At 42.2% G+C, this 144,179-nt stretch overlaps 1 long non-coding RNA gene across 2 annotated transcripts; it reads left to right on the top strand.

Annotated features, from left to right (window-relative positions):
• The first annotated feature begins 39,187 nt into the window (after positions 1 to 39,187).
• Positions 39,188 to 95,120, top strand: LOC140598249 (uncharacterized). Of its 2 annotated transcripts, XR_012000483.1 has the most exons (7): positions 39,188 to 39,252; positions 39,655 to 39,813; positions 45,232 to 45,312; positions 47,866 to 47,970; positions 50,593 to 50,725; positions 50,835 to 51,014; positions 89,965 to 95,120. It is a non-coding gene; the product is annotated as an uncharacterized lncRNA (long non-coding RNA). The 2 variants fall into 2 exon arrangements; XR_012000482.1 differs by lacking the exon at positions 89,965 to 95,120 and having other exon boundaries at positions 50,835 to 54,062.
• Positions 95,121 to 144,179: the final 49,059 nt, after the last annotated feature.

The following is a 144,179-nucleotide window of genomic DNA, read 5'->3' as shown; positions in this document are numbered from 1 at the left end:
CCTCCAATAGGATCAGGAGGCTGGAACGTGGAGATCAAGGGGTCAGCGTGGCTGGTTCTTCTGAGGCTGTGGAGGAGACTCTGCCCCACCTCTCCATGTTTTTTATGGTCTGCTCAGCTTGTGGAAGCATCACTACTCTGACTTAATTTTTTTCCAGTTTTATCGAAATAAAATTAACACATAAAATTGTAAGATTTTTAGTGTTCAATGCAATGACTTGCTACAATATACATAGAATTCCCCTCATTGATTTAACACATAACATCCATCACCTCCTGTATTTTTTGTGTATGAGAGAACACTCAAGTTCTCTTATAGCAAATTTCACTTGTACAGTACAGTGTTGACAACTGTAGTCACCATGTGACACATGAGATCCTCAGACCTCTTTCCTAGAGCTGAGAGTTTGTACCCTTGACCAACCTCTCTCTCTGTCCCCAGCCTCCCAACCTCTGCCAATCCCTTTTGTACTCTGTTTCTATGAGTTTGACATTTTTTAAAGATTCCACATATAAGTGATTCCATGTAGTATCTGTCTTTCTGTCTCTTTGTCTTCACATGGGATTGTCCTTGTACATCCAAATTTCCTTTTATAAGGACACTAGTCATTTTGGATTAGAGCCAATGCCTTCATCTTAACTATTTACCGGAATGGCTTCATCTTAACTATTCATATCAGTAATGACCCTCTTTCCAAATAAGGTCACATTCAGAGGCACTGGGGGTTGAATCTCAACATAGGAAATTTTGAGGAACCCCTAACAGTGACCCTGAGCTAGTTACTGCTCAAACTATCTGCAGGAGGCCTGGCACCATGAGAAGCCCTGGCCACCATGAGAAGCCCTGCAGCAAGCTCTGCTCCCCCGCCCCCCCCCCCCCGCCCCCTGCAATTGGCTCTGGTGATTGGTCAAAGATGCCACACAACGTGTCTGGGAACATGTTCATGAACAGAAAATATCCTACTATGTGGAAAACCTACTTCCCCTCATGTTCTCACTTTGTATTTGAATCATTGAATTTTGAGATGATGCCTAGAAGATCTGTTACTAAGCTTGAAGAAGGCACTGCTTTTAAAAACTAGGACCTTATAATAACTGATCCTGCAGTTAAGGGATCCTATTAACCCTCGACTCCAAGACAAAGGCTTGACTCTTCTGAGATGAGATATCTGCCAGCCGTCTGCCAAGGACAGTGCCAGCAGTAAATATGTCAGTGTCTTTGCAGCGTCTGACATGCAGTTCTGGTGCACAGCGGGCCTGCCAAGGCCGGTTCCACGGCTTGTATTTTGATCTGAGGAGCTCTTGCTTAGCTTGATGTGGGGAACATTTCTCTCTATCTGTCAGGAGTATTACCTTGTTCATTAATGTGTCACTAAAATTTAAAATGCCACCTTTCTGCCTCTCAGGTAATTCTTACAGACAGGTTTGAGGCATATTGTGAAAAGCATGTTTCTCAGCAGGACTAGACTCACAGAAGAACACTGATGGGAAGTGTGCTTGGGTTTTAACTACCTGTGATCCTTGGATAACTAATTTACGTGCAGTGGGCTTGCTTCTTTGCAGTTTCCCCTTTGTGAAGCGTTTTGCTGAATTTCTGAGTCTGGATTTCTACATACTTGTTCCTCCCATGAGTGATGATTACTGGGAGGAAAATCATGTTGCTTTTGTTATTTTAGCATCTTTTCTCTGTTGCCATGTTCCTTTGCTCTTCTCCCATTCCTGGAGTGCTGTCACTTCTGGGGGCACTAAGAGACATGGCTTGAGGTTCAGTGAGAAGTAGGGAGTTGCTGACATCTGGCTCTGGTCTTTCTTTCTCCCTCTTTCATTGGAATATTAGTTTCATATTTCTTAATAGGCTCTTTAAAAGAAATTCGGAAAATAGAATAAGGATATCTTTCGCAGTCTTTCTAATTTTTGTGATGACTTGGGGGGGTTCTAGGTTGGCCCAACATTCTTTTATAAATCTTCTTATCGTATCATTTGGAAGCACGTTGGAAGGTTTGACGTGGAGATTATACACTGTGGAAACAGTGTTTTACAGAAATGACTCCTAAACATATGTGCACTTGGGATAGATTTGGACTCAAGTCATTCTTTCAGATGAGATGGCACAGATTATGGCACTCAAGGTTGTCATGTCCCGGTGCACTAGCGACAGTCACCTCGCCTTTACCTTCTTTGCTTTACTGTTTAGCTTGTTTTTATAAGAATTCTTTTTAGAAGTGTTTGTAAAAGTGTAATATATAAGATCTATTTTGCTGGTTTTTATAAGAATTCTTTTTAGAAGTGTCCGTAGAAGTGTGTAAATGAGAACAAAAACAAGCTATCTATTCCTGATTTGCTGCAGCCAGAGAGTGAGACGCTATCACTTGTGTTTGGCAGAGACTCGAAGGCAATGTATTGAGGAGTGGGAAAGGTTTACAGGGAAAACAGGGACAGCTCAGGTGCACCCTGACTGGAGGCTGTTGGCCTGGGGAAGATGGAAGTGAGCCAGTGGGAAGCAGGGCATTCTATGTTAATGGGTAGGGATGTGTATTTGGCTGTTTTGGTTAGTCCTAAATTGAAAGTGAGGAAAAAATTAGGGAAGCTGCCAATTATTAATCAAGTCCTGGCCATTTTGGATTAATTGTTACCGAAGTCAGTGTCTGGCTTCCTGGGTTGTTATTAGAGACAGTGGTTGACTCTCTGCAAGTCTGACTTACAAAGAGCAGGCTGGCTTCCTGGGCTGGTTACACAGGTAACGGGTTAGTGTCTTGGGCTGGTTGCTGCAGATTAGGAGTGAATAGATTTATTTATATATATATGATCTGGTCATTGTCTGCTTTCAAAAGCAATCATCACGAGCAATCAACACTAGTTGTGTGTCAATTACCTTTATTAAAATACAGCTGGGCCCTATTATCCCTCCTTTTTTCACCAGACCATTTTAGATATATCTGGAGTGAAATACAATCCACAGAAATTCATATACATTCCATAAGCTGGTTACACCTTAACAGTGAGATTAGTTTTGTGCCTAGAATTTCATTATGTTAAAGAAATACATATCAATATATAGAAAGTAAAAATATTCTTAGGAATGGAATTTTTAAAGGTAAAGTAGTTTAAGTTACTAATAGACAAATAATTGTATAATGATAATTCAGTTGTAAATTAATTTTGACACTCCTTTTACTCTTTACTATGAATTTAAATACCATTTAAGTAATGTCCTCCTCAGGCACTTTGGTTTTAAGCAAAGTGTCTTACTCATGTGGCTTTAAGTATTTAGGGTTTTCCTGTAGGATACACATACACAGGATCTTGGGCAAGACCACCCCTCTCCCTGACAGTAGGTGTGCCAGTCCTCCCCTTTTTCTTCCACTCATTGGGCCATTCTCACTCTGTTTTTTGGGGGGTTATTCAATATTCAATCTTTGTAATTTCACATCACTAGCTCCTGTGCTTCCCTCAGGACCCGAAGTCCTGGCAAATATTACACTCTATGGTGTGTGTTGTGAAAAAGCAGGTGTTACTTCTTCCAGCCATCCAGTTCCATCTCTAGATTGTACCCTACTGTCTTTTTTGAACTGTACACCCTCCTCAAGCGCCCTTCTGTGAGGGTTTTGTCTCAGGCCGCTGGTCAGCCTGCCGATTGGCTGTCCTTGGGCCAGGCGTTCACTGGCTTGATTGAGTTCCGCCCAGTGGAGGAGTGTGGGAAGGTACTTTCAAGGTAATTTCTTCCCTAACTCCCTTGTCCAAAGGGAATATAGATCCAGAGACTTCTGCTAGAATCTGTAATTCAGAAGGAAGGGAGGCTCCGTCATCCTGAGGAATGCGGAAGAACAGAAGAACAGAGAGAAGGATGCATTTCAGGTATGGAAAATAAGCAGTAAAGATGCGGGCCTTGACGAGAGCTGGAATCTGGCAAAGGAAGTGATGTCTTGCACCCCCATTCCTGTCCTCTTTAAGATAATCAAAGAAGTGACTCTGGATGCTTGCAAACGGGGTGGAGGAATTCTGAAGAGTCTTAGGAGGGCACATGGGCATGTGCGTGAAATAGTAAAGAACTTTAAGATTTTATTTATTTATTCATGAGATACACACACAGAGAGAGAGAGAGAGAGAGAGAGAGCGAGAGCGAGAGAGACAGATAGAGACACAGGCAGAGAGAGAAGCAGGCTCCATGCAGGAAGCCCAACATGGGACTCGAGGCCAGGTCTCCAGGAGGCGCCCTGGGCTGAAGGCAGGTGCTAAACGACTGAGCCACCCAGGGATCCCCTGAAATAGTGAAGAACTTTAAAAGGGAAATTGCCAGCTCTTGGCCTTTACATGACGGGGCACTTGGAGCTGTAAGTGGTGGAAATTAGAATTGATGGACATTTCTCTATTTCGATAAGTGATTCCATAATCACTTAGATTTGTGTTTGCTGGGTAATCTATAGAGAGTCCTCACTTATGGACGATGACTCCTACGTTCATACTGGGCTTCCGCTTTCAACCATTCCTTCAGGGCAGAGCTTGTCTGGGTTTTAAGAGATCTGATACCCCAGCTTCAGTTCATTTGTGTGACACCTGGTCATAGATGAGATACGCAACAGAACAGTGACCCCTCTATTTTCCTGACAACCCATTCATGTTTAAGTCACTTCCTAAGATTTCCCTTGGCATCAGCCTCATTCGGTCATTGCAACACACAATTCAAATTTAAATCCAAACGGTCTTAGCTGATCATCCTCCTAAGACGCATGAGGGATAATTAGTTGCGGGATATCTTCCCATTACTTTTAGTAAATTAGGAAAATACCTTAGAACCAGCCATAGGTAAGCACAGAAATTCCCAGACAGAGTTAATACTCTATTCTCGTCGTTGTGTTCCCTCCCTGTATTTGAATTGTGCTGCTGGTGGCGCCGGCGTTGGCAGCAGAAAGAAATATGATGTTCAGCTAATGGCTTGAGAAGGGGAGGGAAGGACTCGGGGTCACCTGTGGCATATCCTATTTTGAGCCGAGCCAAAGGAGATTAATACTGTCACTTGCTTGATTAGCATTGCCACTTGCCGGGCTCTCGACTTCGAAACGTATTAATTCTGAGAGAGCAGCCGGAATCGGAGTTGTCTTGTCCACGTTTGCAGCTCACCTTGTAGGATCCCACGGCAGTGGGCTGACTGGAGGCGGAGGCTGAGCCCCGGCAAAGCCCTGCTTGTTTTTTGTTTGCTTTTATGACAAGGGCTTTCAAAATAATGCTAAATTGCTTAAGCTTGAGCCTGCAAAGTAATTGGTGTTTTGTTATCTCCAGTTAAAGCCCTTTTTAGCAAAGAGTTCTAGAGCAAGCATCCTCAAATCTATTCAGATGTGTACATGCATTTATTCATGTGAGTATCAGGAAATTTCTTGTTAAGATAACCTTCCTAAGTACATCATTGTGATGTGAATTGGTAATGTGTTCCTATAGTTGGAAGTCGTCTGTGCTTGGGTTTTAAATTCTCAACACACTGTCTCACTTGACTGGGAATTATCTGGGGTCAGGTGTTCTGCAGGTCAAAGATGGATTTCACCACTTACAGTGAAAGCATTTTTGCACCCCATCTGCTGATAGATGGAAAGCTCTGCGTGTCAAGTCTCTGTATCTCTAGTTCTGCAGATCCACTTCCCTGATTGTGGCAGGTGGAGAACCTGGCAGGTCCCTGAGCTTGGGAGCTGACAGTCCTGAGTTCCAATCCCAGCTCAGGCACTTCCCGGGAGCAATGATCTTTTATGTACAAAAAGTCTTCGGGGAGAATTGGAGTGAAGTATAAACATTGTCATTGAATAATAGAATATGAATTTTAAAGACCTTTTGATATATAACACCAAATTTTCCTTTGAAAGCTTATGCGAATTTTACACTCCCACTATGCTTGTTCTGAAATTCATCGGATATTATCAGTTAAATAATCTTATCCAGTGTATAGGAAAATTGTTTTGTTATTGTTCTAATGTGTGTTTCTTTGATGACTCCTGAGGTGAGACACATTTTTTTTCATATGTTTATTACTTTTTGCTGTTTCTTTTTTAAATTGCCTGTGAATGTGCTACCAGGTCCTCTTGTGTGTACTCTCCCCTCAATCCAATGAAATAATAATATGAATGATGAACACACCCTACTTCTTTCAGAAGTTATAACAATATTGCCGTAGTTCTTTTTTTTTTTTTTTTTTTTTTAAAGTGCTGGTTCCAAAATCTGTTCTCTGGACCTGGTGTCACACTGGTGCCACACTGTGCAAATGTTTCCTTTTGCACACTGGTGTTCTTCTCAGATGCGATTATTATCTATCTGTGTTAATTTCACAGATGATTCCTTTCTCTTCTTTTTTCTTATTTGGTCAACTTATCAAATTCTTCACTGCTTCCCATTAAAACCACCCTTTCTTGGCCTTTAACAGATTAGGGAGGTCAAGGCAATAGTTCTCTTCCCCAGACAAGATCTGGGCACTCCACATTCTCAGCCGCCACTCACTAGGGTCAGACTCAGCGTTGGTGTCACAGGGTGGATGGAGAATGGTTTCATTGGTCTGACAGGAGGTCCTGGGGGCTGGGAAACATTTATTCTTTCGACCATTCAGTTGAAGGAATAAATGTTCCTTCTTTTATTGGAATGGAATATAGTTGAAGGATTGCCATGTCCCAAACCCTGTTCTAAACGCTGTGGGTACAGCAGTGAATGGAACAGATAAAATCCTCCATCTCCACACAACTGCCACCATCTGGTGAGCCACCACTGCCAGGGTGGGGAGGAGAGTCACGACTCTGTGTGAGGTGGTCAAGGAAAGCCTGCAGGAGAAGATGAGACCACAGAGAGATGAAGGAGGCAGCCATGTAGGTAAAGGGGGAAGAATGTTCCAGATAGAGGGAGCAACAGGTGCCAAACTCTGAATGGAGATGGGGGACAGCCGAAGAAGAGTAGGGGGTGAGCAATGAGAGTGGAAGGCTGTGACATCAGAGCGGTACCAGGAAACCTGACCATGGGGAGGCCTTGTTGGCCTTTGGGTGGCCTCTGGCCTTTGTGTGGGATAAGACACCAATGGAGGGTGAGCAAAAGAGTGATGTGATTGCACTTGATTTTTAAAGAGAAGCCTTGGGTTACTGTGCTGGGAATAGATTGTTGTTGGGGAAAAGGGGTCTAGGGTGGAAGCAGGAAGACCAGGTAGGGGTTTACTACACTAATCCAGGCAAAGGATGATGGAGGCTGGGAGCAGGGTGTAACAGTGCATGTTGGGGGAATGTGGTCAGACTGCCTGGTGGTGCTCAGAGGATTTGCTGCTGGGTTGAATGAGGTGTGTAGATTAGTTTCATAGGGCTACTGTCACAAAGGACCACAAACTGAATTTATTAAACGATAAATTTATTGTCTCACAATTCCAGAGGCTAGAAGTCCAAGATCAAAGTGTCAGCAGGGTTGGTTCCTTCTGAGGGCTGTGAAGGAGGATCTGTTACCTGCTTGTTCCTAGCTCCTTGTGGTTTGTTGTCAGTGTTTGGTGTTCCTTGGCCAAAGCATCACCCCGATCTATGCCTTCATCTTTACATGGCCTTCTGTCTGTGTCCAAATTTCCCCCATTAACAAGGACAGCAACCATAAAGGATCAGGAGCCTACCCTACACCAGTACTAGCTCATCAAACTTAACTTATCACATCTATAAAGATCCAGATTCTAAGTAAGATCACATTCTGAAGGGCTGGGGGTTAGGGGTTGGGCATATCTCTTTTTGGTGGGGATACAAGTCAACCTATAACAGGGTATGAGGAAATGAGATGAGTCAAGTTTTGATCCAAGGCTTCCAGTTTGATCAGTGGGAAGAATGGAGTTGCACTCTGAGATGGAAGACCTGTGAGAGAAGCAGATCTTGGGAGGAGGATGAGGTACTGGGCCTTGGATGTTGAGTTGGAGGTGCTCATGAAATAGCTGTTCATGTGGAGCCCTCAGGTTGAGCTACTCAGTGCCTGGCCTCCCTATGGGTCTACTCAGGTCTGTAGAGTGTGCAGGTAGGGCCTGGGCTGGAGGCAGGTGCAGGCTGGTCCAGGTGGACAGCTGCTCTCCCAGTGCACCAGAAAAGCACAGCCATCGTCATGTACCACTATGTGGAACAGGTTGGAAGACACTGCCCTAAGCTAGCACTGCAACTGCCCTCACCCATGAGCTAAGCACTCAGAGAAGACCAGGAACAGATTTCTCAGAGTCTTAATTATCCAGCAATGGGCCACATGTACACAGCTATATCTGAAATCACTTTGGAGTTCGCCATCCACTTCCATTCCTTTTCTATAATCCTGTCGGGGGGCACCCGGGTGGCTCAGTCGGTTAGGCACCTGCCTTAGGCTTCGGTCATGATCCTGGGATCCTGGAATTGAGTCCCGCATCTGGCTCCCTGCTCAGCGTAGAGCCTGCTTCTCCCTCTCCCTCTGCCCTGCTGTTTCCCCTGCTTGTGCTCTCTCTGTCACATAAATCAATAGAGATATTTACAAATATATATATAATCCTGTCACCATGTCTTTGGTGTGAATCTTCCCTTTTTGCAATATTTTACCATAAAGTCATTTAACAATTGTCTGGAATTCTGACTTGTGTTTTCACTGGCAGACGAAACGAGGTAGACGAGATCTCTGAGTTTACAGTTTCTCCCGTAGTGTGTTACAAATCACTAAAAACAGACCTAAAACCCTGATTGTGTCTAGAATGATGACTCCTGGTTCCAGTTACAGCCTGAAGGGTCTGCTGACCAGAGGGTTCCCAGGAGCACTTTTGCTTTCAGTGGCATTTTGGGATTTTCCCATCAATGTTCATTAAATCCACATTCATGTTTTTTATACTCAGGAATATCTTCCAAATAAAAGCAGAATGAACTACATATCACATCAAACATAAAATTACCACCCAGCAGCTCTGTACTCTTTATCAGTAGTTTGACTGTAGTTTCGCTTACAGATTCTATTTAGCATGGATTATGTGCTACCTGACAAGCTATGTCCATGAACCTAAGTTGTTTTCTGGTGCAATACTTAGAGCTCAATCTTGAGTATATAAAATATAAAAGAAGACCTAAATTTAGTGATTTTTCTCTGCTTATTCTAACAAAGACCCAACTCACAAGGGTGTTTTTAAAATCCAGCTGTCCTGAGTACTTTATCTTGCCGGACCGTGGGAAGAACATTTTGGCTGGGAAAAGCACAAGGGCTGAATCAGAAAACACTGTAAATTGCTTAGGAACAAATGATTTCCCACATTCCAAAGAAGAAAAGATCACACTAAGTCCAAATTAACCCCTTATGCACAGATTCAAATATTAATTTTGTCCTTGGACAGTTAATTGGTGGTCATTCACTCATGCTCGTCTGTTAGAGTCCTAAAGGGGATTCTATAGGGCCAGCTCATCTTGCCAGGCATGTTATGTTGCTATAACCAATTTATTGTAGTCAGAACTTGATGGTTGCACAAAATATATTTTTCTGATCTTTGTTATTGATTTCTAACAATTGCACAGTAGTCTCTATAAGCCAACTCCTTTAAGATGTGTTCAGCTTACACAAGCTTTACAGCTCCATATATTGTTGATTTTTGTAAATCTTTCATATATGCTTGAGAATTTGTATTTCCTATTTTCTGGGTGCAATATTCTTTATAGGTAGCTTCAATGAATCTTATTAAGTATAGTTTTCAAATCTTTTGTAGTTTAATTATATGTTAGCCTTCATTAGGCTATTTCATATATATATGTTCATTATGTATATATAATGGACATACACATATGCTCATTTGACTTAATTGCTAAAAGGAGTATGTGAAAATTTCCCATATTATTGTTGATTTGAATTTTTCTCTCATAGTTCTGTCATCTTGGCTTTGTTGGTTTTTTCAGTTGTGTACAAATTTCAAATTACTGTATCTTCCTGGTGAATTAAAATGTTATTTTAACTCCACATTTAGAAGTGATTTTTACCTTGAGGTTTAAGTATCTAATAATATAAATTCACGTTTGTGTGTGTGTGTGTATCTGTATCTATGTATCTACCTATGGATCGTTTTATCTAATTTATAAAATACTTAACAAAGTGATACCAGCTTTCTTTTGTTACTATTTTCCTAGCCTATCTTCTTCCATCCTTTTTCTTTGAACCTTTCTGTATTCTTTCATTATGTACGTGACTTTTGTAAACTATATGCAGTTTGGATATTTTAATGCAATTTCACCATCTTTGCCTTTAAATTGGAACATTTAGTCCATTTACATTAATGTCGTAATATGTGCCTGGGCTCATATCTACCATATGCTTTTGCTCATATTATTTGTTTCTGCTTGTTTCTGGCTTTTCCCCTCATTCCTTTTTCCTTACCACTAGTTCAGAAGACCTATACCCTTCCAATTCTTTTAGCAGTGAACTTTGACATTTTAATTTGGCTTCTCTGGCTCCCTCTTGTCCTCCCCCCCCCCCCCCCCCGCCTTTAGAGAAGTTTAACTTTTTTCCTATTTCAGAGTACATTTAAAAGATGTTTTTGTGTTTATTCAGCAGTTTTAATTGTGTTGATGGGAGTTGGCCAGAGTCTTTTATACTGACTGAAATGCAAATCCTAAATGGATTCTGTTATTTAAAACACAATTTTTATTATTGCAAATGTGGTAAATGAACATTCTAGGAAGTTAGGAAATGCAGAAAAATAGGAAGATAAAACACTTCATTTCTATCATTCACAGATGAGCACTTTTATTTTTTATTTTTTATTTTTTTAATTTTTATTTATTTATGATAGTCACAGAGAGAGAGAGAGAGAGACAGAGGCAGAGACACAGGCAGAGGGAGAAGCAGGCTCCATGCACCGGGAGCCTGACGTGGGATTCGATCCCGGGTCTCCAGGATCGCGCCCTGGGCCAAAGGCAGGCGCCAAACCGCTGCGCCACCCAGGGATCCCATGAGCACTTTTAATACCGTGGGGTATCTTGTTTAACACGTGTGTGTTTGGCTGTATGTGCTCACGTGTGGTATCTGTGTGTGCTCTTTCATACTAAAGGAAGGTCATAGGTCAGACTGCCTGTGCTAAAGAAGATGGTTGTTTGCAATTGGTAATTGCCACCTTTCCATGTTTGTCCATTTTATTTTATCCACAGCCTCTACTCAGGTTTCTCTGATTGTCTTTAAATGTCCATTTCAGCTGGTTTGTTCAAACCCAGGACCACTCACCAAGATCCCTGTGTCTCCTTCACTCATGGATAGCTTCCTCTTTGTTTTTCATAGCTGTGATTTGTGGAGATGGCTGGCCAGCTTTCCTACAAGATGCTGGGTTTGTTGAATTTGTCTCTCATGGTGCCCTGAAAGTCAATCCTCTCTACCCTCTGTATTTTACAAAGCAGAAGCTAGTTCTCTAGAATTACTGGATCCAAGTGACACATTTTTTTTTATTAGAAAGCATGGTAGGTGATATTATGCACCTCATATTGTACTGGAGCGCTGTATCTTATACACCATTAGTGAGTTTGGCCACTAGGTTATGATGATTACAGCTTGATTCCCCTAATCAAATAATTGATTTTTCTCCTTGAAGTTCACAAATAATCTGCGCACTGCTATCTTGGCATGATAGAAATATCCAGTTTACACCAATCATACACCCAATAGTTTTTTTTTTAATATTTTATTTGTTTATTTATGAGAGACAGAGAGAGGCAGAGACACAGGCAGAGGGAGAAGAAGGCTCTTCTCAGGGAGCCCAATGGGGGACTCAATCCCAGGACCCTGGGATCACATCCTGAGCTGAAGGCAGACACTCAACCACTGAGCCACCCATGTGTCCCGCACTCAATAGTTTTAACATCTTTTGAACAGCCTTGCCTGGGCCAGTGGCTTCATAAAAGTTTTGCAGAATGCTGATTTCACAATTCCATTATTCCCTCTCACTGTTATCCAGCATTCTTCTGTAAAGCAGAGCTTCCCTCCGTCAACCAGATAATCGATTTCTTTAAAACACCCTTTTTTACTGGAAAGGCTGAATGAAGGCTTAATTCTTCCATTTTAATTACGATTTTTTTTTTTTTACGAATTTTCAAAGTAAGTCACAGCAGATCATGACATAAGAAATTTTTCTTGATCTCTCTTTTAGTATTCTTATGGACTTACTGTTTTCACTGATTCATTGTGTTTCAATCCACCATAATCAATATTTTTTGTTGTTGCTGCTCAAATTGTCATCACTTTGTATAGTGGAGGCTTCTAGGCCATGCCGGTGCTCAAAACTAGAAAGTATATTTTACAATTTCATCAAATTTGAAGGCGTCATTCTGTTTCACTCTTGTAAGGACACGTGATTGTATTTAGGGCCCACCTTGATGATCCAGGCTAATCTTCCCAACTCAAGATCCTTAACTTGATTCACCTCTGCAAAGTAAATTTTTTTTCCATTTAAGTTAACATACACAGACAGGTTCTGGGGATTATGTTGTTGATTTTGGAGGGCAGCCTTCAACCTCAAATAATCATTAACCTAGTTTCTTATTACTTAATCATACAATACAAAGTGAACAGCTTTAGGATAATTGAACCTATATGTTTACAAGTATAAAAATACTAAGTGAAGCTTACCTTTAATATGTCATGTTTTTTGTCCTTAAAATCATACCTTTAAGGATGTGGCTTCAAAGTGCTGTGTTGCAAATTCACTTGAGATCAATCCTTTCTCTGTGTTTAGGTTTGTCTCTCTAGAATGCTTAGTCATCTCAAAATTAGGTAATAAATTTCATAATTCAGGATGTCCTTCACCGAGTCACTAACTGGGGGGCAAAGTCATGTGTAAGGCACCTGGGCCTGTAACAGGAGACAGGATCTCTCTCTCCCTCTGTGGACGCAAAGGGTGCTGCACCTCTGTGCAGCTGTGGGGCTTCTTTCCTTGTTCCCCTGTAGTATGTCCACCTTCTTTATGCTGAGCACCATCTGTTTTCTTCTCTTTTCTTCCTTTCCAGTACTTTCTATTTCCTTACTTCCTTCTAAACCTTTCTGTCCATCCTCTGGCATGTATTTTCTCCCAGTCTTTTTCCAGCTCCTACTATATACCTAATTCGTATGATTTTTGCCAAAGTGCTGGGAGTGAGGTTTGATGGGGGTGAGAGATCACGTGGAACTGGGGTCTTTTACTAGGGTGCATGTGGTTTGTTCACATTCCAAGTCATCGAGCACTGAAGACTAGAAGGAATGAGACCTGTATTGTATCAGTAGCCTAAGAAAAAAACACCTTTGCTCTGTAAACATATCTCTGTCTGTGCTTTTGTATTTTCTACTGCTTTGTTTGTCCTTGTTCTATTGAATATCCATTGGAGAAATATCAAACTTGAGTTGGCTGAATCAAGGAGAAAAGAGTGAAATCATTTGATAGCTGCTTTTCTTTGATTGCCTTATTTTGCTTAGCATTATATCCTCTAGTTCCATCCATGTCATTGTAAATGGTAGGATTTCTTTATTTATTTTTTTTTAATTTGATGTCTGAGCAATACTCAAATGTGGAATTTAGGAAACAAGACAGACGATCACAGAGGAAGGGAGGGAAAAATAAAATAAGATGGAATTAGAGAGGGAGACAAACCATGTCTATAGGAAACAAACTGAGGGTTGCTTGAGGGGAGGTTGGTGGGAAAAAAGGGGTCACTGGGTGATGGGCATTAAGGAAAGCATGTGATGGGATGAGCACTGGGTGTTATATGCAACTGATGAATCACTGACCTCTACCTCTGAAACTGATTTTTAAAAAGAGGTAAAAAGACATCCTTTATTCTAGAGAGAGGTCAGGATATCCCTACAGACCATGCATGGTCCCTGACTGACCATCTTCTAGGGGCAAAACTCAGATAGTTTGTGCAGCTGGGACAAAGGAAGTAAGCAGAAATTTTGAGACTGAGTTTGGACAGGAGTAAGAATCTTTAATTTTGGTCTTTGTAACCCGGGGTGTTTCTTTGCACTGCTATTTTGCACACGTGGTACTAAATCTGTTTTCTTAAAAGCACAGGCAACTGAAGGCAACCTAGAAATGTCTGTGCATCTGAATTTGTTGACTTTGCATCTTGGTTCAACAAACCTAAGTCTTCCTGGGGGATGGAATATAATTCAAACCCTTTTTTTCTCCAGCTTGTCTTGATTGTATGACTTGGTAAAGGAAATAAGACTACTACAAGGATAGGATAAGTTATGTTATGGGAACTCTGGTTATTACAGAGACATTCTTGAAATTACACTGTTGCTGCTTTTAAATATTAATTCCGTTTCCTGAAAGAATGAGCTAAAGAATTCAAGCAATTCTAAAGCACATGGAGGGGAAACTAAGTTCCCAAGAAAAGAAATTGCTACAAGGTGAAATAAGCAATTTGACAGCATGCATACATTACATTGTTATAAATGCTTCAGACTGTTTAGCATCAAACTGTAGGATGTGTTTTGACAGAGCATAGTAGTTTTGAAGATGTGACAAGTGATTAATGTAGTACTTAGCTGGATAGTTTCTAAGACATGAATTAGATTTCTTTGATGAGGAAGTGGTGGAAGGTGTATATTAACTATTTCAGTTCATCGTGGCGCCATTTATCACATTGGAACAATGATGGAATAAGATTCATATTAATGAGGTTAGGGAGTTAAAATTCCAAGATAAGTTTATTTGATTAGAATGGTTTCAAGGAATCACCAAATTATTAGGAATGTATGGTCAAAACAGACTGGGACATCTGCCTGTGTGGCAGTAATCTTTTAGAGTCATTTCTAAGCTACTCTTTTTAAAAGTTTTTATTAAATTTCAGTTAGTTAACATATAGTGTAATATTAGTTTCAGGTGTACAATATTCAACACTTTCATACATCACTTGGCGCTCATTATGACAAGTGCCAGCCTTCATCACCATCACCTATTTCCCCCAACCCAAACCCCTCCACTCTGGTAACCATCAGTTTGTTCTCTGTAGTTAAGAATCTGTTTCTTGGTTTGTCTATCTCTCCCTTTCCCCCTTTGCTAGTTCGTTTTGTTTCTCAAAGTCCACATATGAGTGAAATTATATGTTATTTATCTTTCTCTGACTTATTTTGCTTAGCATAATATACTCTAGCTCCATCCATCTTGTTGCAAATAGCAGGGTTTCATTCTTTTTGATGGCTGAGTAATATTCCATTATATATGTATATGTACATACATATATATATACATACACACATATATAAATACAAGGAAATGGTAATATATACATATATCACCTCTTCTTTATCATTCAACAGTTGATGGACACTTGGGCTCTTTCCATAATGTGGCTATTGTAGATAATGCTGCTATAAATATCAGGGTGTATGTATCCCTTTGAATTAGTGTTCTTGTATTCTTTGGTTAAATACCTACTAGTGTAATTGCTGGATCATAAGGTAGCTTTATTTTTAACTTTTTGAGGAACCTCCATACCATTTTCCACATGGCTGCACCAGTTTGCATTCCTACCAATAGCGCAAGAAGATTCTCCTTCCTTCACGTCCTCGCCACACTTGTTGTTTTTTGTGCTGTTGATTTTAGCCATTTTGACAGTCATGAGGTGATATTTCACAGTAGTTTTGATTTGCATTCTCGTAATGATGAGTGATGATGAGCATCTTTTTTATGTGTCTGTTGGCAATCTGTATGTCTTCTTTGGAAATATGTCTATTCATGTCTTCTACCTGGTTTTTAATCAGATTATTCATTTTTGGGGTGTTGAGTTCTTTATATATTTTGGATACTAACCCTTTATTGGATATGTCATATGCAAATATCTTCTCTCATTCTCTATGTTGCCTTTTAGTTTTGTTGATTGTTCTCTTTGCTGTACAGAAGCTTTTCATTTTGATGTGGTCCCAATAGTTTATTTTTGCTTTTGTTTCTCTTGCCTCAGGAGACCTATCTAGGAAGAAGTTGCTATGGCTAATGTCAGAGAAATTACTACTTGTGCTTTCCTTTAAAGGACTTTATGGTTTTGGGTCTCACATTAAGCTCTTTAATCCATTTTAAGTTTATTTTTGTGTATGGTGTAAGAAAGTGGTCCAGTTTCATTCTTTTATCATATTGCTGTCCAGTTTTCTCAACACTACCTGTTGAAGACTGTCTTTCTCATTGCATATTCTTTCCTCCTTTGCAAAGATTGACTATAGAGGTGTGATCTATTTCTGGGTTTTATATTCTGTTCTGTTGATCTATGTGCCAGGACCATACTGTTTTGATTACTACAGTTTTGTAATATAACTTGAAGTCTAGACTTATGATGCCTTCAGCTTTGCTTTTCTTTTTCAAGGTTGCTTTGGCTATTTGGGGTCTTTCATGGTTCCACAAAATTTTAGGATTATTTTTTCTAGTTCAGTGAAAAGTGTTGTTGCTGTTTTGATGGGGATTGTATTAAATGTGTAGTGCTTTGGGTATTACAGACATTTTAACAATATTTGTTGTTCCACTCCATGAGGATGGAATGTCTTTCCATTTCTTTGTGTCATTTTCAATCTTTTCATCAGTGTTTTATAGTTTTCAGAGTACAGGTCTTTCCCTTCTTTGGTTAGGTTTATTCCTAGGTGTCTTACTACTTTTGATGCAATTGTAAATTGCATTGTTCCTTAATTTCTTTTTTTGCTGCTTCATTATTGGTGTACAGAAATGCAACAGGTTTCTGTTAATTGATTTTGTATCCTGCAACTTTACTGAGTTTGTTTCTCAGTTCTAGCAGTTTTTTTGGTGGAGTCTTTGGATTTTTTTATATAGAGTATCATGTCGTCTCCAAATAGTGGAAGTTTTACTTCTTCCTTACCAATTTGGATGTCTTTTATTTCTTTTTGTTGTCTCATTACTGTGGCTAGGACTTCTAGTACTATGTTGAATGAAAGTGGTGAGAGTGGACATCCCTGCCTTATTCCTGACCATAGAGGAAAAGCTCTGTTTTTCCTGACTTAGAATGATAATTAGCTGTGGGTTTTTCATATATGGTCTTTATTATGTTGAGGTATATTCCCTCTAAGCCTACTTTATTGAGGTTTTTTTTTTTCAGGAATGATGTCATACTTTGTCAAATGCTTTTTCTACATCTATTGAAATGATCATATGATTCCTATTCTCTTAGAAATGTGACATATCATGCTGATTGATTTGTGAATATTGAACCAATCTTGAAATGCGGGAATAAATATCACTTCATTGGGGTGAGTGATTTTTTTAATGTGTTGTTAGATTTGATTTGCTAGTATTTTGTTGAGCATTTTTCCATCTATGTTCATGAGAGATATTGGTCTATAGTTCTCTCTCTCTCTGTGGTACTTTTCTCTGGTTTTAGAATCAGGGTAATGCTGGCCTTATAGAATGAATTTGGAAGTTTTCCTTCCTTTTCCATGTTTTTGGAATAGTTTGAGAAGAATAGGTACTCTTTAAATGTTTGGTGGAGTTTGCCTGTGAAGCCATCTGGTCCTGGGCTTTTGTTTGTTGGAGGTTTTTTGATTACTGATTCCATTTCTTTGCTGGTTATTGGTCTGTTCAAATTTTCTACTTCTTCATTTCTCAATTTTAGTAATTTATGTATTTATAGGAATTTACCCATTTCTTCTAGGTTGTCCAATTTGTTGCAGAATAATTTTTCATAATATTCTCTTATAATTGTTTGTATTTGTGTGGTGTTGGCTAGTTGGTTGTTATTTTTCCTTCCATTTATGATTTTACTTATTTGAGTCCATTCTCTTTTCTTTTTGAAAAGTCTGGCTAGAGATTTATCAATTTTATTAATTTTTTTCAAAGAGCCAGCTCCTGGTTTCGTTGATCTGTTCTGTTGCTTTTTAGTTTCTGTATTATTTATTTCTGCTTTAATGTTTTTATTTCCTTCCTTCTGCTGGCTTTAGGGTCATTTTTGTTCTTTTTCTAGCTCCTTTTGGTGTAAGATTAGGTTGTTCTTGCTTCTTGAGGTAGGTCTGTATTGTTATATTCCCTCTTAGCACCACTTATACAGCATCCCAAAAGTTTTGGACTGTTGTGTTTTTATTTCAGATATTTCCATGTATTTAAAAAATTTCTTCTTTTATTTCCTGGTTGACCCACTCATCATTTAGTAGCATGTTATTTAACCTTCATGTATTTGCGGTCTTTGCAAATTTTTTTCTTATGGTTGACTTCTAGTTTCATAGCATTGTGGTCAGAAAGTGAGCCATCCATCATTCTTCTTCTTCTTCTTCTTCTTCTTCTTCTTCTTCTTCTTCTTCAAGGTTTTTTTTTTATTTATTTGGGGGAGAGAGAGAGAGAGTGTGGGGCGAGCATGAGCAGGGGGCATGCAGAGGGAGAAGGAGAAGCAGACTCCCCACTGAGCAAGGAGCTTGATGTGGGGCTCCATCCCAGGATCCTGGAATCATGATCTGAGCTGAAGTCAGCCGCTTAACTGACTGAGCCACCCAGGCGCTCCAAGCCACCCCTTCCTGCATTCCCCTCATCCCAACCTGAGGTGTGTATGGGTGCCAATTCCAACAGTGATTGATTAAAGGGTAGGCACTTGACTTGAATTAAAATGTTTGTAATTTACCTTCCTAGCTACAATAATTGGTCTGGGGGTAGCATTTAACTAGGGTTACACTTATTCTGGTTTGCTTGGATTTCTCCCATTTCAAAATTGGAAGTCCTATATATCCCGGGAACCTCCTCAGTCTCAGGAAAACTGAACAGTTGTTCATCCAACATTTAATTAAGCTGGCATAGTTTAACTAAGAGTTATTTCCTAGGGGATTTGGACTGGAAATGGAGTCTTTCTCTTTCTGGCCACAAAACTGTGAAGATGTAAGTCCAGAGTAGCTGGTAGCTCTGTTTCCAACCTTGGGACTAAGCTCATCTGTGAGAGTAAAGCCCACTTGCAGAGAGAGACAGAGTCTCAAAACCATTTGAGTTCCTGGTTCCATCTACCCACCCTTGGCAAGGAAAATGTGCCTAATAAGAGCCAATGGACCTCGCCCTTTGCTCAAACTTTTCTAATTGGGCTTCTGTTAATTGTAGCCAAAGAATCGAAATGCAATATACTTGCCCAGACAAGCTCAGGAGTTTCTAACTTTTAATACATTTTTGTTATAATTTTTCCCAGTTTTATAAAACTTAACACAAAAAGGTAGAAACATTTTATTTATTTATTTATTTATTTATTTATTTATTCATTCATTCATTTATTTATTTATTTTTAAAGATTGTATTTATTTATTCATGAGAGATACAGAGAGAGGCAGAGACACAGGCAGAGGGAGAAGCGGGCTCCACACAGGGAGCCCGATGATGGACTCGATCCCTGGACCCTGGATCACGCCCTGAGCCGAAGGGAGACACTGAACTGCTGAGCCACCTAGGTGTCCCAAGGTAGAAACATTTTAAATGATAATTAGAATTTAGGTTGGAAAGGATCTTAGAGGCTTCAAAGGCTGATCTTGCAGATAGCAGAATTCCTTTCTGTAAAATGCCTGGAACAGTTTGGTATATATCACTTTTCTTCTCCTGTTATCAAGCCCGGTTTCATCATAGCTTATAAGGCATCTCACATCCGATCCATGAATCCAGTGCCTGGTACGGGGCTTGGTACATAGAGGCATGCTACCCCTGTTAACTGACTTAGTGTTGAATGAATGCATGTTTAATTGAACTTCACTCAATTATAGTGATCCCTTAATTTTAATTTTATATTTGGAGTTTGGAAAAGACTATTAGAGAATTATAGAATCAGATTATTAAGGATAAGGGAGAAATCTTATAAACATAGTTTATCATGCATACTGTTTTATACAGATCAAATAAATTTTGGCCATTTATGTTTCACAGTTCGTCTTTTAAACGTTTGAGAATGTGGCTTTATTTTGACGTATGATCATGTAGAATGTATAATAGTGATGTCCAAAATTTCTCTTTGGAAAAGTAACTTGTGTTTTATGCTTTAGAAAAGAACTGTTTACTTTGTCAATAAAAATTGACCAACTGCCTAACCTGCATAGAAGTTTGAGGAGCTAAGAGCCTTCAATCACCTTACTGTATGTCCAGGAAATGGAAGATGTATCATTTGGACCCTTGCAGCTGCAAGTAATAAAAAGTACTATTCTAATTGTCCTAAGCAAAAGTGAGAAGTTTTTTGTTTATATAATGGAAAAGGTGGACCAGGATCTGGGGCTCTTACATTGTTACTGTGTCCTAGCTCGTCTTTCCAGTTATGAGCTTTACTTCTGTGCGAATTCTTTCTCAGAAAAGACTGCCTTTCATCCTATGGTGGTAAGATGGCTGTTCCAGCCTGAGTCTCCCTTTATTTTTGGTGGGTGTGGGGGAGGAAAGAGCATGTGTCTTTCCATGAGCAATTGCAGAAGAGTCTCCTTATTACTCTTGGTTTCGATTTTCTGTGTGGAATTTTACTTCCCAAAATCAATCACTGTAGCTTGAAGATTGCAATATTCTGATGATTACCTTAGGCTTGGGTTACACCCTCCATGCTGGAAATGGTTAGAACCTCAGAAAATGCGAGGAGGCTTCCCAAAAGGATGAAGCAGGAGGCATGGTTGGTAGATGGAAAAACAATTAACAATTACAAATGATACCTAGCTGAACAGCATTTTAGGGTGTGAAGCCTTTGTACACTTGAGTATAAGTGGTGCTGAACTTCATGAATATTAAAAAAAAGCTTTGTGTGAGTGACTTGCTTATTCCTATACTTCCGCTATTTCCATGCACTGAGAATCTTGTGGTTTTTGAAATCTACTTTAACCTGATTCTGTGGCTCCACAGGAAGCACCTCCCTGCCTTGCTACCTCTTGTTGCACAAGCTGGGCCCTCCCTGCCTGAGATCTAACAAGCTGGATTCTGGAGGAGGAGTTCGGGGAATTTAAACTAGTGCCAGGTGATTGTGAAGGGCAGGTAGAGCTGTGCATGTTGGCTCCTTTTGTCGAGGAGGTATTCCTCCTCTGATGGCCTCATCCACAGGCCATCACCAACCAGCTCACACATCACTGTCTTGGTGAAGACCTTTTTGCCTCTCTCGGGAAGACTGGTTGTCCTCTGTAATGCCACCACGTTTTGCTCACTCTTGTGTTCCAGCATTTTCATCTTGTGTTATATTTACTTTTTTTTTTTGAGAGAGAGAGAGGGCATGTGCATGTGCATGCAAGTGGAAGGAGAGGCAGAGGCAGAGGCAGAGAGAGAGAGAAAATCTTAAGCAAGCTCCATGCCCAGTGTAGAGCCTGAGGTGATGCTCCATCTCATGACCCTGACATCATGATCTGAGCCAAAACCCAGAGCTGAACGCTTAACCCCCCAACCCACCCAGGAGCCTCATATTTACATTTTAAAAATTAGTTTCCTCATCATATTTTGAGGGACTTTGTGGCAGGAATCCTGTCTTTTAAGCAGTGGATTTTGTGGTAGTGGAGAACTGCAGGGATTCTGAAAGGTGCGAGAGAGGTCATACGTATCATCTCCTGTCCAAGGGTCAGGTTATCAGAATGGGTATCAGAATGCACACAAGCAGAAAGTGTTAGAAGTAACATTTCCATTTGTTTTTCCATAGCATCTTTCATTACTATTTGTGGGTATGTTTATGAGGTATATCATATACAGTAGTAAATATATGAATATAATTGCTATGTTTATAAATACACATATATTGTGAATGCAATTTTCAAAAACTAAGGTCTGTGTGGGATTTCCTGAAATCAATGCCAAGGTGTGACCTATTTCTACTTTCCTTGTCTATGCCTCTTTTACTTTCCTTGTGATTGCCCAGAGATGGCAGAAAAAGAAGTTTCTTTGTAAGCTTCGAACAGCCACCTGATGGCTTGCTCTTCTTTCAGACCTCTTGTGCTTGGCCACTGTCTTATTTAATGGGAAATACCTGGATGCTGCAACTTTACTTTGGAAGCTGTTATAAGAAAATAGTATTCCATTTTGGGCTTAACCAGGGCTATACCTTTTCAGCAGACTTAAAAAATCACTTGGTAGTAATAATTCTTGCATGGCAAAACCATGTGTGATCTCAAGGCTTTCTGAAATGAAAAGCTTGATGTTTAAAATTGGATGCTATTGATAACCAGCCTCATAAGGCTGGCAAGAGGGTGTTTGAGCGGGGTCTTAATGCTCTAGTTTTCATTAACTAGTTACTGTGGCAAGAGTTTATTAAATCGCAAATCAGAAACTCTTAGTTAAAAGGGCTGGCTGTGATCCAATTAATATATTCATTTTTAATAGTGGGGCCCCAGGCTAGGAAAAGGCACTAACTCAGGAGTGTGTGTGTGAGTTCCATCTGGGTCCTAGCTCCTGCATTTTGAAGTTAAACTGGAACATCATTGCCATGCTTGGCCAGTGCCCTTGGGTTCACCTTTGATAGCTTCTCAGAGAAAGGCAGGGGAAGGCAGCATGGGCTTTGCTCTTTTCGTAGTCCTAAGGATTTCCACCATCCCCAGGGTGGAGAGTTTCTTTCCAGTTGACCTTCTGATCAGCCAGGGGAGGTATAAAGTAAGGGTGTATCGATTGTCTTTGACTTTTGAGAAATAAGACAAAGGTGCTTTCTGCTGATGGCTAAAACTAATTACAACACAGGCCTGCTGGGCTTTCAGCATCTTAAACAAAGCAATGCCCTGCAGTCTCCTAGGAAATCAAATAGAATCTAAGAGCAAAGGGAGAGCCAATGTGGGAGAGCTCCTGTTCATGCCCTATGCTTATCTGACTTCTGTTCAGAGGACTGATGTATTCCTTTTCATTATCTTCCTTTGGTGATATAGGTCCTGTGGGGTGACAATATTCATGCCCAAGCCCACTCCAAGCAGGGTGTGGTGTTTCTAAGGATCCCCTGAACAGATCTGATTTGACCATGCATTAGTAAGAGAGGGATATTTGGCTCTCGGTTTTCTGGAGAGATGAGAAGATCATTCACATCATTGTCTGCACAGCAAAAATGGAATCAAGTTTCTGTTGGACAGCCTGACCCCTGCCAACATTCTTCTCTGCCTTCCACCCCCAACACACCGCCTGAAGTTCCTCTCTTTCCTGGATCGGCTTTGGCTTTGGCTGGCAGCCTGCAGGCTCGCTCAGCAGAGCAGAGGCAGGGGAGCTGAGTGGCTGCCATCTGTTCGCTGCTCCTCAGCACGCCCCTGGTGTACTGGTCCGTGTCCTTGTTTGGCTGACTCTGCATCCCCAACTGCACGTCTTCTCCCACTGTCCTGTTGGTTGGGTTTCACACTCCAAGAGCTTTCAGCCTTTTAGAACACGGGGCTTATAGCCGGCTGTCTGGGCTGTTGCCTGCAAACTCTTGCCTCCTAACCTGAGGGTGGGATCTGACTTGCTAGAGTCAAGGGGGGTCGAGGACCTCCTGAGAACTGGTTCTCAGACGCATGTCAGCCTTGGTGGTGCTGCTCTGCTCCTGCCCCAGGGAGCTTGCCTGTCCCTTTTCCTTGTTCAGAGGCGAACTTTGCTCATGTACCCTGGTCTCATCAGCCAGACCCCTGTTTTGTGTCTAGGCTGCCATTTCTGCTATAATAATGCTTCATTTGACCTTCATCCTGCTTTGCTCTTGGAAAGGTATTGTAGATTCTTAAACTTCTCCCTAGTATTTGGAGTCCTGTCCCTCCTCCCTGATTCTCTCTCTCTCTTCTTTTAAGATTTTATTTATTTATTCATGAGAGACACAGAAGAAGAGAGAGGCAGAGACACAAGCAGAGGGAGAAGCAGGCTCCCTGCGGGGAGCCCGATGCAGGACTCGATCCCAGGACCCTGGGGTCACACCCTGAGCCAAAGGCAGATGCTCAACCACCCATTGTCAACACCCAGTGTCCCCCTCCTCCATGATTCTAATTTCCTCCTTGGATGTCCCAGTATGGCTTTCTCTAGATTACATGTGGTGGGCAGGATCCCCTTCCCCCTGCACAAGATGTCCTCAGTCCTCAGAACCCATAAGTGTGTCAGGTTGCATGGAAAAAGGGAATTATGGTTGCCAACCAGCAGATGCGGAGATGATTCAGGGATGAGTGGGCCCAGTGTCATCATAAGGGCCCCTAAAAGTGGAAGAGGAGGTCAGAGTGATGTGATGTCAAAAGGACTGGTCTTGCCACTTGTTACCAGCCTAGAAAATGCAAGCCAAGGAACTCAGGAGGCCCATTGATGCTGGAAAAGATGAGGAACAGGCTCTCCCCTTAGGGCCTCCAGAAAGGAACACAGCCCTGCTGACTTCCTGATTTTAGCCCAGTGAAACCCATTTCAGACTTAGGACTTTCAGAAGTGTCAGATAATAAACTTGTGTTGTCTTAAGCTCCTAAGTGTATGGTAGCTTGTTACAGCAGCAATACAAATCCCATATACATGTTCTCACTGCCCATGAGCTCATCATCCAGCATCTCTGCACCTCCCCGTGCTGACCACCTGCCTGGATCACACCTGCCACTTCACCCCAGCCTTCAGTGAACACTGAGCTAGGTGCCCAGCATGTTCCAGGGGCTGTGTGTATATTCACTTACCACTTTATTTAACCTGCCTCGTACTGACACCAGGAACCCTCTATATTGTGAGCTAGTCTGAGCCAGGCTGGGTAAGTATGGCTATGCCCGGGTGTTTTTGGTAGCTAACCAGGGAAGCAGACAGGTGTTGCCCCTTTTTCTTCTTGCAGACTGCAGACCTTGCCCTGCAGGTAAAGCTGTCAATGGGACCACGAGAGGCATGAACCTGCCTTCTTGTGGTAGCTCAGCGCATGTGACTCTGGACCAGCCAGCCACCTGCTCTTCTGGTGCAGGCTGCCAGCCCTGACTGATTCCTATCCCTCTTTCCTGTATGTGCCTACCAGCTACCAACCTTAAATGTCATTAATTTCTCTCTCACACACAAAAACACACACTGGAAAATAATTTAAAACAGGGACTTGCACATATATTTGTACCCCCATGTTCATAGCGACATTATTCACAATAGCTAAAAGGTAGAAATAACCCAATTATTCATTAATGGATGAATGGATAAACAAAATGTGATCTGTACAAACAGTGAAATATCATTCAGCCTTTTGGTGGAAGAAAATCCTGTCACATGCCATGCCATGGCTGAACCTTGAGGACATTTTGCTACATGAAATAAGCCTGTCACAGAGACAAATATTGTATAATTTCATTTATGTGAGATATTTAGAGTAGTCAAATTCATGGAAACAGAAAGTAGAATGGTAATTGCCAGGGGGTGGGGAAGGAGGAATAGGAGCTAGTGGCTAATGGGTAAAGAGTTTCAGTTTTGCAAGATGAAAGTTCTGGAAGGAGATGATGGCTAGACAACAGTGTGAATGTATTTAACCAACTGTACTACTGAAAATGGTTAAAATGGTAAATTTTACATTGTATATATTTTACCACAATAAAATATTTCTTAACAGCTTCATATTCTAATGACTGAACTCTGAGGTATTGCTTTTGATAACCAGGATGTCTTGTATGCATTTAACTAAGCACCAAGACTGTGTGTGCATATCACACAGCTAAGGTGTTCTGTAATCTTCACGTGGATCATGTGCACCTGACATTCTGGGTGGCCAGCTGACCTGAGCTTGGTGCCTTCTCTTCCCTCTCAATGATAACCTACTCTCTAGGTCAACACCTGTTCAAAGCGTGCCTTGTTCTTTCTACTGGTTACTTACTGAACTCCAAGCTTTCATTCTCAGACATTCAGTACATCTCTTTGGGGAGATAGTTGTAAATATTACCCAACTACATGAAAATGAAGTTTTCTAAGTCCTGTAATTGTGATTAATTTAGTCACCCATGGATGGAAAACATAGGCCTTGCAGAGTGTTGGGGGATCATCTAGTGCACAGTCAGTTTCAGTGAGCCCATTTCAGATGCTATGGCCTTTTCCCACTCTTTTAAAGTTTTCCAGAAGTTTCTCCAAATAAGGTAGCATTTTTGGGTTGCAGGAGGACATATCTTTTGGTGAGGGACACCATTTAACCCACTACATCATCTGAAGAAAATAGAGAACACCAGTGAAGGAGTTTGGGATAGAGTGGTGTTTTGGTTTTGGGCATGAAGAATTTGAGATGTCTGTGGAATACCTTGCTGGAGATGTGCGGAAGGTATATGAGTTGGGAACTCAGGAGAGTGGTTTGGGGTATGATTGTCTATGTTCAATAGGTGAGAGGAGGTCAGATTGTTCAAAGAGAGCATGTACCAGAAAAGCAGTGGAATGAGATTGCATTGTCCAGGAATGCCAACAGTTGAGGGGAGGTGGAAGAGTCAGGGTTGCTAAGGAGACCAAGAAGGAGTGGTCACAGAGGGAAGAGGAGAACAATGAGCCAGTCTTGTTACTGGGTTAAGGGAATAGAGAGTCTCAAGGGCAGTCCCCAAGGTCAAGTGTAGCAGTTACACTAAGACAACCGCTGGGTACTAAAGTGTCTGGGTCATCGTGTTTGTGTGGATTTGAATTAGGGAGAGCCCTGCCATTTCTCCTACCTTGCCCAATGAAGCAGAATGTTTGTTTCTGTAATGACAGTTACAATAAGTAATGGACAACACAACGACCATGACTAGGTGTGACTTGGCTGTGAGTATGATGCTCCGAATGCTGGTTGTAGCATTTAAATTTGGGGATGAGGGATCCCTGGGTGGTGCAGCGGTTTAGCGCCTGCCTTTGGCCCAGGGCGCGATCCTGGAGACCCGGGATCGAATCCCACATCAGGCTCCCGGTGCATGGAGCCTGCTTCTCCCTCTGCCTGTGTCTCTGCCTCTCTCTCTCTCTCTCTCTCTCTGTGTGTGTGACTATCATAAATAAATAAAAATTAAAAAAAAAAATTTGGGGATGATTACCTTAACTGGGTAGGGCAATATGCTGAATGGATCTAATTTCCCCTTACAAACTTCCGTCTGCTTTAAAGCTCCTAATTATCACAATTATAAGGTTGTTTGAGGGTAAAAAGTGATGGGAAACAAAATTGTAGGAAATTAGGTTAAAACAATGTGCAGTTTAAGGCAGAAAAGTGGGGCACAATTTTGTGTTACTGTTGAAATCACGACTGGGCTGCATGGGCCACTAACCTGATTGTGATGATGCTCCTCATGAAGGCAGTAGTCTGGTATGCTCTGGGTTGATTAGTCATGGTTTGTTCATGCAGCCTCAAATTAATTGGTAGAGTCTCAAGTGCTTTTGTACATTCAACTCTCTTAGAATTAAGTAAGTTCATGGTACTTTCTCTTTTCTACTTTCTAAAGAACCAGAAATTCTGTTAATTTTGAAAGGTGGCTCGAAGTATCAAAGGCTTTCTGTAAGCCTTTTTTGTTGGCCTTTAGGTCTGAGTTTGACTCACCTGGAACTTAATTGAGCAGATTGAGTGTATCAGTTAGAATAGGCTGTGTTTTGCTACAGTAGGAAACAAACCCAACATCTCAGTGGCTTAACACAAGAGTTTATTCCTACTCATACTTCATATCCAACATGGTGAGTGGATAGCTGTGCCCATGTCAGTGGTCCAGGATGTTGAAGCTCTACCATTTTTTGGCTCTGCCATTTAGAACACATGGAACTCCAGATGGCCATAGCAGGGAAAGAGACCCCGACTCTTTGCTACCTCAGATCCATGCATCCACAGGAGCTAATCTCATGGTTCCTTAGCTTCCAAATGCAAGGGCCTGAGACATGCAATCTTCCATTTGCCAGAGTGGGAGAAGAATGGGATATTGGTGATGGCTGTAATATCCATCAGGAACTGAATTGGAAAGCATCAGTGATATGCACATTTTAGCACTAGATAGTGTTTGGTCTTGTGACTAAATACCTTCATGACTGGAATACCAACTGGCCTTCCACAACATCACTGGTTTGCCAGAAAATCCTTCTTGGGGAGCTATCTAGTTTTGGATTTGTAAGTAAATGTTTGCCAGATGTGTTTGGGGTACCAAGGTGCCCATGCTTCCTCCTCTGGAAACTTCCCTCAGCAGAAGAGGTGCCTAGGTAGTTCCTCCCACCCCTGTGCCCCCTATCTAGTGGCCCTGTACCACTAGACATCTCTGATTGGGCCAAGGAGAGGTAACTGGCTGATGAATGACCAATCAGATTCTGTTTCTCATAATTGTAACAAGATGACCCAGAGGCTGTGATCAGGCTGAGTCCAGGGAACCTGCTAGGTGGGTCCAAGGTATTGATTCCCTATGCCACATGACAGCTAGCTAAGGCCAGGTAAAAGGGCGGGAGAGTGAGTGCTCCAAGCAGAAGGGCAGTGTTACAGACACAAGGCCATTTTGGGCTCTGTGGTTAATAGTCCCTATTGCAGAAATGTCTTGCTCTATTATCTACAATTCATGCGTCTATAACAAGAGTCAGTGTTCACCCTGATGCCTAGCAAAGTGGCCAGCTCAATTGTCCTTAATATTATGAACCATTCTTAATTAAATAGGTTCTTCAGATCATACCTGATGGCCATACTAATTAGGAACTTAAAAAAACATTAGTAGTGAATCACTAAAGATTTCTTTCAAGCCTGGGTTTTAGATGGACACAGTGAAGAACACAAATTAAAGCTGTTTTCCCATGTTAAATTGTCAGTCCACCAATTATGGGCATATTCCTTTGGCCTGTGTGTACTGGAAATGAGTGCTAGATACTGTCACATGCTTATGGTCCAGTGGTGTATGATTGATCAAATTTTCTTCATTGAAATACATATTTTCTTCTCAAATTCTGTTCTCTTGCTCATGAAAAAAAAAATACTATGATTCCTTCTAAAGGAAGATTTTCCTTGTCTCAGTCTCAGCCCGTCAAAGACTTTTGTCACTGCTGGTTCCATTCAGATGCATTGTCAATTATGAACCACAGAATTACTGAAGTTAGTACCTGGCCAAGGCCCACTGTGGAATGTTCTGGAATAGGCCCCAGAATCCAATTCTCCATGCTTCCTCTTTGGTCATCTCTCAGTTTTTTCTTATTCTGTTGATGCCCTCAAGGTGACCATACCCACCCATGGACCGGAGCTCATAGGGAACCTTTCTTCAGGGAGCTGGGTGACATCAGCACATATGTAATCAGACCCAAGTTTTCAGTTTTCTCAAGTGTGAAATTTAGGGATTAGACTTGATTACCTAAGAGATTTATAAACTTATTTCCAAACTTCTTCTTTTTTTAAAAAAATTTAAGTATAGTTGAGACACAATGTTGCATTGGTTTCAGGGGTACAATGTAGTGATTCAGCCTCTCTCTGCATTAGGCTGTGTTCATGGTGAAGTGTAGCTACCCTCTGTCACTGTGCAACACTGTTCATACCACTCATTGTGCAGTACCTTTTATTACTATGACTTGTTCATTCCATTATTGGAAGCCTGTATCTCCCACTACCCTTCACCCATTTTGTCCATCCCTCAACTCTCTCTTCTTTGGCAACCATCAGTTTATTCTCTGTATTTATAGGTCTGATTATCCTTTTTGTTTGTTTGTTTTTCATTTGTTTTGTTTCTTAGATTCCATATATGAGTGAAATCATTTGGTATTTGTCTTTCTTTGACTGACTTATTTCACTTAATGTAATACACTCTAGGTTCATCCATGTTGTAGCAAGTGGCAAATTGTGATATATATGTCACAACTTCTTTATCCATTCATCTACTGATGGACACTTGAGTTGCTTCTAGGGGTCAACTTAGCATTCTGAGATAGTGTTTTTGTTGTCTTTGGGTAACAAACTTTTTTGATTTTTTACAATCTGGGAGAGAGGGGTTGAGGATCTTGGCTTAGACTTACATGGCTACTAAAAAGCAGGACCCAAGCTTGGAATTATAAGTGCAAATGTTCTTTCAACATTCTAGGTTGTTAAATAGTTTAAGTCTAAGAGTAAACTCCTATCTAAGGCATTGTTTTCATTGTTATTCAAAACACAACTCAAATCAATATTTGTCAGATACAAAGGGCAACATGAGAAAAATGATTTTCTAAAAGGTCTCTGGACAAAGGCTGTATTTAGAATACTCATGGGCTCCATTTGCCATGATGACATCTCTCTTTCTCTTTTTTATAGTGACCTTCGTATTTATAATAGATATGTTTTCAATATTTTGATTTTAGTTGGTAGCACAACAATATAAATTAACCCATTGGTTCCTGAATGAAGGGCTGACATTTCATCATTGGGGAGTGAGCCAACATTACAGCTCATCTGAAATGTCTGGGGGGCATCTGAGGGGAACAGAGCTGGCAGGTGGGGGGTGGGAGGAGATTGGGGCTTTCCAGCAAGGCAGGAGCTGCGTGTATATGGCAGGGTGGGTGGGTGGGGTGCAAGGCGTTGACTAAGGGTACAATTGGGGATTTGAACTTGAGTCCAGAAAAGTTGTATTTCTCTATACAGAAAGCTGCAATGATTTGGAATATGTGAATGCGTGATGAGAGGAGATGGAGTTCAATTTTTGTTAAGGTATACTTCAGAGCACAGACTCAAAGTGTAACCAAGATTTTAGAATCGATGTTCAACCTGGGCTTAAGCACCTGGTCTGGACCCCCTGCCAGCCATGCCCCTCTCACCAGATGAAGGGTTTGTGGACAAAAAGGCAGTGGCCACCATTACCCTGCTTTCTGACCTTGTATTCGATATTGGAAGCCTTGTAATTCCTCATCCAAAATCCTGAATTCTGCTTTCCAGGTCTGTGCTGGTGTCTTCTTCAGGTTGGTTCTATGAAGAATGGCCCATTCCACTGAACTATGTCCACAGGCCCCGAGAGTGGCCGAGGTCTGACTGGTTAGTGGAACAAGGGGTCATTGGAGTTTGCATAGGACACATGAGCAACTTTGAGAAATTAAAGAAATTTTAGACTTGAACTTGGCCTTCCAGGTCATTTGAAGGTGTTTTTGACAAGGTGGTAAATAATGTAAAATTAATAGTGTGAAAGTTTGTTGGCTCGATGCATAACTTTTACACATTCGGGTACAAAGCTCACGGGCTTCCATTCTACTCTTGTCTTGGGCCCTGTGAATGATGCAGGGTTGGAGGGGTGGGGAGAGCTGATCCTCAAAATATTTAAAAGGATAAAGGATCTTCTAGTGGTTTCTTGCCCTTTTTAAATGTTTTCATCACATGTGCTATCAGCTAGTCACTAAATTGATTCTTAAAGACCTCCTGGTCAGGGCATGTTTCGTCAGCCTGTACAGTTTCTTCCAGACTTCAAAGTGACACAGCCCAGATATGACTGGATCCCCTGAGCTGCCTCTGTCTCATCCTGTCCCATTGGCAGGATATTGCAGGAGTCAGTACTGAATGCACCAGGCTGGCTCCTCTGTCAATTCCCTGCCCCCCCCCATTCCCCCCTAAATTCCAGGTTCACTACCATATCTACTTCCTGGGGATTTTCCTAAAATTCTGTGATAGATGAAGGGAGATAAAGGTAACAGCTGGCACTGACAATGGGCCAGGACTTGTTCTAAATACTTAATAAATTTGGGGACCTGTTCTGGAATTTGTGAGTTGCAGATCAAATGAAAATACTGGGGTCCATGATAAAGAGTGATGAGGAATTTCAAGACAATGACAGCAGAGCATTAAACCAAATGCGGAGAGGGGTTAAGCAAAGAGGGGGTGAGGGGTCCCTTGTTATCACCCAGGCTGCATATTAACTCATTAATGCTTATGTTCCCATTTTACAGATGGGGATGCTGAGGTACTGAAGGATAAGTGTGACCAGTCTGAGTTCTCAGGGTTAAAACAGCACTGTTGAGGTTGGAACTCTGGTATACTTGGTTGTGGATGTGCCTCACTGCTTCCCTAGGGAAGACAGTGTGGCTCCATGCCTACAAGAAACCTTTGCACAACCTCTCTGTTAGACGGCTGGACACTTCCTCCAAACTTTCTCATCTGGTGTTGCCAACTGCCCCCACCCATAGACCCTAAAAAAAAAAAATCACACCTCCATTGAGAAACTAAATCCCAAAAACCATGACTAAGCTGACCCCAACCACAGTAACTTATTGACCATTTATTCTGTTGTAATTTAAACAAAGTCTCTGGGGAGTCTCCTCCCACCACATACACATGCACAAACCAAGAGGCTTAATAAAGTTTTAAGCCAACAAAAATCAATCTTATGTGTCCTGGGAGAGATTTCACTGCTATGAAAATCAGATTTTCTCCATATTGTTATAGTAACAAAATTACATTTCCCTTAAAACATTCCACTTATTTTTGCTCATTTATTTGTTTTTATAGTGCTTTTCTTTCATAAGCCTAAATCTATGAGTTTTTATTCTAGATTGTTCCAGATTCCAAGCAATCGAGATAAGGAAAAGCCTATTTTAATCTATTTTGATTCAGTTGACATTTCAATACATGAACACACAATGAGAGGGTCACTCTGCAGGAATGTCTTTGCTTGTTTTGTGAAAATGTACTTCCTCTCCAACAAGTTTTGCCAAGAAGTTAATCTTCATGTCAAGAAATACTGTTGGGTGAATGAAAAAATCTGACGTCCTGTCCTCTGGGAGGGCACTTCAGCAACACTCTTCCCAAATACTTGAAGCCGAGCCAGACTATTATTAGAACAAACAATTGATTAATTTTTGCAACATTCATAACAGAAAACTTGTATGTTAAATGTGTCTTCTTTCTAATGAAGTTGGAGTGCTGGGTAAGTGACTCATTAGAATGATGACCAGATTGCTTGAGGTTTCTTTCCCATGACAAATTACAGGGTAATATGAGTGTCTCTTATGCTTCCAAATCTTCCCCCCAGATATCCCAGTTCCCATGCTAAAGGGTGTCTGTAAATTGGCTCGAGAGTTGAGGGAATGTAAGAAGGAGCAAGGATAGAAGGAGAAAGCAAATCTCCTTGGAAAAGTTTAAAATAAATTAAGTAGATCTGATTAGTAAAAGAAGACAGCTACATTTCAAGAAGATGTTAAATGTTCTGTATAAATCATTTTATGTTGATTAAACAGTACGCTGTAATTTCTTTTCTAAATTGAATGGGCTACAGTGAAAAATAGTATTTGGCCCACCCTGAACAATAACTTCCCTCTGAAGACCTTTACTGCTAACTGAGAATTTTAAATTAGATGAAGAATAACAATGCATGATGTTGCTTAGCAACCACTATATGTCTGTTAGTCACAGAGGATCCAAATGGATAAGTTTTGGGCCAGTTTTAGAAATAAATAAGCTAATTACCTGGGGCAAAATTAAAAGAATTTCCCAAAGCTGAACCTGTGCTGATATCATTTTATTCATATATTTGTACCAAGGAGAGAGATTCTCATGATTATGAAGGTTCATGACTTGGTTTATGGCTCTTTAATCAGTTATACCTTCAGTGTCCAGAAGTGGCTTTGGTTTGGGAGGGTGATGATGGTGACTGGTGGTCAGGCACTGGGTGGGGTCCCAGCTACATATGGTCAGTTGTGTCGTCAGTGGTTGTCTGGTGTTTTTGTGGATGTAGGTTGCCTCCAAGGGCAGAGGTGGGCAAAGGCTCTAGCTCCTGCCCTCTACAACCTCATCACAAAGTGTCCACGGTACAAGCAAGTCTGATGATGAATCCAGCCACCAAACAAGCTTTGTTTAGTAGGAGCACAAAACCCGTGCTCGGAAGCTCAGAGAAAGCTCTGCTGTTTGTCCTTAGGCTCTCTGAGGGTCAGGCCACACAACAGTATCTTTAGCAATTTCATGGAATGCAAGACTTAATAGGGTAGTAGGTGCGCTGTTAGGTAGCTGACCAGACTCTCATCCCTGCTCATACCTGAGCAGTGGTGCAGGAAAATATTCCAGCCAATTCATAGATTTGAACAACACTCATTTCACAAACAAAAATTTTTTTCTGGCAAATCTTCTAATAGAGTCTGAGTGTGGGAGTTGAAGGCTTTGTAATGTGGGCTTCTGATAAAGGTCTTTCAGATATTAAGGGACTGCCCCTGGAGCGTAGATTTCTGATTGGGGTCTTTAAAGTGTCGGTGAACCACTCCCAGGTTGTAGATTAAAATTGTTTCACACACTTGTGTATTTTACCAAATTTAAGATGCTATCTCTTCTTAAACACACTGGCATTTTATGTGTTACTAAGAAAGAAAAAAATTCTTCCAGTAAAACTGACACAATGTTTCTTATCACTTTAAAATTTTATTTTGTATTTTTCGAAAGAGCCTTTTAAGATTAGATTTAGGTTTTTGCCATGCCTTGAGCATGTTTGTACATTAAGAAGGAAAAATATAGGTGGAAAATCGCTTATGATTTTCCTAAAAAACGTCATATCTCAAGTTTGACTTTTCCCAATCACTTTTTGGACTGAACAGGTGTTTGTTTGTTTAGCCCAGTGCTGTTCTTTGTGTCACCAAAGACACTGATGGTGTGCCTTTACTTAGAATAACAAAGAAACCATGGGACTCATTCTTACCTGGCTCTGTCATCATGTGGCTGCTGCAGGGCTCAATCTAGGTGATGTGGAGTCTGAAGATTATAAAATTTAGGGAGGGAGGCTTTTTAAAAAGAGAACACAAAATTACAAATGAAATAAACATTAGGTTACAATCATGGTTGTTTATTTAGAATGAGAAAAACAAAACATGAAACCTTACAGATTTGGGAAGTCAAATTTTGCTATCAAAATCTGTCAAATCCACAAATACTACAAAATACAAAAAAATAGCATAAATACTTCCATTAATTGTCCCTACGATGCCCTCCTCCCTACATTTTTGACTGCATTGTCAGTGATCGCCATGTTGTGACAGTCATCAGATCGACCTATGCTTCCACATGAGGGGCAGTTCTGTTACTAGAAGACTTGATTCTCCGGAGCATCTCACTGCTTTGGTTTGACTTTGCATGCTATTATCACCTGAGCCGGCCAGATTGCTTCAGGATGGGGACGGGGTTCCATGGTGACACGAAAAAGCCATCTCGTGTATGAGGATGTGTTAAGACTTCACCCACCGAGAGGTTTGTAGTGCTTGCAGTTTGAGGTACTGTGACAGGTTTGTCCTCTTAAGACAGAGGGATTCTAATTGTGGTATTTTCATACAAGGATATAGTTTGTTTCTAGCTGTAAACATTTCTTTTTAAAAAAGATTTTATTTATTTATTTATTCATGAGAGACATAGACAGAGAGAGAGGCAGAGACACTGGCAGAGGGAGAAGCAGGCTCCATGCAGGGAGCCCGGTGTGAGACTCCATCCTGGGACTCCAGGATCACCTGAGCCAAAGGCAGAGGCTCAACCACTGAGACACCCAGGCGTCCCTAAACATTTCATCTTTTAAAAAGAGTTTATTTTTCGAATAATCTCTACGCTCAACGTGGGGCTTGAACTTACAACCCTGAAATCAAGAGTTACATGCTCTACTGACCGAGCCAGCCAAGCACTCCATATTTCATTCTTGAGTTTCTCTATAGAAGAGCAGATTTGGACTGGTGGTAACCGAGCTCTCTGCTTATAGTTGTTTTTCAAAATGATCTATCTATCTATCTATCTATCTATCTATCTATCTATCATCTATCATCTATCTATCTATCTATCATCTATCATCTATCTATCTAATTTGAGAGAGCGAGAGAGTGCAAGTGGAAGGGGCAGAGGGAGAGGGAGAGAGAATCTGAAGCAGACTCCTCACTGAGTGCAGAGCCTGACACTGAGCTCGATCTCACAACCCTGAAATCACGACCTGAGCCAAAATCAAGAGTCAGATGCCTACGTCCGTGCTACCCAGGTGTAGAGTTAGAGTTTTACACCTGCTTAGAGTTTTACACCTTTGGTGACTGGGAGAGATCTGCCCAGACTAGCTCTAGGCTCTGTATATTCCCAACCTTGTTTTTTTTTCTCCACTGCCCTCATGTTTGAGGTGTTGGGGATGTATTAGTCTGTTCCAGCTGACATAACAAAACACTGCAGACAGTACAGCCAAGACAGAAATGTACATTCACACAGTCCTGCAGACTGGGAGTCTAAGACCAAGGTGTTGGCAGTTTGGTTTCTCCTGTGGCCTCTCCTTGGGGTGCAGACTGCTGCCTTTTCTCTGTGGTCTCATGTAGGCTTTCCTCTGTGTATGAGCATCACTACTTTCTCTTTCTCTTCTTATAAAGACTCTGGTCCTACTGGATCAGGATCCCACACCCCATGACCTCATTTAACCTCAATTACCTCTGTAAAAGCCCTTTTTTCAAATATAGTCACATTGGGGTTTGAGGGTTCAACCTATGAACTTGGGGGAGTAAATAATTCAGTCCATAACAGGGACCATAGATAATGTTTGGGTTGGAGTATGACTTCTGGACCTACACTTTTGTGCCATGCTTGTGAGGTGACACCGTGGGTGGCAGGGAAATCCAGGCCACATTCCTGTGCTGTGATCACGTGGTTAGACTTGGAAGTGACTGTGAACCATGGGAACCTCATCAAACCTCATCCACCAATCAAACAACTTGTTTCTCCTGCTCAATTGCCCGTTAACAAGATTCCCGAGATGCTTGCGGCCACCCCATCCCCACCTGATGAGAGGAGAAACAAGGTGGAGACAAGTCAGAGTAGAAGGAGATCACAGTCCTCACCAACACTGATTGACTATCTTACTTTTGCAAATTTTACTCTCAGCAAATGCACTGCTGTGATGCACGCCGGGGCCTTGGTAGGGTCTGTGCACGTGATGGGTCCTGCAGCATCAGTTTTGTTTCATGGTAAGTCCATCTTTGAGGACTAGTTTACTTTGATGTCAACTATGGAAAATTGCAGAACACACCTGAGTCACCATTCTCCAATCTTTCCCAACAACCATTTGGCTCCAAAGGGTTAAAGTATTCTACTTTGTTCGCAGGATTTTCTTCTCAATTGCTAACATTCAACCTGATTTTTTTTTTCAAATGAAACTTTGTATTTTGAGATAACTGTAGATTCACATGCAGTTATAGGGGATAATAGTGAAAGACCCTGTGCCCCTTTGACTCAGTTTTTCCCAATGGTGTCATCTTGCAAAGCTACAGTGTGATATCAACCAGGATACAGACATGGAGACAGTCAAGACACAGAAAATTTCCATCACCATCAGAATTCCTTCACGTTGCTCCTTATGGATGCAGACACTTCCCTCTCACACTGCCATTCCTTAATCTCTGGCAGCCATTAGTCTGTCTCTAAAATTTTGTCATTTCAAGAATATTATATAAACGGGTTATACAGTATGTAACATTTTAAAGTGAGTTTTTCTTTCATTCAGCATAATTCTCTAGGTTCATCCAATTTGTCAGATTTCTCTCCATTGTTCAGTCTCCTTATGTTTGTGGTATATATAGTGTCCAGGTTTTTTTTGTAGGACTTAGTGGAAGGAGTCAGGAAATGTACATCTACTCCTCTCTTGGAAGCAGATGTTCACCCTGTGGGGTTTGATACTGGTAGTTTTGATGCTTGCTCTGGTGCAGATGACAGCAATGACATAAGGACAGTTGCCTCACCAGGAGCGAAGTCAGAGACAATAGCATGGGAAAAGATGTGTCTCAGAATGAAATAGAGTATGTTATGTAGCCTGTGATGAGTTTTCCCCTGGTAGTATAGGCCATCTAGCAGGTAACCTCCCACTTAGCCATACGTTATGGCTCACCAGAATTCAGCTACATACACTCCTGTTTCTACTCTGAAGATAATAAAATCATAAAGACATTAAACTTGGCTACCGTTTCATGAAGTGATTGAGAGGCTCATGCACATAGTTTGTGTTGTAGGTTGGGTGTCTTGAGAGCAGCCTCTGTGAAGGTGTTGGCCATCATGCAGGGTTTTGTGGGGAGTATTCTGGCCGCTAACCTCTGTGGGATAGAGCTGAAGAAAGCAGAATGGGGGAGGGGGAGAGGTCAGCTCTGAGGAAGCCCCCCCCCCGCCCCCAACACTCACCCTGTGTATGACCTACAGAGTCATCCAGAGCTGGCCCCAGCTGGCCAGGCCTTCATGGAAGAGCCTCTGGGTGGAGGCCTGTGCAGGAGGCCATGCAGTCAGCTCGGTGGCTCTGTGTAGCTGAGATGTCCCCAAAGGGCTGACCACTGAGGCTGTCTGCCCACAGCACCCAGAGCAGCCGGGCAGCCTGTCCTTTGTCAAAGGGGGCTCTAGGCAGTACCTCGTAGCATGCATCATGGCCTGTCAATCACAAGATGTATATTAAAGATATGTTCTCAAGCTAGTTTGAGGGGTGCATAGTCAAAACCCTCCTAGAACTGATTCCTTCTGTGGGAAAATAGTGTCAGTATTAAAATTAACAGTGATTCGCAAGTTCTGATTTCTTGATAGGTGTGTTTTGGCTTTTAAAATGACTTTTATTCCCTCCCTAAAAGGGATGACTCACATCTATTTGGACTTTTAGATTAATTTTCAGTTTATTCAAATAAAAAATGTAAAAGTCTTGTTTTCCTTAAGCTTCTGAATCCCACTTATAAATCTGATTGTTCTTTTTATAAATCCATTGAATTTTAACAATCCTATTCAAGAGTGCTTTTATTCGTGTTCCAGTTGAACAGACAAAACTACCTTAAATAATCAGCCCCCTTTACAACTTGGTTAATTAAATTCCTTTAAACATTTTTACTGCATTTATAAATATAACATATTTGATTTCTCCTATGTTGTTGATGTGATAAACTTATGGATATAGTAAATCTCAAGTTCTCCTAAGCATCCCAATGTTATTTACAAACCTAGCCAAACTCTCTTTGCTTAAAATCTCAAGTCTAAAATAAACTGCACATTTTAATGGAATCACACAGTGAATTCACTTGTTTTGATAGACCAAATTATTCCAAAACACTCTACATACTAGACATACATAGGTTTTTTCCCTAATGTAGCATATGAGCATTGATATTCTAACCTGCTGAGAACTGGTTTTTGCCCACAGGTGATTGGCTTGACCAGGTCACAGGGAAGAGGGTCTGAAGCCAAACCCTCCTCATGAGCATTTATCAAAACAGACTCCTATTATCAAGTCTGTGAGCTCTGTGAAGCCACAGTTCCTGTATCATGGGTGATCTGACCAGAGAAGGTTCACTGAGAAAGATACGTTACCTGAAGGCCAGACTTCTCCAAATGCAATGGCTGGACATGGGAGTCTTAACAGCATCAAATGTCAATGGTGTCATTTATGGAGTTCTTTGTCTATCCTGTTCATGAAGTGTGGAAGTTGTCACTGACATTTTACTCAATTATATACCTTGAATACCCCTAATTTTACCAACAAAAGCTCCCTTCTGACCCTCTCTGTATGAATTACAGAATCTTCACATGTGGATGGAGATTTGGGAGGCTGAAGCTCTTGCTGCAGCTGTCCTGGTTTGCTGGTGAGAACACGCACCGTGGGTTGGGGTTTGCCAGGAGGCCACTGAGTATGCTCAGGTTGTAACTTAAACCAACATATCATAGCATTGCATTGTGTATGTGAGGGTGTTTAAGATGGATTATACACACCTTAAGATCTTCCAAGGGTTAAATGATACCCAGTGAAAAAGTAGTTTTACCATTTGCTATGGGCTGAATTGTGTTGCATTCCCTCTGACCTAAATTCATATGTTGAAGCCCTCACCACGAAGGGAATCATATTAGGAAGGGGGGGGCGCCTTTGGGAGATAATTAAGTTTAGATGAGGTCATGAAGGTAGATTTCTCATGATATGATTAGTTTCCTCTCTCTTTCTCTCCCTCCTACCCTCTTTCTCTTTCCCTTCCCACCATGTGTGGACACAGTGAGAAGGCAGGGTGCTCTGCAAGCCAGAAGGAGTGCTTCCATCAGAATCTGACCATGGTGGAGTCCTGATCTTGGCCTTCCAGCCTCCATAACTGTGAGAAATACATTTCTGCTGATTAAGCCCCCAAATCTGTGGTATTTTGTTATGGTGGCCTGAGGTGAGTAATAGACTGTTCTGAGTATATTGAGGTTCTCATCCTAAGAAGAAAGATTGCTTCTCTTTAAGAGAATTTTGTGTGGGACCCACACCCTGGATACCCAGACCTTTCTGTGCTTCAGATGGACATGTGGAGCCTTTCTATAGTCTGTAGGTGGACTATAGGGTCTCCTAGTCACACCCTTCAACTGGGATGGTCTTACAGCCCATGTCCTAAGGGTTCAAATGAATTCTCACCAATTATTGAATCAACTGTGAGTTAAGCAAAGCCTTCAGCCTCCCTGAGATTGCACTAACTTCCCTCCTAGCTCTAAGTCATTGTCATGGTTTCCACTGTCTTTAGGATGAGCACATGAGTTTTTCCTTTCACTTGAGTGAAATGAGCTCTGCCCCACTGCCTAGAGAGCAAAACTCTTTTAGGAATTCTCTTTTGTTTTTGCTCTTTTCTTCTTTAATACTGATTAGGAAATATTGATCCATGTAGAAGGATGTATATAGTGTACATCTATGTTACAAAGCATAGGAGGATGGAGCCACTGGGCCTCAGGAGGATGGGATATGGTGCAGTTCTAGGGATCTTAGAAACAAGAGCTTCTGGACCACCTTTCCAGGGGGTGGCTTTCAATCTGATGATTCAGTGCTAACTCCTTTCTCTCCTGCATGTATACCTCAAGGTTGAATTCCCAGGAGGAAGTCCGTGTGGCTTAGCTTGGTCACACACTTTCCTCTGTGTTTAGAATAGGACAGGTCCCATATATGGGGGCTCCAAAGGGAGAGGTACAGTTTCCTCAAAGAAGGAAGGGAGGTAGGCAAAACAAAAACCCATCCCTCATGCTCTCCAAGCTAGGACTTGCTGGTGGCTCCCTGCCTTTATTCCCAGTTGTTCCCAAGTGGGTTTCCCTGCTTTTTACAGTAGTGGGGGCCCAGAGTAGCCTATTCTGTGGCTGGCCTCACTTCCCTATATTGCTTGGAAAGTCCTTGAATCTCATTTGAATGTTATTTTCAACCTTTCCAATTTTCCAGCATTGATACAAATTTTCTTTGGTCAGCTGGTGCTAATTTTGAGGAGGAATTAAATTTAGTATTTGAGCCATATTTTGAATTGTAGGAGATATTTCTGGGGCAGGTTGTCAGGGTTTGTGAGTGAGATGGGAGGCATGGAGCAAGAAAGAAGGTGAAAGAAGTTGGATGTACCAACTTTCACTGAATAAAGGAATACAGGAGCAGGGATGAATTTGGGGACAAGAGGCAATAAGTAGAGTTTTCAACCTTATGAGTTTGGGGATGTCCAGTAGGTCATTGCAAATGTGGGTTGGTTTGCTCGACTTCCTTTCTACTTGGGCTACAGTTTTCTTTTCATTTCCTCACTTCTGAAAGTCTGGCCTTTACCATCTACTTCATCTTTGTCCATAGTACTTTGTATCTACCTTGCTACAAGTGATTATAACTATTATTGTCAGAACTTATGCATCAGACATATTGAGCATTGATATATGTGTTTTCTTTCAATTTCAGACTACCTGGTAGAGGTTGACTAGAGAGGCAGATAGTTTCAGGCTAAGAGCCTGATTTGATCTTGGCTCCATCATTTACTAATTGTGTCACCTAGTTAGTCCCTTCACCACTCTGGGCTTCAGTTTCCCCATCTGTAAAGTGAGGATATTTCCAGAACTTACCTAATTGATTCATTATGACTGCTAAAGGAATTAATATATGTAAAGCACTTAAAACAGTGCCTGATATGGAATAAGCACAATGTAAATTCTAGTTGTTATCTGTCCATGTACAGTGTACAGAAGAGAACTTTCCTGGGAGTCAGGGCAATTTACTTGCTGTGGGATTTTGAGGCAGGTTGTTTTGCCAACAGGGATTCCATTGTCTTGACTGTGGAATTAAGAGGCAGATGAAATGTTCTCTAAGGACCTCTTAACGATTGATCAGAATGAATGAAGGGGTAAAGGCATGGTTTTGTGTGCTGTCTGATGTCCACGCCATGTCCCCTAAGAGTAAGATGCTGGGAAAGAATCCCTAAAGGGTGACTCTTGGGATGGGCCTTGCTGGGCAGAGCTTCTGCCCAGAATGTGTCTTGCTTGTGGAGGTCAAACAGTACTAACCCCATATATGCAAGCAGGGGGCTCGTAGGTTTTAGGGAGAGCCCTATGGTGGGGTTTTGAGAGCAATGGAGCCAAGCACAGGGGTCTTCAAGGATGCAGTAGCAGCAGTGACAATTCAAGGCAAGAATTCTCACCCTCCTTTATGCCCTGGGCCATCTAATGAGGCCCAGGGACCCTTTCTCCAAATAATGTTTTTAACTACAAAAAATAAAATACACAGTAAAAGCAACCAATTTTGTTAAAATATAATTAGCAAATATATGTATCAAATTGGTGATTTAGTGATATATATAGGCTTCTTTGTTACCATTGTAAATGCAAGCTCTAGCTCTCATGGCAGGTCTAACAGCTGCCTGAACTTTAAAATAGTGATGACAGTAAATATTTTGAGATATCTGTGCAACCTTAATGTGAATGAAAATATCTGTGATTTCTCTTGGTGATAAAGTCTCTGGGATGACTGTGGTTTGTTGCCTGCTTTCACATTTGAAGGAAATGCTAAATTCTAGTTAGAACTTAGTGCAAATAAAGATGTACCTTTCTCCCCATCCAAGTTTGTGGATCCTCTGAATTCATGCCACTCAGATAATGTCTATGATTCTGTGACCCAAAGGTTGATGCAGGATGATACATAGGTTGTGAGGCATGCTAGAGGCTGAGGAAGAACAATTTCTAAGCAAGAACCCGCAATATTCCCATTTGTCAGGGGAAAATCTTCCAGAGAGTGTGAAGGTTAGAAAATCTCTCTCAAAAGAGCAACATGTTCATTGTAGAAGCAACGTTTGGGGCATAAAGGATTGGGAAACAGAATGACTGTGTTCCTGTGCTCCAAAGCTAGGTGAGGCTGGGCGTGGTCAGTTTTTGGCCTAGGTTTCTTGCAGAGATTCCTGCATACAAACAGGGTGTGATTTCCTGCCAAAGTGCAGTAGGGTTAAATATATAAAAATGCCAGCTTATCACCCACAATGCAACGGACCAGTGGGATGATTTAATGCAGCTCTCAGTGGCACCGTTAAGATTTATGTGGATAATCATCTCCATGGAGAGGATGATAAGTTATCACATTTATTATTTGCATATAGAAAGGTCCTTCTTGAATTCTCTGCGTTCTCACCATTCAAGCCTATGCTTGAGAAGAAGGTAAATGGTTTTTAGATTTGATTAGAGAGTACTAGAAAGGTAAATTTACAGGGTGTAACACATCAATAGTAGACTACATATTGAGACTAAAAGATAAAATGGAGGACATTTGTTTTCTGGTATAGGCAAGTCTGGTATAGGCACAGTGAACTCTGAAATTTTAATGTGAGCTGCGAGCTTGTTCTAGAATGTCTGCATAGGGCCAGTCATTTCTGGATAATTTTATGGCTATCACAGTACAGGATCAGTGGAAACCAGCTGGTGGGACCTAGACTCTTGAGGGACTGTGGAATTAATGCAAAGACCTGTGAGCCTCTCTCCACACGTATTCTGCATATTTCCAATCATGTGGGAGTTCTTGCTAAAATTTCTTGGTATTCAAAAAAGATCATTGAAAAAGTTAGGAACCATTGCTCTAGAAGATAGGCAATTACTTCCATGGAAATGCAATTTCAAATTTATTCTCAGCAAATTTCAAGAGACATCAGCACGTTCAGTTACGTATAAAACCCATTTCAGAGGGATGGCTTTTATGAAGCAGCATACTCAGTGTCATATGCAAAACTTTATTTCCTTATCTTTTTCATTTCTTTACTAAAAAGTTCTTATTATAAAAACACTAGAATCTCAGTTTTAAAGTTCTATTTCAATATTATTTTAAAACTTACGTTCATAGATAACCTTGAGTTTGTAACTAGAAGCTGGCCATAAAAGTTTCAGGTTGCAGTAATTTCTAAGGAAACCACCACATTTAAGCTTGAGCTCAAATTAAATAAAATGGGATTTAATGGAGGCTCTTTTCTCATCTTTGAAAAATACAAGATGATGGAGAAATTTATCAAAGAAAAGTAGGCTGTATCATGTTTTTGTGAAGTGATTCATTTAAGTGGTAATACACTTTTAAAAAATTTGAACTATTGGAATTTAGGGGTCTGATGGAATTCTGGAACTTTCCTAAAGGACAAATGAGAGATACACTTTTAATTAGTTGATTCTTTTTTTCGTGCTGTGGGAGTGACTTACTTATAACTGTAGGGGAGAAAACTATCAAGTGGCCAGTTGCCAGAAGGGCCAGTTACCAGAAGGACTTTGAAGACTGGGAGGGAGCAGTCTCTAAGTCAATTTCTTCTGAAACCTGGCAGCTGCCCTGGGAGGACTCAAGAATTCAGAATGTTCCAAAGGAATTTTCTCTTCAAGGCTGGAGACCAATTTGATCTCCAGCATTAGTGGCCAGTTTGATTAACAGTTTGAGATCAACTAAGAATAAAGGATAAAGTTAATGGTTAATCTTCCTGACAGAGTTGCCTAGAAAATGGAAGCTGAGCTATCTCAAATCTGGGAACCATACCACTGAAACATGCTTGTATGCCTACGTCTTCTGGCTCTAAGCACTTCTGCCCTTCTATTGAGAAGGCAAGGGTGTCGAAAGATCCTACGAAAGAGGACTGTGACTTGGTGATAGTCATTTGGAGGAGGCTATGGAGTATGGGCTTTAGGACAATCTGTCACAGCTCAGGTCTGCTGGAGAGAGGTCTTGACAGTGCAGGAGCGTTCAGTAGGCAAGCTTCTATAGGACAAGAAATGGACTTTCATTATATGGTCTCATTCATTTGGGGAATATAATAGTGAAAGGGAATAGAGGGGAAGGGAGAAGAAATGGGTAGGAAATATCAGAAAGGGAGACAGAACATGGAAGACTCCTAACTCTGGGAAATGAACTAGGGGTGGTGGAAGGGGAGGAGGGCGGGGGGTGGGGGTGATTGGGTGGTGGGCACTTGACGGGATGAGCACTGGGTGTTATTCTGTATGTTGGCAAATTGAACACCAATAAAAAATAAATTTATTATTAAAAAAAAAAGAAATGGCCTTTCAGCATTGGGTTTCTTGAAGAATCATTCAGCAGGCTAGCCACTGTGTCGGCCTCTGTAACTTCTAAACAGAAAAAGTAGATTTAGCAGACTCCTGCCCGGTGGCTGTGTGGCTGAGGTCGGCTGTGGAGGCTGGCTCAAGGGGATCTATTGACTCAGGTTTGTTCTAATGATGTGAAAAGGTCAGCAGATTGGGAGAATGTCATGACAATAGCTTATGAAGCTGACATAATACTTTTAAGAACTAGTCAGGAAAAAAGTTTCAGCTTTTCTCACTGAGCCTCTTCCATCTTTCAGGACTAGCCTCCACTGCCTGTTCTCTGGACAACCCTGTGTCCTCAAAAGCTGTCTGGAGCAAGCCCCACTTCCCAGGATTCCGTGAGTAGACTTAACTTTCTTGAGATTGAAGGTGTCCAGGATGAAGGAACCATCAGGCCATCTGTTCATTGCCTGTCTATTCTGGTACCAGAGCAGCAGGACTCATTAGACGCGCTTTTAGTAGCAGCATTTCCAGGGAGGAACAAACAGGTTAATTAAAAGCAAATCTTATAAAAGGTAATTGTTTCTTTGATTGTAATCACTAATTTTGTGGGGAGAGTTAAATGAGGGGAGAGGCCTTAATTTAGGTAGCAGCTTGACTTTAAGCCACTTGATTCTGCTCCTCAAAACAATGAATTTGGAAGTACAAATGAGATTAAGTTCCCCAAAGGGGGAGTTCATCCTCAAAGAACAACAGACTATGAATGTCTCTCAGTGGGTCACAATGTGTGAGGCTGGAGCAAATGTTCTGGGGAAACTTATACTTAATTCTACTCACCAATTCTACTAATCACATCATCCGCATTTTTTCAGTGGGCTGCAGGCTCTCTGGGGGAAAAAGTGGATCAGTCTTGATGTTTGCTTTTTTATAGTATTCACAAATCCTTGACACTCAAATATTTGTTGAGGGGAGAAGTAAAGAAGGAAGGAGGCAAGCTAGTTTGGGTCAGTTAAGGCCAAGGATATAAGCACTTGCTAGTTCTATGCAAAATTGAGACATAAGTGGTGTTTAGTTTCCATCTCCTTTATGAAGCTGTCTATACTGCTTCAGGGAAAGGAGTGAATAGTCCTCACTGGTCCCATTGAATGTGTCATTACAGGCCCACTCTCCCATCTTACTTTCTCAGCTCACTTTCCTACTCTTACTGACTCATGAATTCAGACATAGCAAATGTGGATAAACAGAGAGTGACATGAAGTAATAATCTAGCTCACCAAACAATGTTCTCAATCTCTAGGTAATGTCTGCTCTAGGAAGGTCATTCTTCCCACTGCCCAAATTCTCCTCATGATTCAGGGGCATCCTCCCAACCTTCTAAGACATCTGGACTCCTTGATGTCTAGATATAAAAAGCAAAGCATGGGGGCACCTGGAAGGCTCAGTCAGTTAAGCGTCTGCCCTCCACTCAGGTCATGATCCCAGGGCCCTGGAATAGAGCCCTGCGTCGGGGATGGGGGGCTCTGCTCATCAGGGAGTCTGCTTTTCCCCTCCCTCTGCCTGGCATGCCACCTACTTATTCTCTCTCTTTCCTTCTCTGTCAAATAATAAATAAAAATGTTAAAAAAAAAAACCCCAAAGCATGGCAGAGATGAAGTGTCACCTCTTCTACCATCTCAGGACTCATTTATTGGGAGGCTTCCATTTTTTCCCCTAAGAGGATTCAAACATTCTCTTAAGCAACCCACACTGAAAAATATCATTCTGGAAGGAGAATTTGTCTACCAACAAAGGATAAGATAGCAGAAGAATTTCATTTATACAAGAGAAACACACGTGATGTGCATTCCCTACGATGATTTTTCCCCAAAGGAGGCAAAAATTGATTCTCAGGATGGGGAATGAAAAAACTTTTAGATATTACCTTTATTTTTTTTTTAATTTTTATTTATTTATGATAGAGAGAGAGAGAGAGGCAGAGACACAGGCAGAGGGAGAAGCAGGCTCCATGCACTGGGAGCCCGACGTGGGATTCGATCCCGGGTCTCCAGGATTGCGCCCTGGGCCAAAGGCAGGCACCAAACCGCTGCGCCACCCAGGGATCCCTAGATATTACCTTTAAAGGGTCATAGTGTGTAACGAGATACACAGATGCTAAAATGTCTTGGAGAGGGGTGATTAGGAAAAACCTAAAAAGGCTCCTCGTAGGGGAAAGGTGATGAAAAACAGAAGCACTATTGACATTAAGGGAGGTCATTTTAGTTAACCACGTTTCAAGACCCAGTTCACATTCAGATTTCTCTAGGAAGCTTTCCATTCATCTGCAGATTGTGGTGATCTCTTCTGAATTTCACTGAAGTCCCCTGAAGGAGATCAGAGGAGTGCATTCAAATGAGGGCCCGTGGTGTAGACCATGGGTCCACCAGGATGCCCATGGCCTATTGCACTGGTGTGCTCCCCAGGTGCTCTAGGACAAGTGCAGAAGTAGGAGTTAGTGGGGCCTCCAGAGAATATCAACCCAACCAGTAGGAGCGAGATCATTAAGTGAGAGCTGGAAGTTGTGATTAAGGGGTAGACAGAAGCTTGTGAGAAGCAAGGATGGCCTTCACCATGAAGCAGCTTTGGGTGTTTTCATTTCTTTCATGTTAGTCTGTTGGTTGACTTCAATAAAGAGCATGGATCATTCATTCATTTGATTAGGAGTAAAAAACAGAAAACAAAGTCTGATGCCTAATATCATCTTTACGAAATTATATTCTTCTAGGATGACTTGCCTGATGGGCTAGTCATCAGATTCCCACTATTGTCAGATTTCCATAGCACCAGCAATTTGATAAAGTTAGTTACTCAGTTCTCTGACCCCAGTAAGTAGGAATCAGTGCTAACCAAGGATGTAAAAAAGGTGAGTCTAATATGCAGAACCAAGAACTGAAAAGCTTATTTATCTTTATTAGATTCTTGTATCTGAGAAACTGACCCATCGTGGACAAAATTTCAAGACCAAGGAGAAAGAATGCCATCTGGAATTAAAGGAAGCATGGCCCAGGCTCCAGCCATGAGTGAGTGCAGCAGGAATGTCAGCTGAAGCTGCTTCTGGTGACAGCCATAATCATGCCTGATCCACCAGTCAGTTCTCAGAATTTGAAAGGAAAATGACACTATTTTGGGATTATGTGAAGGCCAGTGGAAATCTGATGGTACCACAGGTAGTAGCTCTTCTCTACTGATCCATCCCAGGGCACTCTGCTAGGAACAGTTGCTGGGATATAGTTCATTTCACATATCTGATTCTAATGGAATGCAAACAAACTTGTTATAATTACTTTCCCCTTTTAAGTGGTTAATACAATATCTGTGTATGGTTAAAAATCATTTAAAAATACAGTATTTTAATAATGGGAGGGTGGACAAAATTAGTGAAGGAGAGTGAGAGATCCAGGCTTCTAGTTATGGAATGAATGAGTCACAGGATGAAAGGTACAATTGAGGAAGTATAGTCAGTGCTATTGTCATAGTGTTGTATGGTGACAGGTGGTAGCTACACTTGCAGGAAACAGAGCGTAACACAAGAAAATATAAAAAATTAAAATATATTATTTAATTTCTAAGACATGGAGCATTCTTAAGAACAAAAAATAGATTTGACTTACAAATGTCCTTGAGTATTTATGAAACTAAACTAATAAAAATCACTAGTGAGGATGAGAGGCTGTAAGCCTAAATCAACATGTGTGCATGTGTGTGCATGCACACACATGCACACACACACACAGAGAAGATAAAACATCATTCAGTACAATAGCAACCAAATTATTCCCTTAAAGAAAATTTCTAAAGTTCACCAAGAACAATGGAATCTTCGTGGTTTTGAAATAAATCAAGTTTCTTAGCACAATGCTAATTTGCATAAATGTGCCCCCCTGCCCCCCTGCCCCCGTCCCAGGCCAACTCCAAGAAGGAAACTTGGATTTGTGAATGGGCTAAACAAATCTATTGCATATTTCCTATTTGCTATGTATGTCCTTTCTTAAATATTTGATTTCTAAATAATCTATTTTATACAGACTCACAGTAGGAATGATGAGACCATAGTTGAAGGCTGCAGGTCATTGCCTGGTTGGCTCACAGTGACTGAAGCCGTCCTCTGTGCTGTTGCAGCCCTTGGTTCTTGGCACATCAGCTCAAAAACGAGTCATGATGCATAATGTATGTATATTAATAAAGACTGTATGCAGAAACTTCAAGACCAACATTAATAAATGTGACACACTGGAACCTACTTCTCAGTGGAATCCTACAAAGACCTATTCCAGAACTGACCAAATCATCCTGAGATCCCGTTGTCCCCCTTCAGATATGATGGCCAGGTGCTATTGTGATTCCTGCCAAAGCAGCCAGCCAACAACATCCACAGCCTGGAGGAGAGAAGGTTGTGATAAGGGGATGCCCATCCCAGGAGAGAAGGCCATGCTTGGCCCTGGTGTAGGATAAGCCATCAGGGCCTGGGAATTGGGAGGCTGAACTCTAGGGAGCTCACCTAGAATTAGCTCTCTGATCTTGGGCAAGCCATTTAATTTCTTTGGATCTCATTTTCTTGGAGCAAACTGAGACATTTTGATTAGATCATCTCTAAAACTGAACCTTAGCTATTCCTGTAATTCCTCTTATTTGTTCCAAGAAACCAAAACACCAGCAGCCAGTTGCCCATTTGGGGGGCTGTAGGTGCCCCTTGACATAGCTGCCAGATGCATAGCCATCTTTGTTGTTCAGATCATCCTGGGGGCCCAGTGCTTCTTCCTTCTAATTGTTCCTTCAAGATAAAAGGTGAGACCTCTAGCCATTGGCATGACCCGGTGCTTTCTTTCTGATGCCATGTGTATTTATAGGAATGTGTATAATTATTTAATCATGTGATATATTTAAAACTATGCCAGGATCAAGATATATTTTACCTGAGCAAGAGTTAGTCTTTAGAGAATTAATTTTTTTGTGATATTCCTATGCTGCATTTAATAATCTCTGCATCCTTTGACAGTGCTTCTGGATTAGTAAACCACTCCATTTTTATGTATGTTGGGTTGGAAATTTGGAAACTGCTACTTATTTAGTTGGTCTCTAAAAGAAGTCCATTGTGAAAGGAGAAACAAGGAACAAAAGTCTCCTGTACTATAATTGAATTTTCTCTAAGTTTTCTAACACCATTATGGGATTGAACACTATAAAAACTTCTAAATTTTAGCTATGCTGCAGTTAAACCAATAGACTAAGACCTAGTTTGAATTATAGCTGTGAAATTGCATTATTCTAGAAATAATTCTAATACAAATGCCATAAAATATGATGATTTTTTTTAAGGGAGGATTTAGGCTTTTCCCCCCTAAGTTTTGCCTCAGATGGTCTTATGACATCTTATAGCAGTTCAAAGCTGATTTACAACTGATAAGATGCATTAGTCAAACGCTTATTCAACTGCCAAATCTGGTATTGATTCAAAGTGTTTTACATTTCCTATCTGTTTTGTCAATAGTTTTAGGTTCCTGGCATGGGCTTCTGGGCTGTGCTCCTGCTTTATTACTGTTTATCACCTCAATTGATCGATCAAGTATTAGTTCCAGTTGATTGTTACTCATTAAGTCTTCCTGTAAAATTGTTCAGAGAAAGCTAACTCCTATCTGTTTCAGATGCTCTGTTTGAATCCTGTGAAACCCAGAAATGAAGCTTAATTATTTTAAGTGAGAAAAGTGGATCTCAAACACATGACCTGAAGCCATCCAAAAAGCAAAGAACACCTGCTAACTTGAAAAGGGACAAAATGTAAGATAAGTCAGACATTGGATTGCATAATATAGAGACTCCACAAAATTTCTTGATCTTATAATAGCACTCTGCTAAATGTAGTATGCAAATGTTGTGTGTTTTACAGAGCTGAGACCCTGCCCTATGGGTGTTACAGTAAAAACCCATCTCCTAATAACTTACCGTAGCTGAAATTCAGTGCAAGGCTCAGGGAAACAATTCTTGAGAAGTGATCCAATCCAAACATCTGGAGATGATCATCTCTACATGAAAGATATTGAATCATTTTCTTGCCAATTAGGTAGAGGTATGTTCTTTTGAATATAAAATTCTGTGGGGTACAGGTTTAATGCACTTGTGTTGCTGATATATGTATGTATGTTGATGATAAGAACCTTCTTCCCTTGTTTGGGTTTCCAGAGAGATCCTCTCAAAGGGTGTGTGTGTTGAGGAAGTAGTCTGGATCCTCTTTCCCAGCTGATGGGCTCCTAGGTAGGAGGCATCACCTAGGATGGGAACTGGATAGCTATTGTCAATGTCTGCCATTTGGGGAGGGCAGAGTTCAAGGGCTCTGCTTGTATCTGAAAAGTTCTCTGGCTCTGGTGCAGTGGCTGGTACCAGCTCTCCTGCTTCCTGTTTCCTACTGCTCAGAGTTTGCCTAGGAGGAATTGCCTTCTCTCTCATTCTCATACTGTCTCTGTGCAATGATGAGCATCTGGGGTAGGCCTGTGGTCCTGCACCTCCTTGAGTAAGTCTCAGGGTCTAGCATGGGAGAGAGAAGCCTCACTGGAGCTTTAGCTCAAATTGTTCTTCAATCCTGTTTTATGTGAGGAGCTGATTCCTTGATCCCCATTGTGGCCATTTCCCCCTCTGCTTTTAATCTACAGGTAAGAAGGAGCAAGCATTAGGACCCTCACTCCATCCCAGGATCCAAAGTATCACTTTATTGTCTGGAGATCGTAGGAGGGCCAGCATCTGTGCTTGGCTATTCTGAGTAACCCCCTCTCTGGGTGATATGCTGAGCAAGGGGTCTTCATTGAAGCAGTACTTTTGAGAGAACCTGAATGAGTTCCAATACTCAGGGGGATTCCAAGCAGGGTTGTGGAATCAGAGATGGCTCAGAGATGAGGACAGCATCATCATACAGATGTACAACAATTGTCCAGTGATAAACACTCATATGCTTCTGGATCATGTCAATGTTTGGCCTTCCTTTGGTTCTCAAAACCGACCCAGGCCAGGTTCCTGGTGACCCCCAATCTTTCATCTGATGCTTCCCTCTCTCCCTTTCCACTTACCTTTCTCCTCTTTGAAATGAGGGCTTGGCCATTTGCAGTAAGAACAGTGGGTTAAGACATATCTTGATAATTTTTTAAAAACCACATGAATTTGAAACTGCTTATCTATTGATCACAGTGAGCACTTAAAGGGGGTATATACATAAATGCATGTATATAGGTATGTATATGCATATCTACTACACATGACAGATGAAATATGCAAATGTATGCATGTGAAATATATATATATACATATGTGTGTATAATCCTTTTTTAAGCAAAAAGGATTTTTTTAAGCAAAAACTTGAAGATACCCATTCTTTGCTATTTATGGCACCTGTCAAATTTTAAACTCATCTGAAATTTTAGTAGAATATGTACCATCTCTTTGGAAAGTTCCTTTTTTTTTTTTGTAATTTTTCTTTATTTATTATAGTCACACACACAGAGAGAGAGAGAGAGGCAGAGACACAGGCAGAGGGAGAAGCAGGCTCCATGCACCGGGAGCCTGACGTGGGATTTGATCCCGGGTCTCCAGGATCGCGCCCTGGGCCAAAGGGCAGGCAGGCGCCAAACCGCTGCACCACTCAGGGATCCCTCTTTGGAAAGTTCCTGATACTTATTTGTTCATTCATCCTTTCAATCATTCATTCATTTATTTTCTGGTGGAACAAAGCAGATTTACTGAGTAGTTTGAAGCCAACAACTGAGGCAACAATCTGCAGGATTTCAAAGAAATCCAATCTTTTGGAATGTCTGGATTTGCACAATGAAATCACAAATCTTTCCCTAGGTGATACACCTTAGCATGTTATACAGTATTTTCCATGGAAAACTCCCTTAGTACCTGTAGTCAGATAACTTTGGGAAATATTGTGTTAAAGTTAAATAGGTTTCTTTACAGTAGGACTGTCAGAGCCTTTAATAAAGTAGAATATATATGAATTTATAACATGGGATAACAGTGGTAGAATGGAAATCATCATTCCCAAAAAATATTTTGCACTTTTCTTCAAGTGCATCTCATCGGGTTAAAGTTTCATAGGATGAACTTTGGGAAATGCATACTTAAATGCATCTGAAAAATCCCTATCTTCCCCTTAATTAAATATTACCTTACCCATGTTTTAGCCATCTTTTCTTTTTCTTATGGCATATTTTGCTGTTTAGATGCGTGTTTGTCTTCTCTTCCTTGCTTGATCCCCTTCCTTTATGTCCCATCTGAACTGTACACTCAGTGGGGACAGGGTTGTGGCTCACTTCTCTGGGTGTCTTCCTCCCTTGCACCCTCCCACAGCATAATGTTTTTCTTGAAAGAGCCATTGAATACACATTTGTTGAATTGACATACGCCTTTCCATTTGATTTCTCTTAGTTTATTTTTTGCTGAAACCCCTGTCTCCCAAGACTTCCCAAATTAACTTTCTTAAAAAAGAAAGAGTTTTTGTGCTTGTTATGAGATTTCAAGGAGAGTTGCCACAAATAAATTAATAAATGTCAGAGAGGAGAGTTGCCACAAATAAATTAATAAATGTCAGAGAGGGAAATGTAGCAATTATCTTATTAATAGCGAGATTGTGAGAAACTAGCCTCCAGATACCATGAGCCATGGTTCATGTACCAGGAACTTCTGCTATGGGGACCATCTTTCTTTATGTGACCAGGTCAGATCCTGATGATAAGCCAACACCTTCTTGATTCTCCACAGATTTCAGGCCCCTGGACAACAGTGACAGAGAAGGCCATTGGGTGGCCAGTGACTCGAATGTCCAGACACAGAGCACATATCCTATTCACCAACACCATCACTAGGAACTCTTGCCTCCTTAGAACTTGGTTTAAGAAATATCAGTGAGAGAGACAGAACATGAGAGACTCCTAACTCTGGGAAATGAACAGGGGGTGGTGGAAGAGGAGGTGGGTGAGGAGTTGGGGTGACTGGGTGACAGGCACTGAGGGGGGCACTTGACGAGATGAGCATTGGGTGTTATGCTATGTGTTGGCATATCGAACTCAAATAAAAAATATATACAAAAAATAAAAAATAAAAAAATAAAAAATGCCTTTTGAGATAATTTATGTCCAATTGATGCTTGTCCTCTTGTATCTTAACATTCCTAGAACACCAATAAAACAAGATAAAAATAAAAATAAAAACAAAATATGAAAAAAGTAAAATCTTTGTATTTACTTACTACATGCATTCAAGCTTAGCTGACAACCCAAGCTTCAAAAGGTGTCATCTTTAAAAATACAAGATTTGCCTATGCAATAGTGTGACATTATATAATAAAAAAGTATATACTTGGTCTTTGCTCCTAGTTCTTGGCACAGACCTCCTAAGACCCCTGTAGAACTAAAAGGAGCATCTTTTGTTATTCATCATAAAGTCCTTTCAACCATATTTGGTTTTATGCTAATCAGGTGACTGTGGAGGATGGGGCTGGTTGCCAGAAAAGTCAGCCCTGTGATTAGAGGGGTGAGATTTTCAGCCTCACTCCTGACCCCCAGGGAACAAAGAGGGGCCGGAGAGTAAACTAACTACCAATGTCTAATAATTTCATCAACCATACCTACATAATGGAACCCCCATAAAACCACTGGACAACAGGGTTCAGAAAGCTTCTGGGTTAGTGAACACATCGAAGTGCCCGGAGGGTGGTCTGTCCAGAGAGGCTGTGAACATCTCTCTCCCTGCCTCCCCCTTATCTGTCACCCTGTTCATCTCTATCATTTGGCTATTCCTGAGTTGTATCCTTTATAATAAACTCCCAAATAGTGAATAAAACACTCCTTAGTTCTGTCAGCTGTTCCTAGCAAATTATTGAACCTGAGAAGGGGGTCATGGGAACACTTCATTTATAGCCGATCAGTTGGTGATAAATACCAGAGGCCAAGACTTTCAGTTGATGTCTAAAGTGGAGGTGGTCTTGTGGGACTCAGCCCTTGATCTGTGGGGTCTGTGCTAATGCCAGATAGTTAGTATCAGCTTTTCTTGGTATGTAAAACCTACACATTTGGTGTCAGAAGTGTTGTGGGTAGCAGAAACAGGAGTTTTGTTTTAGCCTAGGTACACGTTATAGTTTTTAACTCAGGATCTGTGTGAAGCTATTTTGAGCTATAAGTGACAGAAACAGAACTCAAATTAACTTTTGTTTCCTATATCTATGGGTGCCTAGGTTTGAGGGGCACATGCAGTCACATTAGGATGCTGCCTCTCCACTTTGAATTTCTTCCTCCTCACGTAGGTTCTCTATGTGTTGTCAGAGATGGCTGCCAGCACACCTGGGCTCACGTCTTCCCAGTGAGGAAGCTAGCAATGCAAGGAGAGTCTCCTTTCTGATGATTCCAACAAAGTCCCTGTGCGGAGAGGTGGACTGACTTCTCTGACCTAAGTGTGGGTCTGTTCCTTAAGTAATTAATCACTGTGGTCAGGGGCTTGTGTTTCTTAGATGGACCAAGCTTGAGTCATGAGTCTTAAATACATTGATTGGAAAGAGTTTCCCCACAAGGAATCCTGTTACTGGAAGAAACTGGGAGGAAGGGGAAGTGGGGGGATAAAGCTGTAATTACAGCAGTCCATCCCAGCAACCTTCTAGAATGAAGTGAGAGGCAGCCTCAAGTATCCCTATCATTGGATTTCTTTACTTAAGCTGCTAGACTCAATGGTTTCCTGCCTTCCAATATTTTCTGCGATGAAAAACATGATCAAGAGGGTGCCCCTCACCAACATCTAAGTGACTCTTTTACACATTTTTATCCAGGAGACGTTTTTCGTGATGTAGTTGAGGCTCAATACTTACATTACTCATGTTTGACCCATTTAAAGTAGAACAGCAAGCCCTTGCAAGACCTAGGGTTTAGCGCGAGTGGTGCTTTGTAGATAATGTCACCACAAGCCAGGAGTCATTGCAGGGTGTGCAGTGTCACTGCACCTGGTAATTGAATGTTATGTTGTGTTGGAGCCATTCTGTTACTAAGAAACAGATACTCTTCAGCCAAATTGCATGGAGAAACAAAAATTGATTGTCAACAAATTTGTGGCTTGGATGTTATTACTCAGAATAAATTGCAAGGGGGAAAATGGCCTTTATGAGGGTGTTGATATATTTTTAATAGGAAATCTCCATCTCTGATAGAGTAGATTACAAATGTTTCTAAGGAAAAATGGTACAGTAGGTTTATCATATAAGCGCTTTCTGCTGGTTTTAGTAAATTGAGTTCCTTCAGTGCCAGGAAACTGATGGCATTTATAAACAAGAGACACAAACACCCTCTCTATCACTGAGATTTTAGGCCATTTACATACAGTGCCATCATTTTTAATTACTAGGAAAAATTACGTGCAAGGAAAACTACTATTAGAGCTCTGCTGTAGAGACAGAGAGGAAGAAATCATTCTCTTGAAATTTGTGTTTTTAATTCTTCACTTTGAGTGTTGACCTAGCCATGAAGTGGTTTGTGTGGGCACAGTGGTCTTTGGTCTTGTTCTTCCTTTCACTGGAGATTGGTTTAGGTCCAATAATTGCCGTAGGATATAGTTATGCAGGCTGGAGGGCCAGCAGAGCAAGCGGAAGGCAGTCAGGTGTTCCTGGGGTGAAGGCAGACAGCACTCTATTGCCCCGACTGTCCCCACTGTGGCACCACTTATCCTGTGTGTGCACTCCTCAGAGGAAATGGATGGAGAAGATAAGGTCCTAGTGGGGCAGTGAGGAGGCATCCCTGTCTCATCTTATGCCCCAGGGCTTGTCTGAACTGGAGCAAGAAAGAAAAGTCAAATGTGATGAAGGGTTGGAGAAACCCTTCTGGAAAGTGAGCAGAGTGAGCAGGACCTTCCAGATCACTACTTGACTTGTCTGGACAAATACTGAAGGGAATTTAGGAACTTCCAACTCAGAAATGGCACTGAAGCTATGAGGTTCTTTCCCACTTCTGGGTACAGAGCAGGGAGTCACATCACATATCCAGGCTGATGTAAATCTCATGACACCATGTCTGCCAGGCACACTCAGGACCTCTCTCTATAGTAGTTGAATAGGGCCTCCCATATAGAACTTTATGAAGATGGATGAAGGGGTGTGTGTTGAGAGCAATTAGGGCTGCATTCTGGAGTGAGACACATAGATAGAGATGGAGACATATGTACACACACACACACTTATAAATATATATAAATAATTTATGAGATAGAATAATATATGCAGTATAGGTAATTTATTAATATGCATGCAATACATGTTTACATGTAATATGTATTACTTCTTACATATATAATGTATGCAGTGTGTAATATATTAACATCACACATTATATTCATACATAAGACACAATACAGTACTAATAATACAGCTCTATCATCAATACTATATTACATAAGATGTATGTGTTGCTCATGTATTTATTGAGACACACAAACAGATGTGCTGTCCAGTTGTGTCCCTTCTCAGGCAGTGAGTTCATGGCCCCATGGTTTGGGAGGAGCTCCTCTTCTGGCCCTGTCTGGACTGGGGGGCTTCTCTCAGGTTCTGCTGACCCTCCTCTGTGCTCCATGGCCATCTAGGCTGCAATCTACTTCCTCTGTAAGGCACTAATGACTAAATGCAGGATAGTACAGTCTCTGCTTAGGTGATTTGTATTTACGAATAGTCTTTGGTGATAGATTTTTCCCGAAACTCTGCTTCTAGAAGGCAGATGGGATGGTGCCAGCCCATGGAATGTGGAGACTTATGCTCAGAGGTGGTGCTGGTTCTTCTATTTGTGTATGGTTACTTAAACTCAGGTCTTTGTCATTTTATTGTGTTCACTTGGGGCTACTCTTGAATGTCCTCTAGAGATAAGTTCATTTTTTTCCAAAATGAGTCCCATGATCAACCCAGGACCTGCCTAGTCCCATATGTCATGTTCTCTGGGGGGCCATGAGATCCAGGTATCCCTGACTGGTGAGTGTGGGGAGTGCTGATGGGTTTGGACGAGGACTGTCTCCAGACAGCATTCATGATGGCAGGGTGGCTTTGGTGCAGATGGGTTTAGTTTCCTCTGTTCCTGCCCTCTGGCCTGTTTGTCTCCTGCTGTCTTCACCAGGCATGGCCACCTCTGAGCTCTCTGAAGGCTCTGTAGGCCCTCCTCCTCTTCTCTGTGGTGGTCACACCGCTCTCTCTGTGTTCGGTTCCATCAGTGGCTGGTATTTCTCTGGCTTCTCAGCTCCACTGGACCTTGTTTCACCCTCAGAGAGGCAGGTTGTATGCCAGAGTCTACTTTGGGAGCAGTGGGGCCTAGCTGGGGGTCTACCAGCTGGGGCATCTCCTGTCTCCATCCTTGTGTGGTTTCACGGTTCTTTGCCTGTATGCAAAATGTTAGGAATATAATTTATTCAATAGGTAAAATTGCTCCTCAATGGAACATATTTTTATTAGCTATTGAAACAATGTTCCACAAATTCTCTATGTAATGTAATATTATTTCACTGGAAGCATGTTAATTTTAGGGTAAGAGACTGCAGAAGGATGACTGGTATTAATTTGTGATTTATCCATTTCTGGGAAAAATTAGGAAAATGGCCTTGTCTGTAGATTAGTTTAGGCTTATTTAATCTTTAGTCAAACAATCTCCCTGTATTAGTTTCCTGGGGCTGCCTTGACAAGTTAACACAGACTCGGGAGCTTGAAACGAGAGACATTTACTCTGTCACAGTGTCAACAGGGTCACACCTCCTCTGAGGCCTCCAAACACAAGGTGCAAGGGGGCAGCCTTCCTTTCCACCCCCAGCTTTTGGGGGCTCCTCCCATTCCTTGGCTTGTGGTAGTGCCACACCACTCTCTGCCTCCATCATCTGGGTCTGGGTCTTCTTCTGTCTCTTATAGGGACATGTGTCATTGGATTTAAAGCCACCTGGTTAATCCAGGATGATCTTACCTTGGATCCTTAATGACCTTTGCAGAACCCCTTTTTCCCAATCAGCTCTTAGCCCCAGGCTCCTGGTGAGCTTGTCTTTGGGGGAGACCACCCCTCTACCCACTGTAGTCCCTCTTCTTCTGGAGTTTTTTCCAAGGAGGTGCATTTTTTGTTTATTTTTAAACCTGCTCTGATTTCAATAATGTGTCTTTCAAGACAGGGGTTCTCAAATGATAGTGCATGACCAGTAGCATCAGCCTCACCAGGGAACTTGTTAGAAATGCCATTCCCCAGGCCTCATGCCAAACCTATTGAATAAGAAACTGGCCCTGTGGCTCCGGCATCTGTTTCAACAGGCCAGCCAGGGGATCCTGCTGCATCTCAAGGTGGAGAATCTCCACTGGGAACCAGTGCCTTCAGAGGGGACTCCCATTCTTCTTTAGTACCCTGACTTGCTGGGCTAATGGGGAGCTCACAGGCTATGGGGGCTGGAGAGGCTCAGCTCTGCTCTCCCCCTCCCTTCATCTCTGGTGCAGAAGAGCTGTGAGCCCAGGGAAGTTCCTGATACCACACCCCTACCCCATCTTTTGGTGATAGCTAAAGGGCTGCTACTCTGGCCCGAGAAAGGGGAGTAGCTGCCCCCTTTGGTCCTTCTGGCAGAAGCAGTGTTTTCAATATTCTGCTCACAGGGCACTTTGGGGGTGTTATGGTTGAAGTATGTCCTTCACCCCCCAAATTCATATACTGAACCATTACCTCAGAATGTGACTTCATTTGGAGCTAAGGTGGTTGCAGATATAATTAGTTAACATGAGGCCGTGCTGGAGCAGGGTGGACTCCTCATCTGGTATGACTGCTGTCCTATAAAAAAGGGAAATTTGGACATATATACACCCAGGGAGAACGCCATGTGAAGATGAAGGCAGAAATGGGATGCCGAAGATTGCCAGCAACCCCCTGGAAGCTAGGCAAGAGGCACAGAGCAGACTCTTCCTCAAGCCCTCAGTGAGGAACCCACTTGGCAACACCTCAGTCTTGGCCCTCCAGCCTCCAGAAAGGTGAGACAGTACCTTCCTGAGTTGAAGTCCCCCTGGTCTGTGGTACTTGGTATGATAGCCTGAGGAAACTAAAACAAGGAACATTTAGGGTTAATTTTCTTTTGTGAGTTGGCCTGAGTTCTGAACAATTAACTTCAAAAGAACTTTTCGAGCACAACTCATTTGTCAGTTGGGAACTGCCTTACAGCAAAGCAAAAGCTCTCTGTCATGTTGACAATAATTTGGGACACGCAGTTCTCGGTTCCCAAGAGTGTTCGAGATGATATTTTTAGTGAGTTTTAAGTGATTGTAGTATCTTAAAACAGGTTGTCAAAAGAAAAATATGTTAGATTTTATAGCACTTTTGACCTTCTTCTTCTTCTTTATCTTTATTTTCCTTTGGAATTACCCTTTATAAACGTTTTTCCCTTAGAATTTTTCATTTATTCAGAACTACAAATCAACACAATTAGATACGAAGGATTCAGCTGAAAATAAAAGCAAATTAATGTATATGTTGAAGGAACATTTTGTGCAATTTTTCTCTTCCAATTAGTCCAATTAGTCAGTGACATCTAGGACTGGTCTTCCAGAAAGAATTACGGGCTTAAAGTCCAGTTCCCCACTTTAATGAGTTGTTCTGAGAAGGCCAGTCATCCTGCATAAATTGATAAGTACGAGATGTTCTGGGTAATAATTCTGAGTGTTTATGTTGCTCTTCCATTGTTCATTAACTTTTGTGAATTAAACTTAAGACTTTAAAAATTTGAAAGAAGTAACAATTCATTGGTTATATGAAACTGCCAGAAAAGGTTATAATACTCTAAAGTAGTACATTTTTCCTCCTATACCTCTTATTGTAGACTGTAATGCGTGTATGCACATGCATATATGCACAGTTCATGCATGCACACACACATGCACGCTTCTTCCTTTTAATTCATAAGTGGGTGGGCAAGATTAACGAAAGCCAACAGAAGAGTCGTAGTCTCTGCAGTTGGCATTTGTTCAGCATACACCACGCTGCCTAGATTCTCCTCCTGAGAATAAGAATATATCTGTTTCACTACCAGGAGAACTTGGAACTAAGAAATGATGATTATGCTCTTCTACGACCTGGTAGTTGGAGCTTGCCTTAATGAGTGGAAAAATACAAGGAAGCATCAAAGAACTACTTTGAAATGGTAACCAGGTGTCCAGCTCTTATTCACTCCTAGGTTCAAATTGAAGTCACATTGTCTCTTAGAGTGACATGACTTCAAACTTCCCCCCTGCAGTTGTCTGCCCCCCCTTTAAATAGTCTCTTGCATATTTGGGGGACTTCTGTGGATTTGGGATCAAGCTCTTTTATGACCTTCCTCTCCAGTCTCATCTTCTTGGACTACTCCACAGTCCCTGCTGCCAATGGCCCTCATGGGGAGTGCCCTCTGGTGGACACAGCCCCCCATCTTTTGGTGAAGGCTAAAGGGCCACTACTCAGTCTGAGAAAGGGGCATTACTGACCCCTTTTGCCTCTCTGCCTCCAACATAAATAAGCCCTTCTATTTAGAGCCCACAACACAGTTGAAATCAGTCTGCTTTGGTAAGGTTCTACTGAGTGTGTAAGGATAAAAGACAATTCAAACTGAATCATATATAATCTGGTTTTGCATCAGGTCACTTCATAGTTTTCCCTTGAAATAATGGGCGGGCACTCACTCCACATCTAAGGAACCAAAAGGATGTATTTAAGACTTTCCCCCAAACAAATGAGCTATCCCCTAGCTTTCACCTCTTGAGAAAATTCTACAGTTCCAGAAATCTTAGAGACTAGTTTCAAATGGGCACCTTCTGACACCAATATCAAGAGCTGTATTTCACAGTCTGTGATCTTAACATAAATCTTGCTAGATAGGTTAAAGGTCAATTTATAATTTCCTGAAGCTAATCTGAATAAGAGAACATTTAAAGTTTTAGTTAGCCAGCCTATAAGTCAGGAATTTCAGGATGTATGTTCTAGGCTTGGTTGGTGCTCTTCTCCATGACACCTCCTGGGCATTTTAATGTTCAAAAGTCCTACATCCGGAAGAGGAGGAGTGGTATACAAATTCTGCATGTGGGTGCTGCTTTGCATTTCATAACAAAGCCATGTTATTCTCCCAATAATATGTACATGCTTCTTCCCTGGAAGAGTTCTGTTCCCTTCAGGAATAATCATGAGTCATTGTGTTAATGATGGTAACAGGCTCAAGAGGCTTCAGAGATGAGAGCCACAGTCCCTGCAATGACTCATGAAGTGACGGGGAAGGCAGATTTACAAACAAATGAGCATGACACAGAATAAACACTGTAATAGTGGGATTTGTGCAGTGCAATGGGAACACAGCATATGGTGGCATTCTGCCTGGCGAAGGGAAGACATTTTTTCTGTGTTTTAAATTAGGAAGATGAGTAGATTTTACTAAAGTAAATTAGAGGGAAGACTTCCCTAACATGGAGAATATGAGCAAAAGCCTAGAAATATCTGACAAAGCAGACCGCTCAGACGAGATTGGAAAGTAGAGAAAATGGAGCTGAGGCTGGAAAGATAAGCTAGGGCTATTTTCTGAGGGTCTTGAATGCCACGTTCAGGAAGGTTTGGCTTATTCTACAGGTGGTTCAAATTCTTGGGTATTTTTTTTTTAATGGGAGTTCAATTTCTCAACATATAGCATAACACCCAGTGCTCATCCCGCCAAGTGCCCCCCTCATTGCCCATCACCCAGTCACCGCCCCCCCCCCGCCCACTTCCCCTTTCACTACCCCTTGTTCATTTCCCAGAGTTAGGAGTCTCTCATGTTTTGTCACCTTCACTGACATTTCACTCATTTTCTCTCCTTTCCCTTTATTCCCTTTCACTAATTTTTATATTCCCCAAATGAATGAGACCATATAATGTTTGTCTTTTCCGATTGACTTATTTCACTCAGCACAATACCCTCCAGGTCCATCCACGTCGAAGCAAATAGTGGGTATTTGTCGTTTCTAATGGCTGAGGAATATTCCATTGTATACATAAACCACATCTTCTTTATCCATTCATCTTTCGATGGACATCGAGGCTCCTTCCCAGTTTGGCTATTGTGAACATTGCTGCTAGAAACATTGGGGTGCAGGTGTCCCGGCATTTCACTGCATCTGTATCTTTTGGGTAAATCCCCAGCAGTGCAATTGCTGAGTCATAGGGCAGATCTATTTTGAACTCTTTGAGGAACCTCCACACAGTTTTCCAGAGTGGCTGCACCAGTTCATATTCCCACCAACAGTGCAAGAGGGTTCCCCTTTCTCCACATCCTCTCCAACATTTGTAGTTTCCTGCCTTGTTAAATTTTCCCCATTCTCACTGGTGTGAGGTGGTATCTCATCGTGGTTTTGATTTGTATTTCCCTGATGGCCAGTGATGCGGAGTATTTTCTCATGTGCTTGTTGGCCATGTCCATGTCTTCCTCTGTGAGATTTCTGTTCATGTCTTTTGCCCATTTCATGATTGGATTGTTTGTTTCTTTGCTGTTGAGTTTAATAAGTTCTTTATAGATCTTGGATACTAGCCCTTTATCTGATAAGTCATTTACAAATATCTTCTCCCATTCTATAGGTTGCCTTTTAGTTTTGTTGACTGTTTCTTTTGCTGTGCAGAAGCTTCTTATCTCGGTGAAGTCCCAATAATTCATTTTTGCTTTTGTTTCTCTTGCCTTCATGGATGTATCTTGCAAGAAGTTGCTGTGGCCAAGTTCAAAAAGGGTGTTGCCTGTGTTCTCTATGATTTTGATGGAATCTTGTCTCACATTTAGATCTTTCATCCATTTTGAGTTTATCTTTGTGTATGGTGTAAGAGAATGGTCTAGTTTCATTCTTCTCCACGTGGATGTCCAATTTTCCCAGCACCATTTATTGAAGAGACTGTCTTTTTTCTAGTGGATAGTCTTTCCTCCTTTGTCAAATATTAGTTGACCATAAAGTTGAGGGTCCACTTCTGGATTCTTATTCTGTTCCATTGATCTATGTGTCTGTTTTTGTGCCAGTACCACACTGTCTTGATGACCACAGCTTTGCAGTACAACCTGAAATCTGGCATTGTGATGCCCCCAGCTCTGCTTTTCTTTTTTAATATTCCCCTGGATATTCAGGGTCTTTTCTGATTCCACACAAATCTTAAGATGATTTGTTTTAACTCTCTGAAGAAAGTCCATGGTATTTTGATAGGGATTGCATTAAATGTGTAAATTGCCCTGGGTAACAATGACATTTTCACAATATTAATTCTTCCAATCCATGAGCATGGAATATTTTTCCATCTTTTTGTGTCTTTATCAAGTTCTTTCAGAAGTGTTCTGTAGTTTTTAGGGTATAGATCCTTTACCTCTTTGGTTAGGTTTATTCCTAGGTATCTTATGCTTTTGGGTGCAATTGTAAATGGGATTGACTTCTTAATTTCTCTTTCTTCAGTCTTATTGTTAGTGTATAGAAATGCCACTGATTTCCGGGCATTGATTTTGTATCCTGCCACACTGCCGAATTGCTAGCAATTGCTAGCAAGATTCTAGCAATCTTGGGGTGGAGTCTTTTGGGTTTTATATGTACAGTATCATGTCATCTGTGAAGAGGGAGAGTTTGACTTAAATTCTTGGGTATTTGCACAAGGTATGTGCTTCCTCTTTCAGGATGTAGAGACATAGCTGAGAAGGGGCAGCAGGAAGGGCCACATGGATTGTTCTCTCTAGTGCAGTAGGAATGGAAATAAAATTGGGTTTCCTCATCAGAAAGCTGGATGTGTGGTACACTGCTGAAGGCAATGGGGAGAAGCTAGTTCTTGCGTAGATCTGCGTCATCAGTGTAGAAATGATAGATAAACGTATGTGTTGTTACAAGTGGGTTGGCATAAATTCAAGGAGTAGTAATATATATATGAAGTTTCAAGAGGGAAACTATCATGGCAGAGCTCAGGAGGGGGTGGTCAGAGATGGAGGGGTCAACTAACTGTGATGTGATAAGATGGGGTACAGTGTGGGGGTTTCAACAAAGAAGAAAGAATCAAATGTAGGAGAGGTCCAGAAATATAGTAGTAGAAAACCATGCACTGATTAAGAACCAGAGGAAGTCTCTTTCTTGGTGGAATGATTTTGGGAGAGCGAGAATTGCAGGGGTTGAGAACAAAAGGGCAGAGGAATGTTGAGGCTTCAATTGGAGACAATTATTTCATGAATATTTAATAGTGTGAATGAATATGTACTCAGGACTTGTGTCTATACTCATCAATTACTCTGAGCTAATTATGTGATCTGGACAACACAAGGATCCCTGCTCTGCCTCTTAAAATAACTTCCCTCCTTCAGTCTCTGACAGTAGGCATATCTCTGCTCATTAGCTGGGGTGTAGGCAGTAATTTTTAGTGTTTGAAATGGCAGTGGAATGTAGGAGAATTGTAAAAAACCTTATCCTCGGAGAGTGAAAAATCCACATGTAACTCTGATGTACTCCATATATTAGTTTGCTGGGGCGGCCATAACAAACTACCCAGAGTGGGTGGCTTAAACAACAGAGATTTAATTTCTCACCGTTTCAGAGGCCAGAATTCTGAAATTGAGGTGTCCTTGGGGTTGGTTCCTTCTGAGGAATGTAGGAAGCTCTTGTAGGTTCTCTCCTTGGCCTGTAGATAGCCGTCTTCTTCCTGTGCTTTGCATGGCTGCCCCCTATTTGCTTGTGTATCTGTATCCAAATTTCTGCTTTGAAATAAGGACACCAGTCGCATAGGATTAGAATCACATTTGAAATAATCTCATTTTAATTTACTCTTTAAAGACACCATCTCCAAATACAGTCACACTCTGAGGTGCTGGGGTAGGACTGCATCATGAATTTGGGGGTCCATAATTCAGCCCATGGCACCCATCCCCTACAGTAATCTGTAATGTATTTGGGGGAGTTTGAGAAGCACTTAGAACCAGAGGCAGGGGATCCCTGGGTGGCGCAGTGGTTTAGCGCCTGCCTTTGGCCCAGGGCGCGATCCTGGAGACCCGGGATCGAATCCCACATCGGGCTCCCCGTGCATGGAGCCTGCTTCTCCCTCTGCCTGTGTCTCTGCCTCTCTCTCTCTCTCTCTCTGTGACTATCATAAATAAATAAAAATTAAAAAAAAAAAAGAACCAGAGGCAAATTATCCACATGGGCCCAGAGAATGAGAGTGGAAGAAGAGGGTGTTTCTGGTGTGGGAACTTCACCGTCTGCTGGACAGGATATCCTGAGCAGCACGCATGATTTCATCTCTTTGAAAAGTTTTCTGTGTCCCTATGACTTGATGTTACTCTCCACAAAATCATTCTACCATCTTTTCTTGTTTTTCACTGCATGCTCATCAGTCTTTCGTTTATAACCTAACTGTCCCTGTTGGAATTTTCGAAGAGGTGAGAATATGTTGACCAGAAGAGATAAGTCTCATGGTGAATAGAGTTCTTTTTTTTTTTTTTTTAAGGTTTTATTTTTAGGTAATCTCTATACCCAACATGGGGCTCAAACCAACAACCCTGAGATCAAGAGTCACACTGTCTACTGACTGAGCCATCTAGGTGCCTCAGTAAAGAGTTCTTTTGATGTGAATTAAGAAACCATCATTCTTATTTATAGAGGAGCCTCTCAAGGACAGCGAGAGCCAGTCCCTGGGACATCTCTGATGCCTGGCAAAGCTGGGCATCAGGCACCTTCCTCAGTTCTTTTCTCCCAGGAAATTGGGCTCTACTTGGGCTTCTCAGGCAGCTTCTGTGGCTCTCTTTACTAAAAATGCAACACTTGTCAATCCTTTTCATAAAGGATCTTGTGGGAAGACTTTGAACTGTTTGCTAAAATTAGATTTTTGGCTTGCTGTTGGCTTTTTGTTACCCATAATCTGTCTCCTATTACCACAGGTAATTGAAATGCAAAAGTAACTTGGCAATGTTACATTCCCCCATCAATCATTGTATATTTCCATGGTCTTTTGTGGTTTTGTTACTTTATGGTGGCATCTCATCAGGCCAAGACCTCTCCCAAGAAATCATTTGTCATTAGAAAAAAAAAGTCATTGTTATAGCCGCAGGGTGTCTGTGTGTACAGTGTGGCTATCACTGGAAATGCCTACATCCAGCATGGCCTTTCTTACCCTTCTCCAGAAGTGTTGATCGTAGGCTTCTTCTGCCCTGAGCAAGTGCAGTTTCCCTCACTCTCACTCATGCTTCCCTTTCTCATTTGCCTTAAGGGGTTCTTGTACCCTGAATGTGATATTTTTGTTCAATAAGCCTGACTCATAAATCCACTAGGAGTTATTAATGTTCTTATGACTTTTGCACCAGACAGTGGCTGTATCTTTGACCTGTGATTCAGTAGATATGTTCTGAAGAGTGGAAAACTGGAATTGCAGAGGTGAAATATTTATATACTTTCCCTCATCCAAGATTTCAAGGACAAATAAGAAAATAAATACGTCCTGAAAAAAAGTCTAAAGGACAATGGATGTGAGCTACTTAAAGAGAATAAAGAAGCTAATAGGATGTCATTAATGATTAATTTGAAGAACTATAGGTACATGATTGTTTACATGCAATATATTAGTAAATTTTTGGATTTTTCATATTAAAATACTTTGGATTGCATCAGGCAGGGTTTTCTAGGGATGTGTGTGTGTGTGTGTGTGTGTGTGTGTGTGTATTGGAAGATTGTATTCAAAATCTGTAGTTCAAGTCTGAAGGCCATCAGGCTGGAGACCCACAAAAGAGCCGAGTTAAGTTAGGAGTCTGAAGACTGTCATACTGCTAGAGAAGAGTGGATGTCACAATTCAAGTCTGAAGGTTATCTGCTGGAAGAATCCTTTCTTGTTCCAAGAGGTCAGTCTTCTGCTCTGTTAAGGCTTCCACTGGTTGGATAAGGCCCACCTACATTATGGAGGGCAATCTGCTTTATTTGAAGTCCACCAATTTAAGTGGAAATGTAATAAAAAAGCAAAAACAAAAACAAAAACCAAGAGCTCCACAGAAACATCTAAAATAATATTTGATCACATATCTGGGCATCATGTTAGAGCCAAGTTGACAAATAAAATTAACCATCATAGGAATATTCTCCAAAAGTATAAAAGTGTTTTGATTACATTTATATGGATAGTACCTTTTTAACTTTTGTTAGGGTGGTTGACTTCTCATGTATAAATAACAAAGAAGAGGAAGTCACAGGAGCCCATGGTCAAGTAGGATGGAGTCAGGGGGAATAATTCCCTTATAGTTAGTGATGTTTGAATCTTAGAACTCTTTTGAATCTGTATGTCCAGTATAAGTCCATGAAGCTTACACTGCTACATTTGTATGTGTGTTCAGCTTCAGCTAAGCCTTTAGAAAATTTTGGGTTGGATGCAAGGACACTTACTGGAAAGAATAACCAGTTGAGAGATGATACCATCTTATATCAGTTTGAACTGGAAAAAATGACATCATTCTAGAATCTGTAAGCCTCAACATTTTTATCAGTAATTTGAATGAAGATAGGCAGGTGTGATTATTATAATTCTTTGATGTGATAAATCTGGACTGCACAGTAGATAAATAAGATAATAAATAAGGGCCCACGATAATGTGGAGAGATTCAAACATAGAACTGAATCTAAGGAGAAACTTGCAGGAGCACATTTGTGATCCTCTTCCTGGCTTCTTAAGCACTTCAGCAAACTGCAGGAAAGTGGGGTTGTGTCTTGGTAATGTGAGAAGTGTGAAAAACAGTTGGAGACTTGAGGTGAGAGTGGATTTGATGAATTTGCCAGAGCAAACTGGATGCATTGAAGGCTTGAGCTGAGTTTGCCTGTCAAGTCAGCATTGCCTACTGGGACAGTGCATGTGCTCACCAGAAAGTCACAAAACAATTGGCCCCTTTGTTTAGTCATTAAATACTTAAATGACTTTGCTAAAAGGGGCCTCCATTTAAAAATTGCTAGAAAGTAGAGTGCTTGGTGAGATATTTCCCTATGCCCTTTCTCATTACTGCCACATTATTTAGAAAACCAGCACTCAGAATTTGCTTCCACAGTGGAAGTCTTTATAGTATAAATCCATTTGTTATGGCAAATGGATCTCTATTAGTATATTTTAGCTTAAATCAATTATATAAGTGCTTCGTAAGAACATTTATTTTGCCCAGTGTTTCACCAACATCAAGGATTTTAGAAAGTGTTTGATCTTTCCTTTCATGACACTTTTTTATAAGAGTGATGGGTTTACTAAAATTTACAGTGAAGCTAACCTGATTACTCTGAGCTATTTTTAAGAGGATTAGACTATTCGAGGGCGGATGGATTCTAATCCCATGACTAATGTTTTGGACAACATAGTACAATGCTTTTTGATTATGAAAATTGGTTAGTAACCATGTCAGTATGCTCCATCCTTTGCTGCTTATTACAAACTATACTAAAATGTTTCTGTTGGAACTTGGTTATAGATCAGCTCCATAGCCCTGAATTAATCACTGTGTAGTAGGGCAACCTGCCATGTTGCAGAAGGGATGTAGGGGTAAAGTTCTTTGGCTGTTGACAATTGTGGGTGACTCATTATAGCCAAGTGTTTCCCATTATTTAATCAAGGTTGAATGCAGAAAATGGAGTGGGGTGGTGGTGGTAATAATCATCCCAAAGGGATCTGGTCTTTGCCAGAATAGAATTAAGTGTCCAGGTTGAAGTTTCCAAATGGTTTTTTGCCTAAAACAAAACAGCTTACTTGAGTTTATTACCATCATTGTGCTAAAATTTACAATGGTTACAAGCTTTAATAAAGTGGTTAATTAACATCACTTCCCAAGCACAAGGGGTATCTCATGGATTTGGTAACCATGTCTGTGGACCCAAAGGCCTTTAGTCTGATAAAAGAAAATTTGGGGATATATTTGTACCAAAGGAAATCTAGAAATGTGGTTTCATTGCCAAAAGAGATTTTTCTGAGAGATGCTGAGGGAAGGCAGAAGGCAAGAGAATCAAATATTTGAAATTGGGACTATATTGGTGGAAATAAGTTCATGCTCTGTCCCGACCCTTCCCTTCCCCTACTTGTTCCCCAAACCTGGTGGTTCCTTCACCATTATTTGCTAGTTTGGAGCACCACCAGGTAGCTCAAGCTGCACCATCAGAACATAAGGCATCATTCTTTATACCTTCATCTTGCATAGAATTTCTCTATGCCAACAACTGCTAAGTCCTACTGATTATATTTCTTAATAGCCACTGTAGGAGTTCAGAATGAATTCCCCCAATATGTGCCACTTCAGCACGCAGATTATTTTGAACTGAAACAATCAAGGCCCAAAAGACTCAGGAAGAAACTTTGAGCTTCTCCCTGACTGCCTAAAAGAATTTAAATAGAAGACCAGCTCCAGGAAGAAAAAACTGTTGCCAAAGAGAACTACATTATAATATGAACCAGGGATGGTAAATAAGGAGGAACTTAGCTAGGCCTGTTTGGTCAAAGTCTTGTCTATGTCCCTTTGCTCTGTAGGGCCTAGCAAAGGTTTGCTTACTAAACATTTACTCTTCTTTCCCTTTAAAGTTCCAGACCCCTGCCCCCTTCTCCTTAGTTCAGGATGACATATATACCTCATTTGGCCTCACTGTCTTTGGAATCGCTCATGTTTATGTGGATTACAAAATTCCATTTGATTTTTTTTCTCCCTGTTAACCTGTCTCATGTCAACTTAATTCATAGACCAGCTAGAAGAAAAGTTTCCCTACCCAGAGTCATCTACTTCTCTCCACCTCCACACTACAATTTTGGGTGAAGCCACCATCATATAGAAACAGCAATCAGATCTGCCTCTCCAAATTCCCCTTAGATCCCTCAGTCTGTTCTTGATACTGCAGCAGAATTGTGTTTTATTTGACAGAGAGAGAGAGAGAGTGATAGAGCACAAGAGCAGAGTGGTAGGTTGAGGGAAGGGAGAAACAGACTCTTAGCTGAGCAGGGAGCCTGCTGTGGTGCTCCATTCCAGACCCTGGGATCATGACCCAAATGGAAGGCAGATACTTAGCCAACTGAGCTACCTGGGCACCCCCCAGAGTTATGTTTTTAAGATGCAAATTTGATCATATCCCACCTCCCCCCCCCCAAACCACTTGATGGCTCCCCATTGCTGTTAAGATGAAATCCCAAATCCTGACTGCGACCTGATGTGGAAAACAAAGGCAGAAGAAAAATTATTAAGTTTTCTTCCTACCTATAGCCCATTGACAAGTCCTTGAAACAGGCAGAGTGGCCTTCCTCTGGAGACTTTGCCCTCTTTGGTAAGGGCAAAAGGCAATCTTAGTCCAACCCCCAGGATCCTGTGAGTCTCCTTTAACATATAAACATTCCTTTGGAAACATCCTTTATCTTTACCCTACCAAGGTACAGTGTTGGCAATCATCCCCTTAGCAGATGGCTCACCGATATACATCTGAAGGGTCTCATAACTGAGAGTTTACTAAATAAATGACCTTTTCAAACAATACCTACACCCCCCAGGATCCTGGAAACTTTGCTTCCAAAATATCTGGGAGGCTTACGCTCTCTCTAATCCCTTCTAATGGGTCAATCCTTATGACCCCGGTGCAACTCTTTCTGCCCACAGGTCTTGTCCCTGTGCTTTAATAAAACCACCTTTTTGCACCGAAGATATTTCAAGAATTCTTTCTTGGCTGTTGGCTTCGAACCCTGACGTCTTTCCTACATTGTGTGCCATGGACCCCCTGTTACCTAGGCCAGTTTACTCCTGTAGCTTCTACCTCCTTTGCTCTTATTCTCTGTGCTTCATGCTACCCTTCCTTGGGTTTCTTGAACTGAGGCCTTCCAGCTCAGAGCTTCCATGAACATGGCCTCTGGTTGAATTATCCTCCTCCTGCTTCCACCTTCTGAACTTTTACTGTGCTGACACTTACTCATGTCTCAGCTCTCTCGGTGACTGTAGCTGCCCAAACTAGCCTTTCCCAACACTGCGGGTTTGGGTTGGATCTCCCAGCCATCTGCCCACATAGCATCCAGTACTTTTCCTTTGTGCATCATTGTGATGAAATCAGTATTTAACTACCTGTTTGGGGGTGTGATCCCTGTCTGGGGATGGAGTCCCACATCGGGTTCCCCGCAGGGAGCCTGCTTCTCCCTCTGTCTCTGCCTCTCTGTGTGTGTCTCTCATGAATAAATAAACAACAACAACAACAAAATCTTTAACTACCTGTTTGGTGTCTCTCATCAGCAAAACTATAAGTTCCCTGGAGACAGGTACTGTATCTGCTACATCTTCTCTATACCAGAGGTTTGCTTGGTGCCCACCACATTGCAGGAATTTACTAGCTATTTTGCTGTATAGAGAAATAAATGAAAATCAGGGATGTGTGGTTACTATGCCAGGGGGAGCTGTCATATGAGCTAGAAGGTTAGGAACCAAGAACATATATGTACAATAGTTTATGCCTGCATGGCAGCATGATGTGAGTGAATGTGAACCCAGCGCATTTCTTCTCTTCAGGTATGCACTATCCTTTTGGTACATTTCTGCCACACTGCAATCGCTCCCTAAGGAAATGGGTGTCAAGAGCAAAGAGTATAGAGAAGCAAGTGGGGTCCTTTTCTGGCTTGTTCATTGTGAAACTGAGTGTGGCCCAATAAAGAATATATCTGGTCTTTTCCCCCAGTTCCTTGCATAGGAATTTAAAACATTTGGAATTTCCTGAGTGATGAGAGTGTCTCTTCTTATTCTTTTTTTTTTAAATTAATTTTTATTGGTGTTCAATTTACCAACATACAGAAAAACACCCAGTGCTCATCCCGTCAAGTGTCCACCTCAGTGCCCATCACCCATTCCCCTCCAACACCCGCCCTCCTCCCCTTCCACCACCCCTAGTTCGTTTCCCCGAGTTAGGAGTCTTTATGTTCTGTCTCCCTTCCTGATATTTCCCAACATTTATTTTCCCTTCCTTTATATTCCCTTTCACTATTATTCATATTCCCCAAATGAATGAGAACATACACTGTTTGTCCTTCTCTGATTGACTTATTTCACTCAGCATAATACCTTCCAGTTCCATCCACGTTGAAGCAAATGGTGGGTATTTGTCGTTTCTAATGGCTGAGTAATATTCCATTGTATACATAAACCACATCTTCTTTATCCATTCATCTTTCGATGGACACCGAGGCTCCTTCCACAGTTTGGCTATTGTGGCCATTGCTGCTAGAAACATCGGGGTGCAGGTGTCCCGACGTTTCATTGCATCTGAATCTTTGGGGTAAATCCCCAACAGTGCAATTGCTGGGTCGTAGGGCAGATCTATTTTTAACTCTTTGAGGAACCTCCACACAGTTTTCCAGAGTGGCTGCACTAGTTCACATTCCCACCAACAGTGTAAGAGGGTTCCCTTTTCTCCGCATCCTCTCCAACATTTGTGGTTTCCTGCCTTGTTAATTTTCCCCATTCTCACTGGTGTGAGGTGGTATCTCATTGTGGTTTTGATTTGTATTTCCCTGATGGCAAGTGATGCAGAGCATTTTCTCATGTGCTTGTTGGCCATGTCCATGTCTTCCTCTGTGAGATTTCTCTTCATGTCTTTTGCCCATTTCATGATTGGATTGTTTGTTTCTTTGGTGTTGAGTTTCATAAGTTCTTTATAGATTTTTGAAACTAGCCCTTTATCTGATATGTCATTTGCAAATATCTTCTCCCATTCTGTAGGTTGTCTTTTAGTTTTGCTGACTGTATCCTTTGCTGTGCAAAAGCTTCTTATCTTGATGAAGTCCCAATAGTTCATTTTTGCTTTTGTTTCTTTTGCCTTTGTGGATGTATCTTGCAAGAAGTTACTGTGGCCGAGTTCAAAAAGGGTGTTGCCTGTGTTCTCCTCTAGGATTTTGGTGGAATCTTGTCTCACATTTAGATCTCTCATCCATTTTGAGTTTATCTTTGTGTATGGTGAAAGAGAGTGGTCCAGTTTCATTCTTCTGCATGTGGATGTCCAATTTTCCCAGCACCATTTATTGAAGAGACTGTCTTTCTTCCAATGGATAGTCTTTCCTCCTTTATCAAATATTAGATGACCGTACATTTCAGGGTCCACTTCTGGGTTCTCTATTCTGTTCCATTGATCTATGTGTCTGTTTTTGTGCCAGTACCACACTGTCTTGATGACCACAGCTTTGTAGTACAACCTGAAATCTGGCATTGTGATGCCCCCAGCTATGGTTTTCTTTTTTAAAATTCCCCTGGCTATTCGGGGTCTTTTCTGATTCCACACAAATCTTAAAATAATTTGTTCTAACTCTCTGAAGAAAGTCCATGGTATTTTGATAGGGATTGCATTAAACGTATAAATTGCCCTGGGTAACATTGACATTTTTACAATATTAATTCTGCCAATCCATGAGCATGGAATATTTTTCCATCTCTTTGTGTCTTCCTCAATTTCTTTCAGAAGTGTTCTATAGTTTTTAGGGTATAGATCTTTTACCTCTTTGGTTAGGTTTATTCCTAGGTATCTTATGCTTTTGGGTGCAATTGTAAATGGGATTGACTCCTTAATTTCTCTTTCTTCAGTCTCATTGTTAGTGTATAGAAATGCCATTGATTTCTGGGCATTGATTTTGTATCCTGCCACGCTACCAAATTGCTGTATGAGTTCTAGCAATCTTGGGGTGGAGGCTTTTGGGTTTTCTATGTAGAGTATCATGTCATCGGCGAAGAGGGAGAGTTTGACTTCTTCTTTGCCAATTTGAATGCCTTTAATGTCTTTTTGTTGTCTGATTGCTGAGGCGAGGACTTCCAGAACTATGTTGAACAGCAGTGGTGAGAGTGGACATCCCTGTCTTGTTCCTGATCTTAGGGGAAAGGCTCCCAGTGCTTCCCCATTGAGAATGATATTTGCTGTGGGCTTTTCGTAAATGGCTTTTAAGATGTCGAGGAAAGTTCCCTCTATCCCAACACTCTGAAGGGTTTTGATCAGGAATGGATGCTGTATTTTGTCAAATGCTTTCTCTGCATCTAATGAGAGTATCATATGGTTCTTGGTTTTTCTCTTGCTGATATGATGAATCACATTGATGGTTTTACGAGTGTTGAACCAGCCTTGTGTCCCAGGGATAAATCCCTACTTGGTCATGGTGAATAATTTTCTTAATGTGTTGTTGGATCCTATTGGCTAGTATCTTGTTGAGAATTTTTGCATCCATGTTCATCAGGGATATTGGTCTGTAATTCTCCTTTTTGATGGGGTCTTTGTCTGGTTTCGGAATTAAGGTGATGCTGGCCTCATAGAACGAATTTGGAAGTACTCCATCTCTTTCTATCTTTCCAAACAGCTTTAGTAGAATAGGTATGATTTCTTCTTTAAACGTTTGATAGAATTCCCCTGGGAAGCCATCTGGCCCTGGACTCTTGTGTCTTGGGAGGTTTTTGATGACTGCTTCAATTTCCTCCCTGGTTATTGGCCTGTTCAGGTTTTCTATTTCTTCCTGCTCCAGTTTTGGTAGTTTGTGGCTTTCCAGGAATGCGTCCATTTCTTCTAGATTTCCTAATTTATTGGCGTAGAGCTGTTCATAATATGTTTTTAAAATCGTTTGTATTTCCTTGGTGTTGGTAGTGATGTCCCCTTTCTCATTCATGATTTTATTAATTAGAGTCTTCTCTCTCTTCTTTTTAATAAGGTTGGCTAATGGTTTATCTATCTTATTAATTCTTTCAAAGAACCAACTCCTGGTTCTGTTGATCTGTTCCACAGTTCTTTTGGTCTCGATTTCATTGAGTTCTGCTCGAATTTTAATTAACTGTCTTCTTCTGCTGGAGGTGGGGTCTATTTGTTGCTTTTTCTCTAGTTCCTTTATGTGTAAGGTGAGCTTTTGAATTTGAGATCTTTCCAGTTTTTGAATGGATGCTTGTATTGCGATGTATTTCCCCCTCAGGACTGCTTTTGCTGCATCCCAAAGATTTTGAACGGTTGTATCTTCATTCTCATTAGTTTCCATGAATCTTTTTAATTCTTCCTTAATTTCCTGGTTGACCTTTTCATCTTTTAGCAGGATGGTCCTTAACCTCCACGTGTTTGTGGTCCTTCCAAACTTCTTGTTGTGATTTAGTTCTAATTTCAAGGCACTATGGTCTGAGAATATACAGGGGACTATCCCGATCTTTTGGTATCGGTTCAGACCCGATTTGTGACCCAGTATGTGGTCTATTCTGGAGAAAGTTCCATGTGCACTTGAGAAGAAAGTGTATTCAGTTGAGTTTGGATGTAAAGTTCTGTAGATATCTGTGAAATCCGTCTGGTCCAGTGTATCATTTAAAGCTCTCGTTTCTAGTATAGAGAGAGCTAGATTGAAGTCACCAAGTATAAGTGTATTATTATCAAAGTATTTCTTCAGTTTGGTTATTAATTGGTTTAAATATTTGGCAGCTCCCACATTCGGGGCATATATATTGAGGATTGTTAAGTCCTCTTGTTGGATAGATCCTTTGAGTATGAGATAGTGTCCCTCTTCATCTCTCACTATAGTCTTCGGGGTAAATTTTAATTTATCTGATATGAGGATGGCTACCCCTGCTTTCTTTTGAGGACCATTTGAATGGTAAATGGTTCTCCAACCTTTTATTTTCAGGCTGTAGGTGTCCTTCTGTCTAAAATGAGTCTCTTGTAGACAGCAAATAGATGGGTCCTGCTTTTTTATCCAGTCTGACACTCTGAGCCTTTTGATGGGGTCATTAAGCCCGTTCACGTTCAGAGTTACTATTGAGAGATATGAGTTTAGTGTCATCATATCTATTCAGTCCTTGTTTTTGTGGATTGTTCCACTGAACTTCTTCTTAAAGGGGAATTTTAAGAGTCCCCCTTAAAATTTCTTGCAGAGCTGGTTTGGAGGTTACATATTCTTTCAGTTCCTGCCTGTCTTGGAAGCTCTTTATCTCTCCTTCCATTTTGAATGAAAGCCTTGCTGGATAAAGTATTCTTGGTTGCATGTTCTTCTCATTTAGGACCCTGAATATATCCTGCCAGCCCTTTCTGGCCTGCCAGGTCTCTGTGGAGAGGTCTGCTGTTACCCTAATATTCCTCCCCATAAAAGTCAGGGACTTTTTTTCTCTTGCTGCTTTAAGGATCTTCTCCTTATCTTTGGAATTTGCAAGCTTCACTATTAAATGTCGAGGTGTTGACGGTTTTTGTTGATTTTAGGGGGGGAATCTCTCTATTTCCTGGATCTGAATGCCTGTTTCCCTTCCCAGATTAGGAAAGTTTTCAGCTAGGATTTGTTCAAATACATATTCTGGCCCTCTGTCTCTTTCGGCGCCCTCGGGAACCCCAATTAAACGTAGGTTTTTCTTCCTCAGGCTGTCATTTATTTCCCTTAATCTATCCTCATGGTCTTTTAATTTGCCTGTCTCTTTTTTCCTCAGTTTCCCTCTTTGCCATCAACTTGTCTTCTATGTCACTCACTCGTTCTTCCACCTCGTTAAGCCTCGTCGTTAGGACTTCTAGCTTGGATTGCATCTCATTTAATTGATTTTTAATTTCTGCCTGATTGGATCTAAATTCTGCAGTCATGAAGTCTCTTGAGTCCTTTATGGTTTTTTCTAGAGCCACCAGTAGCTGTATAATAGTGCTTCTGAATTGGCTTTCTGACATTGAATTGTAATCCAGATTTTGTAACTCTGTGGGAGAGACGGCTGTTTCTGATTCTTTTTTTTGAGGTGAGGTTTTCCTTCTAGTCATTTTGCTCAGTGCAGAGTGGCCAAAAACAAGTTGTATTGGGAAAAGGAGAAAAAGAGAGAGAAGGAAAGAAAAGAGAAAAGAGAAAGAAGAAAAAAAGGGGCGGGGGGAGAGAAGAAAAAGAGAAAGAAAAAGAAAGGAGAAAAAAAGAAAAAAAAGGTGGGGTGGGGTGGGGAAAGCAATCAGAAATCAAGAAGAAAGAAAAAAAAAAGCACAAAACAAAAACAACAGCAAAAAAAAAAAAAAAACAAAAAAAAAAAAAAACAAAAAAAAACACGGGGGAGTATCTTCGGATTCCGTATACTTTAAGTCCCTTGACTTCCCTTGGAACTGGTCCGTGTCGCTGGTCTTCTGGGGGAGGGGCCTGCTGTGCTGATTCTCAGGTGTTAGCACTTGGGGGAGCTGCTCTGCCCCTGCCTGGTGCAGGGCTCAGTGGGGGTTGTTCACCCCGTGAGGCCCCGGGAGGAAGCCACAGTGGCGGGGGCAGCTCTGGGACCCTGGAGTCAGCCCCCGCAGTAGCTCCGGGGCTCTCCGTCTGCAGGGCCTGGGGGCTCCCGGGCGGGGCCGCTGATCTGCTCAGTTCCAGGCAGGAGCGTCCTCGCTGTCCTGGGCCCTCCCGGCCTCTGCCTGTCCCGGGGGAGGCCGGATCCTGGGCTGTGTCCCGGCGCCCTGTGCTCCGGGGCCTGCGCTGTTGGATTCGCGCTCCCGCCCCGCAGCCCCCTCCGCGGAGCCGCCGCCCGAGCCCCTCCGAGCTGCTCCGGGTCCCGCCGAGCGCTGCAGCCCTTAGGGAGCTCGGCGCACTCTCCGGGGCGCAGTTCCTCTGTTACTGTCCCAGGGAGCCCGAGGGCATCCCCGCCTTTCTGGGGATCCTGCTCCAATTCCCCGGGAGGCCTTTCCGCTGGGAAGGTCGGTGCAGCTCCTGCTCCTCCGGGATGGGGCTCTCCTGTCCTGGGGACACTCGCCCCGGCCTCAGCCCGGCTCCTCGCGGGGCCCCTCCCCCTTGGAGGCCTTTTGTGTCTTTATTTCTTTTTCCCGTCTTCCTACTTTGAGAGAAGCGCGAACTCTTCTCACTGTAGCGTTCCAGCTGGTCTCTCTTTAAATCTCAGGCCGAATTCGTAGATTTTCAGGATGATTTGAAAGTTTTCTAGGTAATTTGTTGAGGACAGGTGACTTGGAGACCCTGCTCTTCCGCCGTCTTGCCCCTCCCCCTCTGAATCGCTCTTCTTATTCTTAATGAGCTCTTTTCAACCACACCTGGCTTTATGCTAGCACGATGACTCAAGGTGGGCCCTTAAACATAAGATTGGGGCTGGCCATGACCAGAAAGAGCAGGGTCTGGGAAAGAAGCGAGGGGCTAGAGATAGCTCTGGCACATGGCCAGTGATGTAGTAAGACCCCAGTAAGACTCTGGACACCCAAAGCAGGAGGAGCTTCCTGTTTGCTGAACCAACTGATATGCTGTGGTGGGGGAGCATGCCTTGACTCCACAGGGAGAGGGCACGGGAGCTCTGCATCTGGGACCCTCTCAGATTTTGCCCTATGCGTCCCCATCATCTGGGTGTCTCCAACTTTTGTCCCTTAATAAAACTTAAATAGTAAGTGCAGTGTTCTCAGTGAGTTCCTTGACTTGTTTTAACAAGTTATTGAACCTGAGGGGGTTATGGGATCCTCCAAACTTATACCCTATTAGGGTAAGCATCCCTGAAACTTGCAACTGTCATCTGAAGTAGGGGAGGTCTTGTGGAGGTCTTGGCCCTTAGCTCTTGGGGTCTGCCCCAACTCTGAGGAGTCAGTGTTGACTCAGGGTCAGTCAGAAGTGAACTATATGGCAAGAGATCCAGTTGGTGTCAGAGAATTGGTATCAGGACAATAAGAGAGAAGATTTAGGGCAACAATCCCAGCAGAGTTCCCTTCCTTTATGGCTGGTACAGCTGTCCCAGGGAAGCAGTGGGGCATAGATGTTGTGGGACCCCTGAAAGAGGAGCTCCAGTGCCCTACCTTCCTAATAAGGCAGGTACTATCAGAGTCAGAACCCTCGGCTAGGTTAGTAGAACAGGAATGCAGAGCAACCCTGTGCCTCTAGATAACAAGATCCCAGAAAAGAGCTGCCTGTCCCACGAGATCCTGATGAAAGTTCTCAGGTGTTACTGTAGGCAGCAGCAACTGCCTGACCCTGGGGCTGCTGGGATGGTACAGAAGAAGCAGGAAAGAAGCAATGCGCATACGAGGCAGAAAGTCAGATCAGAGGAGCTTCGGGGAATTGGCAGGTGTGGGTGGCTGTAGGGAATGCACATTTCAACAGCCAAGCCATGTGATCAAGTGTTTGTGTTTGCACATGTGAACGTATGTAAACCCTACATCTCCTATCATTCTCTTGTTAAAGTCTCTCAGAGCCTAACATTTATATAATTTTTGTCAAAAAGCAGAGAAGTGGAATCACATCTACCTACATACATTATTGCTTTGCAATATGATCTTTTATGGCAGGCAGAATTATGGTTCCCCAAAGATGTCCATGTCTGAGTCCTTGTAGTACCTTATACAACAAAAGGAACTTTGCAGATGTGATTTAGTTAAGGATTCTGAGATAGGAGATTATCCTGGAATATTTGGGTGCGTCCAATGTAATCATGTGGATCCTCATAAGAGGGAGGCAGGAGGGCCAGATTCAGAGAATATGTGAGGACAGAAGCAGAGGTCAAAGTCAGAGAGAGATTTGAAGATGCCACGTGCATGGCTTTGAAGATGGAGGGAGGGAACATGAGCCAAGGAATACAGGTGGCATCTAGAAGGTAAGCAAGGAAAAAAAAAAAAAAAGAAAAGAAAAGAAAAAGAAAGAAAGAAAGAAAGAAAAAGAAAAAGAAATACTTTTCTGGAGTTTCCAGAAAGAATATAGCTTGTGATATCTTGATTTTAACCCAGAGAGACCCATTGTAACTTCTGGCCTCTAGAATTGCAAGATAATACATTTATCTTTGTTGTTTTAAACTGCTAAGATTGCAGTCATTTGTTAGAGCAGACATAGGAAGCTAAAGCAAACTTCTACTTAAAATACGTAACAAGCATTTTCCATGTCCATAGATATATTCCTTTAGCCTCATTTTTAATAACTCCCATGGTTTTCCATTATAAAGCTATATCATAATTTACTGATCTCATATGGCTGGACATTTTAGGTTGCTCTCAGTTTTTATTCTTTTTGCTAAACACCAGTACAATTAATATCCTTGATATATGTCCTGTGCTTTTCTGATATTTCCCTAGGATTGATCTCTAGAAGTGCAGTTCTAGGAAATGCACATTTTAAAGGTTTGTGACACACATCTGACATTTGATTTTGGGGTATAGAGACTTTCCATGTCCATTTGTTGGCAACTGAGTCCTTAGGTTTCATTTATAAAAGTAGGCCTGTTGAAAGGGAACACCCCTTTATGTTTGGATCAATCCTTTCTTCTTCCTTCTGTTCTCCATCTGCAAAGAGGAGAAAAGGAAGATGCTAACATAGTGCCAGGGAGATCTGATTTACTGACAGCCAGTGGGGAGGGTCTTGCCTTGGAGTACCTCGTAGGCAATGGAATACAACATCTTGCAAGAGTTGAACCCATGAGTCACTTGGACTTAAATATGTCAATGGATTCTCTACAATGTTTGCCTTTGTGTGGACATGGATTTGACTACTGGTGACTGGGGGTATGTTCTGGGACCTATGTGATTTTCTGTGGGCACACGGTGGTGGCCACTGAATACTGAGTTGAGAGAGGTCTGCCGTGAATTCCCAAGAGCATCTGTCATGCATGTTAATCACATCTCTACACTCTATTATTTGAAAATAAAGACACCACTAGAGTTAATGAAGGACAAAGGATTAATATGATGAGGGTATTGCACTGGGAAAAGTGGTAATCAATATAGAATTTGAACAGTTGGAGCTTTTAATTTGTAAATAAATGCAATAGAGATACCTTTCTTTGCTTCTAAAATACTAAGGTTAACTCAGAAATGACCAGAATGCAAAGTAAAAGAGGGCAAGATAAGGAAGAGGGGAGAGAGTAGTTCCATGGAGTGGGGGAATGCATGAAGACGGTAATTTGCCAAATCTTAAATTGGCAACTATGAATTACAGTTCCTCAGGTAGCACATCCTGGCCTGTAATGCCTGTTACGCCTGGCCCTCTCCTGCATATTTCCCTGATGCTGTGGACAAGCTCTTCTATATTTATTATTAATTACTTACCTTACACCTACTTACCTTACACCATTATGGTGTTAGCTGCTGTGCATGTTTAAGGAAATAGCCACAGATTTACCTTCAAAGGACTGTTGACCACATACCAAAGAAAGTCTATATTTATGACAAGCCAAACATCTGGAAAGAAGTCAAAATAAATCTCGATATTTATCTTCATGTTATGAAATATAAAATTACTTCGGAATACCCCAATTTTGAATTTTTCAGTTTTCTCCTGCCTATTTTGGTTATTTGCAACAAGTATAGGAAGCACCCTGTTCCTTATGTCTCCTCCTCAGGCAAAGCAGGCCTGGAAGAAGGGGATTATAATGCCCGTGCATGCTGGAACCCCTGTGTTAGGGCTGCCGTAATAAACTACCACAAACTTTATAGCTGAAAACAACATAAATTTATTCTCTCATAGTTCTGGAGGCCAAACGTACAAAGTCAAGGTGTCAGTGGTGTCATACCTTCTGCTGGCTTTAGGGAAGGATCTTCTTCACCTCTTCCAGACTATGGTAGCTCCAGAAGTTCCTTGGCTTATGGCCATGTCCTTCCAGTCTCTGCCTCTGTCCTCACATAGCTTCTTCCTCCTCTCTTGGTCTTCTCTTTTATCTCCTTTAGGGACACTGTCACTGAATGAAGAACCCACCTGGGTAATCTAGGATGATCTGCTCTCTGGATCCTTAACTTAATCATCCCTACAAAGATCCCTTTTCCAAATGAGGTCACATCACAGGTAATGGGTATTAGAACATAGACATAATTTTTGGGGCACCATCATTCAACTCATTGCTCTCTTCTGTCCACTGGGGACGGATGTGGACAGAGTCAATAGTGGCTGCTTGGTTTACTTGCCTGGGGAACTGAATATACAGGTGGACAATGGCCAGACCATATATATAAAAATAGAACTCTGACCCATAACCTGTAGCAACTTACTCAGGAAACCAACCCATTATCTCCATAACCAGCCCAGGAAGCCAGCCTGCTGTTAAGTCAGATTTGTGGGACGTCAGACCACTATCTCTAGGAGTAATCCAGGAAGCTAAGCAACAATCCTATAATAGTCAGCCCCAAATGGCCAGGACTTGATTAATGGCCAGCCCCAAATGGCCAGGACCTCCTGACAGCTTCCCTAATTTTTGTCCTCACTCTGACTTAGGACTAGCTGGAGAAGCCACATGTGTAATTTGACCGATCATACAGGATGCCCACTTCTACCCAGCTCGCCTCCAGCTCCCCCAAACCAGCTACCTCCAATCAGGGCACACCCAATCCTCCCCAGTTTCCACTCTGAAGCTTTCTTGCTCCTCTGCCTGCCTTTGTATCTCTGCCAAATCTCGAGTGAGGATGGCCAACTCCCTAGCTCTAGCAAGGTCAGGATAAATAGCCTGTGCTTCTCTCAGTTGATTGGCTTTCATCTCTTTCCACATGCCTGTGCTATTCTTCTAACTGTATCAGGCAAACGTTCTCAGCTGGGGGGTGTTTTGTCTTTAATATCCCCTTCCACACCTCAATGTCTATCTGCTGCTGGGAAAGAGCCATGTCACTCTGTGGCGGTGGAGGGCAGGGCGGAGAGGTGTAACGAGCAAAGGGCTAAGTGGTAGCAGAGCCACCAGGGTATAGAAACAATAGGAGCTATGACAAGATGATAGGATGCACCACAGAAACCACTCAAACACCACTCACAACCCGCAAGTACTAAAAGCTACTTGTGTATGCAACCCAAGCATTTTATAAATTGTGTTATTTTTCAGATTCCCTTTTCTTGTTCTCTGGCCTTTCCTCAGTTAACAAATGGTGCTGCACTTGGGATTTATGATCATTTAGTTTCTCCTACCCTGCAATTGTGGACAATGGACTGGAAGGCACACAGGAGGAAGAGATTTTCTTAGGCGTGCCTGACTGTATGAAGCCGAGTGTGACAGAAGGAGGGAAGCAGAGCCAGAAGAGCTAACCTCTAAAGAGGTGAATCAGGGATGCAAAGAGAAGAAAATGTGCAGTAGTGTGAGAAGGTGTGAGGGGCCGTGTGGTTTAATATAAATAGCACAGGACTGCAAGTCAGGTGTTAGGGGGGCGTGAAACAAGGGGTGGATTTATAGGATGCTTGTAGTTCCCTTTGCTCCATAATTCACGTCCCAGTACTAGTCTGACATTGGCCCGATGAGACAATAATTCTAGGCCTCTGTTTTTTCACCTGAAAGGTCCTGGTTTTCAGGAAAAACATCCTGGACTTGGTGGGACCACTGACTCTCACATCCGTGAGGACAAATGGGAACAGTGGTTTTGTAGCTCAACCCCCCTGAGTCTTACAAAGGTTTTCCGGAGAGTTGAGCCTCCAGGGGGGACCGGCCAGGTGAGATCCGTTCCTCCCGCCAACCCACACAACAGCACATTGGTCAGTTTTACCCATGGAGCTTCTACCTGCATTTCACTTTAAGGTATATTCTCTTAGCTAAACACTTAGAAAATGTTGCAGCTGAGTGTAGTGGGGAGGTAAGCTACCCAGCCAGTGACTGGATGTTCTCTCTTACCCAGGATGGTCTTGCCTTTCCATCTTCTGCTCCACCCCTGGCTAGGTGTCAGGAGATGTGTGATGACCGTACCACTCTCTCACCTGGCTCAAAGGCGTCTGCAGCCCTCATCTATCAGGCTGTGCTCAAATCACTGGCTGTTATGGTGTGAAAATTAGCACACACTTTATTTAAAGTTTTGTAGCATCCCTGGAGAGAAGGCATAATTAATCCCGATCCTACAGATGAAAAGCTGGAAACACACTATTTAAAGGGCGCCCAGCACGACATGGATGGGTCATGAGGAAGGCCGGGGTGGAACTGAGGCCTGTGACACCCAAGCCCAAGGTCACCGGGCTCCCATGATGCTTTTTTGTGCAACTGCCTTTTGAATTTTGGTCACTGCCTCCAACTGAGGAGATAGTAGCTGCAAATTGCTAATTCTTTTCACCAACAGAATTTAACACTTGACTTCTTTATAATGAGGATAGGATTGCAGCCCTGGAATCCCGCCCCAGAAGTGAGTAGAATCAAAAGGAAGACATGCTCAGTCCCTTCTGTTGAGGCAGACCCTGCGGGCACATGAGCTGACTGGGCAGCTTGAAGGACCAGGGCCATGACCCCTGGGCAGCCCTGCAGCCTTGTAGCAGGCAGGAGCTTGGGGAAGACTCTACCCATTACCCCACCAGGACAGAGGGCACGGAGAGGTGGGGCTTCCCTCTGGCTTTAAGTCAGGCGGACTTTTCCCCTTTGGCTGCTGTAGCAAATTACCACAAACTTAGTGATTTAAAACAGCACATATTTATTCTGTTAGAGTTTCAGGGATTTCAGAAAACTGAAATGTGTCTCACCGGACTAAAGTCAAGATGTCGACAGGGTGGATTCCTTCTGGAGGCTCCAGGGGAGAATCTGTTCCTTGGCTCCTCCATCATCTAAGGCTGCTTATTCTTTGGCTGGGTCCACTCTGTTCACATGTCTAGGCCCACCTGGATAACCCAGGATCATCTCTCCATCTCAAGATCTGCCCTCACATCTGCAGTGTTCTTTTGATGTATAAGGTAACATATTCATATGGTCTGAGGGCTGGTACATGGACATCTGGGGGGGCTACTCTTTAGCTACCATACCAGGCAGCTCTCAGACTCGTAGGGGTGTGGTTGAGAACAGATCCAGTTCTGAGACTCAACCAAGGCCTCTGAGGGTACGGTAGGCTTTTGGAAGCCTCCCATCCTCTGGAAGTGGAGCATGGAGGTGGAAAGGGTGGAGAGGCTCTGGGCTGGCGACAGCCTTGAGAATCAGCTCTTGGACTGGGTGCCAGAGCAACCTAGAGATGCTAGGTGCCTTCTGCCATATGCCCTGACCCCTGGAGACCATATGAAGGAGGGTGAAGACCTGGCTTGTTCCTGACCCTCTAGACTTGCAGGCAGGTGCCTTGGCAATGGTCTTCTTGGTTGTGACAGAAGTGTAATTCAAAATGCCAATACATGCAAAAGCCTTATTTTAATAATTTTATTTTACTTTGATTGTTCATTCTTTTTAAAAAGTCTATCTATTATTTCTTTCTAACAATAATCACAATACATGTCAAGGGTAGAGTGTTTGAATAATTTAGTAATCCATAAGTTAATCAGAATCTGCTGCCTGGTTATCTACTCTCCAAAGGCAATGCCTCCTGTTCTCTAGGCAAATACACACATGCACATATGTACGCAACTCGGACCAACTGTTCTATAAGCATATAAGGTATTTTTGCAGTAGTTATTCAACTACTGTTATGGAAAATATTTTGATTTATTAACCGGTGTAGTATACCTCCAGGCACCCACACTTTGTGCTTTTCACACCTACTTTTCCTTACTCTCAGGCTTCCATGGAGTGGGGACTTCCACATTCTTTTTTCATGAAAGCCATGGGCTGTGAACTCTCACATATCTTACTACTCGAGTTTTTAGGTAGCTTTTAGAATTTATGAAGAGACAATAGTCTTCTGATTGAAGGCTATTGATTTGCAAGAACTGGCCCTTTTGAAAGAGAAAAAAGTGTTTGAGATTCAATGACATGTCTTTGGCTATATCAAAAGCCAAGTGAGTCCCTGTGTATAGATTTATAATGGTTATACTAAAAAAAAGGGATCTGGGGGAAATGGGGAAAAAGCCATATTGCCTTGTCATCCTGCTGGATAGAGATTCAGTGCTTTGTGCAGGTGCATGCTTGGGGACTGGAGAGGAGAGAGGGTGGGGGCAGAAAGAGATGTCCATGCTCTAGGGAGTGAGGGACTGGGTCCCGGGGCCAGAGATCTGCCTCTTCACTGGAGAGGCCGCCATATTGATCATACCTTGGGGGACATGCAGCCCTTGCTCTATGTCTGCATTGGAGTGGTCAGGGGTTTCTGTAGAATTTTGGGCAATTTGGCTGATTCCATTCACTTCAAGTTCATGGTTTCAAACTTCTGTAGAGTTCCCGAGTCTTCCCACCAAACCTATCCACCCCCACCTCTCTGCTGGGATATTTGTACTCCATTCTCTAGGATAGCTATTTCATGCCTCAATTTTTCTTCTTAAAGCTCCAAACCCCTTTTCCTTCCCATCACTTCCACGACCAGGTCATCAGTTAGGTGTTAGTTAGCTATGAAAATGGAATGAGATGGAAACATTTACTTTAGCACCATCACATATGGAGACCTCCAAGCCCTGGAAGCATTTCTTCTTTCCCCATGCCCAGGCCTCTGCTGTCTGGAGGCCCCCATTCCTAATATTTTGTCAAGGATTTAGCTCCTGCATGTTCCTTTCCCTCCTTCTTATGTCATCAGTTTCTCTCTGCTGGATCATTTTTCATAGCATGCCAACAGGCCGTGGTTTTTCCGACCCACTTAAGTCTTCTTTGACTCTCTCCTGCTCCAGTTACTGGTGTATTGTTCTGCTCCACAGCAGAAATCCTCAGTCTCGTAAGAATTGTATGCGTATACTCTCTCCATTTGTTTCCAATTTCAGACCCTTGCGATCTGGTTTTTACCCACTTTTTTGTTGACTGGCTCTCTTGGAGGCCACCAGTGGTCTCCACATTCCAATCAGGACAGAGGATAACTATTCTTCTGGAAGATGCTCTCTCTTCCAGAACCTCATGCTCCAGAATTTCTTCTGACTTGGTCTTTTTTCTTCCTCTTTCACATTGCTCACTCCACTGCTTCTCCCGAGCTACAACTATCTGAGGGCCTTTGGGATCACCTTTCCTCCCTCCTCTCTCTCTTCCCCTGAGAGGTTGGTTTTGTTCACATGGCCCCCGTGTGTAAAACCCCAGTCTGAATGTGTGCTGTGAACCTGAGACCTCCACCTCTGACCATAGGCTTGATGCTGCTGGTCTGTCGGCTCCCAGGCATCTCAGAGTTGCCATGTCTTTCTCCTTCTGTCTTCCTTCCTTTCCATAATCGGTAAATGATACCCCCACCAGCCAGCCAGCCAGCCAGCCAGTCAGCCACTGAGGCTTCCTTCTCCCCCTCCCCATGCAAGCCATCCATACATCCTGCCATATCCTGTGCCGAAGTACAGTTCCAGTGCATTTGCTTTTCTCTACCTGTGCTATCATTCCTTGTTCCAACCTTCTTGAATCTCACCTGGGCCACCACAGCAGCCTTATGACTCTGACCTCTTTTCTGTTCTATTTTCTATAGCAATTGCCAGCGCCTATTTTGCTCCCTTTTACATTTAAAATAAAATCCCAGCTCCCACCATCACTTACAAGGGTCTTCTTGTGCACCCCTGCCTACCTTGCTGACTTGTTCTACTCCGTCTAATGAAAACATTGCTAGCTGTGCTGGGCCTCTCCCGCCCTAGGAACATTGTATACATTCTTTCCTTTCTCCCAGGACTTTTCAACCTCAGTACTATTGACGTTTGGGACTACATGATTCTTTGTTGTGGGGCTCTGACATATGTGTGATAGTGTTTGGGAGTGTCCCTGGCTTCTACCAAGTAGATGTCAGTAGCATCCCCCATGCCAAGTTGTGACAACTAAAAATGTCTCCAGATGTTGTCAGAGGCCTCTTAATTGGCAGAATCACCCCCAAGTGAGAGCCACTGCTCTACCTGAAATTACACCTACCAGTCATTCCCTAGCCTAGGGCCAGCATTAAAAAGACTACAACTGGTCTAGCATAGGCTTCAAACAATCAGAACATATGCTGGCCCCAAGCATCCTTGACTTCGTCTGTAAAATGGAGATACTGATAATCCCCACCTTGTAGGCTTGTTGTGAAAGCAAATGAGTTTAAGTGGATCAAGTGCTTATCCCAGGGCCTGCCATGGAAGGAATGCTCATGATCAACCAATGTCCCCCTTGCCAACCTTAATATAATTGGCTTTTTACCAGCCAAGTTCAAAGCAGCCCCTCCAACCCAATTATTATTTATTGCTATACTCTGGTTGTTTCTGTAGAACGCTCACAGGTTGTAATTAATTTGTAATCATATCCATCTTGTTTGTGTATTGACCCGATTTCCCTTGTAAATCCCACCAAGGCAAGTGCATCGAGGTAGTCCAACTGTTGTAACAAATCACTTTGACATTTCTGTGATCTCACACAATGGAGGATTACTTACTTTTTATCAAATTGGGGTTCCATGTAAGTGTTTGGTGCACAAGCAAGGCTTCCAGGTACCTTTTGTGGCTCCTCCTTCCTCTGCAGGGACTTGCTGTGGGAGTCTACCTCTGTTTGGCAGACAGGGGAGGGAGAGAGATGGAGGATTTGACACAGAATGTTTTCAATGGACCTGGGCTGGAAACACCCAACATCACCCCTGGTTAGTACTCAGTCACATGACCACATAGCTGCAAGGTGGGCTGGGAAATGTATCCTGGTTGTGCCCAGGAGAGGCAGGAAAGGGTATGCGGAGCATCTGGTCAGTCTATTTCCTGTCAGGCATTGCCTCTGTGGGCTCAGCATCGACAACAAGGCTGGGCACAGGGTTGATAATGCATAAATATTGTTGAATGAACTAGTGAATAAACGAATATTTTTATTTAAGATTTTATTTATTCATGAGAGACACACAGAATGAGAGGCAGAGACATAGGCAGAGGGAGAAGCAGGCTCCATGCAAGGAGCCCGACGTGGGACTCAATCCTGGGTCTCTAGGATCAGGCTCTGGGCTGAAGGCGATGCTAAACTGCCGAGCCACCCGGGCTGCCCCAAAACGAATATGTTTTAACTTATATAAATCTTTCCTGAGCATCCACATTGGAAGGGATTAATTTTTTTTCAGAGTGGCAGTAACATTTATAAACTATTAGATATTGAAAAACTTGTGGAAGGATAATTTATAGTAGTTGAACACTACTCTTAGCTCTGCCAGTAAGGTTTGAGCCACTCAAACCTTGGGAAGACCACTTAACTTCTCCATATAGGGCCTCAGTTTCTCTATCTGCCCAGGGTCTCTCCTGGAGTACACAGGGACCATCTGGCTTAGTTTCAGATGTGAGCAATACCACAGGTTTGTTTACAAAAGAGACCTGAAATAAATGCTTTTAGATTGATTTTCTGACCAGCGTAGTTCCCTCTGACTGTCATGTTCCTCCAGGTCTGATCTGTTCTGAGGAAGACACATTAAAAAGAAGAGCTCCTGACCACAGATTGGAAAGACAAGAATGTTAAAACATAGGTTTTCTCTCCTCACCCCCTCCAAGTGCGATTCAGGTGATTGTTCAACGATAATTGTGGTTTACATTGGAATTACAGCAGACTCCCTGGCAAGCCTTTTGTTACAGCTCTCAGATGGTTCATGCAGAGGGTTGCCAAATTTAGGGGAAAAAAATGCAGGATGTCTATTGCATGGGACGTACTATAAGTATGCAAAGAATTACTGTTGTTCATCTGAGATTCTAAGCACACTGGGAACTCTAACTTTTATCTGGTAACCTTATTCATGTTGGCCCTCAGTCTTTAGCACTGGCTTTGCTAAGACTGTCCTGTCTTCATTTCTGATTAGTTTGAACAGTGGCAGAGCTGACTGGGATTTCCAAGACATGTAAGCTGTCAGAGTAGGTCCCTCTCTTTCCTTACCACATGTAAGTTGGTTACTTGATGATTGACTTGGGTCTTCATCCATTAGCTCTCTACTTCCATTTCAGGGGCTGGCTGGGCAGGTCGCCCTATCTTTTTGTATGTTCCAGCCGGTGGGTCATTTACTTTCCAACCTAAAGTAGAAGGGACTGTCTTGGGCTCCCATTCATCTTGTTTTCCACCTGACCAAAATTAGTCAGCCAAGCCTCTAATGATTGTATTTCCTTCTCCTTTATTAAAATTGGGGTCAACCTTAACATCTGTGAGCCATGTTCAGATTTAATTAAGATACACTTGGTTTGGTCCACAACCACTTATAAATTTTAATTAAACTGGATATATATTATACTGAATTATTTTACAGGAACCAGTGCATTTGATAAGAAATGTAATTATCTGTGTTTGAAATGCTACAGTCTTATATTTTGAAATACTGATTTTAGAAGAAAAGTCATTTTAGGTCACCTTTAGTCTTGAATAAGCATTGATGAATGAGGCCATTTCTGGCTTTGATTTTAATTTGTATTGGTCTCCTTCCGTTATTGGAAAATATTCATTTGTTCAGCATTGAGGGTCTATTTAGTACCAGGAACTATACCAGTCATACTGAAAACTCAAATTTGCAGATTCATAATGGTTTTCTTTTGATCTTGCTTTTTGTCTTCATAGCCTTCATGAGTTGAGTTAGTTATCCACTTAGGTATAAGTGAATTATCTTTTCATTACTCATGTATATGTTTAACTCTAATAGTGTCCAGAAAAATGTGTCTAAATTGTCTGGCTCAAAGAAGAAAAGATAGCCTCTTTCTTCTTTCTTTCTTTCTTTCTTTCTTTCTTTCTTTCTTTCTTTCTTTCTTTCTTTCTTCTTTCTTTTTTAAAGTGAACTGTGTCTATTCGGGAAGTGAAAGAAGGCTGTATAAAGGAAGTAAGAGCTATGGACTGAGTTGCGTTTCCCCGCCCCTCCCCTACCACCAATTCATATGTTGAAGCCCTAATTCCCAGTCTGATTGCATTTAGAGACAGGGCCTTTGGGAGGAAATTAAAGATAAATGAAGTCAAAGGGTAGGGTCTTAGTCTGATCAGATTGATGGTTTTATTTTATTTTATTTTTTAAAGGGATTTTTTATTTATTCCTGAGAGACACAGAGAGAGAGAGGCAGAGACACAGGCAGAGGGAGAAGCAGGCTCCATGTAGGGAGTCTGACATGAGACCTGATCTTGGGTCTCCAGAATCACACCCTGGGCTGAAGATGGTGCTAAACCTCTGAGCCACCTGGGCTGCCCAGATTGGTGGTTTTCTAAGAAGAGGAGAGGCATCAGAGACCTCTCTCTGCCCATGCATGCACCAAGGGAAGGTCAGGTGAACACATAGTGAACAAACATCTCTGTGCCAGGAATGGATCTCTTACCAGAGCCTGCCCATGCTGGCACCCTGATCTTCTAGCCTCCAGAACGGTGACAAATAAATTTCTGTTACTTAAACCACCTGGTTTGTGGAACTGTATTATAGTAGCCTGATCTGACTCATAGAGTAAGCCTGGGTCTAACTTTTTGGAGTGTGTAGGGTTTCTGTGGGCTTTGGCATTTCAGCCTGGGAGGTGGGCGGCTCAGTCTCCAGAGAAGTTTTCCCCTTTGCTGTCATAAATTTCGTGAAGTCAGCTATCCTCTGTTCTGAGAACTGCACAGACTCCATCATTAGAGTTCCCGGGACAACTCTTGATGATAGAGCAAAGGTAACCAGCTTGTCCTTCGAGTGACTCCTGACCTTGACTTATTAACATAGCATCTTGACTGATTGAATTTTTCAACCTAGACACTTGTGATTTACAACGTTACAGTCCTCCCCGAGAAAAGATAAATGCAGAATTCAATTTATCAGTTCCTGCAGCTTGCTTCCATTCCATCAGGGGGAGTTTTTCCATTAGAAAAGGTAATAATCCTTTCCTTTTGTGTGTCCCATTGAATCTCATATGTCAACAGATTTCAGAACATTAAAAAAAATCTCAAGCTCAGCTTAATATTTGATGTGACTTTTACACTGCTGAGCTGTGTCCCGCCCTAAAAGCATGGTTCCTGTCTTTCCCTTGGAGGCTCACCTTCTGTACCTCTTTGATGCACTAAAAATGCTCTCTGTGGATCAATGGTGAGTACCAGCCCTCCAGACATAGAGCTGTGACAGAAAATCAATGTGCGGTGTGGACAGTTGAGGAGAACATTAAATAATGTCTTAGAAGAATCTGTACTCCTCAGCCCTTGCTCCTCATGCCTGTGGAGACTGCTGGTAGGGGTCATACCTGCTAATGGGTGCATTCTTTCTTAGTGTGCAAGAGTTTAATGATACCCGCAAATGAGAACTACAGTCAAACCACAATTAAAAAGCATTTGGATTCATAGATTATTCTGACACTTTCTCCCCCTCCTGTCCCTATGGTGAGAATATTTAAAAAATACTGAACTTGGCATTTCCCTTAAGCCATGCTGAGATCTAACGCATGCATCTCATTTTCTTTCTAAAAGCAACACTTAGCAACTTTACTTGCTGGCATCATCTCATGCCAAGAACGATGAGGATGCTCTGGGGAGAACCAGAGGCTACTCTTCTGGTGTCAGTTGAGAAGGGAAGGAGTAAGAGTGTCCATTTATTAGCTTCTTGTTATAGAATAAACATAAAACAACCATGTGTAAAAGGACCTATGAAGGAGCTACAAGCCAAATGTCTGCACTTCCCAACATACTCCGTGATACTGGCAACAGCCATGGATGCTGATTTTTGCCAGATTTGGATTTCTTCTGGTAGAGTACACCTTGGATAACATCCTCTGAGGCTTTTCTGGCATAAAATTTATGCTCAGAAAACTTTTTAGGCCAGTAATTAAACAACAATAAGCAGGCCTTAGACGGTGTGTTTTTCACCATAGTTTTTGTTGCTGTGTTTGTTAAAACAACAACAAAAACTGTAAGACAGACAAGAAACTCAAAGGACATGGCTGTGTTACTGAAACACTGTAGCAATGAGAACGTCCCTGCTTGGACTGCTTTGCTTGCAGCTGTTGAGTGATGTTATAAAACTGCCTGTGCTTTGCAGCAATGTGCTATCATGATTCAGCTTATAGGTAGGTGTTCAGTAGTGAGAACTAGGTGTCAGATGTGCCTGGAGGTGCTGTGCCTATTCAAAATGTGAGAGGGACAGGGAAGATGGCAGGGCAGAGGAGGAGATGCAGGCCTTTTGCCACAAGAAGGAGAGAAAGTATGGCTTATGATAGGGAGAGCAGGATCTGGGAGCAGGTCGTTCTTTGTTAGCATTAGTTGAAAAGAGACAAGAGCTGTCAAGAAATATTTTTCCAGTTGAGAAATTACCATCAGCCACAAACATTATGACTCATAGTCATTTAGGGAAGGAAGAGCCTCAGGTTACACTAGGCTTTGAAGACAGACCTTCTTCTTCTTCCTTTTCTGTTTTTTTTTTTTTTTGAATATTTATTTATTTGAGAGAGAGCGTGAGAGAGTGCAAGTGGGGGGGGAGGGGCAGAAGGACAAGCAGACTTTTCACTGAGCAAGAAGCCCAACGCAAAGCTCTATCCCAGGGCCCTGAGATCATGAACTGAGCCAAAGTTAGACACTCAACCAACTGAGCCACCCAGGTGCCCCTGATGACAGACCTTCTGATGTCTTTTTCTTGGACATCATGGCCCCATTTATATTCTGGAACTGCTCTGATCAATATGGCAGCCACTGGCCATATGTGGCTGATCTGAATTGTGTCAAATCCACAGATTTCAAAGACGTAATAAGAAAAAAGTATTGAATTTCTCAATACTCAGTTTTTAAAAAAATATTGATTACATGTTGTCATGACATTTTGGATATTGGGTTGATAAAATACATAATTGAAATTAATTTTAATACAGCCTTCTAGTTATAAAATGAGTAAGTCATGGGATATAATGTGCAGTATGGTGACTAGTTAATAATACTGTGTTGCATATTTGGAAGTTGCTAAGAGAGTACGTCTTGTAAATTCTTATCATAAGAAAAACAGTTGTAACTATGCATGGTGATGGATGTTAAGATTTACTGTGATGGTCATTTCACAATATATATGAATACCAAATCATTATGTTGTTAACCTGAAACTAACATAATATTCTCAGTAAGAAAGTTAATTTCACCATTGTTTTTTTTTTTTATTATACATGTGCTTTACATTATATTTTTTTCTGGGCAGCCATGCTCCAGGTTATATAAATAGATAAGTTGAATCTCTCTTATGCATGATTACACTTTAAAACATTTTAAGTTCCCCAGTTTAAAAAACAAATATCCCCAATTCTGTGAATTTCTCTTTAAGTCATCTGGTTCCAGAGGGCTCAACAAACATGGCACCCCACTGACCAACCTCCCATTTGTCAACGTCCCCCTTGAAATATGGTGTCGGGAATCATTGGTAATAACGGCTGATTGTGGTTGAAAAAGGGCAGGGATCCCTGGGTGGCGCAGCGGTTTGGCGCCTGCCTTTGGCCCAGGGCGCGATCCTGGAGACCCGGGATCGAATCCCACGTCGGGCTCCCGGTGCATGGAGCCTGCTTCTCCCTCTGCCTGTGTCTCTGCCTCTCTCTCTCTCTCTGTGTGACTATCATAAGTAAATAAAAATTAAAAAAAAAAAAAAAAGAAAAAGGGCTCAGGGGAAGTGAAAAGTATGAAGGCCTGGAATCTTCATGAGACAGACCAAGATTGCTTCCAGTCTAATACTAACAGTTCATGATCTTTTCAGGGTAACTTCACTGTGAGGTGGGCTGAGGTCTGACTTGGATCTGACTATCTAGTAATAGGATGGCCCCCAGGTAGATGGAAGCAACAATCATAGCCCTCAAACCCCAATACTCGTACCCCCCATGCTTCTGGAGATCCAGTTATTCCCTCATCCTAATAGCAATCTGACTTGTAGACTAAGTTGGATCCTCTCCCATCTACCCCTGGGAGAGATGATTAGTGTAAATAATTGCCCTGGTTATATAAGTAAGAGACACTGTATTTTTAACCGCTGAGCATTGGGGATTTGTAACTCAGGTGTCTCTAAAGCCAAGGAAGGCAAGTTCCATAGTCCCTGTTCTCTGGGCTTTTGATCACTTGACATCCCATGTAAGCAGGCTGTTTGCTCCCGACTCACACTAAGCCATACTTGATCTGTAGTAGGTGATGTCAGTGTGTTTTAGGCAGGTAGAAAATCCAAAATATTCCAGAGGCTTGTGTTTGCTTACTTGAGGTGAAGGGGTGATGAGCAGGACTAGAGAACTGGTTCTTCTTTTAAAATATTTTATTTATTCATGAGAGACACACACAGAGAGAGGCAGGTTCCCCACAGGAACCCTGGTGTGGGACTCGATTCCAGGACCCTGAGATCACTATCTGAGCTGAAGGCAGACGCTCAACCACTGAGCCACTCAGGTGCCCCAGAGAACTGGTTCTTAGTGCATGAAAATCTAGGTGTGCCTCACTCTAATTGCGTCCAACACCCTCTATTGACTGACATAAGGATGGGAGCAGGGGAGGCAGTAGGGGTAGGGGTGTGGTGAGGGGGTGGGGAAGAAAGAAGGGAAGTTTTCTTCTAAAGGAGGGGTTTAAAGAACAATGTTCTCTCCATTCTCCCTGGGACCACTTCTCACCGACTCACCTGTTCAACCTTGGGAATTATTCTCAAAACTGAAAAGTTTCATTTGGCCAATTGAAGAGTTGTGTGTGTGTGTGTGTGTGTGTGTGTGTGTTCATCATTTTAATAAGATAAAGCTAATCTCTTTAAACCATTATTTAGACAAAAACCTTGAAATCTGGTATATACATGCTTTAAATCTTACCCCAAGGAAATAATACCCTAATCTTTCATGAGTCATCATGCAGAACCCAGCAAATATTCTCCTGGTTGAACTCTCAGATGAGTGTCTGAAAGATATCTCTATTTGGTGTTTCACCTTGGGGTTTTCCTTCTCCCTTGAGCGTCACCTCTTCCTCATCTGGGGCCACAGTTGAGCAGATTACACTTCACCGAGGCATTGTGGGAGCCTTATGGTGAAAGGTGCTTTGTAAAAAATAACACTACATAAATGGAAGATCATTATTACTAGATTAGCTTCTCTCTTCCAGACTAATTATTTCAGTCTTGCAAAATGAACTGCATTTGCCATCTGCTGGCCCAATTACTTAAATGATTCAAATTCTTTGAAACCTGGTCACACAGCTCCTCGTTCTTCCCAACTCCCATCTTAGTGCTGCCAGCAGATTTTAGAACCCCAGGGTTCAAGTCCTTGTTGGAGCCACAACAAGGCTTAGCTTTATGGTACATGAGCCCACTCCTCAAGATAGCCTGGTGGCCCTGGCAGCTGCAGGCAGTGGCCGTCTTACTTCAGTTTCTAATCTACCACTTAACCTCGTTTGTATCATCTACTATTTTGTTCTGTATCATCTCGCTCTTAGAAGTGAACAAGGAGTCTTTTGGGAAAATTGAAGAAAACTGCATGATGCCTGCTTTCTATATATTTCTTTATTAACTTGGTTGAAGATGGATAATTTTTGGCCTGTTGGCCATATTATCTAAAAATGAAATTCCAGAGAGTTAGTTGAGGATGATCTGTTTTATGTTTGAACTCTTGGTTAACCTGTTTTTTTTCCATGTTATTTATTGTACCATCTTTAAAAACTATTCTCTTTCCAGATTACCCCTGCAACCAAACTTTAAATTTGTGTTAAATGTTCATGACTTGTTTAATTTACTGGTTTGTATATATATGTTGTTTAAATCAATCTGAGTTAAGCTCAAAATTGGAAGTTGATGTGTGGAATCATGGTGTAACCAAAGCAACCTCTGCTGTTAGCACAGGGCATAGGGAGATGCGAGTGGCACCAAACACATGGGTATTGGCTTTTCAGACAACTTATTAATTTCAAACATAGACGTTGCCAGGGACTCTCTTTTTCTTGAAGCTATTCCATTCCTTACTCTGCCTTACTTGTTAATATAAAATAGTGATTTAAAATCAAAGTAAATCGAATCATTTATGATCTCATGTTATAAGCCTGTTAAAGGTTTGATACCTATGGAAGATCCAAGCACACTTACATACATACAACTCCATATTCTACTTCCATTGTCAAATAACAGTGAAACACTTAAAGATAAGTTCAAGATATCAAGACACTTTATAACAAATTGGAGTATTAGTTGTGCTAACAGTAATTACTGCAGGAAATCTGAGAAAAGAGAGCTCAATTTATTTATTTAATTAAAAAATATTTTATCTATTTATTTGAGGGAGAGGCAAAAACATGGGCAGAAGGAGAAGAAGGACTGATTCAGGACTCGATTTCAGGATCCTGGGATCATGCCCTGAGCCAAAGGCAGATGTTCAACCACTGAGCCACCCAGGTGCCCCAAGAGAGAGCTCAATTTAAAGAATTAATTTTTCAAAATGAAACTTTTCAAAATTTTCAAAATGTTTTTAAAATTTTTTTCTATGCTCATAGACATAATACATCCTCATAAACAGGATATAAAGATAAAAGTCATCTATAATCTCTGTAGAAATTACTGCTATTGACAATTTAGAATATAGACTTCTAGATTTTTTGTGCCATTGTAATTTATTAGTTATTGTTTGCTTTGTAAGAAAACATCCCAAAACTTAGCAGCTTGAAATAGCAAGCGTTTATTTAGCTCATGATTCTTCAGGTTTGCAATATGTACTGGGTTCAGTTGGGCAGTTCTGGCACAGTCAAGCCTCACATGATATCACCATCAGCTGGTGGGTTGACCTTGACCAGCTAGGGTAGGACATCTGGGGCCTGTCTTCACTGGATTCTCCTTACTCCAACAGCCTCCCTTGGGCAGGATCACACAGCAGCCTCAGGTTTCAGAAGCAGCAGAAAGACAAACTCCAACATGCAAATATGTCTCCAGTCTTTGCTTCTATCATATCTGCTATTGTTTCACTGGTAAAAATCAAGTTAAATGGCTAAGCATACCTAGAGCCAGTGTGAGAAGGATTCTGGAAGAGCATGGAAACAGGGAGGCATGCACAAATTGAGACACTGCAATCAACCCATTGCAACTAAATCTACCTAGTTATAATATTTTAACAGAAGTGAGATTCTATTATATATTCTGTATTAGTCAAGGTTGGTTGGAGAAACAGAGCCAGTAGGATGTATCCATATCCATCTCTGTCTGTATAGAGAGATTTAGCTATGGATACATCCATATAGAAAGATACATAGAATGAGATTTATTATAAAGAATTATCTCATGCAGTTATGGAGTTTGGCAGGTCTTAAGATCCGCAGGATGAGTTGGCAAGCTGGAGACCCAGGAGAGCTGATGGTTTAGTTCTAGTGTGAGTCTGAAGGCTTGAGAATCAGGAGGGCCAGTAGCTCAAAATCAGGGAGCGCTGATGTTTCAATTTGAGTGAGAAGGCAGGAAAAAAGTCAATGTCTTAGTTTGAAGGCAGTCATGTGGGAAGGATTTTCACTTACCAGGGGAAGTTCAGCCTTTTTGTGCTACTCAGGTGTTCATCTGATTGAATAGGCTCACCCACGTTAGGGAGGGCAATCGGCTTTATTAGGTCTATTGATTTAAATGTTATTCTCATCTGAAATAAAATAAAACAACAAAAAACACTCTCACAGACTCAGAAACATGCAAAATAAGATTTGACCAAATATTCAGGCACCCTGTGGCCCAGTTAAATTGACACATACATAGAATTAACCATTACACATGTTATGAATCCTGGGGTTTTTTTTGGCGGGGGTGGTGGTGGTTTGTTTTGTTTTTGTTTAAATATATGGCATGGACATTTCTTCATGTCAGTAAATATAGATGAACATCATCATTTTTGATGGCTGCATAGAATATTATTATTTGATATACACCATTTATTTACATTCTCTTGACAAACACTTGGGTTGTGTCTTACATTTCACTACTATATTTGCATACTGAAGTTTTATTCATATTGCTAAGTTGTCCTCCCTATAATCTGTACAATCTCACCAGCAAGCATAGGACTGACTGTAATACCTTCAGCAACACTAAATGTTTATTTATTTGGCAAATATCTATTCAGCACCTACCATATGCTAGACTCTGTGCAAGGAGATTTGCAGTAGTAGCAGAGCAGTTAGGTCTTTGCCCTCAAGAGGTGTCCATTCTATGGGGAGAGAGAGACACACAGTAAACATGTAAAAACAGAGCTCGGAGAAGTAACCACAGCTTATGATAGGTGAGTGAAGGAGTAAATGATGTAATATGATGTAAGCATAAATAGGTAGAGGTGAGTACTGTAGAATGGGCTGTTTCACTTCTGCCAGCCTTATAGATAGAAGGAAAACTCACATTAGGTTTGAGAGTGAAAGAAGATATTATGAACATGGGACTTGAATCAGATCTTGAAGTACACAAAATGGATTTGGGTCGGATAATTGGAATGAAGCATTCTGGAAGCTTTGCATGACCAAAATTGTCAGGGTGGAAAAACTCAGGAATCACTGGGGATAATGGGCCAATCAGTTCCTTAAAATCAATTTCGGAGAACTCAAGTGGGTGTGGTCCATGCTGAATATCAATATCAATAATAATATCAATATTATTATTGTCATTCTAGTGAAGGAAAAGCTGTGTAGGTTGAATTAACAGCACCTGATTATACCACATCTTTCTTTTTTTCAAAGCTGTTTAATAATGTGGTTTGATTAGTTCAAACTTGTGTATTAATAAAGCCAAATTTTCTAGGTGGTAATTTTATTTCTTAGTTCAGCACTAAGCTCACAGTAGGCTCTCTCGAAGGATAGTGATAGGTGTTTGGTCACCACTCTTGCACCAAAGGCATCAGGGGTACCTTGCTAAACATCATGGTGTTTGTAATCACCTGATGATTCATTTTTCAAAGAACAACTGTCAAAACACGGTTCCGGTAATTAAGCTAAGGTACCACCAGGAGGCAGTATTGAGATGCACAGACTGACCGGAACACCTATAAATCAACGTATGGTGAGTAGGAGAAATTGGTAGGTCATTATTTTATAAAAGCTAATCTTACTTCTTAAATTTGAATTTAATATTAACCTGCCAAATGTGTAATTACTTTGGAGTGTCTTTGTAAAATAAATTAAAATCGAAGCTGAAATTTGGTGGGTATTTTTTTTTAAAGGTTTATTTATTTACTTATTTATGACATATATATATATATATATATATATATAGAGAGAGAGAGAGAGAGAGAGGCAGAAGAAGCAGGCTCCATGCCGGGAGCCCGACGCGGGACTCGATCTTGGGACCCCAGGATCGCACCCTGGGCCAAAGGCAGGCGCCAAACCGCTGAGCCATCCAGGGATCCCCTGCTGGGTATTTTTCTTATTATCAATATGTTTTATAGAGATTGTGATTAAAATGTTCTTTCATAATTCACCACAAATATCTCATATTTAAAGCCCAACGAGAGCTCATAGCAGACCTGCATTTCAAATTGTCGATGGCCTCAGGCTGGCCAAGGCTGGTGTCGATGAGGATGCTCAGGACACATCTGCTCATCTGCATCAACAAGTTTGAATTTTCCAAAGAGCAAAGCCCAGAAGGAAAAATAAATCTGTAGTACACTTTGCCTGTACAAGTCCTTAGAGATTTCTCAGTTGTGAATTTTCTGACTTTACCTCTTTATTTTGTTCTTAGATGGGCTCATGAGTCATTTCAGCTTCTGGTGTCCCTCCCTTTGGTTATTTCTGTTCTTTAACTACAGCCACGCATAATCTGATTTGCACTGATGCATGTTTCCTTCTCCAATAAGCTGCAGCAAGAGCTTAATGTGGAAGCATAGGGTGTCAGAAAGATTACCTTCCAAAACTGTTTTGTTCAGAGATTATTATATCTCTTATGTAGAGCAGACCATTTGAACAAAATTAAAGTATGGTTTTGAGAAAGAGTAACCTCTTTCTGGATTTTATTACAATCATTTTGAAGAGCCACCCTCCTGAACTTTCAGTGTGTTCTGAGCTGATGGCAAGAAACTGGGGATCAAAGACAGTCTTGGCAGCAAGAAGAGGGTTTGTTACAATGATGAGAAGGATGAAGCTGGGCTGTTAGTGCCAGTGGCATCACGGCAGGAGCGCTGGGATGGGGCCAAGCGGAGCGAAGACAGAGGGTGCCCCTGGGGCTGGTTGGGTGTGAGCTGTTGTGTGACTCAGTTTCCCCCAGGTACGCAGCTTTCATTCCTACACACACAGGTTTACCTGGGCCACTGCCTGGGTCACTTTGGTCTCAGGTGGGATGCTGCGATCCGATCAGAGCTGATTTACAAAAGCAGGTGGTGGGCCAGATTTGGCACAGGAGCCCGTCTGCCACCACTGGATGACACACAGACCCCTCGGCCTGCCACGAAGGACTCTGCCCGTCGGCCCCACACCCCTACCCAGTTTCCTGTCCTCCTGTGGCGCGGCCCTGCCCACTCTGCGTGTCTGCTCGGATCCGTTTCTCGCCTTCGTCCGCTTCTGCTGTCCCTGCTCATCCAAGCTGCAGCCTCCTTCCTGGAGGAGCCACCCCGGCCTCCTTCGGAGTACAGAGGCAGAACAAACTCAGACCCTCTGTTTCCACTGCTCAGATGGGACAACACCCCCGCCTTTTTTTTTTTTTTTAATCCATTCTCCCGACTTGTGAAGTCCCTACTCCGTCCTGTCCCCAGAGCCGGTGCTGGCGCTCGGGGCGGGGCACCTGCCGAGGAGCGCTGCCCGGTGGGCGTCCTGTCCGCGTCCCGGGGCGGGGCGGGGGCGGCCCTGACCTGCGCGAGAAGCCGGGCCACAGACGCCGACCCGCAGGCAGGAAGGTCAGCAAGTCATTTCTTTCCGCCGTGAGCTCCACGGGTGGCAAGGACAGTACCCACCCCGGCTGCGGGGGGGCATGCCTGGAGCGGAAGGCAGCTCGCGGGGCTGGCCCTGCACCGGCGGACCTGGCGGGGCGGGGCGGGGCGGACCTGGAGGGGCGGGGAGGACCTGGAGGGGCGGGGCGGGGCGGGGCGGACCTGGAGGGGCGGGGCGGACCTGGAGGGGCGGGGCGGACCTGGAGGGGCGGGGCGGGGCGGGGCGGACCTGGAGGGGCGGGGCGGACCTGGAGGGGCGGGGCGGACCTGGAGGGGCGGGGCGGGGCGGGGCGGACCTGGAGGGGCGGGGCGGACCTGGAGGGGCGGGGCGGGGCGGGGCGGACCTGGAGGGGCGGGGCGGACCTGGAGGGGCGGGGCGGGGCGGACCTGGAGGGGCGGGGCGGGGCGGGGCGGACCTGGCGGGGCGGGGCGGACCTGGAGGGGCGGGGCGGACCTGGAGGGGGGGGGGGCGGACCTGGCGGGGCGGGGCGGACCTGGCGGGGCGGGGCGGGGCGGGGCGGACCTGGAGGGGCGGGGCGGACCTGGAGGGGCGGGGCGGACCTGGCGGGGCGGGGCGGGGCGGGGCGGGGCGGACCTGGCGGGGCGGGGCGGGGCGGACCTGGAGGGGCGGGGCGGGGCGGGGCGGACCTGGAGGGGCGGGGCGGGGCGGGGCGGGGCGGGGCGGACCTGGAGGGGCGGGGCGGACCTGGTGGACCTGGCGGACCTGGCGGGGCGGGGCGGACCTGGAGGGGCGGGGCGGACCTGGAGGGGGGGGGGGCGGACCTGGCGGGGCGGGGCGGGGCGGGGCGGGGCGGGGCGGGGCGGCCGCAGCTCTATTTACCCACAGCAACGCGGAATACTTTTCAGGGTGGGGGTGAGGCTCGAGGCGGCCTCGCGGTGGTCCGGCCCGGAGGGCGCCCCACAGAGGCGGCAAGGCGGTGATGCGGCTGAGCGCAGACGGAAGAGAATCCCCCGGAGCGGTCGGCCCCTCCGCGCCTCCCGAGCGGCCACGGCCACGGCCCCGGCCCCGGCGCGGAGCCGACTCTGCGCAGCTTGAGAAACAGCAGCGACACCGCGTCAAAGAAGCTTCGTGGTTTGGCGGCTGATAATGCTTGTTTCTTTGGTGCTTTCTGAAATAAGTATCGCACACAAAGCTCTTCATTCTGCCCGCGCAGCGAGCGGGAGGCTGGTCCGCGCTAAACGGTTCCCGATCCTTTGGCTGGACCTTCTCCGAGATGCACCTGCCCCGGCACCGCGCGGGCACGCCCCACCCCTGCCGCGGAAAGTCCACGCGCGACTCGGACGCCCTCCGCACTTAACTCCGATAGCCTGCTGTTGGCCGGAAGCCTTACCCGTGGCACATTTATGCATATTCTGTGTATTGTTTACTGTGTCCTCATAATAAAGTAAGCTAGAGAAAAGCCAATATTATTGAGAAAAATCATAAGGAAGAGGGGCGCCTGGGTGGCTCAGTCGGTTAAGCCCCTGCTTTCAGCTCAGCTCATGATCTCAGGGTCCGGGCCGGAGCCCTCCGTTGCGCTCCCCACTCATGGGGAATCTGCTTCTCCCTCCGTCTTTCCCCCCTGCTCATGTTCTCTCTCTCAGATAAATAAATAAATAAATAAATAAATAAATAAATAAATAAATAGTAAATCTAAAAAAAAGAGACAGGAAATCATAAGAAAGAGAAAATACATTTATTGTCCTGTTCTGTAGTTATCAGATAAAAGCCACTTCCAAGTGGACCTGGGCAGTTCAAACCCCTGTTGTTTCAGAGGGAGCCGTAAATGCACCTAAGTGCCTCAAACATTTTTGACATTAGTAGATGTTGTTTTTTGAGGCAGGGCAGCCAACTTGTTCTCCTTCTGACTTGCCTTTTGCAGGAGGTGATGGTATGCAGATGTCACAATATTGCCAATTATATCAAGATGATAAAGCAACAGAAAGGTTCTAGAAACAACTGTTAATCCATTAATAGAATTAATGGTCCCATTATGTCACCTAACAAGTTTTATTTCCTTTTTGTGCTGAGAAGCATGAAATTATCATGTAAATAATGTCACATCTGTGCAAACAATTTGCAAGGTGCTCTCCAAATTCAAATTTAAGCTGTCATTTCTCTTTGTTTGTTAACTGTTGAATTCCCTGACGTTTTTTCCCACCTCACATGAGAACCATAAGTTGATATTTCATTTAACCCTCATGCTTATGTGTCAGGAATCTGTGTGTTTTGAAGGATCGGGCGAGGGCCCACCAACACCGTTCGGAATTAACGTTCTTGAGCAAAGACTGGCTTCAGCAAGAGGTTTATATGAATATCCTTAGCCTTTCTAGCTGGCTTCATAAACCTTTTAAAGGTAACCTCATTTTTCTTTTTGCATTTGCTAAGTTTGTTTTTATGTCTTCATGCTTGTGTGATAAGACCCTGTGGTCTTATAGCTTCTGGGTTATTCTCTGTAAACCTCCCTTTAGATAACTGCATGCAGAGGCTGGCAGTGATGGAAAGTGATCGCTATGGAATCATGGCCTCCTGGTGGAACAAGGAGGCCATGATTCCGTAAGCTGCCTCTTAATTCTCGTGCTTGCATCCAAATCTTATGTGCCGGATGTTACAACTTAATGGTATTCATTTTTAGTGAGGTGCGGTTTCTGGCATTGTGTGTTTTGGTGTAGGCATTTGCTAGAGTACACCACACAGATACACACACACACACACACACACAACTTCAGTGGGAACTTGTATTAATTAGTAATGCAAACCCGAACTATTCCAAAGAGAATGGAGTACATTCCAAGCCTTCTAGACATTCCAAGCACACATTTTACATCATTTCATTAAATTCAGACCTACCCACTCAGGGATGTAGTTTTGTTAGCTGGACGGTTATTTCTAAGGTACCTTTTGTTCTGCATTCAAATCGTCTTAAGTAAGTGTGCTATTTATGGTTTTGCACAGTAGAATCATCGGTCTTGCTCAGTGACATTCCATCGGGCACTTGTATTCAGCACCAAACTAATTGCAAATCAAGTTTTAGCGTCTCAAGGATGTGAGGGTTGGGAAATATTTTCTCCTGTCACTTGGATTCAGGCAGAACAAGATAATTTCTAGTCCTCTGCTCCATGCTGCATTATTAAGGGGCTGATGTCAGCGGAGGCTTTTGAGAGAGTGAATAGGGGTGTGAGTGTGTGCGGGGTGGGGGAGGAGGTGCAAAGGGACACAACAGGCTCAGAGACAAGGGCTGACCACTGCGTAAAGTTGCTGAGTCTTGCAACTTAGTTCCATATCTTTGTCGAATGAAGATATGACTGGTATTCTGCTTCCGTAATTGTTGGGTGTTTGGGTATTTGCTCGGTTTCCTTCGGTGTGACTTGACTCTCATGGAAATGATCGGACTACTTACTGGCTGTTCAAGGGCAGTGGTTTCCAGGTGACGGGGGCAGCCAATTTGACACAGTGGAGTGTGTTAAACATGTATTTTACGTCGTGGGTAATGAGACCTGCCCAGATAACCAATTTCATGCCTTTCACTCCGGCTGACCAGAACAAAGAGGTGTCAGGGCTGTTGTGGGGGGTGAGCTGGCGGTGACTTCTCACTCAGGGCTTTTCCCCGCCCTGATGGACACTCTGGGAGGAACCCTGCCACCCAGGGAACGTTGACTGCAGCCCCGCCGTGGAAGGCTACCGTAGCTCCTAGTAAAAGCAGGCTTCTTGGGATGACCTACGTTACTGATACATCCCAGATTGCTGGGTGTTGACACAACCATCCGAGCATGGAGTGATCTCAAAGGCCACCGTAACGGATCACATTTGTTTTTTTATGACAGGTTGTCAGGAGAATGAAAGACTGTGGTGTAGTGTCATTCCCCATCACCTCTGAATCATTTACAAATATGCTCTAGGCAGGAGTCTTGGGAACTGTATGAGAAATCACAATTGCATGCATGCGGCACACGAAGGTCCCTTGGAGTCCCAGGTCTCAGGGGCAAGGTGTTTGCGGAGTGGGGCATCACTGGGGGCGAGGGGACTTGGGAAAGAACGGCTCTCAGGGGAGTGCCTCATCCGTGGCAAGGTCACAAAGAGAAATTAAGGCCTGTTTCCTCTTCCTTAATCTCTCAGGAGTCATCCTGTCATTCTCGGATTACTGTTTCATGAACAGTAGTGAGTTACGACGGGGACACAAGAAGGCTGTTTTCTGGGAACCCACCAGAGAATTTTTTTACTACGGCCTCTGCAACCGGAACAGTATGTGCATTTGGGCGGAGACTGTATCATTAGTTCATTCCAGCGGTGTTCATTGAGCATGTTCTATGTATCAGGTTCTCTTTTAGGTACTGAGATCAGAGCCATGAACACAAGAGAGTCGCGTCCTACCCACATTCTGCTAACATTCTAGAGGGGGAGAGACAGTAAAGAAACAGATGGATCACCCTTAGCACAGACACCAGGAAGCAACGTACAGGAGGAGTAGCTGAGAGCGAGGGGCCCAGGGCCCAGCTCCCTAACACGGAGATGCGAGCGCACCTGAGTGTCCTGAGGGGGAAGCATGGCAGTGCGGACCGAGGACCCCCCAGGGCCCCGCGACTGCACGGCTGTCTGTCTGCCCTCTCGGGTCCCCCCTGCATGTAAGCTTCTTCTGTACATCCTCCTCTTGAATCTCCTGTGCGGGGCTACTTCTATGTCTGCTCCCAGGTCTTCTCTCCACACGAGCCCATGTGTCCTCCTCTGTTATGAGATTCTGGCACTTTCCTCCTGCAGGCCTGTGCAGATTCTTACCTTGCAAATCTTGGCCTGCAGGAAGCCCGAGGTGTGCACTGCCTTTGACAATGGTTTTCCTCTGGGATTTTCTTTCTTTCTTTTTTTTAAATAAATTTATTTTTTATTGGTGTTCAATTTACCAACATACAGAATAATACCCAGTGCTCATCCCGTCAAGTGCCCCCCTCAGTGCCCGTCACCCATTCACCCCCACCCCCCGCCCTCCTCCCCTTCCACCACCCCTAGTTCGTTTCCCAGAGTTATGTTCTGTCTCCCTTTCTGATATTTCCCACACATTTCTTCTCCCTTCCCTTATATTCCCTTTCACTATTATTTATATTCCCCAAATGAATGAAAACATATAATGTTTGTCCTTTGGGATTTTCATCGGAGTAAGATAGCCCAGGGCCTGGAGACCAGAGATTGACCATGGGGCTCACCTATGGACAGTGCATGCCTGGACCCTCTCCTGGGTCTTCTCCTGGGCCCTCAGTGGGGTGTGGCAGCCAGAGAAGTTCCCACTGGCTCCTTTTGGAAACTGCGGCATAGGTGTTTGTCCAGGTCCTACTGCAGGCGTCCTGCCCAGGTCCACGAGGCCATGTGACCATTGACTACAGAAGAGGGAACCTACTTCAGGAGGGAAGGTTGGTCCTGTGGTCCATCTCTGTGTCCCCTGACTTGGCACATAGTGGCGTTCACTAAATTTTGCTGTCGAGAATTGCCCCGCATTTGCTGTATCAGACATAGCTTGCAGATGCTCTTTACTGGAAAAAAGGTATCTGGTCAACAGTTAGACGTGGCTGAGGATTAGTTATGCTCCCCAAACTTCCCTACTTAGTTTGTAGTGGAAGCAAGTCTCCCCCTAGATTTGCTACCTACAGAAAACAGCCAAGAACAGTTCACACAGTGTCTAGTGTGAGTTTGATAAAATCTCTGCTCTCTATCCTTCCAGGTGATTCTTGCACATCTTGCAGGGAAGGCTCAGTGACGCATATGTGACGGGTTTCCTGTGACAGAGCACTGCCATCCTACTAGGCTTCAGGGCCCCAGAGGCCTCTGACTCAGCTGTTGCAAACAAGACCTTTAGGAGTCAGCCTTGGTGCTGTCTCGATGGGTGGGGGTCATTTTGCAGGTGTGAGAGATGATTAGGAATCTGTCTCCCTTTACATATGCACAGATGTTAACATTTCAGTGACTCAAAAGAAGTCTCATTTTCTCATTGACAACTTTCTTTTCAAAAAGATAAGGCCGTATAAGTTGCAAGACTATGCTTTCCCGTCACCCTCCCACTCTCCCTGCAGACTCTCTAAAGTTTTTTTTTCCTTTTGATTGAAATGTGTTATGATTGAAAATGTTACTCATCCTAACTGGAGTCCCCTTTTTGGATTTTATCTGGAGGAAAGTGGATGGTGGGCTGCTGTGGGAAGGATGATGGAGAAGAATGTACGTGAGAAACTGTGGCCAGGGAAGGGGGATGCCTTAGAGCCAGTGAGCATGCTTTGTGGAACTGGAGGCGCGGCTGGGCTGGAGGTCCCAAGCTTGATGTGCTACCCATCTACCTTTCCCCTGTGGTGCTCCCCACTCAAAGATGGTGGGCCGTGCAGAGCTTGCACAGTAGAAGAGGAGGTACTGCTTATATTAAATACACAAATGGCCCCAGGTAGAGATAGCAGTAAGGATCTGAGACTTCCAGGGGAGCCTGCCTACCCCACACCTCGGTTCTGACAGGCCAGGGCAGGCCCTTGGTGAGTCTTATTCTTTAAAATTTTTTTTTAATTTTTATTTATTTATGATAGTCACAGAGAGATAGAGAGAGAGGCAGAGACACAGGCAGAGGGAGAAGCAGGCTCCATGCACTGGGAGCCCGACGTGGGATTCGATCCCGGGTCTCCAGGATCGCGCCCTGGGCCAAAGGCAGGCGCCAAACCGCTGCGCCACCCAGGGATCCCCGGTGACTCTTATTCTTAAACAAGAACTCTAATCTGTTCCCTGGAAGTGGTATTTGTGCAGGGACCCTGCCCAGATCCCCAGGGTGGTGTGGCATGCAGTGGTGCCCAGTTCTTAGTCTCTCATGGAGTGAGAGCCAACACCCAATGGGAACCTGGGCAGCCTCTAGAAGCTGGAAAGGGCAAGAAAACCGGAAGGAAGGTGGCCCTGCCATCACCTTGATTTTAGCCCAGCGTGGTTTGGACACAACTACAGGAAAATGAATTTGTGTTGTCTTAAGCCACTGTGTTTGTGGCAATTTGTTACAGCAGCAACAGGAATAAGAATAGACACCATCATAAGAACTGAAGACACGCCCGGAGGAGTAGTCATTTCCTCCACTCAGGGTAGAAGAGGCAGAGCAGAGCCTGGTCTCCAGGTCCTGAGGGCCAAGGAGGCAGGGCCCCTGGGGAGATGGCCAGGCTCTAGAGGTTAGCAGCTGTGGGGTGGGCTGTGGGCAGTGGGACCCTGGGCTACCCAGGCTCATGGGTCTGAGACCTAAGACCAAAAAGGTGTCTCAGCCACACCCTGTACTTGAAAAGTCCTACGCTAGATCCAGAGCTGTCTTCTCGAACCCCAGTTGGTGGTATCCTCTCCATCTCGTGGCCCAAAACAGAAATCTAGAAACCATTCTCGCTATGGCCCCCTCCCCACGTCCCCATGACAAATCCATCCAAATATATTTATCCAGTCTGATTCTGACCTTCCTCTTTGAGTTCATCTACTGGTGTCCTCACAGTCCCTTCTGTTTGTCACGAAGACCAAATGGATGTTCACATTAGAGCTTTTATTTTCCTTATTCTTGGGGGCTTCTTCCCCTTGGCTTGCTCCTGCTTGGTTTCTTGGGTTTAAACTTAAATGTCACTCTGTAGGGGGAGCTTCCCGGACCCCAGGACCCTTGCAAACCCTTGCTCTCTATCATATCTCCTGCTTTTCATGTAAGTCATAGTTTGTTAACCTTTATCTGAAATCATCTTGTTTGTTGAGTTTTGTGCTTACTGCCACTCTTTCTGGAGAATGGGCAATGACTGTCCTATTCACTGCCGAGTCCTCCATGGCTAGAGTGGCATCTGGCATATAGTAGGTGCTTTATATCCTAAGCATCTCCACAATCTTTGTAGTACTCTATCTCCAGCCCCATAACCCTCTCACTTGGATTGGCAGTGGGAGACACTTCATAAAGTAACAAACTTTGAATTGTGTGTGGTCTTAAATCTTCCAGAGTCCTTTTTTCAAACTGGACTGGAGTAGAGAGAAATCCCAGAGAGTCTGAAGCTTTCCAAATATAGAAGAACCCCCGTGACTTATACAGTGTGGGACGATTAATACAAGGCTGAGGAACTAATTCGTAAATTAAATTAACAAATTCCACATCCTATAATAAACATTTCTATAGATTTAATGAACAATATACTATTTCACATTAGTTGAGTCCTTGCCTGCTTTCAAATCAGACTGCATTCCTAGGAAGTTGAGTAAGAAATATGTAGTTAGGGACTGAGTTATTTTGGGAAGCTTCTTACTTCTTCTTAGTAAATATAATAAGAGACAGATCCAACATAGATTTAAATTTAAATGAAACATCTCCCCTTCACCTTAACATGGTTCCTTCTTCGATGTGTGCCAATGATGTGGAATGCAAATATTTCCTATCAAGTAGTACTACTGCCTACTATTACTACTATTACCGCCTACTGCCTACTATCACTAGTACTTCTGCCCATTATTATTACTACTGCTGCCCACTAATACTACTACTGTCTACTATTACTACTGCCTACTGTTACTATTACTGTTGCCTACTACTGCTACTACCACTTCAAAGACTACTACTACTACGACCACTACTACTACAAGCACAATTACTACTACAACTACTTGTAGAGTTACCACTGTTGCTACAGTTAATACTACTGCTACAATTGCTACTGTTTTTTTTAGAAGATTTTATTTATTTATTCATGACAGACACAGAAAGAGAGGAATGACATAGGCAGGGTGAGAAGCAGGTTCCCTGATGGAAGCCTAATGTGGGACTTGATCCCGGGACCCTGGGATCATGCCCTGAGCCAAAGACAACCACTGCACCCTGTCCCCTACAAATGCTACTATTACTGCTGCTACCATTACTATTATTACTAAAACTACTGCTACTACTATTCCTACTACCACTACTGCTATTATTACTGCTGCTATACCAATTACTCTTACTACTCTACTTGCCACTCAATTGCTACTCTATTGCAATTATTACAATGATGATGACTACAAGTACTGTATTAAAGTTACTATGATTACAACTACTACAGCAGTTACTACTACTACTACGACTACTATTACAATTATCAAGACTACTGCTGTTAACACTTACCCCTCCTCCTCTCTACTGCTTGTGATGATCCACATAGTTCTTCCATAGTTCATAGGCTTCTTCCCTTCTACTGTCTCACTTCATTTATTTTTCTGTTTCTTTTTTTAAAGGTTTATAAATTTATTTGAGAAACACACAGAGAGAGAGAGAGAGAGAGAGAGAAGGGGAGGGGCAGAGGGAGAGGGAGAGGGAGAGGGAGAGAGAGAATCCTAAGCAGATCATGTGCTGAGGATGGAACATTACACGGAGCTTGATCTTACGATCCTGAGATCATGACCTGAGCTGAAATTAAGAGCCCAGCACTTAACCGACTGAGCCATCTAGGTGCCCCCCACTTCATTTCTTTTGTGAATAGAGCGTTTTTCCTTTCTGGTATCTGTCTTAAACTTTTAGAATAATTATGGGTTCACAGGAAGTTGGTAAAAAAAAAGGTGCAAGGAGGTCCCATGTCCCCTTCACCCAGTTTTCCCTAATGGTAACACCCCACATTACTCTAGCACAGCAGCAAAACCAGGAAATCAACATTGGGGTTTCTTTTAATTTTAATAAAGGCCAAATCAATCAAATAATCATATATATATATATATATATATATATATATATATATATATATTTCTCACTAATGGAAACTAAAACATCAACATGATAGAAGTGTGGAGTCTTTGGGCTGGACTATCATTTCTTTGTTCTTTGTGCTTTGTTTTTAGTTGTTTCTAGGTGTTATTTATAATATCAGATGTTGTATTAGCTCATGCCATTTTCTAACGTAAAGCCTTGAAATCATGCATTGTAATGGAACAAACTTTTTAATATGGCAATATTTTATTAATATGAAGAAAACTAAAGTAAAATACACTTTGTCTACCTGGAGGTGTATTGCTGCTGGCTGTAAAGTGATTGGGGATTAGGGCTGGTCTCTTTCTCTCTCAGCAAGAAACAGCACCACAGCCTGGGGAGAGGGTCTCAAGTGGAGGAATTTCTAGGCAGCAGCAATGTGATACTCTGGAGCCACTTAGTTGGAATTTCTTGTGGGGTCTTCCTCTGGAAATCAGCAGAGTTAGGCTTATCTTCATCGGTGCAGAATGGCCATAGACAAAGGGGCCTCACAAGACCCCTTTCCAAGCTTCATGAATTTCTTACTGCAGTTTTCTTGGCATAAAGCTAGTTCTGAAACATTGCTTTGGTCATTCTGATTGCTCTAGTGATCTGGTCAGTTACTTTAATAGGGAGCACTGTCCTTTCTTTATTATTCATATTTTTTCTCCTTCTTGTGTTGCTTCACTCTGGGGAGCAGGTGTGGGGAACAGGAAGCATGTACCCTTAACATATAAGTTTATCATTTGGGAGCAAGTGATCTAGTGAACAAAAACTAGAGGGGTGCTGGAAGGGGCCCTTCTAACACAGGGCTCATGAGGGGGCCAGAGGATTAGAAAGAGTTGAACTAGTTAATTCACTACTCAGTTGTTCTTACTTATAGCTGCAATTCACAGCAAAAATGCCAATACTCCAGTCCCACCAAGACCAATGACATCTAACATCTGGGAGGTGGGGCATAGGCATCAACACCAAAAAAAAAAAAAAAAAAAAAAAAAAAAAAAAAAATCAGGCTCATAGTCAGTGTTGGCACCCCTGACCAAAATGCTGAAAACAACTATCCCAGATGAAATAAATTGTGTTAAGTTGTGTTTGTTTGGATTCTTTTATTAAAGGATGGAACTGTGTCAATTGTGTGATGTCCAGTGTGAAGGAGAGATCAGGGATGGAGAAGACACATCTTTTCCTTGGGATGTCAGTCAAAGGGAGCAACAGAATTCATTCTGGCAGGCAGTGCAGGACAAGTAGCAAAGTCAATGTGGTGGGCAGTGCTCACAGGCAGAGTTGCAGTTCCAACTAGCCTGTGCTTCCCAAACTAGGCCCTTGTCAGTGGATGGAGGTTTAGGAATAGGACTTTCTCTGTCAGGAGGCTTGGCATAGTCTCCAGGTGAGCTGGATTCAGGAAGTGGAGTGTCAAGTTAGGGATGGAAGACATGTCATATGGATGACCTCCTGCTTCCCATGCAGCATGGCACTTTCCCTGCGAAGCTTGAATGGAAGTGCAGATGTCTTCAGTCTCTTGGAAGCCACTCTCAAGTGATCATGAAGGATGAAGAAAGAGGGATGAGAGTCAGCAGCCCCCAGATCTTGGGCTTCATCTGATAGGAGGCAAGGCTGCATTTTGGCTGCCCAGTAAGGCTAAGAGTACTTCTTGGAATTTCCCACTATGACTGCCCCCTGGGGTGGACTTGGTGTGTGGGAAGAGACCATTGGGGAATCCTGCTCTGAAGAGTCAGAGAAGGGCATGAGGATGATGCTGGCAACCCCCTATTCCCAGTACTTCCTTGGAAACCCCACACTACTGTGAGTGGTGGCATTCATGCTTTGTGATTGGCTTTAGTGATATAAACCGTAATCTTATCATTAGTCTCTTCTGTCTTCTTTCTAATCAAGTTTCACACTATCATGACAAAAAAAAAAATTAAAGACTGTGAAACCCCATAATGCAAAAGTGAGAATGCTGAGACCCAGGCGGGTTTAAAGTGGCCTCTAGGAGACTTGACACCACTCAAGTGAACTGGTCTCCTGTAATCACAATTCTCTCCTCTCCCCAACCCTGCTAGAAGCCGCTCATTAATTATAGATAGAAAATATAAAGGTTGGTTTTCCTGTCTTGCATTCATCACAGAGATGTATAGTAAATGCAGCGAGATTGCATTGCTAAACTTGAACTCATCTTAAATCAAAGCGACCTTTAAAGTACCTTCAAACTTTCCCCCCCAATATTCATTCCCAAATAACTATTGGTACATAGACTTTTATTAATGACATATTAAATTAGATTAACTTTACTTGAGTTCAAGCTGAAAGGTTGGAAAATAGCTTTTATTGCATGCTGTAGGTGAAATCTTATGTAATGCATTATATTAATATGCTATTTGATTCTCCAACTGGGATAAGGAAACAGAATTATGGTGGAGAATGGAAATAACAGTGTAATCTCAGGGTGGACTAAGTCATCAAAACTAAAGGATAAATTTCAAAAATACAAAACCAAAGAAGAAGAAATGTCATAGACAGAAGCCACAATTCTCATGTTTCCTGGGAATGTCTCCTATGGTTTGGTCTTCAGAGGCAGTGATCTTCCCCATTGTTGTTCTTCCTCAGCGGCTCTCTTTCAGACCATCTCACAGTCTCTGGGTCCCTATGTTTTGGCCATTCACCTTTGCTGTGTTTCTGGTCTTTGAGCTGGAAAAGCAGGTACAGAATCATGGGATGATCCAGCTCCTGAACCCTCCTAAATCTGAGCTAATTTAGGATTCTAGGACCACCACACGACAGGCTACTGCAACTCCTTGTAATATGGAGATTATGAAAGCTTTTTTTCCCCTTGTCCTCCCAGCCAGTCTCTGCAGGTCTCCTCCTCTGGGGTTCAATAATTTGGAAGAATAATTTCTGGTAGGATACATCCACCTGTGTGAGACTACAAGAATCCTGAGAAATACTGTCAGAGATGATAGAGTTCACTGTTTATCCTCTGGAAAAGTGACCAGGTAAAGGGTATTCCAGAAGGCCCTATGTACACAAAACAAACCTCAGAAAATATTAGCCAATAGTTACTCAGCCCTGAGAAGTTGTTATAGAGCTGTGTATTTAAGACAAGTAAGACTTTCATATTTGCAAATTGAATAGATGAATTAGGAGAATGATCCACATATTCTATGTTTTATATATTTGTTATGGATTGAATTGAGTCATAATTGTCAGTGAATTGAAAAATGCATATGTTGAAGTTCTAATGTCTAGTACCTTAGAATATGACTTCATTTGGAAGTTAGGTCATTGCAGATGTAATTGGTTACATTAACAAGAAGTCACTAGGTGGGGTCCAACATGACTGGTGTTCTTATAAAAAGGGAAACTTGGACACAGAGGCACATACAAGGAGAATACCATGTGAACATGAAGATGGCCATCTGAATGACCATATGAACTTGAAGATGACCCAAGAAGAGAGATCTGGAACATATTTTCCTTCACAACCCTCAAAAGGAAGCAATCCTACTAACATCTTGATCTTGGACTTTCCAGCTTCCAGATCTATGAGACAATAAATTTCTGTTAAGCCACCAAGACTCTGGTACTTTGTTATAGCAGTCCTGGAAGACAAATATAATATTATATGGAGAAGAAGAAAAAAAGGAAGGAAATTTAAAAAAAAGGGGGGAAATAGTGGAAAGAAATAAGGAAGTAAACATTTATAGCACATACCAGTTCTCATGTCTTTTGAAAAAGTACTATGGCAAGGCAAATATTTAATTCTAATTTCACAGGAAAAAAATTCCAAGGCTTAGACTGTACATAAAATGGTCAAGTTTGCGTCACTTGGAAGCTGTAGAACCAAAATCCAAACTATTTGCCATATGACACATCCTATATGAGGAATAAATACTTTCTAGTTAACTTCAGAAAAGACCAGTACATTTGTCCCACAATAGGAAGGTTTCAATCAGTTCTAGTTATGGAAATGGATTCTAAGAAGCAGAAACCCACCCTGGCTCATCAGAAAGAATGGCGTTGGGCTTTTCTTTGCTTATTGCAAATCTCAGGGAAAATCTTGTGAAAACCAAGGAAGGAAATACCCTGGGGTCAGCTGAGCCTGAAGGGGGAACTGAAGACTTCAGTCACCCCCTCCCCAGCCCATCCCTCAGGGCTGCGTGTTTTCTCTTTTCTCAGATTCTGTCCATCATGGCTTCTCTGGTGGCTAGAGTCCAGTGTGGCCTCTATGATCCCTGCCTCTTTGTGTTCACATTCTTATGCAACCCCTTCCCCTGTGTGAGATAATAAATATAGACCTTTTAAGCCACTGAATTTGTGGCACTTTGTTATCCGGAATCTCTGTTTTCAGCATCTTCCATTTTTTTTTGTCATAAACTTGATTCTACATAGCTGCTTAGTACTAATAACTTGGCTGTTAGCTCAAGCACCTACTGGAGGTTCTAACTTCACTCTGTCCCACTTCATATTTGCAAATAGCCTCAAAATTCTTAGAAAAATAATTTAATTCTTAGAGAAAGTTTAGGTTTGCAGCAAAATTGAGCAGAAAATGATGAGTTCTGATATGCCCTTAGCCCCTACAAACGCATAGCTTCCCTTACATCAACATCCCACAGCAGTGTGACATGTTTGTTACAACTGATGAACCTATCTGACACATCACTATCACTCAAAGTTCATAGTTTGCATTAGGATTAACTCTTGGCATTGTATAATTTGACATTTGACATTGTATATTGTACATTTGACAAATGTATAATGAATGACCTGTATTTAGCATTATAGTGTCATATGGAGGTTTTTCACTACTGTAAAAATCTTTTTTGCTTCTCTTAGGCATCTTTATCTCCCTCCCTAACCCCTAGAAGACACCTATCTTTTTACTGTCTCCATAGTTTTGCCTTTTTCAGAATGTAATAGGGCTGGAATCATTCAGTATGTAGCCTTTTCAGATTGGTCTTTCACTTAGTACTATATATTTCCTCCACATCTTTTCATGGCTTGATAGCTCATTTCTTTTTAGTGCTGAATTATATTTCATTGTCTGGATGGACCATAGTTAATCAGTTCACTTACTGAAGGCATCTTGATTGCCGTTTGCTTTCAAGTTTTGGCAGTTATGAATAAAGATGCTATAAATATCCATGTGCACATAAATGTGGACATAAGTTTTCAGCTCATTTGGTTAAAATACCTAGGAGTGTGGTTGTTAGATTATTTTGCATTTCCACCGGCAGTGAATGAGAGTTCCTGTTGCTACACATCCTTACCAGCATTTGGTGGTATCAGTATTCTGGATTCTGGACATTCTAATAGGTGTATAGTCATATCTTATTATTGTTTTAATTTTCAATTCTTTAAAGAAATGCTTGTTTGAAATTTGTATATCTTTGGTGAAGTGCCTAGGTTTTTTGTCCATTTATAAATCTGGTTGTTCATTTTATTGTTGAATTTTAAGAGTTCTTTGTGTATTTTGGATGATAGTTCTTTATCAGATTGTCTTTTACAAATATCTCCTCAGCCTGTGGCTTTTCTTCTCATTCTGTTGACTATGGTTTTCACAGTGAAGAAGATTTTTTTTTAATTTGTCAAAAAAGATTTATTTATTTATTTGAGAGAGAAAGAGAGCACCAACATGGAGAGGAGGGGCAGAGGGAGAAGGAGAGAAGCAGACTCCTCACTGAGAGCAGAGCCTGATGCAGGGCTCAATCCCATGACCCTCAGATTACAACCTGAACCAAAACCAAGAGTCAGATCTTCAACCAACTGAGCCACCCAGGCACCCTAAATTTTTTTAAAATTTAATTTTAATGAAGTCCAGCTTATTAATAAATTCTTTCATGGATTGTGTCTTTGGTGTTGTATCAAAAAAGTCATCGCTATGCTCAAGGTCATCTAGATTTTGTCTTATTATCTCCTAGGAGTCTTATAGTTTTGCATTTTATATTTAGATATATCATTAATTCTGAGTTAATTTTTGTGAAAAGTGTAAGGTCTATGTCTAGATTCCTGGGTTTGTTTGTTTGTTTGTTTGTTTTTTGGCATGTGGTTTCCCAGTTGTTCCAGCGCCATTTGTTGAAAAGACCATCTGTTTTCCATTATATTGCCTAGGCTGCTTTGTCAAAGATTAATTGACTATATTTATATGGGTCTATTTTTGATCTCTCTATTCTGTTCTATTGATCTGCCTATTTTGCCAATGCAACACTGTCTTGATTACTGTAGCTTTATAGAGATTCTGAAAGTTGAATATTGTCACTCCTCTGACCTTGCTCTCTTCAATATTGTGTTGACTATTCTGAGTCTTTCCACTTTTCATGGAAACTTTAGAATAAGTTTGTCAATACCTACAAAACAAATTGCTGGGATTTTGGTGGGGATCACATTGAATCTCCAGATCAAGCTGGGAAAAACTGATATCTTTACAATATTGAGCTTTCCTGTACATGAAAATGGAAAATTTCCCCATTTGTTTAGTTCTTTTATTTCTTTTTTCAGAGTTTTATGACTGTCTTCATGTAGATCTTGTAAACACATGTCATGTTATCCACAAACAAAGACAGTTTTATTTATTCTTTCATCAATTATCTTTTAGTTCCCCTTTTTAAAAAAAAATTATTTATTTATTCATGAGAGAGAGAGAGAGAGAGAGAGAGAGAGAGAGAGGCAGAGACACAGGCAGAGGGAGAAGCAGGCTTCACTCAGGGAGCCTGATGTGGGATTCAATCCTGGGACTCCAGGATCACGCTCTGGGCCGAAGGCAGGCACTAAACCCGAGCCACCCAGAGATCCCCATTTTAGTTCCCTTTTTGTCCAATTACATTAGCTACAACTTTCATGTGATACTGAAAAGGTGTGTGTGTGGGGGGACATCCTTGCCTATTCATGATTTTGTGGGAAAGCTAATTTCTCACTATTAGGTATGATGTTAGCTGTAGGTTTTTTATAGATGTTATTTATTCAGTTGATGAATTTGCCCTCTATTCCCAGTATCCTGAAGTTCTTATCATGAGTGGGTGTTTGATTTTGTCAAGTCCTTTTCCTGCATGTATTGATACAAGTATGTGATTGTTTTTCTTTAGCCTGTTGATATGATAGATTATATTAATTGATTTTCAAATGTTAAGCCAGGCTTTTATGCTTGGGATAAATTCCACTTTGCCATGGTGTATAATTATTTTTTATAAATTATTATATTTTATTTGCTCATATTTTGTTGAGGATTTTTGCTTCTATGTTCATGAGAGATACAGTCTTTAGTTTTTAAAAAAAATTATGACTTTGACAATTTTGGTATTAAGGTAATGCTGTCTTCACAGAATGAGTTAAGAGATGTTTATCTTTTTCTATGTTCTGAAAGAGATTGGCGAGAATTAGTACAATTTCTCCCTAAATGTTTGCTAGAAACTGCCAGTGAACCTATCTGAGCCTTGTGCTTTCTGTTTGGAAGGTTATCTAATTATTGATTCAATTTATTTAATAGATATATGTCTTTTTTGATTGTCAATTTTTCCTTGTGTGAGTTTTTAAAAAAGATTTTATTTATTTATTTATGAAGATAGAGAGGCAGGACACAGGCAGAGGGAGGAGCAGACTCCTCATAGGGAGCCGGATGCGGGACTCCAAGCCTGGTCACCGGGATCATGCCCTGAGCCAAAGACAGATGCTTAACCACTGAGCTACCCAGGTGTCCCTTCTTGTGTGAGTTTTGGCAGATTATGTCTTTCAAGAAATTGGTCCTTTCATGTAGGTTATCAAATTTGTGGACACAGTTGTTCATAGCACCTCTTTATTATCCTTTTAATGTCCATGTGATCCATGTGTCCATGTGTGTACTATTCCTTCTTTCATTTCTGATATTAGTGATTTGTGTCTTCTCTATTTTTTTCTTAGCCTGGCTAGAGAATTATTGGTTTGTTTTTTTTTTTTTTTGGATCTTTTTCGAAGAACCAGCTTTTGGTTCCATTACCTTTTTTATTGATTTCCAATTTTCAGTTTTATTGATTTCTGCTCCAATTTTTATTATTTCTTTTGCTTACTTGGATTTTTTTTTTTTTTTTTGCTTTCCTAAAGTGAAAGGTTAGATGATCGATTTTAGGTCTTTCTTCTTTTCGAATATATACTTTCAATGCTACAAATTTCCCTCTAAGCACTGCTTTTACTAAATCCCACAGATTTTGACAAGTTGTATTTTAATTTTCAAAATACTTTAAAATTTCTCTTGCCATGTCTTCTTTAACCCATGGGCTATTTAGAAGTGTGTTGTCTCATCTCCAAATGTTTGAAGATTTTCCAACTATCAGTGACTTCTAGTTTAGTTCTATTGTGGTTTGAGAGAAAGCACTGTGTAATTTCCACTCTTTTAAAGTTAAGGTGTGTCTAATGGCTCTGAATGTGGTTGATTTTTTTTGTTCAGCTTTTTACTTTACTTGTTGTTGGAATGGAGTGGTGGCTTCCATGTTCCTCCTTCATGTTGAGTTAGAAACCAGAAGTTGCAATTTTATAAGAAAGCATCGTATATTGGTTTCTGGCCAGCCAAGCAGTAACATGTCAGACAGTAAATGTCTAGTACATACCCGTAGGACAACAGTTGCTACACTTAGTTCATATATGCCTAAGTAGCATCCAGTTACATAATAAACTTATGATTAAGAAATTCATAATAGAAATTTTGCAACCTCACAGATCCTTGGTAAGTCTAAAGAGTAGAGCATGGTATTCAATGACATGCCAAATGTAAGAGCTATTCAATTATGTTGGGGGCAGCCCAGGTGTCGGCTGTGATGTCTTAGTATACATTTCTGGTGATATTTGGGAGACAGCAGTAACCCCAGAGAGCAATGGAAGAGTAGCAGGAATGAAATCTCGCAGTCCTGTGAGTCCACCAGTTCTGAAATCCTTTCATTCAGTTCAGGTCTGCTGGGTTGGAGTTGGGAGGATGATAAATAGGCTGGTGCCAGCGCAATTATTTGGTGGTCAGTTAAAGCAAAAAAAAAAAAAAACAAACAAAAAAAAACAAAACAAAAAAAACCCCCCCAAAAAAAAAAACCACTGGTGAAATCAGTGAAGGACAATCTATTATATGAGGCACCTGTCAAAGCTATTTTTTTAGGCTAGTTGTACTTTTCTTTTATTCTCCAGAAATTGAATAGAACAGTTTGATTTCCAGTCTCACTGCCTCACTGTGGTCTATACCTGCATCACTTCATGCTTGCATAATTGAAATTGTTTTCCCATGATTGCCCAGCTTTCTGTCTTTCTCCCATCCAATTCATTCCTACCACAGGAAAATTTATTTGCTAAAATACCCCATTTATCATGTACACTGCCTTTTAAAAAGTTTTCACTGGTCCCCATTACATACAGGACCAAGTATCAACTCCACCTAATATTCCAGATGTTTTGTGTTCAGACTGGAGATTATCGATAATTTTTTCTCACTATTTCCTGGCCCCTACTTTCATCTCTGACCATATTGCTCTCCATATAAGCAAATGCCTTTTTCTGTGTCTGTGTCTTTACTTGTGTCCTGTCTTTATTCAAGCAGATTCTCTCCTTTCTGCCTAAACAAATTCTTGCCAGCTTCAAGTCCTACCAGAACTGTCTTCTCTAAGAAGCATTTTTTAGGACCATTCCAATTCTCAGTGTTTTTGTGAAATAATAAGGTCTATCTATCTATCTATCTATCATCTATCATCTATCTATCTATCTATCTATCTATCTATCTATCTATCTATCCCTACTCCTGGTTCTTGACACAGAGCTCCTAAAACCCTTGTAAATAGAGGTGCCAGAAGAATCTTTTGTTCTATCTAGTCTTTGACCCCCCAGTTCCTGGCACAGAGGACCTATATAAGACCTAAGACCTTATAATTTCCTGAGTGATAAGAGGGTTGACACTGAGCTTTTAAAACCCTTGAAAATCCTTGGGTGATTCATTCTAATGAATTGACTCTTGGTGGGCTCCTGCAGGGGGGCTGGTCACCAGAGAGATTAAGCCATATTTAGAAGCTTGGAACTTTTAGCCTTTCTCTCTAATTGTCTATGAGGGGAGAGGCACAGGAAATAGAATTCATAATCAGTCATGCCTACAAGATGGAGCCTCTGTAAAAATCCCAATAATATGGGGTTTTGGAAGCTTCCAGGGTGGTGAACACATACACGTACCAGAAGGGTAGTACACCCCAGCTCTATGGGGATGGAAACTCCTGCATTCAGGATGCCCCCAGACCTATGTATGTCTTCATATGGCTGGTCATCTGTATCCTTTATTACATCATTTATTATGTAATAAACTGGAAAACGTAAGTAAGTGTTTCCCTGAGTACTGTGAAAGCTGTTCTAGCAAAAGATTGAATTCATGGATGGGATGTGAGAACCTCTGATTTGTAGCCAAGTTGGACTGAGATTGTGGAAAACTGGGGGACCCTTTATGTATGATTCACATCTGAAGTGGGGCTGTCTCATGGAACCTGCGGGGTCTACCTTAACTGCTGTCCCTATCAGAATCAAGGTGAATGGTAGGCCCCCCCACGCCGGTGTTGGAAGATTTCTCGGTGTGTGGAAAACTCATACACTTGCTGTCAGAGGTGAAGTGTGCTGGTTGCATGAGAGGAAGGAGAAACTTTCCTTACACAGTCTCTGCTTTCAGCTCCCGCATCATTTCTGGGCTGTGACGTTTGTTTGTACTGAGTCATTCACCACCTTTCACAGCCATTTGTTCTGATTTAAAAAATCAAATTCAGAATCAGACTTCCTGAGACCTACTCCCATGTCCTCTCCTTCTTTGTGGTCCTCTTGGTAAATATCTGATGAACGAGTGAATGGTACAGAGCAAAACAGCAATGAATTTGAGTCAAAGTGTCATGCCCTCCTGAGGGCAAGAGGAAATGAGTTCTTAACAGACATGTTCCTCAAACAGGGTCTGTCCCTGATAAATAGTTCTGTTGAGGCTAAGCACAGCCAGCACTGTTCTTTCTGATGCAAGTTAAAATCCCTTGAGGAAGTGTATCTTAAATTATCAAGTGATGGGGCACCTGGCTGGCTCAGTGGTTGAGCGTCTGCCTTCAGCTCAGGTCGTGATCCTGGGGTCCTGGGATCGAGTCCTGCATCAGGCTCCCTGCGGGGATCCTGCTTCTCCCTCTGCCTATGTCTCTAAGTATTCTAAAAAAATTTAAAAATATATCAAGTGATAACTGATCCACCATGAAACATAACCTTCCTTTTGTGTAAATCCCCTTATTCTACCCTGGGGGTGGGCTGTGTTTTCTTGGATGTGGTGCTGTGTTTGATACTGAGGCAGAGCGAAATCCACTGATGTATTTGGAATTGGACTTCAGGCTGAGGACTCCCTTCCCATGATGTCCTGACCACCTGGGCTCCATCCAGGGACACATCTCAGCTTCAACTGTTGCTTGCATAGAAGCCTTATGTGGTTATAAGGTAATTAGGCGAATCTTTTCTAGAACATCATTCAGAGAAAAGCACTTATAATGCACATTGTTTCCCTAACTATTTACTTAGACCCTGGTTTTTATCTTTTGTAAGGTTACTGCTTATTTAAAATTTTCATCTTTAGCTATTTTACTATTCTACGATAAGGAAAAAAATCCCTCCTGGTGCTCTAATTCAGAGCCACATGAAAGGGAGCGGGATAGAGAAATTACCAGAATGGTCACACCTGTCCCTCTGAATGCTTCCATTGGTTGTACATCCTATAATTTTCCTTTAAAACACTTCAGCACAAACGGTATGAAATATTTACGTGTGGAGCCAGTTAGTTTCACTATTTATCCTATGGGTGGTTAGTTAGCATTTACAGGGTCCTAAAGAGGAACGTGTCCTCCAACGGTGGCATGGTTAGCATCTAAAGATGCTAAACAGGAATTCACAGTTCAGCTCTCTCTGCCCCAAATCTTCACCCAATTTCATCTGCAAATCTCTGCACTGGAGGTTTGTTAATTAGGGAAGGGTTTTTGGAGATAACTTTTACTGAGGGAAAAAAGTGGTGCTTACAATAATTGGAATGTGTGCATTGGCTAAACTCTGCCCTTCCTTGGACAGGGGTGCAGGAGTTTGGAAGGACCAGCAGGATATGCGTGTGCCTTTGGAGTGTTGCCCTTGGTCTGGTGCTCTGTAGCATTTTGTTTCCTGCCTCTTAATTGGAATTCTGTGTCCAGATCATACAGTGTACTCAAGGAGGGCCTTGGTGGCTGAGCTTCCAGGAACAGCATTCCATGCCTGCTTCCCAAGAAACATCCATGCGTGTGGCAGCATCGTGTTGGAAACCTGCTTTCATGGTGACATGCCATCTGGTGGTGGCAAGGCCATGTGGAAGGGGCCCCTTTGCTCTTTCTCATCTCCAGAGGCGATCAACAGCAAGCAAGAGTTAAGCTTGAGTTTAGGAGGGTTGTCAAAACCACACACACATACAGTTTTTACCTTGCTTCTCTCACTTAAAGAATTCTCTCCTATCCCAGAGCCAAGAACTGAGGATAAGATTAGATTATTGTGTCACAAAATGAGAGACTCCCCTGTGAGTGTCTGACTTGGTAATCCATTCCCACATTTTCCCATTGGTAATAAGGGATATTATGATGGTTAATTTTATGTGTCAACTTGACCGGCCTAAGGGATGTCTAGATAGTTGGTAAAACATGATTCCTGGGTGTGTCTGTGAAGTTGTTTCTGAAAGAGATTGGCATTTGAATCAATAAACTGAGTGACGATCCCCCTCAGATCATTCAATCTGTCAGGAGCCCAAATAAAAGGAAATGGTTGAGAAAGGGAGAGTTTTCTCTCTCCCTCCTGTATCTGAGATGTTCGCCTTCTTCTACTTCTGACACTGGGGTTCCTGGTTCTCAAGCTTCAGACTCCACTGGCTTTCTTCGGTCTATAGTTGCACTTGGTGGATTGTGGGACTTCTCAGCCTCCAGTATCACGTGAGTCAAATCCTAAATAATCCCCTCTTATATATATCTATATAACCTATTGATTCTGTTCCTTTGGAGAACCCTGACTAATACAGATACACTTAGGTTGAGGATGTATATTTTTTATAAGTGGTTGTTTTAGAGTTTAAAAAAATCAGGGGCTTCTGGGTAGCATAGTCTGTTAAGTGTTGGACTCTTGGTTTTGGCTCAGGTCCTGATCTCAGGGTCCTGACATCGAGCCTTGTGTTGGGCTCTGTACTCAGCGGGGAATCTGCTTGAGAGTCTCTCTTCCTCTGCCCCTTCTGCTCATGCTGTCTCTCTCTCATAAATAAATATTTTAAAAAATCAGATTATTATGAATAATTGTTAGGATAGGAAAATTAGCCTATGTAATTAACCTATGATGAGATATGTATTGATTGTTCAAAACTTAGTCATTGGAAACACAAGGACAACTGAATGGTAACAGTCCTACTTGGAATTCTGAAGCAAGTCCCTGTGTAATTATAAAATACATTGTTATAAAATTCAGATAATTAATCAAAGTTTAAATCTGAAGCATTACATTGAAGATATGTCCTTCACCCACATTTTGTCTCCAACTGTTGTGTTCATATGTCAATCTAAAACAGAAAATGGGTTCTTTAATCTGCAGGCTCCTGGTGATTTTATCTTTCCTTCCCTTCAGATAAATTGTTTCCTTGCTTTCATCATCTTCCTGGCAGATTTTGAGCTGCGTGGGCTACTAAAGTGGAAGAAACATGCTTAATAAAGTCAAATGACTTCTTTCTAATGTTAATTCAGTAAAAAATGTACCCTCCCCAGAATGGGAATGTATGATCTCATAAAACTTGTCTGTAGGCAAAGATGTAATACATGCCCACTTTATCATTCCAAGAAAGTTATTGCAGTTACAAACAGCAAACGCCTCTCCGTGCTCTGGAGATGGAAGTGCAGTTTGCATCCTAACACACAAAATGAGACCAGGTCGGTCTGCTTGAAGGTAGCTGAGGTCAACAATGTTGCTTTAGAACTTCGCACTCCCCAAATTACCCAGGCTGCTAACAGAAAGAAACTGTGTATTGCTTCTAATTGATTACCTCTACCCTCCTTTGAAAAAGAAATGAAAAAGCCTCAGATGTAAGATAGCAAGTCTGTGAAAAATTCTGTATTTACTATCTATTTTAATAAACAAAAGTCTTTCTGAAATGCAGCATTTTTAACTCAAGGAGGGATTTTTAAAAATAAGGTCTTTTTCTTTTTATCTAAAGTTTCTAATAGTTTATTTGGGAAAGTTCAATGAACTTTTCTGACTGAAAGGAGTATTTTCAAGACTATCTTGGTGTCAAAAGAAGTGAATACTTGAAAATAACAAAGCCTTTACACTCATATAGCATTCTAGAATATACAGAGCACCTTACTATTCAATCCTCACAATGATCCTTTTAGATAAACAGTATTTTCATTATAAATATATTGAGCCTATATATATATGTATATACACATATATGATATATACATATATCATACATATATACATATACATATATCATACATACATACATATATACATATATACATATATATGATATATATGTGTATATACATATAGGCTCAAAGAAATTAAATAATTTGTCTAAAGTTACATGTATGGTAATGGATTATTAACTTGAACCCACCAATTGCAAATCTTTAGAAAACACATTTGTTCCCTTTGAAGAATTAACTGAAGGAAAAATTCAGACCATCCTTCACCTTCTGGGGAAGTAGTCACCTTTTTTCATGTTTCAGAAATTCAATAATGCAGATGTTTTCATTGTAAAATGAATACATGCAAAGCCTCACTAAGGAATCTGTCTTTTCAAAGAAAGACAAATGCCATATGATTTCACTCATGTGAAATCTGAAAAATAAAACAAATGCACAAACAAATAAAAAAGCAGAAACATATATATAAATACAGGGAACAAACTGCTGGTTGTCAAAGGAGAGGGGATGGTAAAAATGGGTGAAGGGGAGTGGGAGATCCAGGCTTCCAGTTAGGGAGTGATTTCAGTCACAAGGATGAGAGGCACAGCATAAGGAATATAGTCAACAATATTCTAATAGCATTGTATGGTGACAGATGGTAGCTACACTTATGGGGAGCACAGCATAACATACAGAGTTGTCAAATCACTATGTTGTATACCTGAAACTAGGTAGCACTGTGCTCAACTACTACACTTCAATAAAAGAGAGAGACTGACTTGTCTTTTTTAAACCTGTGTCCATGCTTTTTCTGGATCATTTCTTGGGAATCAGAGCCAAGCTGTGGTCTCCCTTCTTTGCCCTGAAGTTATCATGCACACAGTAGGCACATAAGCATTGGGTGTATTTGGCATGCACTTCTGCATTCATGTAATTGGGTTCATTGTTTAAGTATATGCAAAATAATTAACAAGTGTAGAAAATGAGGCCCTTGCCTTCAAAATACTTAGAAGATCAGCTTGAAGTGCTTAGACCTGGAATGTGTTTCCAAACAGGTCATGGCAAGATGACAAGAGTCCAGCATAATTTCTTTAGCCCTTGTTTTCTGGGAGTAAAGTAAGACGTTAGGTGAGGAAGACTATCTGTAGAAAGGGGCTGAAGCAAACTCTAGATTTGGATCAGTAGCTAGAGAAGGGAGGGCAAATAATATCAAAGGGCTTGGAGAGTCCCAACAGCTTTGGGCAGCTTTGGGGAATAATAATATAATATAATATAATATATAATAATCAACATGTTTGCAAATGTCAATTTGGTTTTTTTTTTGATGGTGGGAGTGGGTGGATAATGTAGCCTTCAAAAAGTTAAAGGTGACTGAAGGTTAGCTATTCCTTAAAGCCCCAATTAAGCCTCTCTTAAACCAGGCTCTCATGAATACGGGTCTTAGCCTAGATGCTCCTTGATCTTGTGTGGGTATTTACTAGATGAATGCCTATTAGTAAGAGACCCGAGACCTAATCTATTCTGTAAGATCCATTAAGTCTTAGTTCCCTGTGCCATAGGTGTTCAGTATAAGTAGAAGATGACACAATGACTGGTCAGAGGCAGGCTCTACCTTTATAATCACCTCTGACAGCCGGAAACACCCGACTCTGGTGGCTACACCCAAGGTGCTGAGGGATCCAGTCCTTTCCCTGTTCCTGAGGGGAGTAACAATGGACCACTCTGGATTCGTATATTCTGTATAAGAGTGGGGATAGTTCTGAAATATTTTCACTAGTGCACATATCTTGAAGACCTTTAATTTTGCCAAAGAAAGCCTAATTCTGACATTCATCATGGAGGTTCCAGAGGTCACTACCTTTACCAATGAAGGCCCACTGGGTATGCTGATATGCACAGTTCAGGTTGGTGATTGAGATCCAGATAGCAGACACCCTCATAGCAGTCCTTCTGGAGTGCTGGCTTCCTGACTGTAACTCCATCAACCACTGCTGGGCTCTCTATTTTTTATTGGGTCAACTGATGCCTCTAGAGTTGTAATTTAAATGGGCTGGCAATATACAATATTACACTATCTCTGATGAAATATTTTAGGAGCGTTCCAGACAGTGTAATAAAAGTTTGGTGGGTTGGGGCAGCCCTGTTAGCAAATGCCCGGAAGGACATGTTGCATATATTGGATTTTCAAGAGAACAGATCTGTAATAGTTATTTACCTCCAAGAGTTCTTGGGAAAAAAATTTAAGTTGACTATTGCCCTGATTCCAAAGAAAACTTTGCCTTTTGCAGGCTTTTCAAGGCAGTGCTATTCCTTTAACCAGCCAGACTGCCCTCCGCCTGGCTCATCCTCAATGGTGCACGTGGACTACAGCCCCTCCATCACTGCAGGGGGTATTGACTTTCAAAGGCTATGGCAGTGCCTTCATCTTGTGCCATTTCCTCTGAAACAGAAGTTATTTTCTCTCACAACTGTGCATCATATTTATAATAGCTTATTGATCAAAGCCAGGTCTACTTTCAGAGTAGAGAGGAACCATGCACCTCTTCCTTGTGAGTTAGTTTTCTTCCAAAATACACCAGCTTTGCAGTAGTCCCAGCTCTTCTGCAGGAGCCATACACCACCCATGTCCACCCCTCCCCACGCCATGCACTGGATCATGCGTAAGCAAAGCATACATAAGAAACCGAAGGGCTTTGGTCTACAGGTGGAGAGAGGACACGAATTGTCCTTGGGCTACTCAGTCTCAACTGTACTTCTGCGCATCAAGAAGCATCCCCACCATTCTATGGTCTTCTTTATCATGTTAGCTATTTATGGGGACCACTTTTTGGCATTCATGTTTTAAATTCTAGAAAAATGCTGAACCTCATGCAGCAAGCCCAAAAACTTTATTCTCATGTTTATGGATGGAAATCAGCACGAGGCAACTTGGCTTTGTATCTTGGGCAAACATGTACTAAGTGAACCACACAGAGAAACCTGCTATGAAGTGGTCACCTACAAGGGGGTCTTTTGGCATGGGGGCCGATGACATCATTTTAGGGGTCTGTATGGTCCAGCAACTGTGCCAAGCTTTAGAATCTCCATGTGATCAGAGTGGAATGAAGACAACATCCTTGTACTAATGTGCTAGGGTTAGCACACTAGTACCAAATACTATAGACTAGGTGGCTTAAACAATGGAAATTTATTTCTCTCAATACTGGAGACTTGAAGTCTAAGTAAGACTAAGGTGTCAGTAGGTTTGGTTTCTTCTGAGATTTTCTCTGCAGTTTGCAGATGCTGCCTTCCTTTGTGTCCTCACACGGCTGCCCCCTGTCTGTGAATCGCTTTTGTCCCTTCTTGTGTGTTCACATTTTCTCTTATAAAGACGTCGATCAGATTGTCTTAGGGTCATTGCCATAGACCTCATTTTAATTACTTTTTGAAAGACCCCACCTCCAAATGTAGTCACATTCTGAGGTTATGGGGCTTAGGGCTTCAGTGTATGAATTTGCCAGTGAGTGTGGGGGAAATTCAGTCTGTTATGCCTACTCCAGTGAAGATATTAATAATGATCATCCCCACTTCCTTCCAGCTTTTCAGAACTGTCTTGTCACTTTTTATTATATGTCAAATCTCCTTAAGTGCTTGAAGACCATGTGAGGGGTGGCTGCCAGCGGCACCTCTCAGACCCACCTGATCTTTGACCCCTCAGCAGTTTTTAAAGACATAGATTCATGGGATCCTTCTTTTCTCCCTCTTAGATTCTTAGGCAGAAGACAGGTGTCAGAAATCTATATTGTTTTTATCAAATAGAAAAAATCCCCCAGGGCACAGATGTACAAATTGGAACATGCATTTGTCTAGAAGTCCTTCCTTTTGGGAAGGGCCTGGGGAACCAGAGTGGGAAGTGAATGGTATCATTGTTACACACTTTTAGGCTGTTTGGATTTCTTATTATGGTGCATTTTTAGTTGTTCAATAAGAAGTATTTACAATTTAAAATAAATACTTTTTTCAATTGGCTTTTTTGAGAGATCCAATTGGAAAACCATGGGTGGATAAGCCTTGGGATCTAAGAGCTTATAGTTAAAGATCAACACTCATCTCAGTTACAGAGCCTGGAGATGGGGCCTTAGCTGGGTTTGAGATGAGGCAGGACAAACTAATGGACTCATAGACAAAAGCACGGGTGGCTCAGGTAACCTATGAGATGATGGGCAGGGGAAAGCATGAAAGGGAAAGGCAGGCCAGCCAAGGCAACATGATATTTATAGCAGGAGGCAGGAGATGGGAACTGCCAAGATTCCCTGACACACTAGGTGCAGTGGGTCTTGTTCTCAGTGCACACCACAATTATCTGGAAATATTAAAAATACTACTCTCCAGACTCCTTTCCAGAAAGTCTGGTGGGTTTGGTCTAGGGACAGGTGCAAGCATTAGCAGTTTCTAAAAGCTGGCCAGATGATTCTGATGTGGGGCACATTGCCTTGACTGGGGCCCGTCAGTGGTCATGTCTACCTCGCACTCTCCTGGGATTGATCACAAGACAAATCAGTTCAGGGCTCCATGAACACTTTATTCCTTATCAATGAAGTGATAAGGAAATAGAAATGGGCCTTAGTCTTCTGGAGAAGGTCTGTCTTCTTGACAGACCTGTACCTGGCCCAAAGCCAGCTTCCACTGGCCCAGCCATCCAGAGGGGGAGGTTCCGAAGGAAAGTATGGGCAAAGAAGATGCTTTTCTCCAGGATATTTTAGAGATGGGGTAGAGGAGTGCAAAAGCATGGGAAATCAAGGAGAAGACATGCAGTAAATATCTAGCCTAGACCATTGGTCCTCAACCTCACCCATACACCAACATCTCAGAGAAGCTTTAAGCACTGATGATACCTGGGTTTCTTCCTGAGGTTGACATAAAGTATATGGGGCTCTTCCTGGGCACCAGCATTTTCTGAAATTCCCCAAGTGATTCTAATGTGTAGCAGAGTTTAGAACTGCTGACTTATCAATGATGTAATTGGAAAGGAGGGAACCACAGCAATGTCTGGGAATTGTTGCAGGGAAGAGTTCTCCAAAGCTTGAAAAACAAGTAGTAAGGTTGTTGGGCTATGAGGTGTGAGGAAGAATGCATTAGAGTCCTCAGTACATTTGAAATTCATTTAACATTTCAGAGACTGATCCTGGTAGTCCCGGATCAGAATGCCTTCCACAGCCTGCTCATAAGGCTGGCCCTTCTGCTTTGAAACCTAAGCCAAGGGCTGGCTGTCTCAGAATAGGAAGACAAGATGAAGCAGTGGAAGAAAAATCCTGAAATCTGCCTTTTCTGGGCCAGAAGATTGTGAGGAGAGGGATGGAGAGAGAGTATAGAAGGGGGAGTGTATTGGGACCCCTTAGATTCTGGTGGGGTGGGGATACAAATATACAATAACCAGTACAGAACCTGGGTGACCTACCAGGGCAGGCAGCCTGGGGGGTCCTGGGGAAGCCAGAGGAGGAAAGGTGAGATGCTTGGAGCAGGGTGCTTTGGGGTCAGATTGTCAGGCTCTACCCCTTTCACTGGCAGATAGTGGGGGTATGCCTCTGGGGCTCTGGGGGAGATGTGAGGTGAGGGCATTGGGACGATCTGGGGCGCAGCTGTTCTTCCATATTGTAACAACTGGTCCAGCTGTACTCAGTGCTGGCTGAGGTATGAGCCCTGGTCTAATATCTGTCCTCTGGGTCTGCAGAAGAGGACATGCATGCTGACATGCCAGAGGAATCAAAGCAGGCACGCTGTGAGCTGGGGGATTTTACTCTGTTTGGCTCTGGAATTCTGGAAGCACATTAGCTGCATGGAGGTAAGCACACTCAGTGGGTTAGCATGGCCTGGCAGAGGCAGGGCGAGAGCAAAGCTGAGCCCTCTCTAGCCGCCTTTGGGACTCATACCTGTGGGTGGGACCTAATGTCCTCAAATGTCCCTGGCCCCAAAGAGCTTTGTGTATATGGGGTATATTTAGAAAAATCAGAATATTAGAAATTAATTTTTAAAGAATATTCAATCATTTATTAAGAATAACACTTATCGGGATCCCTGGGTGGCGCAGGGGTTTGGCGCCTGCCTTTGTCCCAGGGCGTGATCCTGGAGACCCGGGATTGAATCCCAAGTCAGGCTCCCGGTGCATGGAGCCTGCTTCTCCCTCTGCCTGTGTCTCTGCCTCTCTCTCTCTCTCTCTCTCTGTGTGACTATCATAAATAAATAAAAATTTTAAAAAAAGAATAACACATCAATCTACTACGTGGCAATATAAATAACTGAATTCTATGAAAAGTAACAGTACTCTCCAGAACAAAAAAATATTTGGTGAAAGATTGGCATGGGTTTAACTTTTTTTTTTTTAATCTCTCTTTAATGGAAGACAGCTACATTCTCATCCATGCTTCTATATTCGGTCTTGCCTATTTGTTGTTTTCCAGATACATATGACTGTAAAAGAGAATATTTAATGCTTTTTTCCCAGATAATTGTGGGTATTCTTGTTTGATATTGCATAAAAACTTTGCTGCAGATTAGTGAGAGAATGAGATTTTAAAAGCCAAACAATGACTTACTATTAATACAGAAATAGCTCTGTGGCATCTTGAGAGGGTCATAGGATCCCAAGGAGCCCCCAGGTGACACTGAGGGTGGTTGAAGCAGCAGAAGAAGGACCCCAGAGAGGACGAGTTCCAAGAGAACTGCGTATAATCAACTTCCTGTGGCTTGACCTGCACATTTCCTTGCTCCGTGGGATGCTTTCTCCTGTTTTCAGAATCCTTGTTAAACTAATATGTGGGTGTAAGTAGGTCACAGTGGCCTTTAAAACCAGAGCCAGTCAACTTCACCAGGTCAGTAATTTAAACTTTGAATTGTTAAGAGAAAAAAACAAGGTGGTAATTTGGTGTTCATTTCTGGAACTCTGATTTGTGTCCATTCCTCCAGTCAGACTGTAGTAGGCTAGGGAGATCTGGGGCCATTTGGGGTTGGGGTGGGGGGTGACGTTGCACTATTTTCTCACCACTGAAAGATTATTTAAAGAAGTGACCAAACACTCCCGAATATTGAAAGAAAATAGGCATCCAGATCCCAGAAGAACGCAAGACCCCAAATAGGTTGAACATACAGTGGATTGATTAATTTTTAAAATAATTCAAGAGAGTGTGGAAGGTTTAGGATAGTAGAAGCCTTTTCCTATTTCTTAGAAGCTCTAGAATTAGCAGAGTACCTAGACTCTCTCAGGCTTTGGGAAAGCAACTCAACAGAGAAAATGTAGGCAGGGTTGGATAAGTTTTTTTCTGGCGATTCACTCGTTGTGCCTGTTAACGTTTTTATCAGCAGAGCTAGAGCAAGGGGAGAAAAGGAAGTATTTCAGGTGGCCGTTGTGGATGGGAAGGATGGGTGGGAGGAGACAGGGGCACTGGAGCAGGAAGGGTGGCCTGGGTAGAAGGGACGTCTTGGTGGGGATGTAGAGTAGAAGACTTAGTGTTACGAGTCAGGCCTGTCCATTCAGCTCCTTCTAAGCCCCAGCTGTGCTGGTCTACTTGTGGCTGGCCCACTTCCTAGGGCACTTTCTACCCTTCAGCCTCTACTTGTGGTCCTTGCCATGTTGTTTGGCCTCTCGCCCTTTTCCTGGAGTATTCCTAGCTTTTGAGATTCCACTCAAACTTCCATCTTTGCCTTTCCTTTTCAGGCAAACTGACCCTTTCTTGTTTATGCCTGTGTTGTATCCACATATAATTCTATTCTTCTAGTTGTGTCTATTATAACTCATTGTGCTGGTTTATTTTCCAGGTTTTCCCCTGCTGCTAGACTGTAAACTCCTCTGGATAGCTCCAGGTTTTATTTACCTTTTGTCCCTAGTACTAGCTCAATGACAAGCACACAGTAAAGGTTGCAGAAATGGTTATGGTTGGAACACATGAATCAATGAGGAACAGATGGTCAGGTGTGGCTTAGGTGGCTGGAACACCACCATTGATGTAAAAAGGGTGGAGAAGGCTTATGTGATGCATGGTAGGGATGACAAGCTATCACATAGCTATCAAATGTCAATGGAATGAATGCAGTAATGAAGGGAGGATAAAGAAGATTTGACTTCCTCTGTGGTCAGGGCGCTGATGGAGCAGAGAAAGATTGGATGGGATTTGTTAAGAGATAAAATGTGAGGCATATTTGAAAATCATTTGAAATCTTTGTACTGGAACAAAAAACTCCTATTCAGCGACTTTGCACTAATATGATCGTGAATGTTGTTACGATATGAACAAGTTTCAGACCAATTGGCTGATAGATAGTGTAAAGAATAAATATAATTGATATCTGCATGTAATGATCAGTATGTGGTGTGACCAAGTTACCATTCAGTGAAAATCAAAGCGATGGCTGGGTACAGAAGGTAGAGACTCTCCAATCCTGCTGATAGAGTGTAAATTGGTTCCATTACTTTGGAAGACAGTTTGGCAGTATCTATTCAAGTGAGCACACATATATTTTATGCCTCAGCAATTTCACTCCCAACAGTAAAGTGTGCATGTGGGCACCAAGGGATGTATATGAGAATGTTCGCAGTGGCGTTAGTCATAATGGTCCTATAAACTTGAAGCAATTCGAATGTCCATCACTAGTAGAATGGATACATTTTGGTAAATTTATGAAATGGACTTCTACATAGTCATGAAGACCAGTGAAATACTGCAGCACGAAACAACACAGATAAATCTCACAAATGTAATGTCAAAAGAAAGCAGCCAGACAGAAAAGAACATCATACTGGGAGATTCACCATTTATATGAAGCATAAAACAAGGGAAACTCCAGTGAATTTAAAGTCCACAAGTTATATTTGGGGGGACATTGGGGGCAGTTACTGGGATGAGGCTTGAAGGGGCTTCTGGGGCTTGGAGTTGTTCTATTTCTTGACTCAAGTGACAGTTACGTGGATGTCTTACTTTTTTGACAGTTCATTAAAATGTACACATGGGCCTTGTAAGGTCTCTATATGTGTGTTGAGCTGCAATGAAAGAGCTTATCTTAAAAATATAAATGACATTTTGTATTTTAGTATGAAGATAGGTACCATCCTCAGGTTTCTTAATATTATTTCTTTGTGATGAACCAGTTCTTTGATGTTGTTCATAATTTTATTGACTTTTCTTCCCCATATTCCTTTTCCTTATTTATTTGCAAATGGGTTTTCAAATGACTACTTTGATAATTCTAACCTGTGTTTTATACTTTTTATACGTTTATCACACAAAGGTTCTCCTTCCTTCAAAGATTAATTTGCTACAATGTATTCATCCTCCCACCCCCAGCTTTTCTGACTCAATGGCACATATTTTTCTCCAAAATTAATTTTCAGTTGATCAACCTATTCTTTTTCTCTTAAAGGATAAATTTACATTTTAATTGAATGCTGGTATAGACCAATTGATGGAATCGTACCTTTTCATACTCTAGCTTATTTTCCCCTCTGACTTAGACCATTTTTAGTTCAATTTCTTAAAACACCCAAATGGAACACCACCACATAACTGAAAAAATGTTTGATCAGAGTCAATTAGAGCAGTGTTGCAGAAACAAAGTTATGGTATATTATAGCAAGAGATTGGATTCTACTACACTAAATAATTTGTGTTGCGCCTACAGTGATATCTACATAAAGCAAATGAAAGGAATTAATATTCTCTCTAGTTAGCCAAGTCAGCAGCCTTTGAATTTCAAAGTGATCACAAATCTTGTGTTTTTAACCAAATGGCTGCATTTATATTTAACTTTCCTTTAAAAGAGAAATCATAACTTCATAATGATTGTCAAAAAAATCAAAATCTCTTTGAATATCTATAATGTATTGAACATTGGCGAGGGAGTATAGGGCACTAATAAGAACATAGGCTTGGGATCACCCTGCTGATGTTTGAATTCCAGCCCATCGCTGAGTGACCTTGGGCAAGTCACTTACCCTTTTGATAGTTTAGATTCTCTGTCTGGAAAAATGGTTCCCTGGTCTGTAAAAGATGAAAAGAGTTATCCATGCATAGCCCCTAGAAGAGTGCCTTGAATGCAACGGGCACTCAGGAATGCACGTTGTCTTGTTGGTTTAGTTGCTATTGTTATATCTGTGTTATGACTGGTGCACTATTATTTAGGACAGAGAGTGACTGTCAATTTAAAATGTAAAGCCACTTTAATTTGTGTGTAGTAAGAGTCCATGTAACAATAAAAAGGACAACTTGAATGATAGGGAGTGTATAAAAAATTTTTTGACGTACAGCTACTTCTTAGAAAAAGGTCAGTTATTTTGGAGCTAGCATTTAAATAAGGGTTATTAGCTGAAAGAAGGAAATTAGTGTTGGCAAGTAATGACTACTGATTGTCATTCTGACAGCATAATAACAGTTGGGTGACAGGACAGACGACATCTATCCATTAGGATTTCTGCGGATGGTACCTTAGTAATCGATAATAGCAATTTATGTTTCATCATGTAACAGTTAAGATCAAAAGGTATCAAGTTGCATATTCCATTATATTTACCCTAAGCACAGGAGAAAGTCTGGCTAAGAGCCTCAGAGTTGCCTCCCTAACCCACAGCTGACCATAGATGCATGTGTAAGCCCAGGCAAAGCCAGAAGAACTCGTAGCTGACTTGCAGACTCAGGGGAAATTAAACGCTTCTTGTTTAAGGCCCTCCTTACAAAGCCATGGCTCACTGATATAATCGATTTCCCAGGGCTGAGGAGCTTTGCCTTAAGATATTGGTGATATGTCCTGAAAGTCTTTGAATTCTCCAGTTTCTGTGATCATGTACATGATGTCTATGGCATCAGTGCAAAGAATGCTCCTGGATCCCCCAGGTGGGCCTTCTAGTTTGTGCCTCTTTTGAGCTCTTACCTGACATATGGTATCTCTGATGATCAACTCGGTGTTAGCCTCTCCTTGTCAACAGGTATGCCTTTGTTTTGTAAGCCAGACATCCCTTATCTGCCTTGGAATTCTCAAGATCTAGTTTTGGGCTAGCCCTTGATTTTAACTTTGCTACCCCAACATTGGCACTGGTAGCTGGACGGAGTCGGTGTTGTTGTCCACACCACTGGTTCATATCCAGGGGTAGTTTGGCCACTCAGCAGACATTTGGAAGTGTCGAGAGACATTTTTGGTTGTCACAGCTGGGGGAGATGGTGTCATTGGCATCAAGCAGACAGAAGCTATGGATGCCGCTCAACATTCTACAATTCCTAGGAGAGCCTCTGTACAACAAAGAATTACCCTGCAAACGTATCAGTAGTGCTGAGATCAAGAAACGCTAGTGTAGATCTAGCACAGAGAATGGTCCCCTCAGCAGTGAAGCCTTTAATCTCCCACAGCTGTGAGGTTGAGGCTTCCACCTCTGTGGCCCTGCTATTCCCATAGCAAGGCTCAGGAGCAAAGGTTCGCGCTTTCTGGTAAGTTGTGCATCATCCAAACTGAGCCAAAACTCTTCACAAAGCAGGTGTCCTCCCCAGAGACCGTGAAAGTCTTTTCATGATCCCATCTCCTACTCCAGCTTAGTTCAGCTCCACGACTCATCATCATACCAAAATTACTCAGAGACTAATCCGTAATTCCACAGCCTGGGCCTCTGGAAAGATCCTTACAGACGCTAAACATTTTACCTCTTGAATTATATTTTAAATATGACTGAGCTTAACAACTGGTTTAAAACACAACAATCATAGCTTCCTTCAATGGGGTTCAGGTTTGTGGAGTTTGAGTTTATTAATCCTTTTTCAGAGACGATAACTTTGTTTGTATTGCTGATAAAGGAAAAACTACACCAAACTCTGAAGAGGAACATCTCTGTCCCATTAGAGAGGTAGGGACATTCTGAGGATCTGTTTTTAATCAGTTATAAACAGTAGGTTCCACTGATACAGAGCCTCTGGTTATCTAGTGAGAGAATGCACATCTTGACCCCGTCAGAGAGATGGCTCCCACAGGCAGAGAGAAAGCTGCAGGCTTTCACCACACGATTTTACCTTCCTGCTCCTGCAACTGGTGTTGTATGCGTCACTGACATGCGTGGATGCGGCCGGAGTCATCTGTGCCCATTGCTGCCACCGCGTCTGGTTTCTGCAGGGATGGCTGAGCATGAGGCCACTGTAGGTCCACCAGGATGACAGTGGGAAAGGACCGCTGGATGCAGACAGGAATTGGAGGAACTCAAGAGAGGCAAAGTGAAGCTTGCTCATGTCCCTCCCCAGCTCCATCCACACCAAGGGGGGACCTGCATGAGAAGCAGATGCCCTCCGCCATGAAGCTACATGTGTGCCTGGTCTAGGCTTTGGACAAGCTGAAGAAATCTGCAATAATTTTTATTTTTTTCTTACTTTTACTATTATTTTTAAAATATTTTATTCATTTATTTGGGAGAGAGAGAGAGAGAATTTGACAGCGAACATGAGCAGAGAGAAGGGGCAGAGGGAGAAGCAGATTCTCACTGAGCAGGAAGCCTGACGCAGGGCTCAATCTCAGGACCCTGAGATCATGACCTGGGCTGAAAGTAGTTGCTTCACCAACTGAGCCACCAAGCCCCCCAATTTTTATTAAAAAACAGTTTCACATTAATATATTATTTATATTGATTACTGAGTTTTGGTTCCTCAGTAAATTTTGCACCCTGGGACAAATGCCTCACTCTGCTGATGAACACTGGGGAGCTACCATCAAGGTGAGCCAGCAGGTCAGTGATAATGTTCATGTGCAGTCGCTGTGCCTGGACCCCAGCGTGGACTCTCAGAGTGTAAAAAGATATAGCTGCTACTTCTCTTTTGCATTCATTCCAAGGCTCATGCAAAAATGTCTCTGTGGCCAACACTAGCCCAGAACCACACGGGGAAGAGAACACTGGGAAACGTGCTCTTAGCTTAGCTTAGCTGATGCAGTTCAAAGGCACTACCACATCCTGTTTTGCCCAATTTTATTTGCCTGTGTGAAAGATGCTGATGGGTGTCTCCAGGCTCCAAAAGTTTCTCTGAAAGCACATTCGCAGGATATTGAGTTGCTCCCTGTATTCCAAGCCTTACACAGCCGCTATGTTTGGAACCTATTGTAACTAACACTTTTATAGCTATGAACCAAGAAAGATGATGTAGTCACATGACCTACACAAAAATGACCTCAAACTAAAGACAGATAGGTAGGTTCGAAAGGCTCATCTCATCTAAATGATTGACAGCTGCTGCTTAGATGCAAGTGTTCTTGGATCACGTCCACAGGCTGGGATTCCATGTTATTTGTCCAGTTCTGTTTAGATGCTCATGCATGTGGAGTCTGGTTAAGTAGCTCAAGGAGCTAATGTGCAAAAAGCAATCTAATGATCAGTCTTCCAGGGACCATGTTCAATGATGTATCCTATAGGTGCTGGTTCTGGCTGTGGAGTAGAGTATCGAAAGGGAAACCTTCCAGCAAAGTGGAGAAATATTTGAAAACCTCTTGGTGTTTTACCAGCTTAACAGCCTGGATGTAGTTCAAGATGAACCATTTTATAATGCATGCTACTCTCTGCTGAATTGTGCGATGTGGAGGTGATTGTATTTGTTTTCTGAACCCATGAATTGAGTGAGAGCCCCCAAATGACTCATGTTCCCCACACATGGCAGTCACAATGCTTCCCATTATTGGCTTTCATTGGAGCCAGTTTTTGTGGATTATGCCTAATTCTGGGGGAAGAAAATGACAGCCACATGCTGTAATGTGCCCTCTTCCTCTGGTTCCTTCCTGTGGCAAGATTTTGATCCATTTCTCTGTTAGGAGGTGAACAACAGCTGAATTTAGGGCTCCTTCCTTTCCCCTCAACCTCTCAACCTATGATAGGAACTTGAAAGATGTGATACTCTATTGATGTTCAATTTGGGGGATAGAAAGGAGATGCCTTACCAAAAAAAAAAAAAAGAGGAAAAAGAAAGAACAACTTTTACACTTTTATCTCAGTGGGAATTTCATGCTGAGTTCTGATACATTAAGCGGTCCCTAGACAGAAATTTGAAAATACTTCCAGCTGTTTAATTTCAGTTGGCTCTGTGGAGATGAGAGCTGCCCAGAGCACATGCAAGTCAGCCATTCACCCAGAGGAGAGCAGTTAACACGCCAGATAGCCCTGAGCAGCATGTCAGGGAACACTGTCACTGCCAATGACAGAATTAGTTCTGGGATGTACCCCTAAATGTATTAATCAGGAGACTGCATGTGTGTATTCTAATACCTATAGTTATGGCTATTCAAAGAGTACAAAGAACCGAAAGGTAGAGAGGGGTATATTTTGCATATATATTGAATTTTATTCACAGAGACAGTACTAAAATTTACTGGAAAGTTGGAAATATTTCTAAAATTTCTTTTATATCCAGAAAGACGGAAGAAGAAGAATTAATCAATAGTTGGAAGTATGGTTTAGTGAGAAACCCAACTACATCCTACAACAATCAGAACATGCCTAAGTGTTCATTCCTCATGAACAGTAGATTTCAAGAGAGGCCAGTTATGAAAATATAGACCTCTGTGTTAAATTCCCATTTCAGGAGGAGTCTAACATCTGAGTAATTATATTTGAATCAGCAGCATTTGCAGACCGTGGTTTCCTATTCCTGTCTGAGGGGTTGTGCACAAAATATGGAAGAGAGACATTAAATGTGTATCTCTAGGACTCTATTCCTCATGGCATGTGTTGATGCATTTGGGAATAATTTGTATCCTGAGTATGCATCGTGCTTTTGTTCCTTTCCTTTACCTGAGTAAACGCTTCAGAACTGAACATGTGTGAGTGCTCAGTGCACTGCATTTGAACATGAGGAATATTATTTAAGATCTCTGCAGCTCTACGGCCTCCCTTTAGTTTCTGGTTCCTTCCTACTTCTGATGCATCTTCCACAGCTGTTGTCACTGTCTTTTTTAGTCCCTCCTGGGAAGTGGTACCCATAACTTTTAAAATTAAGAAGTCATTAGGATGTTATGATTTGCATTTTTAGGTTAGCTCCTTCCATCTGTTTTCCATAAAAGATAATTCTGCAAAGCAAATTTGGCAAGATTTTATTTAATAATAATATATTTTAAAACCCACTAGCAAAGGCAATGATCATCACAAATAGAATGGGAGAAAGACGGTTCTGCTGGAATGTGACAGATTTTGCTTTAGGACTAGATGGAATGTTCCATGTGGCTTCAGTGAAGGATGGATTTCCTAGCCAAATTTGCAAGAGAATGATTATGGACATCAACAGTCATCACTACAGGGGAAGGAGACTGTCAGATCTGGAATTCCCATTTTAAGGATAATATAAAGAAATAAATACAGGGACGATCTCATTTGCTCTACCTGGGCGTCCCCACATCTTCTGAGTGCAGCAAGTCCACTGGTTCACTGTCTCAGAATATTGGCTGAATGTTTAAAACTTTCAAACATCCTTGAGTGTCATCCTTTCCCCCTATGCTTTGCAGGGGTTAGCTTCCCCAAGCACATGGACAGTTTCCATGAGTTCCAGGTTCCTTGTTCTTCTGGAGTGTCTAGGCAGGATCTTTTCTTACCCTGTCCACTCTTCCCTGGATGTAGGGTTTCTGATCAGCACTGGGGGCTCTAGGTGCCTGGAGAGGGTGCTGCTCTCTCTGTGGGTCTCATAAGACAGCTGGAGTGGGGCTGGGTCCCTTTCTTTTTTCAACCTGGTTTCTTAAGTGCTCCAGGAGCCACCACACTGGTTATATAATGTCTTCCCTGAAGAGCTGGGGGCAATTTAAGATGAGAATTACAATGCAAGAATGGAGAGGTTAAATGTAGGTTCACCGTAGAGCAGTTGCCAGAGATCTACAGAGAGAGCATGTAAAGGGTTAAACCTTCTCCAAAAAAGTTCACCATAACCATCCTGTCCTCACCCCAGGGCTCACCTGTCATCCTGTCCAGTATGTAACAATAAATAAAAATCTCTTTCTTCTAAGGGTGTCTGGGTGGCTCAGTCAGTTAAGCAACTGACTCTTGATTTTGGCCCAGGTTGTGACCTAGGGTCTTGAGATGGAGCCCTGTATCAGGCACCATGCTCAGCGGGGACTCTACTTGAGATTCTCTTTCTCCCTCTGCCTCTCCCACCCCGTCTCGCACATGCACACACTCTCTCCCTCTTAAACAACAACAACAACAACAACAAAAACCCGCTTTTTTCTAGCCTACCACAAAAGAATTGCTATTCCCTTTTGAGGAACAGTCATACTCCTTGTTCCTATGCATCCCCCCTCCCCTCCCAGCAGCCCTCATGTCTGAGACACTGGGTCATGGCTAACACCAGAGTTTTGGCAAGATGGTCAGTGCTGGCACTAAATTCCCCTTCTTCCCCACAAAGCCCAAAACAGTTTTCAGAGGGAGACTAGGTAATCTCATGCTACATAATGGACTTTGTGGCTCCCACAGCCCTGTGAAGCCCCACATGTGAATCCTTTCCTCGTGCAGGGATTGGATCAAGCTAACTAAAGAATGTGTCTCCCAAGGACCAACAACACTCTCAGTGACCTAACAGTCTAGATATGAAGTTGCAAGTTGGCAGCAGGGGGCTGAATTCAGGTGATAGAATGAAATTGTAAAAATATCTGAATTTGGCTTTCTGTTGGCAGGTTGTCCCCTTTCCAGTTCACTATGGTCCACACCACTCCCTGATGACTCCTGCTTGCTTCCCTGTTGATTTTACCTACTCAGGTCCTAAAGTCATTTCAGTGTGTGATCAAATGGAAGAGGAAGATGATGTCTAACTGCCTCCCCCTTCCACGAAGCCTGTGAAGGCAATGTGCACAGTAGGTTTTCTTACTCCTATTTGGACTTCGCAGACCCAGAAAAGAGCCACCTCCCCCTTCGTGGTGTCTCTCTTAGAACAAGATATTTCAGAAGGGTGGTTATTGTCTGAACACCAAAAATCCCAGGTCTCAGGGGTAAGGGTCTTATGCTTAATGGACTGATTTGGGTTCAAGACGAAAAGTTGACAGAATCATATAAAAGGTGAGATCAAAGTAAGATCTTTAAAAATCTTTCACCTGGACTTAGAAATGGAAACAGAGAAGATGAGGGAGATTGATCGCTCAGACAGAGTGGAGATTTCATGTAGGACTCCAAGTCCAGGGCTTTCACTTGTGTATCAGTAAATCTCCTGGCATGGGGACTCAGACACAACGTGAGCCCAAGTAAAATTTGGACCAGGAATAAAAAATAATTAAAAAAAAAAAAAAGGGAAACTATCTGGCAGCGAGCTCTTGGTAGGACTTTGAGATTCCACTCTGGCCCTGATGGTCTCTGAGCACAAAACACAACCTGAGTGTCAGCCTGAGAAGTGGATACAAGGAAGCCAGTGAAGAAAAATGCAGTAGTCCTAGAGGTCTAGACTTCTAGATTTTGCAAATTTGTTTGAAGACAATCACAACAGTAGTTCTTCCTGATGGGTATAGCATTGTCAATAACTTACTTTGCCATATAGGCAAAGTTAAAAACAAAACAAAACTAGTGCCACCTACTAGCTCCATGATTTCCTAAGAGAAACGACTTTTAAAACCAAAGAAGTAGGGTTGACATAATCTGAAAGTGAGAACAATTCTTCCACAGAAAAATAATTGTCCAACTTATACCAATAAGGTAAGAAAAATGAAGGACACAGTTTAAAATATCAAATGTAAAAAAAATATCAAATGCAGAGAAGATGCATTACATGAGTTTATGTTGTGTATTTT

The sequence above is a fragment of the Vulpes vulpes genome, chromosome 3, assembly GCF_048418805.1.
Source record: "Vulpes vulpes isolate BD-2025 chromosome 3, VulVul3, whole genome shotgun sequence".
In the NCBI taxonomy this organism is placed as follows: Eukaryota; Metazoa; Chordata; class Mammalia; order Carnivora; family Canidae; genus Vulpes; species Vulpes vulpes.
This window is presented reverse-complemented; position numbering and strand designations above follow the sequence as displayed.